The sequence below is a fragment of the Oncorhynchus clarkii genome, chromosome 22 (assembly GCF_045791955.1).
Source record: "Oncorhynchus clarkii lewisi isolate Uvic-CL-2024 chromosome 22, UVic_Ocla_1.0, whole genome shotgun sequence".
NCBI lineage: Eukaryota > Metazoa > Chordata > Actinopteri > Salmoniformes > Salmonidae > Oncorhynchus > Oncorhynchus clarkii.
Window position 1 is genome coordinate 4,521,781 of NC_092168.1, and position 115,269 is coordinate 4,637,049.

The 115,269-nt window shown below is 41.9% G+C and overlaps 2 protein-coding genes across 17 annotated transcripts in view; both read right to left on the minus strand.

The window, feature by feature from the left end:
- LOC139380264 (m-AAA protease-interacting protein 1, mitochondrial-like) overlaps positions 1 to 5,033 on the minus strand; it is a 5,446-nt gene extending 413 nt beyond the window's left edge. Inside the window, exons 1-5 of the mRNA XM_071122811.1 lie at positions 4,674 to 5,033; positions 4,405 to 4,476; positions 4,139 to 4,265; positions 1,683 to 1,833; positions 1 to 1,281 (exon numbers count right to left, since the gene is read on the minus strand). The exon at positions 1 to 1,281 is cut by the window's left edge and continues 413 nt beyond it. Coding sequence (XP_070978912.1) covers positions 1,203 to 1,281; positions 1,683 to 1,833; positions 4,139 to 4,265; positions 4,405 to 4,476; positions 4,674 to 4,991 — 747 coding nt within the window. The 5' untranslated portion in view covers positions 4,992 to 5,033 and the 3' untranslated portion in view covers positions 1 to 1,202. The remainder of the gene's footprint in view (positions 1,282 to 1,682; positions 1,834 to 4,138; positions 4,266 to 4,404; positions 4,477 to 4,673) is intronic.
- A 21,187-nt stretch (positions 5,034 to 26,220) lies between these two features.
- LOC139380206 (leucine-rich repeat flightless-interacting protein 2-like) lies at positions 26,221 to 113,304 on the minus strand. 16 transcript variants are annotated; one of them, XM_071122687.1, is made up of 27 exons: positions 111,395 to 112,180; positions 78,552 to 78,638; positions 65,988 to 66,005; positions 65,651 to 65,719; positions 64,526 to 64,570; positions 62,283 to 62,333; positions 61,949 to 61,984; positions 55,459 to 55,518; positions 55,326 to 55,367; positions 54,839 to 54,904; positions 54,511 to 54,576; positions 52,545 to 52,619; positions 51,730 to 51,792; positions 51,002 to 51,079; positions 47,660 to 47,761; positions 46,736 to 46,888; positions 46,471 to 46,542; positions 45,460 to 45,630; positions 41,847 to 41,939; positions 41,538 to 41,630; positions 41,156 to 41,248; positions 40,868 to 41,015; positions 33,098 to 33,147; positions 30,542 to 30,662; positions 30,305 to 30,384; positions 30,077 to 30,181; positions 26,221 to 29,731 (listed from the first exon to the last, which is right to left on the minus strand). In XM_071122687.1, exons 1-27 carry the CDS (start codon positions 111,482 to 111,484, stop codon positions 29,624 to 29,626), a joined length of 2,235 nt encoding a protein of 744 aa, XP_070978788.1. In that variant the 5' UTR covers positions 111,485 to 112,180; the 3' UTR covers positions 26,221 to 29,623. The 16 variants fall into 16 exon arrangements, with proteins under 16 accessions (XP_070978788.1, XP_070978789.1, XP_070978790.1 ...); XM_071122688.1 differs by lacking the exon at positions 51,002 to 51,079; XM_071122689.1 differs by lacking the exons at positions 47,660 to 47,761; positions 51,002 to 51,079 and adding an exon at positions 52,205 to 52,249.
- Between the last annotated feature and the right edge of the window lie 1,965 nt (positions 113,305 to 115,269).

Genomic DNA, 115,269 nt, shown 5'->3' on the forward strand with positions numbered 1-115,269 from the left:
GTGGGAGTGGAGTTTCTGGGTGGAGGATAGAATGATGGTCAAAGATAAAAGTAAAAAAATTAAGTACAAATAAAACAAAAGAAAAAGTAAGTTTGAATGACACCGAGGGGCAGTGTTGTTACAGCTAATTCCTGTTTCCTGAGGCTGATGTCGTGTAGGTGTTTGTACACATGCAGATACACACTCTTTCAAATGCACACACACACACGTAGATAGCGCCATACATGCACTCAAACATATTCAGTTGGCCTTGCTGTTATGATTTTTGTTGCCCATGATGTCTTTAGTTTATTGCATTGGCTTTATTTTATTTATATAAATATAATATAATTTATACATTTCAACTTCACTCAAAGGAGAACAACGTGTGACAGTCCGAGTTCTGCTGCTGAAAGCTGCCAAAGACAATTGCACAATGGGCAGGGTGATCCATCCGTTTGTTGTCCCACTATCGCAGCACTACTAGTCATGTGTGCACCCACTAAGAAAGAACACCAATACTTGTCTCCAACAGTAATTAGCAATCACTTATTTTTCAGCTGATGGACTATTCTGGAGATAAAGCACATCTCAAGAAACATATAGTCATTTTTTCCACTAAATAACTTGTGATAGCAAGAGTACAAGTAGGTTAGAGTAAGTTTGCTCAGGGAATGCTTTAAACATTTGTTAATATCTGTATCAAAGTGTGACATTTTCTTTAGTCTGTGTGCACGCTCTACCAAAAGATTGTACAGAAGCACATCTAAGACTGACTACAGAATCTCAATACAGACCTTATTCTGTTTTTTTCTCTCACAATTTCTGTGTGCCCCTTGTCTACCCTCTCCATTGAACAGAAGGAAGAATCTCAGGCTCTAAAAGCAGAGCTGACAAACAAAGCCTAGTTTGGACCACAGATTGCGGTGCTGCCTGAGACAAGTGGGAAAAAACTGGTCTTGCATGGATGTCTGAACAGTAGTAAACTGCGAAGAGACATGTTTGACTTTTGTACTTTTTCTACAGTATGTGACTTCTGGCAGATAGAAAGTTGGCCTCAAATATTCCCCATGTCTCTCCTGGTCTTGGCTTTGAGAGTCGTTTTGCTCCTGAGGGGCATCAAGATTTTAGCAGGTGGGGGGGGTATTCTCGTAGGGTGAGCAGGAAGGATGGTCTTCGGTTTCCTGCTTCTAAACCACTCTCCATCTCCATTCAATCCAAGTTTAATCCAGCAGCTTCGAGTGCTCTATCCTGGTGATGGTCCAGTCTGGCAACACCCCCTTAGTAAACTCCCTTTGGAATCTGCCAACAGCCATGATAGATAAGAGTTGTTAAACAGGAAGTCTATACATTAAACACTTGAGAGTCATGCAAAGGTGGTTAATGCAGGTAGTTGTTTCTTGGGAACAGATCTAGGATCTCAGTGGGCTCATCCCTGAGAAACTGTTTGCAGACTTTGTAAATGCAGCCTAAGACAGCCCAATTCTGATCTTTTGCACAATTATTGTCAAAAGTTCTGATCTGTTTGGTCGAAACACCAATTAGTGGCAAAAATATCAGAATGGGTTGCCTGTGTAAACACAGCCTCAGTGTTCTCTCTTTGTCAGATTAAGTATGAATGCTTTATCCCAGCTACCTCCAACTGTAGACAAATCAACTGTGACATTGTACTTCAGCAAAAGCAAACTACAAAGAAAACTCACTCATAGTTGGCTGTGAGCAGTCTCTTTGTCTCCGGCTCACCCTCACCACCTATGGCCACCTGAAAGACACGTGTTCCCTCCAATGATTCCTCAGCCAACCGGGCACTTGACAGATACCAGTATCTCATCAGAATACTGACAAACTTACGCCCTGAAAGAGGAGAGAAATGTTTTTAGAATAATGACAAAACAACTATTTCACTAAGAAGGAGACTGACAGAGAGCTGCATCAGATGACCTGGCCTCCACAATCAACCGATCTCAACCCAATTGAGATGGTTAGGGATGAGTTGGACCGCAGAGTGAAGGAAAAGCAGCCAACAAGTGCTCAGCATATATGAGAACTCCTTCAAGACTGTTGGAAAAGCATTCCAGGTGAAGCTGGTTGAGAGAATGCCAAGAGTGTGCAAAGCTGTCATCAAGGCAAAGGGTGGCTATTTGAAAAATGTCAAATATAAAATATTTGGATTTGTTTAACACTTTTTTGGTTACTACATGATTGATGTCCTCACTATTATCCTACAAGGTAGAAAATATTTTTTTTAAACTAAGAAAAACCCTTGAGTGAGTAGGTGTGGCCAAGCTTTTGACTGGTACTGTTTATGAAGATATGCATTCTCTGAGAACCACCAGTGTTAGCAAATTGCATAACAGTCATCTGTCATGTTTATATTGCTTTCTGCCCCTTTCAGCCTCAGCATACATGTTGCTTTTGTTAGTAAGTGTTAGTATTTTCTGTATTATGCTGGTTATTCAAATTTAAACAAGGATGTGTTCTTAAGGCCTCATCAGCCTGGTTATTAGTTGGGTCACAGTCAACAGTTACTAAATGAAGTCATTATTAGTATAATCATTGCATGTTCAGCCTAGGAGAGCCTGTAGTGTGTGTGTGCGCCAGCCTGTGTGTGTGTGTGTGTGTCTTGGCCATCTGACCTTGATCCACATGTGTGTGTGAGAAAGAGCAATTCCTCTTCATTAGCTTATTAGTTAGTATCACTCTGTATGCAGTAGTGACTATGATATTATTTAAGACAAATGTAAAAGACATAAAAAACACAATATGTGACACGTTTCAGGAAACTAGTCGTATATCGCGTGTCACTACTCCACGGGATAGGCATTTGAAAGTAAAAATGTATTTTATCAAAATGATTTTTGGGGGCAGAAATGTGAACTTTCATGTGCCTTAATAACAAACTTGTATGCCATCTTTAAATACAAATAAAATTGTTCAATTACCAGCCCAGTTTGTTTTATAACTCAAAAAGACTTCAAACCAATGTCAACCATTGCATCCCTCACACACATGGAGAAGCATTCAACCATCTATACGGGAAAGAGAGTCAAGCTAGCTACATTTTCAAATATTATACGTTTCTAATTTTGTCAAAGTCGTTTTCATTGCAAAAACGTTGATTTTAATTGATATGGTGTGTCTTTACCAAAGACGGTAATGTGAAGAACAACATGACCTGCACCAAAGTCAAATTTGGATATAACGTTGGGCCAACGAGACATGTGTTCAAGTAAAAACATTATCTGGTAGAATGCCCTGCTTTTATTTCATCACACTGACAACTATATGCCATTTTCTGTAATTATCTCGCCATTGTCTTGTAAATAAGGATCTTGTTGTTTGTTTATTGTCCTGTAATAATGAATACAAATTAGCTAAAGTTAAGATGTCAGCAAAATGATAAGGTAATTATTTGAACTGGCTAGCCAGCTAACAAGCTAGAATCGAATCAAAACACTGTTTAGAAAGTTGCTTTTAGTTGCCTGGTTTGCTAGATTGACATTTACTAAATTCATTTTTAAAACACATGGGTTTATTGATGTTAAAATACATCAGTTATGCTATTTTGGACCATCAGGCTGCTGTCATACAGCTTGTCATTTTGGTGTTTATACTTTTTCATAAGGACAACTTTGATGTCGGACGACAATAGCATGTTCAACTCAAATCATGTGTTCATGATGTCACTGCGACAACTGTCTACAGACATGTCGATAGATGTAGCATAAACCAACCTTTAGACTTAATTTGGGGTTGTTTAATACACTACCGTACTTACTCTGTTTAGGGCAGGTATTCCTAAACCGGGGTACGCACAATGCCGTCGGGGTAAGCCAAATAAAAATGTGATAAACAAATGCATTTCTTTTAAACTTTTTTTTCCTTCTTCACATTTTCAAACAATCCATTTAGATTTTCCAATGGGGCTACATTTGGGTGAGGCTTTTTCCCCCTCGCCTGAGTATCCTCGTTTCAGTGCCAAAAATAAAATTAAACCATCTAGTGTTCAGCTAAATAATAACACTACTTTAATTAAATGTAAAATATATATATTCTTTTTTAATCGATTTTTTCTACATAAGAAAAATGTATTTAAAAAATGAGCAGGACAGTCACATATAAGAACAAAAAAAATACACTAACATAATCTGGCTCTTACCATCATCATCATAATAGATGCCTACATCCCCTGGTGTTGTGTACACCAAGTCTTCCAGATCTGCAGAAAGCGCTTGCAGGTGACTTGGAGGGAGCAGAGCACATTTCTCTTCCAGTTTTGCAATCAGCTGTGTGGGAGAAAATTGAAGGAGGAAATATGATTACGGGCCGAATGTCTGCAGAGAATGCTGTTGAAACTACCAGGTATCATATCAATGCTACACAGAAATTATTTTTTGCAAAAATGTTTGAGTATATCATACTCACGTCTTTAGCAACCAGACCTTCAAGCGACTCAAATTGACTCCCTGACAATAGTCTTGAAACATGGGAGAATGCCTGCAACAACACACGGCGGGGACGACGACACAGTCACTTATTTAACCAGAACTGAACTGTGCACAGTTTGCAGTAACGCCCACCTTGTCTAGCTGGATGTGTATATGCCATAAATACTTTAAGAAATAAAGTATTTCTGGTCTAGCTAGCTTCCACTTGCTAAAGACCACTCATTCCACGGATTGTAACCTACCTACCTGTTTCGATCCCTCTGTGAATTCTTCGATGTTGAATTCCTTGTCTAAATAAACCCGAATCAAAAAGTAGTATAATCGGGTTCGGAACCATATTAAAGGGTTGGGGATGCCGAGCACAACCACCTTCTGGTTTTGTTTACCTCCACCTCGATCAGAGCTGTAAGGTCGAACGGTGGACACAACACCACCGGACAAAGTAGGAGCCAGGCGGGTGGTCTTGTTGGGCCGGGGAAGCACAACGTGCTCGGGTTTCAAGAAACGACTCAGTACTGAAGGCAGTCTGCTACAGTTGCAACCTCTTAACATGGGCAGCGCCATCTTTTTTCTCTCCTACCGTTTCGTTCCAAACGCTTAAAAGACACACCCTATTCCCTCAACCCTCAAATTAAGTGGACACTTCTGATGACGTTTCATGACGTCTGACGAGTATACACTTGCAAGGCGAGGGAGGAAGCAATGGTTTTTAAATGGACCATCCAAGCCCGTAAATTCATCACTCGTTCATCCCGCGATGATTGTGTTTTCAGCCACCGGTGACTTGTGGGTGCTTTATATGCGCCACATTCAATTATGAATGGATGTCTACTTATATGAAATATATAATTATTAATATACGCCTACAGTATGATAGCTATCAAATTAATTAGCTAACTTGCGTTAGCTTGCCAAGCTGGAACTTCTGAAGAAGGGAAATGTTTATTTCTACAATTACCAAAATATAACAAAAAATAAACAAACAAAAATATATATTTGTATGTAGTAGGAAAATGTCTAACTTAATTGCATTCGTTTTTACTTACAAGTGTATGTGGACTTCTCCATTGATGTTGTTTTATGGGGAGTTTCAGGACCGGAGTGAACATAATTGTACATTCTTACACTATAAACAAGGGCTGAGGGGCTTAGGTTGCAAACTTCCCTTGCTTGGCTAATCATTTGGACCACCCGCCCAGATGGCGACGGGGATTCCCCAAGAGCATCATTGTTTTATTTATTACAACTGCGACCTGGCCAAGATAAAGCAAAGCAGTTCACAAAAACAATAACACAGACTTACACATGGGTTAAACAAACGTAGAGTCAATAACACAATAGAAAAAAACATATACAGTGTGTGCAAATGTAGTAAGATTAGGGAGGTAAGGCAATAAATAGGCCATAGTGGCAAAATAATTACAATGTAGCATTAACACTGGAGTGATAGATATGCAGATGATGATGTGCAAATCGGGGGATACTTGCATGCAAAAAAGCAAAAATAACAATATGGGGATTAGGTAGTTGGGGGGGCTATTTACAGATGGGCTGTGTACAGGTGCAGTGATCAGTAAGCTGCTCTGACAGCTGATGCTTAAAGCTAGTGAGGGAGATATAGTTCTCCAGCTTCAGTGATTGTTGCAATTCGTTCCAGTCATTGGCAACAGAGAACTGGAAGGAAAGGTGGCCAAAGGAGTTGTTGGCTTTTGGGGTGACCAGTGAAATATACCTGTTGGAGCGCCCGCTACGGGTAGGTGTTGCTATGGTGACCAGTGAGTTGAGATAAGGCGGGGCTTTATAGATGACCTGGAGGCAGTGGGTTTGGCGACGAATATGAAGTGAGGGCCAGCCAACGAGAGCATACAGGTCGCACTGGTGGGTAGTATATGGGGCTTTGGTGACAAAACGGATGGCACTGTGATAGACTACATCCAATTTGCTGAGTAGAGTGTTGGAGGCTATTTTGTAAATGACATCACCGAAGTCAAAGATCAGTAGGATAGTCAGTTTTATGAGGGTATATTTAACAGCATGTGTGAAGGAGACTTTGTTGCGAAATAGGAAGCCGATTCTAGATTTAATTTAGGATTGGAGATGCTTAATGTGAGTCTGGAAGGAGAGTACAGTCTAACCAGACACCTAGGTATTTGTAGTTGTTCACATATTCAAAGTCAGAACCGTCCAGAGTAGTGATGCTATTCGGGCAGGCAGGTGCGGGCAGCAATCGGTTGAAGAGCATGCATTTAGTTTTACTAGCATTTAAGAGCAGTTGGAGGCCACGGAAGGAGTGTTGTATGGCATTGAAGCTCGTTCGGAGGTTAGTTAACACAGTGTCCAAAGAAGGGCCAGAAGTATACAGAATGGTGTCGTCTCCGTAGAGGTGGATCAGAGAATCACCAGCAGCAAGAGCGACATTATTGACATACAGTGCCTTGCGAAAGTATTCGGCCCCCTTGAACTTTGCGACCTTTTGCCACATTTCAGGCTTCAAACATAAAGATATAAAACTGTATTTTTTTGTGAAGAATCAACAACAAGTGGGACACAATCATGAAGTGGAACGACATTTATTGGATATTTCAAACTTTTTTAACAAATCAAAAACTGAAAAATTAGGCGTGCAAAATTATTCAGCCCCTTTACTTTCAGTGCAGCAAACTCTCTCCAGAAGTTCAGTGAGGATCTCTGAATGATCCAATGTTGACCTAAATGACTAATGAGGATAAATACAATCCACCTGTGTGTAATCAAGTCTCCGTATAAATGCACCTGCACTGTGATAGTCTCAGAGGTCCGTTAAAAGCGCAGAGAGCATCATGAAGAACAAGGAACACACCAGGCAGGTCCGAGATACTGTTGTGAAGAAGTTTAAAGCCGGATTTGGATACAAAAAGATTTCCCAAGCTTTAAACCTTCCTTTTTTCCCAAGATGGCATAGCAGTTCAGACGTATTTTTGTCCTCATCCTGTCGTGTATATAAATATATAGATATATTTACAACTTTTTTTTTCACATACATTTTTAATTTTCCAAAAACTCATCTTCAGAACACTCTCCTGCAATCCGCTTCACCAATTTATATTTATATAAAAAAGTATTATTTACCTCAGATCTGTAATCCTCCGAGAGGCTAGCCAGAAATTAGCCAGAAGCTAGCCGGGAGCTAGCCAGAAGCTGGTCCAGAAGCTACTCTGAAGTTGGTTCAGAAGCTAGTTAGCTTATTTACTGGCTAATCGTTAGTACTCAGCTAACCACGGTTTGTGGTCATCGGCTGTCCTTTGGCTCGAGAATCTATCGCCAGTTTTGTACGGCGAGGTGCAGCGCGGCTCGGAACGGAACATACCGGATTTCGGCCGCTGGCTCTGGACATCCATACCTGGATCTCACAGCTAGCTAGCTGCTATCCGTGTGACTATCGGCTTTCGTCGATTCCGGAGCTAACATCAATTGTTCCGGAGCTAGCCAGCTGAAGAGTTCCATCAATCACTCCTGGGCTGCAGTCACCTATCCGGACCCGTTTTGCTGCCTACGCGGAGCCCCACCGGGCCTTCACAGTTGGACTGCCGACGTTGTCTACCCGAGGGAATTGTCCGGCTGGCTCCTCCGGCGCAACGTTGCCTGGGCGCCCATCTGCGGCCTGCTATCCTATCGGCTGCTATCTGAATAGACAATCGGACAATTTTTATTTTATTTTTATTTATTTATTTATTTTTCTTCTTGGGCCTCTATAACTATATCTATTGTTTTTATTTTTGTTGTTGTTGTGTGATTTGGATTAATTAGTTGGCTAATAACAGACCTCCATTCTATGCTAGCTTGCCCCTATGCTAGCTTGCTACCGATTTAGCTGTCTAAATCGCCATGACCCCCAACCAACCTCTCCACTCACTGGACCCTTTTGATCACTCGACTGAGCATGCCTCTCCTTCATGTCAATATGCCTTGTCCATTGCTGTTCTGGTTAGTGTTTATTGGCTTATTTCACTGTAGAGCCTCTAGTCCTGCTCATTATACCTTATCCAACCTATTAGTTCCACCACCCACACATGCAATGACATCTCCTGGTTTCAATGATGTTTCTAGAGACAATATCTCTCTCTTCATCACTCAATACCTAGGTTTACCTCCACTGTATTCACATCCTACCTTACCTTTGTCTGTACATTATACCTTGATGCTATTTTATCGCCCCCAGAAACCTCCTTTTACTCTCTGTTCCAGACGTTCTAAACGACCAATTCTTATTGCTTTTAGCCGCACCCTTATTCTACTCCTACTCTGTTCCTCTGGCGATGTAGAGGTGAATCCAGGCCCTGCAGTGCCTAGCTCCACTCCTATTCCCCAGGCGCTCTCTTTTGACGACTTCTGTAACCATAATAGCCTTGGTTTCATGCATGTTAACATTAGAAGCCTCCTCCATAAGTTTGTTCTATTCACTGCTTTAGCACACTCTGCCAACCCGGATGTTCTAGCTGTGTCTGAATCCTGGCTTAGGAAGACCACCAAAAATTCAGACATTTTAATTCCAAACTACAACATTTTCAGACAAGATAGAACTGCCAAAGGGGGCGGTGTTGCAATCTACTGCAAAGATAGGACAGAACTGTGCAGGCTACTATCCAGGTCTGTACCCAAACAATTTGAACTTCTACTTTTAAAAATCCACCTCTCTAAAAACAAGTCTCTCACCGTTGCCGCCTGCTATAGACCACCCTCTGCCCCCAGCTGTGCTCTGGACACCATATGTGAACTGATTGCCCCCCATCTATCTTCAGAGCTCGTGCTGCTAAGCGACCTAAACTGGAACATGCTTAACACCCCAGCCATCCTACAATCTAAACTTGATGCCCTCAACCTCACACAAATTATCAATGAACCTACCAGGTACCTCCCAAAATCCTTAAACACGGGCACCCTCATAGATATCATCCTAACCAACTTGCCCTCTAAATACACCTCTGCTGTTTTCAACCAAGATCTCAGCGATCACTGCCTCATTGCCTGCATCCGTAATGGGTCAGCGGTCAAACGACCTCCACTCATCACTGTAAAACGCTCCCTGAAACACTTCAGCGAGCAGGCCTTTCTAATCGACCTGGCCGGGGTATCCTGGAAGGATATTGATCTCATCCCGTCAGTAGAGGATGCCTGGATATTTTTTAAAAATGCCTTCCTAACCATCTTAAATAAACATGCCCCATTCAAGAAATTTAGAACCAGGAACAGATATAGCCCTTGGTTCTCCCCAGACCTGACTGCCCTTAACAAAAACATCCTATGGCGTTCTGCATTAGCATCGAACAGCCCCCGTGATATGCAGCTGTTCAGGGAAGCTAGAAACCATTATACTCAGGCAGTTAGAAAAGCCAAGGCTAGCTTTTTCAAGCAGAAATTTTCTTCCTGCAACACTAACTCAAAAAAGTTCTGGGACACTGTAAAGTCCATGGAGAATAAGAACACCTCCTCCCAGCTGCCCACTGCACTGAAGATAGGAAACACTGTCACCACTGATAAATCCACCATAATTGAGAATTTCAATAAGCATTTTTCTACGGCTGGCCACTCCTACCCCGGTCAACAGCACTGCACCCCCCACAACAACTCGCCCAAGCCTTCCCCATTTCTCCTTCTCCCAAATCTGCTCAGCTGATGTTCTGAATGAGCTGCAAAATCTGGACCCCTACAAATCAGCCGGGCTAGACAATCTGGACCCTTTCTTTCTAAAATTATCTGCCAAAATTGTTGCCACCCCTATTACTAGCCTGTTCAACCTCTCTTTCGTGTCGTCTGAGATTCCCAAAGATTGGAAAGCAGCTGCGGTCATCCCCCTCTTCAAAGGGGGTGACACTCTTGACCCAAACTGCTACAGACCTATATCTATCCTACCATGCCTTTCTAAGGTCTTCGAAAGCCAAGTCAACAAACAGATTACCGACCATTTCGAATCTCACCATACCTTCTCTGCTATGCAATCTGGTTTCAGAGCTGGTCATGGGTGCACCTCAGCCACGCTCAAGGTCCTAAATGATATCTTAACCGCCACCGATAAGAAACATTACTGTGCAGCCGTATTCATTGATCTGGCCAAGGCTTTCGACTCTGTCAATCACCATATCCTCATCGGCAGACTCGACAGCCTTGGTTTCTCAAATGATTGCCTCGCCTGGTTCACCAACTACTTCTCTGATAGAGTTCAGTGTGTCAAATCGGAGGGTCTGCTGTCCGGACCTCTGGCAGTCTCTATGGGGGTGCCACAGGGTTCAATTCTTGGACCGACTCTGTATACATCAATGAGGTCGCTCTTGCTGCTGGTGAGTCTCTGATCCACCTCTACGCAGACGACACCATTCTGTATACTTCTGGCCCTTCTTTGGACACTGTGTTAACAACCCTCCAGGCAAGCTTCAATGCCATACAACTCTCCTTCCGTGGCCTCCAATTGCTCTTAAATACAAGTAAAACTAAATGCATGCTCTTCAACTGATACCTTCAACCTGTACCTACCCGCCTGTCCAACATTACTACTCTGGACGGCTCTGACTTAGAATACGTGGACAACTACAAATACTTAGGTGTCTGGTTAGACTGTAAACTCTCCTTCCAGACCCATATCAAACATCTCCAATCCAAAGTTAAATCTAGAATTGGCTTCCTATTTCGCAACAAAGCATCCTTCACTCATGCTGCCAAACATACCCTTGTAAAACTGACCATCCTACCAATCCTCGACTTTGGCGATGTCATTTACAAAATAGCCTCCAATACCCTACTCAACAAATTGGATGCAGTCTATCACAGTGCAATCCGTTTTGTCACCAAAGCCCCATATACTACCCACCATTGCGACCTGTACGCTCTCGTTGGCTGGCCCTCGCTTCATACTCGTCGCCAAACCCACTGGCTCCATGTCATCTACAAGACCCTGCTAGGTAAAGTCCCCCCTTATCTCAGCTCGCTGGTCACCATTGCATCTCCCACCTGTAGCACACGCTCCAGCAGGTATATCTCTCTAGTCACCCCCAAAACCAATTCTTTCTTTGGCCGCCTCTCCTTCCAGTTCTCTGCTGCCAATGACTGGAACGAACTACAAAAATCTCTGAAACTGGAAACACTTATCTCCCTCACTAGCTTTAAGCACCAACTGTCAGAGCAGCTCACAGATTACTGCACCTGTACATAGCCCACCTATATTTTAGCCCAAACAACTACCTCTTTCCCTACTGTATTTTATTTATTTATTTATTTTGCTCCTTTGCACCCCATTATTTTTATTTCTACTTTGCACATTCTCCCATTGCAAATCTACCATTCCAGTGTTTTACTTGCTATATTGTATTTACTTTGCCACCATGGCCTTTTTGCCTTTACCTCCCTTATCTCACCTCATTTGCTCACATCGTATATAGACTTGTTTATACTGTATTATTGACTGTATGTTTGTTTTACTCCATGTGTAACTCTGTGTCGTTGTATGTGTCGAACTGCTTTGCTTTATCTTGGCCAGGTCGCAATTGTAAATGAGAACTTGTTCTCAACTTGCCTACCTGGTTAAATAAAGGTGAAATAAATAAATAAAAAAAACATCCCAAGGAGCACTGTGCAAGCGATAATATTGAAATGGAAGGAGTATCAGACCACTGCAAATCTACCAAGACCTGGCCGTCCCTCTAAACTTTCAGCTCATACAAGGAGAAGACTGATCAGAGATGCAGCCAAGAGGCCCATGATCACTCTGGATGAACTGCAGAGATCTACAGCTGAGGTGGGAGACTCTGTCCATAGGACAACAATCAGTCGTATATTGCACAAATCTGGCCTTTATGGAAGAGTGGCAAGAAGAAAGCTATTTCTTAAAGATATCCATAAAAAGTGTCGTTTAAAGTTTGCCACAAGCCACCTGGGAGACACACCAAACATGTGGAAGAAGGTGCTCTGGTCAGATTAAACCAAAATTGAACTTTTTGGCAACAATGCAAAACGTTATGTTTGGCGTAAAAGCAACACAGCTGAACACACCATCCCCACTGTCAAACATGGTGGTGGCAGCATCATGGTTTGGGCCTGCTTTTCTTCAGCAGGGACAGGGAAGATGGTTAAAATTGATGGGAAGATGGATGGAGCCAAATACAGGACCATTCTGGAAGAAAACCTGATGGAGTCTGCAAAAGACCTGAGACTAGGACGGAGATTTGTCTTCCAACAAGACAATGATCCAAAACATAAAGCAAAATCTACAATGGAATGGTTCAAAAATAAACATATCCAGGTGTTAGAATGGCCAAGTCAAAGTCCAGACCTGAATCCAATCGAGAATCTGTGGAAAGTACTGAAAACTGCTGTTCACAAATGCTCTCCATCCAACCTCACTGAGCTCGAGCTGTTTTGCAAGGAGGAATGGGAAAAAATTTCAGTCTCTCGATGTGCAAAACTGATAGAGACATACCCCAAGCGACTTACAGCTGTAATCGCAGCAAAAGGTGGCGCTACAAAGTATTAACTTAAGGGGGCTAAATAATTTTGCACGCCCAATTTTTCAGTTTTTGATTTGTTAAAAAAGTTTGAAATATCCAATAAATGTCGTTCCACTTCATGATTGTGTCCCACTTGTTGTTGATTCTTCACAAAAAAATACAGTTTTATATATTTATGTTTGAAGCCTGAAATGTGGCAAAAGTTCGCAAAGTTCAAGGGGGCCGAATACTTTCGCAAGGCACTGTATACAGAGAAAAGAGTCAGCCCGAGAATTGAACCCTGTGGAACCCCCATAGAGACTGCCAGAGGTCCGGACAATAGGCCCTCCGATTTGACACACTGAACTGAGAAGTAGTTGATGAACCAGGCGAGGCAGTCATTAGAGAAACCAAGGCTATTGAGTCTGCCGATAAGAATGCTGTGATTGACAGAGTCGAAAGCCTTTGCCAGGTCGATGAAGATGGCTAAACAGTACTATATTTTATTGATGGCGGTTATGATATCGTTTAGGACCTTGAGCGTGGCTGAGGTGCAACCCATGACCAGATCGGAAACCAGATTGCATAAGTGAGAATGAAGGGTGGGATTCAAAATGGTTGGTGTTTGAAGACTTTAGAAAGGCAGGGCAGGATAGATATGGGTCTGTAACATTTTGGGTCTAAAGTATCTCCCCCTTTGCAGAGGGGGATGACCGCGGCAGCTTTCCAATCTTTAGGGATCTCAGACGATTTGAAAGAGGAGGATGAGCAGACTAATAATAGGGGTTGCAACAATTGCTGCAGATAATTTTAGAAAGAGAGGGTCCAGATTGTCTAGCCCAATTGATTTTTAGGGGTTCAGATTTTGCAGCTCTTTCAGAACATCAGCTATCTGGACTTGTGTGAAGGAGAAGCAGGGGGGGGTTGGGCAAGTTGCTGCGGTGGGTGCAGAGCTGTGGGGTAGGGGTAGCCAGGTGAAAAGCATGGCCAGCCATAGAAAAGTGCTTATTGAAATTCTCGATTATCGGTGGTGACAGTGTTTCCTAGCCTCAGTGCAGTGGGCAGTGCTCTTTTTCTCCATGGACTTTACAGTGTCCCAAAACGTTTTGGAATTTGTGCTACAGGTTGCACATTTCTGTTTGAAAAAGCTAGCCTTTACTTTCCTAACTGACTGTGTATAATGGTTCCTAACTTCCCTGAAAAGTTGCATATTGTGGGGGCTATTCGATGCTAATGCAGTACGCCACATTATGTTTTTGTGCTGATCAATGGCAGTCAAGTCTGGAGTGAACCAAGGGCATCTGTTCTATCTGTTCTTAGTTCTACATTTTTTGAATGGGGCATGCTTATTTAACATGGTGAGGAAGGCGAGGGTAAGTGGACAAGGGTGTGTCTTTTAAGTGTTTGAACCTCAACCTGAATCTCTGCTATTCACTCTGTATCATCCGACAGCGAACAAGGGTACGCATTACTTGGTTCCTACTTTATAAAAGCTCTGACACATAACATTCAAAAGTATGAGCTAATGCCATTTAATTCATACTTTACTTAACAATGTACTTGTAGATTCTTATGACTGACGGTAAGTATAGATGACTAGTGAAGCTTGACTTTAAATACAAAAGTGGTGGACCTCAGATTGCATGTTGAATCAGAGAGGAAGAGGCAAAGTGAGAAGGTTTACTACCATCAAAATCTGTCCATGATAAGAAGACTGATATACCAGGGGTGTTCAGCGTGGGGTCCACGACCCCCTAGGGGTCCACGTAGGAACTGCAGGGGTCCACACAAAGTTTTTCTTTTATTTATTTATGTTTTTATGAATATCCCTAGCAAAAACAGAATAAACAAACTTTGAATCACATACCTACAGTACAAAAGAGAATACCTTCTTTCTAATGATGTCAACTTCATTTCTCCCCCGCACCTGCTGTCTCGAAGTCAGAACGCTCAGCTATGAAAAGACAACTGACATTTACTCCTGAGGGGCCGACCTTTTTCACCCTCTATAACCCTAGCCTGCCTTCCCACCTTTGGGCTCCCGAGTGGCACAGCGGTCTAAGGCACTGCATCTCAGTGCTAGAGGTGTCACTACAGACCCTGGTTCAACTCCTGTTGAGCAAATTAGACTCATTGGAGCAGTCTGTCATAGCTGGTGTAATTCTCCTGTCTTATCTGGTGTCCTGTGTGATCTTAGGTATGCTCCCTCTATTTCTCCCATCTCGCTCTCTCTCTCCCCTCCAGGAGGACCTGAGCCCTAGGACCATGCTTCGGGACTACCTGCCCTGCCCAGTCCACGTCCCCAGTCCACACGGTTGTGCTGCTGATCCAGTTTCTACTTTTCTGCCCTGACCAGTTCACCGGTCGTGCTACCTTGTCCCGGACCTGCTGTTTCGACCCTCTCTCTCTCCCCCGCACCTGCTGTCTTGACGTCGGAACGCTCAGCTATGAAAAGACAACTGACATTTACTCCTGAGGTGCTGACCTTTTTCACCCTCTATAATCCTAGCTTGCCTCTGGGGTTTTAGGCTTGGTTTCTGTATAAGCACTTTGTGACATCTATTCATGTAAAAGGGCTTTATAAACACATTTGATTACATCAAAAATTAGTTTTATAAATAAATACATGTGATTGATTGATTGATTTACACTTACTGCAGTATTTGACATAAGCTTTGAAAAAGCACCCACGATTTCCAGGCGCGGCAAGTGCCGTTGGCTGCTGGTCAGCTTTCTTGATTTGGACATATTTTTTTTCCCAAAACATGGCTAACCTTTCTTTAACGAGCTAAACAGCCACAATTAGCAAACATGTGTTTGGAATTACCTTTCTAGGTAATTGGCTACGTTATAGTTTACACTCCCTCTTCCAATTATAATGTCGAGAGGTCAAAATAATAAAAAACTATTCATTAGAAAATGTTGATTACTTCTCCTTGCCATTATCATTCACCTGATAAGACAAGACATGCACATTTTCTTTGCTAACATATGATTGGGGTCCCTGGATCACCGGCTTGATGGGCGGGGGTCCCTGGGCAAGAAAAGGTTGAAGACCCCTGCGATAGACCGATAACCATACCACCTGCCTCCCCGCCTTTGGGACAACGACTCCCATTGTTAGGATGGGAGACAAGGCCATCTTGTCATTATATCTCTGGTTGAACTCATCAAGACCGGAACTACTTTCAGACTGCATGACAACCCTGTATTACTATGTGCTTGTCACTGGTAGTATACATGCACAATACTATATACTATACTGAACAAAAATATAAATGCAACGTGTAAACTGTTGGTCCCATGTTTCATGAGCTGAAATAATTTGGTCACAGAAATGTTCCATACGCACAGAAAAGCTTATTTGTGCACAAATGTTTACATTGCTGTTAGTGCAAATTTCTCCTTTGCCAAGATAATCCATCCACCTGACAGGTGTGGCATATAAATAATGTGATTAAACAGCACTATCATTACACAGCTGCAACTTGTGCTGGGGACAATAAAAGGCCACTCTAAAGTGTGCAGTTTTGTCACACAACACAATGCCACAGATGTCTCAAGTTTTGAGGGAGCGTGCAATTTGAATGCTGACTTCAGGAATGTTCACCAGAGCTGTTGCCAGGGAATCATTAAAAGAGTCATTAAAACTCGTTTTTCAACCACTACACAAATTTCTTGTTAACAAACTGTAGTTTTGGCAAGTCATTTTGGACATTTACTTTGTGCATGACAAGTAATTTTTCCAACAACTGTTTACAGACAGATGATTTCACTTATAATTCACTGTATCACAATTCCAATGGGTCAGGAGTTTACATACACTAAGTTGACTGTGCCTTTAAACAGCTTGGAAAATTCAAGAAAATTATGTCATGACTTTAGAAGCTTCTGATAGACTAACTGACATCATTTGAGTCAATTGGGTATCTACCTGTGAATGTATTTCAAGGCCTACATTCACCATGGGACCACGCAGCTGTCATACCACTCAGGAAGGAGACGCGTTCTGTCTCCTAGAGATGAACGTACTTTAGTGTGAAAAGTGAAAATCAATCCCAGAACAACAGCAAATGACCTTGCGAAGATGTTGGAGGAAACAGGTACAAAGTATCTATATCCACAGTAAAACGAGTCCTATATCGACATAACCTGAAAGGCCCCTCAGCAAGGAAGAAGCCACTGCTCCAAAGCCGCCATAAAAAAGCCAGACTACGGTTTGCAAGTGCGCATGGGGGCAAAGATCGTATTTTTGGGAGAAATGTCTTCTGGTCTGATGAAACAAAAACAACTGTTTGGCCATAATGACCATTGTTATGTTTGGAGGAAAAAGCGGGAGGCTTGCAAGCCGAAGAACACCATCCCAACCGCGAAGCACGGGGGTGGCAGTATCACGTTGTGGGGGTGCTTTGCTGCAGAAGGGACTGGTGCACTTCACAAAATAGATGGCAACATAAGGAAGGAAAAGTATGTGGATCTATTGAAGAAACATCTCAAGACATCAGTCAGGAAGTTAAAGGTTGGCCGCAAATGGTTCTTCCAAATGGACAATGACCCCAAGCATCCTTCCAAAGTTGTGGCAAAATGGCTTAAGGACAACAAAGTCAAGGTATTTGAGTGGCCATCACAAAACACTGACCTCAAACCTCAATCCTGGGCAGAACTGAAAAAGTGTTTGTGAGCAAGGAGGCCTACAAACCTGACTCAGTTACACCAGCTCTGTCAGGAGGAATGGGCCAAAATTCACCCAATTTATTGTGGGAAGCTTGTGGAAGGCTACCTGAAACGTTTGACCCAAGTTAACTAATTGAGTGTATGTAAACTTCTGACCCACTATGAATGTGATGAAAGAAATAAAAGCTGAAATAAATCATTCTCTCTTCTATTATTCTGACATTTCACATTCTTAAAATAAAGTGGTGATCCTAACTGACCTAAGACAGGGAATTTTTAATAGGATTAAATGTCAGGAATTGTGAAAAACTTGAGTTTAAATGTATTTTGCTAAAGTGTATGTACATCCCTACCACCCCTCCCCCAATTGGAGTAAAGTAATAAACAATAACACTTAGGCTTCCATCTTCAGTTTATTCATACTATACACATTTTACAGACACAATCTATTTTAAAATGGTTATATTTGGTTTGTTTTTAGTCCTGGCCTTCCTCTGTTTCTGATGTCAATCCAGTTCTATTTGTAATTGTGCTACAGTGCCTTGCGAAAGTATTCAGCCCCCTTGAACTTTGCGACCTTTTGCCACATTTCAGGCTTCAAACATAAAGATATAAAACTGTATTTTTTTGTGAAGAATCAACAACAAGTGGGACACAATCATGAAGTGGAACGACATTTATTGGATATTTCAAACCTTTTTAACAAATCAAAAACTGAAAAACTGAAAAATTGGGCGTGCAAAATTATTCAGCCCCCTTAAGTTAATACTTTGTAGCGCCACCTTTTGCTGCGATTACAGCTGTAAGTCGCTTGGGGTATGTCTCTATCAGTTTTGCACATCGAGAGACTTACATTTTTTCCCATTCCTCCTTGCAAAACAGCTCAAGCTCAGTGAGGTTGGATGGAGAGCATTTGTGAACAGCAGTTTTCAGTTCTTTCCACAGATTCTCGATTGGATTCAGGTCTGGACTTTGACTTGGCCATTCTAACACCTGGATATGTTTATTTTTGAACCATTCCATTGTAGATTTTGCTTTATGTTTTGGATCATTGTCTTGTTGGAAGACAAATCTCCGTCCCAGTCTCAGGTCTTTTGCAGACTCCATCAGGTTTTCTTCCAGAATGGTCCTGTATTTGGCTCCATCCATTATCCCATCAATTTTAACCATCTTCCCTGTCCCTACTGAAGAAAAGCAGGCCCAAACCATGATGCTGCCACCACCATGTTTGACAGTGGGGATGGTGTGTTCAGCTGTGTTGCTTTTACGCCAAACATAACGTTTTGCATTGTTGCCAAAAAGTTCAATTTTGGTTTCATCTGACCTGAGCACCTTCTTCCACATGTTTGGTGTGTCTCCCAGGTGGCTTGTGGCAAACTTTAAACGACACTTTTTATGGATATCTTTAAGAAATGGCTTTCTTCTTGCCACTCTTCCATAAAGGCCAGATTTGTGCAATATACGACTGATTGTTGTCCTATGGACAGAGTCTCCCACCTCAGCTGTAGATCTCTGCAGTTCATCCAGAGTGATCATGGGCCTCTTGGCTGCATCTCTGATCAGTCTTCTCCTTGTATGAGCTGAAAGTTTAGAGGGACGGCCAAGTCTTGGTAGATTTGCAGTGATCTGAAACTCCTTCCATTTCAATATTATCGCTTGCACAGTGCTCCTTGGGATGTTTAAAGCTTGGGAAATCTTTTTGTATCCAAATCCGGCTTTAAACTTCTTCACAACAGTATCTCGGACCTGCCTGGTGTGTTCCTTGTTCTTCATGATGCTCTCTGCGCTTTTAACGGACCTCTGAGACTATCACAGTGCAGGTGCATTTATACGGAGACTTGATTACACACAGGTGGATTGTATTTATCCTCATTAGTCATTTAGGTCAACATTGGATCATTCAGAGATCCTCACTGAACTTCTGGAGAGAGTTTTCTGCACTGAAAGTAAAGGGGCTGAATAATTTTGCACGCCCAATTTTTCAGTTTTTGATTTGTTAAAAAAGTTTGAAATATCCAATAAATGTCGTTCCACTTCATGATTGTGTCCCACTTGTTGTTGATTCTTCACAAAAAAATACAGTTTTATATCTTTATGTTTGAAGCCTGAAATGTGGCAAAAGGTCGCAAAGTTCAAGGGGGCCGAATACTTTCGCAAGGCACTGTATTTCACAGAATTTCTGAACCTATATACATTTATAGACCCCGTATGTTTTACATTGGTTATCTTGTTATTAGTACCACCCTTCAGGTCCATTCAACCCCTCACATCCATCTCTTAACACTATCCATTTAGGATTTCTATTTGCCATATATTTTTCAACTGTGCTGTTTCACAAAAGTACTGAACCTTTCTACTCTCATAGCTTCTACAGATTGTAAATTAAAGATAAACATTTTTGCTAAAATAATAATACGTTATTGAACAATTGAGTATGGCTTTTAAAATCACCCAGTATTATTATCTGCAGCGTTAGTTCTAGTTAAATGTTGCAATTCTTCAGCCATTCTAGGACCTGTGACCAAAAAGGAGCTACATATGGACAGTACCAAAATAAATTCTAATGACTCTGCCTCCTCACAGCAAAATCTGCAGAGCTAGGAATATACATATAATATTCTATTGGTTGCAAGAATTCTTTGTATAAGAATTTAAATTGAAACATTTGAAATGTTGAATCCAGCGTTGTTTTGCGTGTCAATTCATAAACCATGTGCCATGGAATCGGTACATCGAAAATCCCTTCCAAACTATTTTGCAATTTATATGGCACATCACAACATCAACTGTTCAGAGGAGACTGGGTGAATCAGGCCTTCATGGTCAAATTGCAGCAATGAAACCACTACTGAAGGACATAAATATGAAGAGGAGACTTGCTTGGACCAAGAAACACAAGCAATAGACATTAGACTGATGGAAATCTGTCCTTTGGTCTGATAAGTTAAGATGTGAGATTTTTGGTTCCAACCGCTGTGTTTTTGTGAGATGCAGAATAGGTGGACGGATGTGTGATGGTGCTTTGCTTGTGACACTGTCAGTGATTTATTTGCCTGACTGTGGCCCGCCTGTTAGCTTGCACAATTCTTGCCCTTCTCCTTCGACCTCTCATCAACAAGCTGTTTTTCGCCCACAGGAACGTAGTTACGAAAGTTCAATCAGTAAGTCTGGTCTGAATGGATGGTCACTTTTCATTCATCTAGTAAACTCTTAACTCACATCGCTTTCTCTCACTCAGGGCGGGGGGTGAATGCTTCATGATTAACGACTCATGGTGTAATCACAACAACATACAGGAACTCAAGTCCTTCTGCTCACCCGACCTAGAATTCCTTACAATCAAATGCCGGCCATTTTACCTACCAAGAGAATTCTCGTCAGTTATAGTCACAGCTGTGCACATTCCCCCTCAAACAGACACCAAGACGGCCGTCAAGGAACTTCACTGGACTATATGCAAACTGGAGATTTTAACAAAGCAAATTTGAGAACAAGGCTACCTAAATTCTACCTGCATATTGATTGCGCTACGTGCATGGGCAATACCCTCTACCACTGCTACTCTAACTTCCGCGATGCATACAAAGCCCTCCCTCGACCTGCCTTCAACAAATCCGACCACGACTCCATCTTGCTCCTACCGTCTTATAGGCAGAAACTCAAACAGGATGTACCAGTGATGAGAACCATTCAATGCTGGTCTGACCAATTTCAGTCATCACCACGCTTCAAGATTGCTTTGATCACGCGGACTGTAAAATTTTCCGGTCAGCCTCAGAGAACAACATCGACCTATACGCTGACTCGGTGAGAGCGTTTATAAAGAAGTGCATTGGAGATGTTGTACCCACTGTGATTATTAAAATTTACCCTAACCAGAAACCGTGGATGGATGGTGAAATTCGTGCAAAACTGAAAGCTCGATCCACCGGATTTAACCATAGAAAGAGGTCTTGACCGAATATAAACAGTGTAGTTATTCCCACCGCAAAGCAATCAAACAAGCAAAATGCCAGTACAAGGACAACGTGGAGTCGCAATTCAACGGCTGAGACACGAGATGTATGTGGCAAGGTCTACAGGAAATCACGGACTACAAAAAGAAAACCAGCCACGTCATGGACACCGACATCACGCTTCCAGACAAACTAAACACCTTCTTTGCTCGCTTTGAGGATAATACAGTGCCACAGTTGCGGCCCGCTAACAAGGACTGCTCCCCCCTCACAAGGCTGCTGGCCCAGATGGCACCCCTAGCCGCATCCTTAGAGCATGCGCAGACCAGCTGGCTGGTGGGTTTAAGGACATAATCAATCACACCCTATCCCATTCTGTTGTCCCCACATGCTTCAAGATGGCTACCATTTTTCCTGTACCCAAGAAGGTAACGTTAACTGAACTAAATGACTACCGCCCTGTAGCACTTACTTCTGTCATCATGAAGTGCTATGAGAGACTAGTCAAGGATCATATCACCTCCACTGTACCGGCCACCCTAGACCCACTTCAGTTTGCATACCGCCCCAACAGGTCCACAGATGACTCAATCGCCATCACACTGCCCTATCCCATCTGGACAAGAGGAATACCTATGTAAGCATGCTGTTCATTGACTGCAGCTCAGCATTCAACACCATAGTACCCTCCAAGCTCATCATTAAGCTGGAGGCCATGGGTCTCAACCCCGCCCTGTGCAATTGGGTCCTGGAATTTCTGAAGGGCTGCCCCCAGGCAGTGAAGGTAGGAAACAACACCTCCACTTCGCCGACCCTCAACACTGGGGCCCCACAAGGGTGTGTGCTCAGCCCCCTCCTGTACTCCCTGTTCACCCATGACTGTGTGGCCATGCACACCTCCAACTGAATCATCAAGTTTGCAGACGACACAACAGTAGTGGGCTTGATTACCAACAACAACGAGACAGCCTACAGGAAGGAGGTGAGGGCACTCGGAGTGTGGTGTCAGGAAAACAACCTCTCACTCAACGTCAACAAAACAAAGGAGATGATCGTGGACTTCAGGAAACAGCAGAGGGAGCACCCCCCTTTCCACATTGAAAGTACAGCAGTGGAGGTGGAAAGTTAAGTTCCTCGGCGTACACAGACAAACTGAAATGGGCCACCCACACAGACAGTGTGGAGAAGAAGGTGCAATGGCTCCTCTTCAACCTCAGGAGGCTGAATACATTTTTCTTATCACCCAAAACCCTGACAAACTTTTACAGATGCACAATCGAGAGCATCCTGTCAGGCTGTATCACAGCCTGGTACAGCAACTGCACCGCCTTCAACCGCAAGGCTCTCCAGAGGGTGGTGAGGTCTGCACAATGCATCACCGGGGGCATGCCCTACCTGCCCTTCATGACACCTACAGCACCCAATGTCACAGGAAGGCCCAAAAAATCATCAAGGACATCAACCACCCGAGTCACTGCCTGTTCACATCGCTTCCATCCAGAAGGCGAGGTCAGTACAGGTACATCAAAGCTGGGACTGAGAGACTGAAAAACAGCTTCTATCTCAAGGCCATCAGACTGCTAAACAGCAATCACTATCTCAGAGAGGCTGCTGCCTACATTGAGACCCAATCACTGGCCACTTTAATAAATGGATCACAAGTCACTTTATACAATGCCCCTCCAAATGATGCCACTTTAATAATGTTCACATATGTTACATTACTCATATCACATACACTGTATTTTAGACCATCTATTGCATCTTGCCTATGCCACTCAGACATCTCCTATCCATATACTTACATGTACATTTTCTCATTCACCCCTTTAGATTTGTGTGTATTAGGTAGTTGTTGGGAAATTGTTAGATTACTTGTTAGATGTTATTGTACTGTAGGAACTAGAAGAACAAGCATTTCACTAGACTCACATTAACATCTGCTAACCATGTGTATGTGACAAATACAATTTGATTTGATAAGCTGAAGGAGATGTGGTGATACATTTTGCCATGACCTTGACCAATAAGACACTAACAAAAGTGATGGTCCTCTGAATGGGCGACTAAGCTGCCTGACTAGAACTAACAAGAAGGGATGTCTAGAATCAGCTGACTGAAGCTGGCCGTTTTTAACAAGTAGTGAAGCTCTAGCTAATTAACAAATGTGTTTTCATTATCTGTTCTGCCTTGATTAGTGTGCTGAGTTCTACAGCACAGCTGACTGCAATCTTCAACGTTATTGCATTGGCCAAATGTTACAAAGTAGCGAGGCACAGACTCAGATACATTTAGATTTCTGGGAACAGTCTCATATCGTTGGTGCCGTACACCTTCATCAACACGCTGGCAAACTAGCGATCATATGGCCATTCAGAAAAGCTTGTGCTAGGCTGCTGGCTGGAGCAAATTTGCTCAGCTGATCAAGCATGGTTTACAGTAGTAGCCATAGCTACAGAGTGGAGTGATTTTCAGAATTATTTATCTATTGTGTGTGTGTCATTGAAGCAAGGATTACATGGCCAATTAACAAAACTACTGAGAGTCTTATTTGTTTCATGTAGATGTGTTTATAAGGGTACAAACACGACAAATTGGCGACAAGATTGAACCTGCGTTTTACCGATGTGCCACCCGATGCATGCAACTTCAGAATGCACCGTCTATTATAAGGAGAGGGATGCGTGTGTCAAGTGAAAAAGCACAGAATGACTTTTCATGAAAGTTAGCTAATGAATGTGAAAACCTTTACCTGAATAAACATTTTGGGATATATTGGAACATTTGCCGCTTTTGATAGCAGCTGTATTGACGATTGGACAACCTATACTGAACAAAAATAACGCAACATGTCAAGTTTTGTTCGCATGTATCATGAGCTGAAATAAAATATCCTAGAAATGTTCCATACGCACAAAAGCTTATTTCTTTTACGTTTTGTGCAGAAATGTGTTTACATCCCTGTTAGTGAACATTTTATCCTTTGTCAAGATAAGAGATATGCTTACTTAAGTCAACATAGCTAGCCAGCTAGCAAGCGATCCCCATTTCTTGCTAGCTAACCAAATTACACCAGCATCTCTAGCTGTAGCCACTGAAAAAAAGATGGGGAAAAGCTGGTCATTCACACACTCCTCCAATAACATGACATCCTCCCAGCAGCTAGCTAGCTAATGTTAGGCTCCATGTTTTTAGCTTGCGAAATAAATAGCTAGCTACATAAACACGCAAGACCAGGGGTGTCAAACTCAATCAGCGCACGGACCATATTGAAAAAACACATTGAATTCGCAGGCCAGACAGCCTATTTATATATACAAAAAAACAAACATGTAACTGTGACCCAAACTAGCAATTGTTTTATTTGAAAAAAGATGTCCCTTTAATGTCCACTTAGGTACATAGGATACTGTATATAGCATTTTCCCTTTCTAGTTTGATTGTATTGACATTCCCAGCCTTAGAGTCATCCATTTTTGTTCAAAATATTGAGTCATTGAAACTGAAAGTGCATCCCGAATGGTTGTGGCAGCAAACAATGTACCAGGCCAGCTGTGATTTACAATCTGATAGCAATATATTTTGACTACCAAAAAATGTATTGGTGAATTATATGAACTGCATCTATCTACTCTGCCAACAATGCCCAACTCTACATCATGGAATTTTGAGTCAAATAGTTGGTTTTGAAGCATAAACTGGGAATTCAATATTTTTGACTGATATGATTGTCTCTTTCATTTATGCAAAGTAGTTAAAACACTGTCAGTTCCACTTTTATAGGATGATCCCTTATAGGATACTTCAAAGTTACTCAATCTCTCTGTTCTGTGGTGTCCTTCCATCTATCCTCGTGGTCAGGGGATGTACAACCTGCTGGCCCAGGTGACGGGGAGGAAGCGTGTGATGCTCTACAGCCCCCAGGATACATTGCACCTCAACCTGCGTCAGGAAAATGGTATAATACTTCCACAGTAACGAAAGCAAATGTTCTACATGTACATACCCAACTATTTACTTTCACATCTAACTTAGTATCAGGTGACAAATCTGAGGGTCTGGCCATAGACTGTTCAGACCTGGGGTGGTTCCCAGAGTTTGTGAAGGCTTGGTGGTACTCGTGTACTAGAACCTGGTTTTCCCAATCGCTGGTATGGGCAGGCTGGATGATGAAATTAAGGGCTCTATTCAAATCTGTAAATCTGAAGAGTTACAGACTCTGCACTAGAAATGTAAAGGTCCTTTCCGATTGAGCTGACATATGCAGTGTTTACCGTGAATGCGGTCTACACTTAAGTGGGAACATTGCCTTTAAATTGCAATCACTCTGTAAAGCGGAACTTCTGCTATGCGGATTGAATAGAGCCCTAAATTCTGATTACACACAAGTCAAACAAACTGAATTAAATTTGTCCACAACACTAAATAGTATGGAATTTACTGTAATTACCAGAATATACACTGTAAACAGAAGTGTGCAGTTATTGTACATGAGTTACATCAGTTCAATATTGTCCCCGTTTCTCCCTCAGACATGTGGTTTCATAACACCATGGCGTTACAGTTTGGCATGGGTGTCAACATCTTCTGGTGCCACCTGCCTGCAGAAGGTTACAACAATAATGACCCCTATGGTAAGAACAAGGGTGTAGAGAAAATGTTGCAGTTTTACAGCTAATTTCCTGCAATGATTTGATTTAAACACTCAACTGCCGATACAGCATGGTTGGACATTTTATTGCACAGCGATTACAATTCCTTGAGTCTTCTTAAACATTTTAAAGCTTTGTAAACAGTGAAGCAGCATCTCCCCAGAGTGTGTTTGAGGCTTATCCTATTAACATTCGCCCTTATTTGTGTAGTCTTCTTCATCACCATAAGCATCATCATCAGCAGCATGTCTCAACAAGCAAGAGTATGTGAGGTGGCCTTTTTACATTATTGCTTGAGACAAACGTCAGTGAGGCTCTACCTGATTGGGCGGGGGGGGGGGGGGGGGGGGGTACGCAGGCTGTCATTGACTGCTTTGAGGCTCACTCATAGCTGTGGCTGTAATAGACAGGTCCTAAACAGCCTGCCCAAACAAATTAACCAAACACCTGGGTCATATTCATTAGGGCACCTGCACACTGTAGCAAAACATTTCAAACCAATGGCAACAGAACTAAAATAAGCGTATCTTATTGGACAATTCTAGGTAGTCCCTCCTTGTTTGAGCTTTTCTTCCATTTGGCGCCTAATAAACATGAACTTGGTACATTCAAAGACATCAGTCTTTCAATTCTATTATTTTGTCCCCCCAAAAAAACGAATCAAAAAACAAATACATCTGAAGTAGAAAGCGGGTGAAATCACAGGTGAAGTTAAATACTGTACATTCTGTTTGTGTGACAATGATTATATCAATTGTGGTAAGAAAGAAGGTGTAGCTTGGGAAGGTGGGATGCATACACAACCTCCTGTGTCCTCTTGACAACACAAGCTTTTGGACTTAAAAGGGCAACTACCACTTAACCTCATTATCTCCATATGGGAAAACAACACTTTTCTATGACCTGTGGTCCTAAAATAACGTTTCCGTGTGACATTACAGGGTAGTATTAAAAGTTTTAAAAAAAATTGATTTTCAAAACCTCCAATGAGTTTCTAACCGAAGGTTGGGTGTTTTCTTGCTCCCCACGTCACCACAACTGTTTGAAAATCACTGTTTTTAAATAACTTGTAATCGGGGTGAAATTTTAAGTTTACATACAGTTGAAGTCAGAAGTTTACATACACTTAGGTTGGAGTCATTAAAAATTGTTTTTCAACCACTCCACAAATTTCTTGTTAACAAACTATAGTTTTGGCAAGTAGGTTAGGACATCTACTTTGTGCATGACACAAGTAATTTTTACAACAATTGTTTACAGACAGATTATTTCACTGTATCGCAATTCCAGTAAGTCAGAAGTTTACATACACTAAGTTGACTGTGCCTTTAAACAGCTTGGAAAATTCCAGAAAATGATGTCATGGCTTTAGAAGCTTCTGATTGACATCATTTAAGTCAATTGGAGGTGTACCAAGGCCTACCTTGAAACTCAGTGCCTCTTTGCTTGACATCATGGGAAAATCAAAAGAAATCAGCCAAGACCTCAGAAAAGAATTGTAGCCCTCCCCAAGTCTGGTTCATCCTTGGAAGAAACATCTGAAGGTACCACGTTCATCTGTACAAACAATAGTACGCAAGTATAAACACCATGGGACCAAGCAGCTGTCATACCGCTCAGGAAGGAGACACGTTCTGTCTCCTAGAGATGAACGTACTTTGGTGCAAAAAGTGCAAATCAATCCCAGAACAGCAGCAAAGGACTTTGTGAAGATGCTGGAGGAAACCGGTACAAAAGTATCTATATCCACAATAAAACGAGTCCTATATCGACACAACCTGAAAGGCCGCTCAGCAAGGAAGAAGCCACTGCTCCAAAACAGCCATAAAAAAGCCAGACTACGGTTTGCAACTGCACATGGAGACAAAGATCATACTTTTTGGAGAAATGTCCTCTGGTCTGATGAAACAAAAAACAGAACTGTTGGCCATAATGACTATCGTTATGTTTGGAGGAAAAAGGGGGAGGCTTGCAAGCTGAAGAACACCATCCCAACCGTGAAGCACGGGGTTGGCAGCATCATGTTGTGGGGGGGCTTTGCTGCAGGAGGTACTGGTGCACTTCACAAAATAGATGGCGTCATGACGAAGGAAAATTATGTGGATATACTGAAGCAACATCTCAAGACATCAGTCAGAAAGTTAAAGCTTGGTCGCAAATGGGTCTTCCAAGTGGACAATGACCCCAAGCATACTTCCGAAGTTGTGGCAAAATGGCTTAAGGACAACAAGGTCAAGGTATTGGAGTGACCATCACAAAGCCCTGACCTCAATCCCATAGAAAATGTGTGGGCAGAACTGAAAAAGCGTGTGCGAGCAAATTCACCCAACTTATTGTGGGAAGCTTGTGGAAGGTTACCCAAAACGTTTGACCCAAGTTACACAATTTAAAGGCAATGCTACCAAATACTAATAGTGTATGTAAACTTCCAACCCACTGGGAATGTGATGAAATAAATAAAAGCTGAAATAAAAATAATTCATTCTCTCTACTATTTTTCTGACTTTTCACATTCTTAAAATAAAATGGTGATCCTAACAGACTTAAAACAGGAATTGTGAAAAACTGAGTTTAAATGTATTTGGCTAAGGTGTCTGTAAACTTCTGACTTCAACTGTATATGTTTTTTGTACAAATGCGCCGTTGACACTGGTAATATGCTGGAGATCATGAAAACGAAGTTGAAAAGTGGTGGAGTTGCCCTTTAAGAGACAACAGGTAAACACAAAGAGACAAACATACACACCCAACCATGGTAAAATGTGCTCATAATTTGGCTTTTAGGACACAGATAAGAGAAATGCAGGGTATAAGAGGGAAAAAATGTAAATACACACAAAAAAATGCTCTCACATCCACAGCACACCATGTTAACCCAGTTCAGTTCAGTCCACTGAGACTTTGGGCCATGTCCTCTCTGTTTAGTAAAGGTGAACATAGGGGTTTGAGTGAGGAGGAGGATAGTTCCGGACAGAGGGACATTCAGTGTTATTCTGTACACAGGGGATGGGATAGCAAAATTATGTAGCCCAAGTAGCCAGTCGCGGTCCAAAGAACCCTATCCAGTCCCAGGTCGCCCCTAGTCGCACTGTATTTCCCCAAATTCTCTGGTGCAGAGCAGCGCCTTCCCCCAGAAAATAAGACATACAGACTTACTCTTCCCCGACAATTAGTGCTTGGTAAGGGCTTTCTGGGTGTCATATATACACCTATGAAGAATTCTCATCATTGGAAAAACAAACAAAAACAAAGACATTAAGAATATGGCACATTGCGCGTGTTTGTGTTCTGTGTTGTGTGCGCTAGCGATTAGGAGAACTGAAGTTACTTAAAGTTTTTTTTCATAAAGTTGCGAAGCAGATGGAGAGGCAAGCCCAATGCAAGGCAGGACACTCCTTCCAACGTGGGCAGCCATTGGTGGACGGACAGGATAGGGACGGAGTTATTCTGCCAGGTCATCATTAGGGAGTCGTTGCCGTGGAGCGATTGGCCTTCATCTTGTCCAACCGTTTAGAGAGGTGGCTGTTGTTCGACTCAAGTTCATCTATCTTGTCCAGTGCTGACCGCAACTGCCATCAAGGAACAGAAAGAACAATCATTAGATTTTATTCAGAGATTCATTCAAAATCAACAATGAATCAAAAACACAAATTGTGTACATTATAACCCAAGTGTGCACTTGTTCACTCCCCCTAAGATTTGAAAGGATTAGGCCATTCCTTTTAAATCCATGCAGGGAAGTCTATTAGTGCACACTTCGGATAAAGGAGGGAGAAACTATTCCATTCTATTCCACATGACCATGTAATTCTATCCATTTCAGAAGCAATGTTCTGAACAGTGCAGACCCCTGACATCTGGTCTCTGCATAGGAGCTTGATTTAAGCCACATAACTGACAGCTGGGGGACATACTTCTCTCTGCAGCTTGCGTTTCTCAGCCTTCAACTCGTCCTCTACTTTCTCTGAGTTCTCCGACGCACCCTTGTAGCGGGTCACCTGACCCTCTAGCCTAGTAACCTGCAGATTGGTGATTGGATAGAGTACATGAGAATCTCAGCCTATAACGAGTCAAATTAGCAGTACTTGGACCTGTGATAATTATCTCTTTCCAATCAACTAGGTTAATGACAGTACACTTACATTCTGTTCCAAAGCTGTCACTTCCTGCTCCGATTTGACAAGTTTGAACTTTAGGTCACTAAGTTGCCTGCTGGCATCTCCTGCAAATGTGGGAAAAAAGAAAACAAGGTCTGATGTGCCAATGCAGTAGATACTGAATATGAATCCTATTAAAATAACATAGTTAGGACTAACATACATTTTTATCTTGAGTTATTAATTTCAGTCATAACACGTTACAGTGTCTGTGAATCTTACTCTGCAGGTCTTGTATGTGTGGATCTGTGCCGTTCTCCAGAACCTCGCCCTCCGGGCTGGAATCCTCCTCAATCTCGTTCCTCTGTTTCTTCTGCTCTACTTGGGCCTTCAGTTTCTTCACCTATAGGGAGGACCACATTCAGGACAGTTAAAACCTATTCAAATTGTAGCTGTATAAAAACAACAACAAACATACAGGTAACTGCCAAAATAAAGGAAACACCAACATTAATTGTCTTAATAGGGCGTTGGGCCACCACGAGCCGCCAGAACAGCTTTATTGCACCTTGGCATAGATTCTACAAGTGTCTGGAACTCTATTGGAGGGTTGCGACACTAATCTTCCACGAGAAAATACACTTGGTGTATTTGGTGTTTTGTTGATGGTGGTAGGATTGTTGCGGGAAGCTTGTGGAAGGCTACCCGAAACGTTTGACCCAAGTTAAACAATTTAAAGACAATACCACCAAATACTAATTGAGTGTATGTAAACTTCTGACACACTGAGAATGTGATGAAATAAATAAATGCTGAAATAAATCATTATCTGTACTATTATTCTGACATTTCACATTCTTAAAATAAAGTGGTGATCCTAACTGACCTAAGACAGGGATTTTTTACGAGGATTAAAGGTCAGGAATTGTGAAAAACTGAGTTTAAATGCATTTGGCTAAGGTGTATGTAAACTTCCGACTTCAACTGTAAACCATGCCAGGAAAATGCATCCCATACCATAACAGAGCCAGGCCGCCCCCAGCTGGTAAGGGTAAAAACACATCTGCCACGCTGATGCTCAAAACAGGGGCCCCTCAGGGGTGTGTGCTTAGTCCCCTCCCGTACTCCCTGTTCACCCACAACTGCGTGGCCAAGCACGACTCCAACACCATCAAGGTTGCTGACGACACAGCAGTGGTAGGCCTGATCACCGACAACGATGACACAGCCTATAGGGAGGTGGTCAGAGACCTGGCAGTGTGGTGCCAGGGCAAAAACCTCTCCTTCAACGTGAGCAAGACAAAGGAGATGATCGTGGACTACAGGAAAAGGAGGGCCAAACACGCTCCCAGTCACATCGAGCGGGTCGAGAGTTTCAAGTTCCTTGGTGTCCACATCACCTACTAACTATCATGGTCTAAACACACAAAGAAAGTCACGAAGAGGGCACAACAACGCCTTTTTCCCCTCAGGAGACTGAAAAGATGTATCTTTTTTTTTCACCTTTATTTAACCAGGTAGGCTAGTTGAGAACAAGTTCTCATTTACAACTGCGACCTGGCCAAGATAAAGCACAGCAGTTTGACACAAACAACAGAATAAACAAAACATACAGTCAATAATACAGTAGAAAAAGAAAAGTCTATATACAGTGAGTGTAAATGAGGTAAGGGAGGTAAGGCAATAAATAGGCCACGGTGGCAAAGTAATTACAATATATCAATTAAACACTGGAATGGTAGATTTGCAGAAGATGAATGTGCAAGTAGAGATACTGGGGTGCAAAGGAGCAAGATAAATAAATAAATACAGTATTGGGGTAAGGTAGTTGGATAGGCTGTTTACATATGGGCTATGTACAGGTGCAGTGATCTGTGAGCTGCTCTGACAGCTGGTGCTTAAAGCTAGTGAGGGAGATATGAGTCTCCAGCTTCAGAGATTTTTGCAGTTCGTTCCAGTCATTGGCAGCAGAGAACTGGAAGGAAAGGTGGCCAAAGTAGGAATTGGCTTTGGGGGTGACCAGTGAGATATACCTGCTGGAGCGTGTGCTACGGGTGGTTGCTGCTATGGTGACCAGTGAGCTGAGATAAGGCGGGGCTTTACCTAGCAGAGACTTGTAGATGACCTGGAGCCAGTGGGTTTGGCGACGAGTATGAAGCGATGGCCAGCCAACGAGAGCATACAGGTTGCAGTGGTGGGTAATATATAGGGCTTTGGTGACAAAACGGATGGCACTGTGATAGACTGCATCGAATTTGTTGAGTAGAGTTTGAGGCTATTTTATAAAACTCCAGTCACCCAATTCATAGACTGTTTTCTCTCTGCTACCGCACGGCAAGCGGTACCGGAGTGCTAAGTCTTGGTCCAAAAGGCTCCTTAACAGCTTCTACCCCCAAGCCATTAGACTGCTGAACAATTAATCAAAATGGCCACCTGGACTATTTGCATTTAACCCCCCCCCCCCCTGTTTTTACACTGCAGCTACTCACTGTTTATTATCTAATCTGTACTCCTGCACACTGACTCAGTACTGGTAAACCCTGTATATAGCCTCATTATTGTTATTTTATTGTGTTACTTTAAACAAAAAAATACAAAAAAAATGTAACATTAATATTTTATTTACTCTATTTTCTTAACTGCATTGTTGGCCATGGGCTTGTAAGTAAGCATTTCACGGTAAGGTCTACTACACCTGTTGTATTCAGCATATGTGACAAATACAATTTTATTTTATTTGCCTGTTTATTTGCCTGTTGCCTCTATGGCCAATTCAGTTGAAGAGTTCAGCTAGCATAATGGGTGACAGACTATGGATAGATGGATGTCCTTACTCACCTGTCCTATCAAGTTCTCCCGCTCGTCAACCAGCTTCCTCAAGCGGATCTCTGAAAGAAAACATGTCTTGAGCCGATCTGCTTACAGTATTAAAAATTTCACAGAACTTGTCACCATAATCTGTATAACTTTGAGTAAGCATCTAACCTAATCAATACACACTTTCATTATGTTCATGCAAGAACAATCATAAGAACAACTTGAGCATACAGTAAAACCAATGTTAACATACCAGGGGTGGGAGGAGCCAAGTACATGGATGGGGAGGGGCTGAGTCGGGGTGGGAGGAGTTTAGAGTCACTTGATGCATGCAATGGAGCAGGTGTCCATTGGGAGAGCGTAGGTGAGGGGTGGGGTTATGGTTAGCATGCAGAAACTGGAGAGGAGGGCACACAGCCTCTAGGGTATTTTTATGCTAAACAGCTAATGGATGAGAGAAGTTGACCCGAAGAGATTATGTTTGTGCGTCAATGAGACTGCTGTAGACAACACATAAGTACTATTATACTATAACACTACATAATTAGTATTATATATTACTAAAGTTTATTTCTCAAAGTTTGTAATTACTTATTTTATTCAATCATGAAAAAGGGTCAGAAGGTATTTCCTTACAAAAAGTGCACATGAAGAAACATTTAGACCAGTGATTAACAAGGGAGTCATATTCTTGTATACAATTTGTCTAGCAGTCATATCATATGAATTCAGGAACTATGGCATATGCTGAACACAAAGCAATTTTACAGTATACACATGATATCCTAGGGCTTGGATTTCACCTGAGATCATTGGCTACATGGAATGGACTTGTAACATGGAGGATTTTTCTGCCAATTATTTTATGGCATGAGAAAATCTCAAATCGGTTAGTTTCTCTCTTCATCAAAATACACCAAGCAGGAAAATATTTTTTGTTCTGGGCAAACTTTTGTCTAGGCTTGGGCGGTATACCATATTTGGAAATAGCCAGGGAAAACTATTTATTTTAAGTTTTCAAAAAATATTAGCAGTTAGCAGATACAGCAGATCGCGTTCTTCATTTCACATTATGAAGCTTACCGTATTGCCCTGAGAACAGTTGAGAGAGTTTATTTTTATTTCTTTATTTAACCCTTATTTTACCAGTTAAGTTGACTGACAACACATTCTCATTTACAGCAATGTCCTGGGAATGATTGAGCCTATAGGAAGCTGGGGATGATTAGGTGGCGATGATGGTATAAGGGCCAGATTGGGAATTTAGCCAGAACACCGGGGGTTAACACCCCTACTCTTAACATGTGTGTTTGTAAATAGCACAATGGGAGAAAGCCGGAGCAGTCCAGCTGTGTATTGACAAGGGTCGCGTTTTATATTTAAAGTCAAGTGTTTTTTGCTTCAAGCGTGATCAGGGAAGTGCAACTGTAGTTTTCCTTCACAGAAAATACATTAGTGCAGCACATTCGACAGAAAATAGCTTCCTTTTTATCAACAGAAGTGTAACGCTATTTGGCTGGCAGCCACACAAGTAAATGAGCTTACAATGAAAAAGCAAGGTCTTCCTTGCAAAAAACGATGCATTGCCATCATACTGTATTTCGAATGTTTATCATAGAAAGAATGTAGCCAGCTACTTTTCCTAATGTTTCGCTTAAAGTTAATCTTGCATTTTAAAGAGAAAGGTAATCTGGTTACACTGAGAAAAGTATCAGAAAAGTAGCTACACATCATTCAGAGAACTGTCTACTGATAGAATGCTCGTTTGTGAATTCTCATCTGAGTGGAGAAGTGAAACTGAAGCACAAAAGTAGTCTGATGCCGAGCAGAAATCTGCATTTACAAAATTCAGCAAGATATTTGTTATGTTTTATATTTTTTTCCTGCGTTAAAAACATAAATTCTGCATTACCGTGACCCCTAAGTTTAACTTGTTAGTTGTCTAAGTAAGTGGCTGAATTAATAAGATGACAAGGCATAGTATGGTGTTAGCTTTCTGCTGTGTTTGAGAACTCAAAGCCCTTTGGATGAATTATCTGTAAGGCTACCACTGCTTGATTTCCTTGCGTTTTTTTGTCCTCTTCGTTCACATTCCGTCTGAGCAGGCAGGCCCCTTCCCCTGCGACTCCACACAGACAAGCATGCGTCAAAACTTAATTTGCACAAAGTCTGTCATTCACATTTAGCTTCAAAATGTCCAAACTGACATTTGGTAGCGCCTACGTATACCCCCTACGTATATATGTATACCTTTATGAGCTGGATTGCCTGTCTTTGCAATTTGTTTATTTTCCTTTGGGCTCATTAACATATTTAGCTAGCAGCCTCCATGGAAATTCACTATTGCTTGTGCCAATTCTGTTAGCATTCTGGTAAGACGACCAATGGGTTTTGTTTTTTTGGCAGCCCCCTTGTGTACTAGGCCGGTAATTCCATAAATCACAGGATGAGAGAAGGACGGTATGACAATACGAATATCATGCATTGCAATATAAACATTGTGCCTTGAATAGATGAAGAAAAACATAGTCATTCAATCAATCAATATTACATTATTACAGTATAGGTATATAGGTGCTGCAGATTTATACGAGAGTATGGGCAATGTACCCTACCAGGGCCAGGCAAGTAGTAACACATTTGATTGATTCTACAACTACTACTAGTCTTAAATTAATGGTTTTCTTAGTTGAATCAGGTGTTTTACTGCTTGTTTGGGGAAAAACAGCCTGCGTGGTAAGATTTACCCACCCCTTATGGCAAACTTCCCTAAAAATTATCCAAAATACACACAAGCTGTGAAGTCAAAGTATTTGGACAGTGGCATATTTGTTGTTGCATGGCCATCATATGTCTAATGTTTATCATGGTCAGCTTTTATTTGAGGGTATTTTCATCCAAATTGGGGTACCCATTTAGAAATGACTGCACTTTTTGTACATTGTCCCCCCATTTTAGGGAACCAAAAGTAGTTGGACGAATTCACATATGTGTATTAATGTAGTCAAATGTTTAGTATTTGGTCCCATATTCCAAGCAATGACTACGTCAAGCTTATGCCCAATAGAAACGTATGGTAAATAATGTATTGTGTCATTTTGGAGTCACTTTTGTTTTAAATAAGAATATAATATTTCTAAACACTTCTACATTAATGTGGATGCTACAATGATTATGGATAATCATGAATGAATCATGATGAGTCAGAAAATTATAGAGCCATACACATCATCCCCCTCAACCTCTCCTGTTTAGCATGTTTTGGGGTTATGGTCTTTGTGCCTCTAACTTTCTCACTCATCATTATTCACCATTATTCGTAATCATGGTAGCATCCACATTAATGTAGAAGTGTTTAGAAACATTCTATTCTTATTTAAAATAAAAGTGACAATAGAAATGTAATGTTAAATAATGTATTGGGCACAACATAATCTAAAAGAGCCAAAACAAACTGCAAATGCATCAAACAAGCTTAGTGTAGTCATTGAGTACTAGGAATATAGGCCCAAATACTACACTTTTGATTACTTTAACACACAAATGAATTTGTCCAAATACTTTTGGTTCCCTAAAATGGGGGGACTAGAGCATGTACAAAAAGTGCTGAACAAAAAGTACGCTCAAATTAAAGCTGCCAGTCTTCACCTCATAGTATCATTTCAAATCCAAAGTGCTGGAATACAAAACAAAAAATATGTCACAAATACTTTGACCTCAAAATACAGTACATCAAATTATAACTTTGGAAGGAATTTTAATGGTACTTGCTTTGGCTGTATTAGTTGAGACTCTTTGCACTTTCATAAATATTTGCTGTTGTTTATATTGAGTGCAGACCTAAAAACTAGGACATTCGGCAGTCCTCTTTTCCCTTGCCTTTTACTTTCTTACTGCCTTTTTTCAAGCCTGTCCTAGATTGCTCGTTGTTGCCCTCTGCACTTTGACTACTTTCTCTTCTACCCTGCTGTGACCCATACTGGATTGCCTCTTCCCCCTCCTCTACTGGCAAAGCCTCTACCTCAGTTGCATTCTGCTGCCTCTCGCTCTCCCCTACACCTTGCTGTTCAACACTCACTCCCTCCTCTGCAATGTCTTTCTGGTTGTATGTTACACTAACCCCCTCCTCTAATGTGATTTGTTGTTGTTCTCCAGTCACGTTCTGGCCCTCAACTATGGTTTGTGCTTTTTCTTCAGGGCTTCGGAGCTCCTCTGGTGCATTATCCAACCCCCCTTCAATTGATTGCTGTGCCACTATCGTGCTAACTCCCTCTGTGTCCTGTGGTTTGTCATCCTCCTCTTCCTGGTTACCCTTCTCTTTACCAAGCTCTACCTCTATTTTGTATCCTAACGACATCGTTCTCATTTCCTGGCTGACCTCCTCTTGGGATGCTATTGGGAATACATTTGCAGGAACCACTGAAACTAGGTCAGAAAAGTCAAACGATTGACCCTCATTTTCATGCTCCTTGTCAGTCCACTGCTCACTGGGTCCAGGTACCTTGTTACCCTCCAGCTTGGCCTCAATGGGATCATCTTGCTCTTCTGCTTTAGCCACCATAGTGCATGGTCCACTTTCATTGTGGCTCTGTTCCCTAAAAGAGTCAATTGTCACCGGAGTTTCTTTTACAGGGTCCTGTAGTCGTGTTTCTGTATCATTCAGCTCGGTCTCTGTAGAGATCCCTCCATTTGATGCCTCTTCTGCATCAAGTGTTTCTGTATCATTCAGCTCGGTCTCTGTAGAGATCCCTCCATTTGATGCCTCTTCTGAATCAAGTGTTTCTGGCTTGTTGTTTTCATACAAGTGCCTGTCAGTGACTGGACAACCAGGTAGATCCACCAATTGTTCAGGCAGTCTTATGGTGTCAGCAGCAGGGCAGTTGCGGTCAAGCGATATGCTACAACATTTCTCATCTGCTGAATTGTTGCATTCCTCTACATTTGCTGGCATTGCCATTGAAGTGTCTTCATGTTCAAGTGCATTTTTACGCTCTTCTGGGCTCCCGTTTGGTTTATCCTGACCTGCCTCTTTTAGGTCTTGTGTTGCATTTTCGTTAGCCTGGTCTGGATGAGTAGCGACACCATCATGGAAGATAAGGTCTTCAGGTTCCACGCTCTTCTTAAGCTCTGGTCTTAAGACAATGGGACTGTGAAAGTTATTCCCTTGTTCCTTTGAGTCTTGGATTGTTTGTTCCTCTTCAACCGAGACCTTGATTGCATCTTCCTCTTTGACATTGTTTGAATTCCCAGCTGTGGACTGTTTCGAGTCCAATGGACATTTTGGGTCAGCTGAAGAGTTCAAACAGTCTCCAAAGTTATCAGGGTTGGTTGTGTACCCTGACTCGTCCTTTTGGGTACCAGTATCTGTTGTCGATTCTAATTCCTCCATAGGGTTATAAGTGCTGGTTATAAACTTGGAGTGATCAACAGGATCAGCAATACCAATGTTGGACTCAAGGGATAATACTGATATCTCGCCTTCTGATTTCTCTGATTCCATTGTAGGTTTGTGTTTGTCCTTTTTCATTTTCTTCTTTTTCTTCTTTGAGACAACTTCCTCACTCTTAGCTTGGTCAGTCAGAGATACTTCAATGGTAGGCTCTACTCGGTCTTCTTCTAGTTGTTCTTCCTTCAGGTTCAGTCCCTCAGCTATGGTTTGTGCTTTTTGTTCAGGGCTTTGGAGCTCTCGATCTGGTGAACTACTGGTCCCCTCCTCTCGCTGTGTTTCTATTGTGATAACCCCCTCTCCTACCGCCTCTACTGGCTCCTTATTGCTTGGGGTGGAGACCACATCCTCTTCTGTTGTGCTCATCTTATCTCCCTGCGTTTCATCACCTTGTTTCTCTCCCTTCTTCTTGCCTTTCTTTTTCTTTTTGCCTCCTTGGGACTGTGGCTGCATGTCAGTGGTCTCTGGCAACACACATGCCTTTTTTGTTTTCTGAGGCTCAGGGTTTGATTCGACTGGGCTCTTAGGAGTATCAAGGTCTGTCCCTAGGCTAATCTGTGTGCCATTTGTTTCTGTTGTGCTCTTCTTATGGTCTTCCTGCTTTACATCACTTTGTGTCTCTCCCTTCTTCTTCTTGCCTTTCTTCTTCTTGTTGCCTGCTTGGGTCTGTGGTTGCAGGTCAGTTATCTCTGGTAACGCTTCAGCCTTTTTTGTTTTCTGAGGCTCAGGGTTTGATTTGATTGGGCTCTTACTAGTATCAAGGTCTGTCCCTTGGCTAAGCTGTGTGCCATTTTTCATGGTGTCCTCAATGGTTTCCCTAGGCAGAGGATATGAGTCTAAACATTTCACGTCTTTACTCAATTCGTTTTTCTCTTGTTCAGCTGCTGCACCATATTCTGAGGTAGGCTCTTTTGAGGACGTCTCTTTGGTGTCGTCACTGCTCTTGACAACTTTGGTCTCTGCCTCATCTGCCTTGTCATTTTTTATTCCCATTTCCCCTTCGCTTGCAACCTCTACTCTGCCTTGCCGTGTCCCCTCTACACCTGCTGCTTCATACCCCTCCCCCGCTACTGTAACCTCTTCCTCAGGACCTGTTACAACCACAAGTACCTCAGAATCACAGACCGGTCCACTTTTGAACTCTACTACTGGTATGCCATTGTCAGAGTCTTTGTTGACATCACTGCCTTCAATTTCAACCTCTTCCCCCAATGTGGGCGAGAATGGCTGAGCCTCCCTTGATGTTTCTGTTTCAGAAACACCAACAAGGCTACAGGGGGTGGGCGAGGTCAGATGGTTCTCTTGAGCCTCCTCCTCGTGTGTATCCTCTTGCTGCCTGGACCTTCCTGGATCCACCACCTTATCTCCTCTACTTCCCAACTCCGTCTCCTGAGCTCTGCCTAGGAGACCATGAGGGATACCATGAGGGTGAAATAGGCCAAACACTGTGGCTTGGAGTTTCAAATAAACATTTTTCTGATGATCAAGATCTGCCAGTTGAACCTGGGCCAATTAGCGCAAAGCGTAATTTGAAAGAATTGGGTAAAAATCAAACCAGCATGGAAGAGGTGGAAAAGGAGGAAGAGGAGAGCACCAAACAAAACCTTGATCCCAGATTAATCTTCAAGGCAGATGAGCAGGTCAGAGGCACCTTGGCAAGCTGCAAATCTTAAACTCTGAAATGTCTACTGTAGTGTTATATTGCTTTGGGACTGGCCAGAAATTGACAGGTTTGTGACTTAACAAACAAAACATTTTTTCCTAATCATTTACAAAAAATAAAATCAACAACCTACATTGAATAGACCAATTAATGGATTTATTGATTGTGATCCGTGTAATGATCTGGTGTAAACACCAACCAACTATAACACCACAGCAAACACTTCAAACACCATTGACATTTATCAGGTTGAAGTAAAGAGTTTATAATAGACAAAACACAAGGTCAACATAATTTCGCCAAAGCAATCAGCCTAATGACCCTGGACTTACCTCAAAATTAAACTACTATGTAGGATACACATTTTGGCACCAAAACACCATGTGTGTTTACACCATCTGCTTTAAATCATGGTTCGGATGCATGGATTAGTTAACATGCATCAAGTGCAAGGGTTGCATTGGGTTGGGAGGAGAATCAGTGGAGAAAGCTTAGGTTTTGGACTTCTTCTGCGACTAACTTCTATGTCAGTCAACCAAACTCAGGTTAAGTCTACAGGGTTGCATTAGATCAGGTGTGGGCCTGATTTGAGCTTAGAAGTTAGCTATAATTTGGCAAAGCTATGATGTAAGCAGGAGATGATTACAACATGTAGCGATCTTTGTCCAGTAATGGTGCTTACCAAGCATGCTGTTCCCCCCTTCCAGGGGCGACGTCTGGGAGTCCTGAGCCAATTGAGAAGCTGGATCTCCACTGGCTGACCCTTCAGTTCCCAACTCCAGCGTTTCCCCATTTGCAGTCAGGTCAGGTCTGAGGACAATTCCATGTTTCTGGGCAGGACATGAACACAAACTGATGAGAGGCTTAAGAGAGTTTCACAACAGTGCATTATAACTACAATAGAGAAACCCTGTTTAAGAGGCCAGCGTTGCATATTCCGAGCTCCGACTCCCTTGAAAGGACTAAATACCTTCAGAATGTCTTTCAGCTGGACCACCTCATCCCTGAGCTCATCCCGCTCATTTCGGATGGCATCCGAATACTCCTTTTGCCGCTCTAAGGCCTGAGCAGTTCCCCCAGTAGGGGAAGTGGAAGCGCAGGTAAAGAACAAAGATAGATATGGGTGAAGTGAAAGTGAGCAGAGAGAAAGTGAAGGAGCAGTATACAGTATCAAGCATTCATGCACTTAGCTAGCATCAACTTCTCTGCCTAAGTAAATAAGTGTATTTTAACACCACAACACAGGTGAACACAACACAAGTATGTGTGGGGATTTCCGTTTGCATCCACCAAATGCTATCAAATTGAACATGTACTAACAAAACGAAAAGATTAGAGTTCACAGGGCATACCCCAATCTTTTTATCCTTCCACTCCACGGTTTCCTGCAGGTCAGAGATTTCCCTAACAAAGCCGTCCTGCTTGAGACGCATCTGACGGATCTCCTGGACAGCGGAAACGCAGGAAGATGTGATGGAATAAATAGGAGAAAATTAAGTGTGTGCGAAAGGTGAAAGCAGTGAGAACAATAGATGATCAGCATGGAGGTGAGAAGACAGGGAAGTTCAGAAATAAGAAAACTGAAAGGTGACAGGTAAAGTCATTTTGGCTGTCCTGACAAGCTTTGGGTTTTAATTTTGAGGATGCCTTGGAGGACTCACTGTTAGTAACTCCTCGCTCTGTTTTAGCGTTTCCTTCATCTCCTTGAACTGGAACTGCAGCACGCCGTGGGCATGTTTCTCACGCTCAAAGTCCTGGGAGAAATGACAGAGGAGATGTTTTAATGGATTTGCAATATGTGCAGTGATCATTGTGTCCCAAAACAGCTGCCTTATAGTCCAGGTTGTGGTTGTAATCCAGGTCCAGGTTGTAGTTGTGGATGAAGTCAGTTTCGGTCTGTAAACTGATTCTTGATCAAAGTGTGTTGTACATATATATACTTTTAACATACAGTTTTACATGTATAAAATCGTACATAGAATTTACGTACAGCGCATTTGTAAAGTATTCAGACCCCTTCACTTTTTCTACATTTTGTTACGTTACAGCCTTATTCTAAAATTGCTTAAATATTTTTATATAAAAACAACGACAAAGCGAAAACTTGACATTTTTGCAAATCTACTACAAATAAAAAACAGATACTTTATTTACGTAAGTACTCAGACCCTTTGCTATGAGATTGAAATTGAGCTCAGGTGCATCCCCTGTTTACATTGATCATCCTTGATGTTTCTACAACTTGATTGGATTCCACATGTGGAAATTTATTAATTGGACATTAGTTGGAAAGGCCTGTCCATATAAAAGGTCCCACAGTGCATGTCAGAGCAAAAAACCAAGCCAGGTCGAAGGAATTGTCTGTAGAGCTCAGAGGCAGGATTTTGTAGAGGCACAGATCTGGGGAAGGTTACCAAAAGGTTCCTGCAGCATTGAAGGTCCCCAAGAATACAGCAGCCTCCATCATTTTAAACGGAAGACGTTTGGAACCAGCAAGACTCTTCCTAGAGGGGGGAGAAGGGCCTTGGTCAGGGAGGTGACCAAGAACCCGATGGTCACTCTGACAGAGCTCCAGAGTTCCTCTGTGGAGATGGGAGAACCTTCCAGAAGGACAACCACCTCTGCAGCACTCCACAGATCAGGCCTTTATGGTAGAGCGGCCAGATGGAAACCACATCTCAGTAAAAAGGCACATGGCAGCCCACTTGGAGGTGGCCAAAAGACACTTAAAGGACTCTCAGACCATGAGAAACAAGATTATCTGGTCTGATGAAACCAAGATTGAACTCTTTGGCCTGAATGCCAAGCGTCACGTCTGGAGGAAACCTGGCACCATCCTTACGGTGAAGAATGGCGGTGGCAGCATCATGCTGTGGGGATGTTTTTCAGTGGCAGGGACTAGTCAGGATAGAGGGAAAGATCAAAAGAGCAAAGTACAGCGAGATCCTTGAAGAAAACCGTCTACAGAGCGCTCAGTTTCAGGTTCAACAGGACAACGACCCTAAGCAAACAGCCAAGACAAAGCAGGAGTGGCTTCGGGACAAGTCTCTGAATGTCCTTGAGTGGCCCAGCCAGAGCCCAGACTTGAACCCGATCAAACATCTCTGCAGAGACCTGAAAATAATAGCTGGTAAGCGACACTCCACATCCAACCTGACAGAGCTTGAGAGGACCTGCAGAGAATGGGAGAAGCTTCCCAAATACAGGTGTGCCAAGCTTGTAGCGTCATACCCAAGAAGACTCGAGGCTGTAATCGCTGCCATAGGAGCTTCAACAAAAGTACTGAGTAAATGGTCTGAATACTTATGCAAATGTGAAATTTCAGTTTAGATGTTTTATATATTTGCAAAAATGTAATAAAACCTGTTTTTGTTTTGTCATTATGGAGTATTGTGTGTAGATTGTCGAGGGAAAAACATTATTTAATACATTTTAGAATATGGCTGAAAAGTAACAAAATGTGGAAAAAGTGAAGAGGTCTGAATACTTTCCGAATGCACTGTATATACTGTGGGGCAAAAAAGTATTTAGTCAGCCACCAATTGTGCAAGTTCTCCCACTTAAAAAGATGAGGCCTGTAATTTTCATCATAGGTACACTTCAACTATGACAGACAAAATGAGAAGAAAAAAAAAATCCAGAAAATCACATTGTAGGATTTTTTATAAATGTATTTGCAAATTATGGTGGAAAATAAGTATTTGGTCAATAAAAGTTTCTCAATACTTTGTTATATACCCTTTGTTGGCAATGACAGAGGTCAAACGTTTTCTGTAAGTCTTCACAAGGTTTTCACACACTGTTGCTGGTATTTTGGCCCATTCCTCCATGCAGATCTCCTCTAGAGCAGTGATGTTTTGGGGCTGTTGCTGGGCAACACGGACTTTCAACTCCCTCCAATGATTTTCTATGGGGTTGAGATCTGGAGACTGGCTAGGCCACTCCAGGACCTTGAAATGCTTCTTATGGAAGCCAATCCTTCGTTGCCCGGGCGGTGTGTTTGGGATCATTATCATGCTGAAAGACCCAGCCACGTTTCATCTTCAATGCCCTTGCTGATGGAAAGAGGTTTTCACTCAAAATCTCACGATACATGGCCCCATTCATTCTTTCCTTTACACGGATCAGTCATCCTGGTCCCTTTGCAGAAAAACAGCCCCAAAGCATGATGTTTCCACCCACATGCTTCACAGTAGGTATGGTCAGCATTCTTTGTCCATAAAGTTCTATTTTGGTTTCATCTGACCATATGACATTCTCCCAATCTTCTTCTGGATCATCCAAATGCTCTCTAGCAAACTTCAGACGGGCCTGGACATGTACTGGCTTAAGCAGGGGGCCACGTCTGGCACTGCAGGATTTGAGTCCCTGGCGGCGTAGTGTGTTACTGATGGTAGGCTTTGTTACTTTGGTCCCAGCTCTCTGCAGGTCATTCACTAGGTCCCCCCGTGTGGTTCTGGGATTTTTGCTCACCGTTCTTGTGATCATTTTGACCCCACGGGGTGAGATCTTGCGTGGAGCCCCAGATCGAGGGAGATTATCAGTGGTCTTGTATGTCTTCCATTTCCTAATAATTGCTCCCACAGTTGATTTCTTCAAACCAAGCTGCTTACCTATTGCATATTCAGTCTTCCCAGCCTGGTGCAGGTCTACAATTTTGTTTCTGGTGTCCTTTGAGAGCTCTTTGGTCTTGGCCATAGTGGAGTTTGTAGTGTGACTGTTTAAGGTTGTGGACAGGTGTCTTTTATACTGATAACAAGTTCAAACATGTGCCATTAATACAGGTAACGAGTGGAGGACAGAGGAGCCTCTTAAAGAAGAAGTTACAGGTCTATGAGAGCCAGAAATCTAGCTTGTTTGTAGGTGACCAAATACTTATTTTCCACCATAATTTGCAAATAAATTCATAAAAAATCCTACAATGTGATTTTCTGGATTTGTTTTCTCATTTTGTCTGTCATAGTTGAAGTGTACCTACAGGCCTCTCATTTTTTTAAGTTGGAGAACTTGCACAATTGGCTGACTAAATACTTTTTTGCCCCACTGTACATACAGTTCATGTTTATAATCATCCAGTATTACATTACTATAGGCAACTATAGTTTCCAAAAGGTACCACCTAATATCGCCCTCCTCAATACACCTTTCTCTTTCGAGCCTAACTTCTCCCTTCATCTTACTGTAATTGTATATTTCTCATGATCCGGCCCTATCCCTTCTCTCCCTCCCTCCCTCCCTCCCTCCCTCCCTCCCTCCCTCCCATGTATCCCATACCTTGCTCTTCCCTTCGTACTCGCGCCTTGACTCGGACAGCAGCTCCTCCAGCTCCATGAGCGAGTCCTTCAGCGTGTCCACCTGGTACATCAGGTTGTTCTTCTCGTTGTCCAGCTGGGCGTTGGACACCATGGCCTTGCGGTACTTCTCCTCCACCTCCACTAAGGTATCCTATAGGAAGAGATGCCCGTTGGTGTATGCACATGGGAACACAGACAGACAGACAGACTGAAAGACACAGACCCCAACACAGACACATCAATATCCAAGGGGGGTATTGTTACCCCGCTGCCACTTCCATTTTCTATACTCCATTCTGACGGTTTCAACTAGGAGGAACGATCAGGAACATGATCGAAAATGGAGGGCATGGATAGAATTCAATGGACATAATTTGTATTCAGAGGGAAATTATGTAATGATGTTAGGACACAAGCAACAGTTGCCTACTGTATGCCTGTGGGGTTATTGAATTTGACATCAGGACAGATTAACTTGACTGCTTTGAAAGGAAGCTGAAAAATGCATAGGAAAAGGCAAGCAAGCCATCTAGTCTGAAAATAAAGTTATAATTCTGTCAATTATCATGCCGATCTGGGCTTTCAACATCACTAGTCTGAAATCATAGGTAATTATCACCTTAGTAAACAATTAGAGGGGTCCAAGATTCTGGGAACCATTTAATAGCAATGTAGGAGTCTAAACCTAAATCTGTAGTTGATAGTAAAAGGATAAGTAAGAAAATAATTCTAAAACATTCATTAAATATTAGTCAGGAGGACTAATCATTGCTTAAAAAGGAGTCTCTCAGGTACTTTAACACTGGCGACTAAAACTACCATTGGTTAATTCTAAGGAAGTTCAAAACGATTATTGGTTAATAGTAGGGTAGTCTTAAAGTTTAGACTCTAAACCTATCATTGGTCAACTCAAAAGCTAGGGAAGACTAAAATCATATTAATATTAACGGGGCCTCAGGCTGGGTTGCGTTGGGTCAGTCCAGTAATGTACCTTGACTTCTTTAAGGCTCTGCATGTACTTTGACTCCACATCTTGGATCTGATCCTTCAGCTCATGAATCTCCTGGGGTGAAGAGTGTGGCAGGGTTGAGGAGAGACAGAAGCATGCTGCGACAGGGTTCGACACATGAAGTGACAAGCACAATGATAGGTAGAGAATGACTTGCAGAGCAGTGTGTGCTGTACAGTGATGGGCTCTTAAAGAGTGGAATTGATGGAAGATGGTTCTAGGACACCCATGTTTTTGTAACCTTTACCTTGATCTCTCGTATGGAGGTTTCTGTGTCGCCAGTGATGGACGTTTCACCACTTTCTCTCCGGGAGGAAGACCCGCCCAGCGAGGCGAGGGTGGCTGCCGATAGGGTGGAAGCGGCTCGAGATCCCTTTTCCAGGTAATCTCGGTCATCCACCTGGGAACAACGGGGAGATACTGTTAGAACAAGGGCAACATCATGACCTAGAGAAGGTTCTGGAAGGCCATGGATTCACATTCCTCATCACATCTTTACCTTACTCCACTTTGTCCAATCACATTATCCCTCACAAGCTGTGGGGGGGAGTAGGTAATATTTCCATCCAATCATAAACCATGAGCAGTTTCAATGTTATAACACACCAGTTACTGGGTAAGTTAAGAGCGCATGCCTAATTATAAAAATGTACAGCTGTCTCAACTTCAATGCCGTGCAATGTTCATTGTTATTATCCATCACATATAACATGTTACATGTGGCCATCAAACTGTTCAGAGTAGTCAGCATGCTATGTTAGGTATGGGAAGTGAACAATATGAGTATCAATGGTACTTCTAGTCCACGACACAGACCATAATGTTGTTAGCCCCATTCTACAAAGACTCCATCTATAAGAACCCATCCACCTGCATGCTATAGATTAGCAATTCATATTTTTTATTCACTAATACCCCTGTTTACCACTCTTCAGTGGTAAAAACACTTTCTAAGGTCTCCTCTCACCCATCTTCCAGGTGTGACAATGACCATACAGTAGGAGTTGACAGCACAATCCAGGCTACCACTTCACACAGCAAGTCAGACAGTAATTAATCTCTTTAGGTCTACCCCCCACTCCACACAGAAGAAGCCAGTCTTTATATGCAAGTTGAGACCACGCTGCCATGCCCTGGCATGACTCTGGGCGGGCAGTGCTGCCCCACTCACGTCCGATATATTGGGGATGGTCATGTGATCCAGGTCTCTGGGCAGGCCACTGCTGGTTGCCGCGCTGCGCAGGAAGCTGGCCACAGAGTTGCAGTCATCATCCTAGTTGCCCACCAGGGGGCGCAATAGGACAAAGTATATTCAGGTTGGGCACTGTCTGAATCCCTCTCACACACTGCCCTTTTCCAACCAAAACACATCTATGAATGAAAACACACAGTCATGGCCAAATGGAGAATCTGTGTTAAACGGAACAAGGATCAGCCTACAGCTGTATAGAGTAATGAGCATACTAAACAGGACACACAGTAGCCCACATGTTAATTCCTGCCTGTAAAGAAATACCTTAAAGTTTGATGATATGTTAAGGTAGGATGACCCAGCATACCAGATGTCAACTAGTCTTCATATTCTTGCCACTGGTTAATAAAATATCTGCCCAGATTTGACAATTAAAACCATAGGCTTTTCTGGGCAACCTCTCAACACAAATATATGTAGTACAGCAAGAAGTTGTACTGGGTCTCAGAAATCACCTTGTCGGTTACAACAATATCAGTCTGAAAGATGCCATTTATGTATTTATTAGGGCTGACACAATTACTGTATAACCACGTAACAGATAGTTTTGGAATATAAAAATAACCGTCATAACAGTTTAAATTGTATATATATACACATTTCTGTGGGTGGAACAAACAGCTGACTGAAGACGGGATGGCCGGTTATTCGAGTGGTTGAGTCCGTTTCTGCGGTAATATGGACGCTTATCGACGTGATGAAACTCTGTTGCGCCTTTCTGAAATGAGTAAGGTGTTGTAGCAAACATTCTACATTCCACAGTAACGTAGAATGTTAATTCAAATGATGTTAACGAATGTGGCTCTGTAATGTCAGTTGAGTTGAATAACACATTGATAGGTACTCCTCCTGCTTTTGCTCCCTGCTTTGCTCCTATGGGTACACCTGCAATTGCCGCCAGTCCACACATTATGCCATTATTGACTTGAACGAGGACGCCTGTTCTACTAATTCCATTGCTATGGCAGCACATGCCGTCAGGAACAGAGGAAAAAATATATTTTTGTGTTTTACTATTCAAACGGTTATTAAGGTGACTGCAGTCATTTGGCTTGCCAGTAACAGTCATCCTAAATTCCATGACCTTCACAGCCCTAGTACTTATCTAAAGTTATATATGTATGTATTTCTATCCCGGTTGTCTAACAAAACACCAAATCAAAAAGGCACAGGGCAAATCCAAGGTATATTTTGGCATGATGCAGCATCATCATGCTGTGTCAATCATCACTAACAACCATAAACCAAAGACCTTTGAGATGGTGGATATTGTGACCAATTGCCTCAAATCGGCTACTGTTTCCATTCCAATTCTCTATCAACCGCTTATGAACAGTGGACTGAATCAGTAACTCAGGAGCCAATTGTCAACGTCATAGTATAATTGAATTGCAACGGACAAATACTTTAGTGGATATACATTTTAAAATGACATGGAAAACAATGCCTAAACCATTAACATGTTCATAAGTTCTTTACAGTGCATTCGGAAAGCATTCAGACCCCTTTACTTTATCCAAATGTTGTTACATTACAGCCTTATTTTAAATGGATGAAATAAAATGGCCTCAATCTGCAAACAATAGCCCATAATGACAACAGGTTAAGACATTTTTAAAAATGTATTAAAAATAAAACAGAAATACATTTAAATAAGCAATGAGACTCAAAATTGAGCTCAGGTGCATCCTGTTTCCATTGATCATCCTTGAGATGTTTCTACAACTTGATTGGCATCCACCTGTGGTAAATTCAATTGAATGGACAAGACTTGGAAAGGCAAACACCGGTCTATATAAGGTCCCACAGTTGACAGTGCATGTCAGAGCAAAAAAAGTCATGAGTTCAAAGGAACTGTCCATAGAGTTCCGAGACATGATTGTGTCGAGGCACAGATCTGGGGAAGGGTACCAAAACATTTCTACAGTATTAAAAGTCCCCAAAAACACAGTGGCCTCCATTATTCTTAAATGGAAGAAGTTTGGAACCACCAAGACTCTTCCTAAAGCTGGCCGCCCGGCCAAACTGAGCAATCGAGGAAGAAGGGACTTGGTCAGGGAGGCGACCAAGAACCCTATGGTCACTCTGACAGAGCTTTAGAGTTCCTGTGGAGATGGGAGAACCTTCCTGAAGGACAACCATCTCTGCAGCACTCCACCAATCAGGCCTTTATGGTAAAGTGGCCAGACAGAAGCCACTCCTCAGTAAAAAGGCACATGACAGTCCACTTGTAGTTTGCCAAAAGGCAGTGTAAGGACTCTCAGACCATGATAAACGAGATTCTCTGGTCTGATGAAACCAAGACTGAGCTCTTTGGCCTGAATGCCAAGCGTCACATCTGGAAGAAACCTGGCACCATCCCTACAGTGAAGAATGATGGTGGCAGCATCATGCTGTGGGGATGTTTTTCAGTGGTAGGGACTGGGAGACTAGTCAGGATCGAGGAAAAGACGAACGGAGCAAAGTACAGAGAGATCCTTGATGAAAACCGTCTCCAGACCGCTCAGGACCTCAGACTGGGGCGAAGGTTTACCTTCCAACAGGACAACAACCCTAAGCACACAGCCAAGACAACGCAGGATTGGCTTCGGGACAAGTCTCTGAATTTCCTTGAGTGGCCCAGCCAGACTTGAACCAGACCGAACATCTCTGGAGAGACCTGAAAATAGCTGTGCAGCGACGCTCCCCATCCAATCTGACAGAGCTTGAGAGGATCTGCAGAGGAGATTGGGAGAAACTCCCCAAATACAGATGTGCCAAGCTTGCAGTGTCATACCCAAGAAGACTCGAGGCTGTAATTGCTGCCAAAGGTGCTTCAACAAAGTACTGAGTAAAGGGTCTGAATACTTATTTAAATGTGACATTTCAGTGTAGATTTTTAATACATTTGCTAAAATGTCAACTGTTTTGGCTTTGTGGGTCAATTTTTGCAACAACTAAGAATGTTGAAGCACAAAACTCAACTTCTCCTCTGTTTTGGTGCCCTGGCCACCATGCTCTACACAGCGTGAAGCGAAACCGTGCACATGGGCAGGTACTGTGTGTAACTGTGTGAGAGCAAAATGTTGCATCTCTCGCTCATATCAAGACCTCCATCATTGCTGCTGGCAACGTCATTTCGCTGAGTCTACCTTTAAGTCTTAAGACAATATAACTAATCCAGTGTAAAAGAATACTCGGTTTGTGATTAAATGCTTGCGAGAGGGTCGTGCCACTTCAATGCTCCATGGCTGGACAGTGTGACTGAGAAGAGGGGCTCACCACTGGGCTGGCACGGGCTGAGCTGGCCCTGGAGGACGCCCTGGAACCGCTGCCGCGATAACTATTGTACTCTGAATGCTGGGGAGGGCACATACACCATCATCAGTGTGCAAAAGAACACACACGTGCACGTCTGCAGTACCCACTCAAATACGCACACCAGGCGACAAGTAGAGAAATCCTAAGCCAACAGAGCTATTCAGTGCACTGCATTAACGTTCACAGGGAACTGAACCCACGACCTGCAAGCACCATGCTCCAACCAACTGAGCCACTACTCACCAAAGTTCCCAAAGGCACCAAAGTTAATGTGTGTCATAACAACAGCACAAACACAGCTAAACACTCTGGAAACTAAAACTCAAGACAGAAAAACAGAACACATCATGCAAAAGCTAATAATATAACCATGATCAGAACATACATGTCATATACATTCCAGTTACTCACAGACATGCCCCACATACACATTAACCTCATTTAAAAACACTCGCATTGCAATTAGTGACATCATTTCCTCAACTATCTCAATTATAGGCCCGGACGATAATATTCCTATCAATCTTTCGGTTGAGTACTCAAACAGTAAGGTTAGTGACCGCATTTCATCTATTAGGTGCAGAGGGGATATAAGATGTTACAAGTAAGGGAATGTCACGTATTTAGGACACATGGGTTTACTGCCATACACACACAAACACAATCCCACAATGCATCGGGAGTCTTACACGAGAGCTGGAGCCGGTCACCCGTCGAGACCCACTGTACAGACTGTCCTCATACAAAGAGCCCTGCAGGGGTGGGATCGGACATCACACACACACACACACACACAGGATTGAAACAACCTAACATTCGCAGCAGTGCTGTTGGAGACATGCTCGCTCATCTACACGACAGTGACATAATCATAGCTTCTTCAGTGCACAGTAACTTCTCCAGTAAAATCCAAAACACCCGAAAGCAAATTGTTGCTACTATAAGTGCCATCAGAACTTCTTGATAATTACAGAATGGCTCCTAAAGCCACTGGATACACTGTGAAACTAAAAAGTACTAGAGTGCTTACTTTAAAGATGATCTTGTGATAAAAACAGTGTCTTTCAGGTGACAACCGGCAGTGCAACACGTGTGTTACAGGTAGCATATGAAGTATCATAATGGGTGGGGTCAAAGGTCACACTAATGAATGGCATCACAAACCCTGTGATGGCGCCGGTAGGAGATCTGGCTGAGTAGCCCGGATGACTAAATGGAGTGTGGGTATAGTAGGGAGGGGGTAAGAATACTTGTCACAACATGTTTTCACACTGTAGTCAGTGCCTGGGTAACAACAATGGTAAGACCATGTGATCTAGCCTGGTCCAAGATCTGTATGTGCCGCCTTGCCAACTACTACGGTAATGTTGGTCACGGCCAACATGTTGGCAAGACCGCAAAAACTGATCTGGGGAGTACACTGCTCAGGAGAGGTAATATTGCTTTGATACAGGATTTGAGGTATATGTGTTTAGGTGTGTGCACGTGCATGCCGTGAACAGACCTCGTAGGAAGAAAGCCGTTGCCTAGAAGAGGACAGACCATTGTTGCTGTTAAGGTCAGAGGAAGCATAGGATGCCTAAGACGAGGGAAAGAGGGAGAGGGATTGAAAGAGAAACACAGCAAGAGAGAGGAAACAGAAATGACTAAGAAACCTTAGTTGAAATGTGTTTAGATGTAAAGGCAAATGGCCAATGACAATACCATTCAGCGGAACTCCACACAACACTACAGAATGTACACGGAGTACACAAAACATTAGGAAAACCTTCTTGCACCCAGTTACACCCTCTTCTGCCCTCAGAACAGCCCCAATTCGCCAGGGCATGGACTATATAAGGTGTTGAACGCTTTCGAACAGGGATGCTGGCCCATGTTGACTCCAATGCTTCCCAAAGTTGTGTCAAGTTGGCTGGATGTCCTTTGGGTGGTGGACCATTCTTAATACACATGGAAAACTGTTGAATGTGAAAAACCCAGCAGCATTGCAGTTCTTAACACACAAACCAGTGGGCCTGGCACCTACTACCATACCACTGATGGGTTCTGACTTCTAAACTTGAAATATTGTTCATTATCAGGTATCCTATGGAAATGAGAAGGGCCACAGTCGGATTTCAATACCAAAAGTTAATGGTTATCTGTAGAAGGAATGTATATGGTGGGGTCAATTCATGTTGGATATGAGCCAGGGCCTTGGAATGTACTGAGTAAAGGAAAGGCAATCACATGGTTGCTGTCACTGATAAGGGTGGAGAAATGTGGATTAGTGAGCAATGGGGCGGAAATCAGGTCAGGTCAGATTAAGGGAGAAGGAACAATTTATTACCCACATCACTTAACTTCCTGCCTTGAAATAAATATATCATGTTTAGAGGGAAGGAGGAGTTCACCTAAATTGGAGTATGTGTATTTGTGCTGGTGGGAACATATATTTTTCAGCTGTCTGACCCTTTGGGTGAATAAACTTGGTTTGAGCTTTTACCCTGTTATTTAGAACCTAGCACCACGTTCAAAGACACAAATATTTTGTCTTGCTCATCCTCTGAATGGCACACTTACAAAATCCTTATTCAACCTGTCTCCTCCCCTTCATCTACACTGATTGAGGAGGATTTCACTAGTCACATCAATAAGGGATCATAGCTTCACCTGGATTCACCTGGTCAGTCTGTTGTGGAAAGAGCAGGCGTTCATAATGTTATGTACACTCAGTGTATATCATGAATTCAAGGGGTGTCTGTCCATGACCATTATTTTTGCAGCCATAATTTCACATTCACACAAATTTACAGTGTCTTTCCAGAGTATCAATGGTGATTATTTTTTTTTTATTAAAAAAAAAAAATGCTGACTCAAACACACTTCTGACATAAATACATTTGGCATAGATGCTGAACAAGAGAACATATCTCCATTTAAAGATAAAGGCTGCTACTCTAAAGACAGTGTTACAGCAAAACGAGTAAAGAACAAAAAAAACAGATGAACTGGAAGAAAAAAAACACTCGGTGAGCGGTGTCAGACTTTCAGATATCAATGGTTAGTAGTCGAGTGAGTATAAAGTAAGATATACAGTACCAGTCAAAAGTTTGGACCTACTCATTCAAGGGTATTTCTTTATTTTGATTATTTTCTACATTGTAAAATAATCCCAAGAGTGTGCAAAGCTGTCATCAAGGCAAAAGGTGGCTACTTTGAAGAATTTCAAATATATTTAGATTTGTTTAACACTTTTTTGGTTACTACATGATTCCATATGTGTTATTTCATATTGTTGATGTCTTCACTATTATTCTACAAATGTAGAAAGTAGTAAAAATAAAGAAAAACCCTTGAATGAGTAGCTGTGGCCAAACTTTTGACTGGTACAGTACATATCGCTCAACACATTTGGGGTCAGAAGTGGGATCCAGCATTCAGTAGTTAACACCAAAGTGTTAATGCACAGTCAGTCACACAACACCCACCGGCTGCAGGTCCAGTCTGGAGGAGCGAGAGACCTTGCTAATGCTCTCATCACTGAGTCCGGAGCTCTGAGAGTGGGTGAGGAGAGAGAGAGAGAGAGAACCCCTGGTGTCTACATCAACATTAAAGCAAAGATGGCTACCAAACAGACCACTTTTTTGCCTCAATTCAAGCCCTTAGAGTTACCTCCGCAAGTTCCGCTTTCAATCTTATACAGATCAATTGATTGAATATAAAAATGGTTCCTTATTGGTAGAATAAAGGCAGTAGGGCTATTGTCAGAACTCCATAAGAAAGAGGGAGAGGGAAAGAGGAAGAGCGGGAACCCACCGGCTGCAGATCTTGTCTGGACGAGCGAGAGACCCTGCTATTGCTCTCATCACCGAGTCTGGAGCTCTGAGTGGGCGAAGAGGAGAGGGAGATAAAGCCTAATTAACTGCAAGGCACTTAACTACAGCACACCAATGCCTGCAAAAGAATAACCATAAACTACCCTCACTGAAGCCGAATTTGAACAAAACGAAACAGTCAAGAAAGTATCTTGGAATTGTTCAATGTGGTCAAGAATGACCTTTGTCAATATAAACAATGGACTGATGGAATAAGGAATACGGAACCAAACAGTACTGAATTGTGTGGTAAGAAAACCACAGTATCCTGAAATTCTCTCAATGCGTACGTACTGAAACACACACATTTCGTCTGCAATCATTTAACTGAAGTCAACTTTAAACATGTCCACTTGAACCTATTGGCATTCATCCATTCACCCTGCTGGACACTAGCCAGGTACTACAGGTTAAAAGGCACTACTAACCCGACTGGATATAGCACTGTACTCATTGTCATAGCCGTTGCTCTGTAAGGGACAGAACACATACAAATGAGCAACAAAACTGCAATAATTTTTCAATTTGGGCTATTCTTAAAAGGTCACAGTCTTTACATACGTCACGATCTTTGTGTTTGTCTTTGTGTTTCTTCTTTTTCTTGGACTTCTTGTCCTTCTCCTGTGAAAGTGAGGAGGAGCCATGGGAGAGGGGGATTGAGGAGGCGGGTAAAGGTGTGTCAGGACGCCTTTCCCGCCCATGGGAAAAGACATCATGGAAACAGTATACGTGGAGCCACACCCACTAATTAGTGACATGTCAAATTAATGTCACAGAAAAAAAATGCAACACGTGCAAGGCAGGATGGGAGGAAGACACCTTGCATTTGCCTCAGTGTCTAGATTTCCATCCAAATGGTAACAGATTTTAATGTGGATATTCTAAAATCCACACAAATAAAATATGCACATTTTCCCACAAGTGGTGCGTTTACAACAAACTGACTTGTAGCAGATAAAAATCAGTGTGCGATTTACTTTTTCGCTTCAGTTTTCATGTAGTGAATACAAATCAACTCGACCAATAGTTGTCACAAGAACTGTTGCGTTAAATAGCTAAATGTGCCTCCTCTGATCTTGGCACGTGCTCTCTAGCCATCAGCTTGCAGATCCAGTGCGGGTAGGCAAGTCTGCATGAGATTAGTATGGATAAGAATATTTGTATTTGTCAAACGGCAGTCAAGCATCGATCCATCATGTCACCAGAATAAGACCCTCAATATTTATTGGAAAGGAGCATCTAGATTAGGGTGACGTCCCCGTTTTTGGTGGCCTGTCCCCGGCTGGAGCTGTCCCTGGAAAAGTCCCCGTTTTTAACTGTGCGTTAACTTCTTATGGCTGGGGGGCAGTATTGAGTAGCTTGGATTAATAAGGTGCCCAGAGTAAACTGCCTGCGACTCAGGCCCAGAAGCTAAGATATGCATATTATTAGTAGACTTTAATAGAAAACACTCTGAAGTTTCCAAAACTGTTTGAATAATGCCTGTGAGTATAACATAACTCATATGGCAGGCAAAAACCTGAGAAAAAAATCCAAACAGGAAGTGGGAAATCTGAGGTTTGTAGGTTAGGTCTTTGCCTATCCAAGATAGTGTAAATTTGGTCTGATTGCACTTCCTAAGGCTTCCACTAGATGTCAACAGTCTTTAGAACATTGTTTCAGGCTTCTACTGTGAAGGGGGAGCGAATAAGAGCTGTTCGACTAAGGGGTCTGGCAGAATGCCATGAGCTAAATCATGCGCGCGGCCGTGAGAGCTGCGTTCCTTCTCATTTCTAAAGACAAAAGGAATTGTCCGGTTGAAACATTATTGAAGATTTATGTTAAAAACATCCTAAAGATTGATTCTATACATCGTTTGACATGTTTCTACGAACTGTAATATAACTTTTTAGACTTTTCGTCTGGACTAAGTGCCTGCGCCTCATGAATATGGATTTGTGAACTAAATGCGCAACCAGAAAGGAGGTATTTGGACATAAATGGACTTTATCGAACAAAACCAACATTTATTGTGGAACTGGGATTCCTGGGAGTGCATTCTGATGAAGTTCAAAGGTAAGTTAATATTTATAATGCTATTTCTGACTTCTGTTGACTCCACAACATGGCAGGTGGCTTGTTTTGGTGCCTGAGCGCTGTGCTCAGATTATTTCATGGTGTGCTTTTTCCGTAAAGCTTTTTTGAAATCTGACACAGCGGTTGCATTAAGGAGAAGTATATCTTTAATTCCATGCATAACACTTGTATCTTTTATCAATATTTATTATGAGTATTTCTGTAAATTGATGTGGCTCTCTGCAAAATCACCGGATGTTTTGGAAGCAAAACATTACTGAACATAACACGGCAATGTAAACTGAGATTTTTGGATATAAATATTAGAGGTCGGCCGATTAATTAGGGCCGATTTCAAGTTTTCATAACAATCGGAAATCGGTATTTTTGGACACCGATTTGGCCAATTGTTTTTTACACCTTTATTTAACTAGGCAAGTCAGTTAAGAACACATTCTCATTTTCAATGACAGCCTAGGAACGGTGGGTTAACTGCCTTGTTCAGGGGCAGAACGACAGATTTTTACCTTCTCAGCTCGGGGATTCAATCTTGCAACCTTACGGTTAACTAGTCCAACGCTCTAAACACCTGCCTCATTGCACTCCACGAGGAGCCTGCCTGTTATGAGAATGCAGTAAGAAGCCAAGGTAAGTTGCTAGCTAGCATTAAACTTATCTTACAAAAAAACAATCATAATCACTAGTTAACTACACATAACCATAAAACATCAATGCATTTCTTACAATCAATACACAACTATATATTTTTAAACCTGTATATTTAGTTAATATTGCCTGCTAACATTAATTTCTTTGTATCACTTCTCTTGCAACAGAGTCAGGGTAAATGCAACAGTTTGGGAGGCCTGGCTCGTTGCGAACTACTTTGCCAGAATTTTACATAATTTTGACATAACATTGAAGGTTGTGCAATGTAACAGGAATATTTTGACTTATGGATGCAACCCGTTAGATAAAATACAGAAGGTTCCGTATTTCACTGAAAGAATAAATGTTTTGTTTTCGAGATGATAGGTCTTTAATATGGTCGAATCAGGAAACTAAGGCTCGTAGAGCGTTGGACTAGTTAACTGTAAGGTTGCAAGATTGAATCCCCAAGCTGACAAGGTAAAAATCTGTCATTCTGCCCCTGAACAAGGTAGTTAACCCACCGTTCCTAGGCCGTCATTGAAAATAAGAATGTGTTCTTAACTGACTTGCCTAGTTAAATAAAGGATAAAAAGGTGTAAAAAAAAATATTTAAAAAAAATGGCCAAATTGGTGTCCAAAAATACCGATTTCCGATTGTTATGAAAAATTGAAATCGGCCCTAATTAATCGCCATTCCAATTAAATCGGTCGACCTTTAGTGGTCATATGCTTACCTGGAAGTAATGGACCAGTCGAGAGAGTGTTCTCCCAAATGAATGATATATGGACAGCAGCAAGAAGTAGGTTCACTGTTCCTACCATCAAGGCCATGCTTATTGTGAAGACAAACTTTAACCTCACCTGCCAGGAGTTCATGGAGAAGCTGGCCAAAGACAGAACAATTTTGAAGAAGATACATTCTTCTGAGAAATATACAGATTAGGTTGGTATAAGTATATTATGTAGTTACCAATCTCATCAGCATCTTATGTCTATATTATGTTGTTAAGTATTTCACATATACTATTGTCTGGTTTTTTTTCAATTTTGCTCATGTTCTCTTCTGCTCTTAGTCTACCCAGACTACAAGGACCACTGAATGGCTGTTCGGACAGTTCTGTCTTGTCTGTAGTGTTTCTGTAGTATAGTTGTTTTCTCTGTTTCACAATGTGCCTGTTAGACTAAATACATGAAACCGGAATTATCTCCCTTTTAAATTTCATAAATAATGACATTGGATATTTTAATGATATATTGACCGCCGAACTGGAAATGTCCCCGGTTTTAATTTCAGAAATCTGGTCACCTTAATCTAGATCACCGTGCACTTTCACCACCCTGTGAAGTTCATCATAATTAATTTAATCTGTAGCCTAATAAACTGCATTAGTTTCCAGAGTCGTAGTGGGAGGACTATACACTATGTGACTATTGCCATTTCTCGCATAATACATTTTCAGGATACAAAAAGATTGTTGAGAGAACAAATGATCTGTCAGCATTTATAAAACTTCCTGTTTCCATCACAGTTGCCATGATTTTTATTTTTTATACAGCATAAAAACTGTGGATGGATTCCCATCACCACCAAACTGATAAAGACACACATTACTTTCTTGTTTGGGTCAAACATGCAAACCATTGCAGCATGTAAGAAAACCCCAAACTCACAACCTTTTTCGGTTTTAAAAACTTGCGTCTCCCTTTAAGGACTTATTTCTTATTTAACTACAGTTCTTTAACACTACGGTATTTTCCATGATTACTCACCATAAAACATTTCTCTCTGAGAACTCAGACAACAGTGCCTAAAATAGTTCTGAGTCGGTGTCTAAGTCCCAAATGGCACCCGATTTGCTATATAGTGCACTACTTTTGAACAGATCCCTATGGGCCCTGGTCAAAAGTAGTCACTATAAAAGGAATAGGGTGCCATTTATGATGCAACTTGTGTTTGTTTTGGAACAGACAGTTGGCAGTCAGGCTAGCCAGCTCTATAAGTCGATTTACTCCATGGCACTAGCCAGGGACAAACATAGTTGTCCACTGAAGAAATTAACCATACTAACACCCAAGATGACGCTGTAATGTAACCAAACAAGCTAATTATGGTTTGATTAAAGAAACATGTAAGACAAGTGCTTGTTTAGGGTTAGGAGGGGCATTAGTGGTTCAGATGGTAAAATAGTATTAAACTGGGTAGTTCGAGGCCTGAATGCTGATTTACTGACAGCCGTGGTATATCAGACCGTATACCACGGATATGACAAAAGTTATTTTTACTGCTCTAATTACATTGGTAACCAGTTTATAATAGCATTAAAGCACCTTGGGGGTTTGTGGTATATGGCCAATATACCACATCCCTCAGGCCTTATTGTTAAATATAACATTCAACTCAACTTTAGAACACAAACATCAAAATGTCAGGCTTTGTGTCACACAGCCATGTCAACATTCTCCAGAGTACACACCATGTCTGAACAACACGCTACAATAAGTCATCCATGCTAATGTTTGTGACATACACAGGCACACAAACCCAAGACTGTATGAAGTGGTTGATCCACTAAAAGTTTTGAGATTATGTTGCGGACTTAGAGGTCATTTGTGGTTTAGTACGCTACCCTGCATCACCACTTCATTGCTCCAGAACAGCGCAAGGTGGAGTTAGAGCACTGATTATGCTTTTGGATCCTACTGTGTCTCTAACTGACAATGAATGGGCGACATTAACCTAAATAGAAACTGATAATTGTGCACTACTTCAGTATTACTTACGAAAACTGTTGTTACACTAAGGTTTTTATTTTGTTAGGATTATTTTGCTCTTACTGTAGTACTGTAGGCCACTCCCGGCCGGTCACATTGTACAGCGCCTGAGTGGTGCAACGGTCTAAGACAGCTGTGTTCCTACAGATGCTGGTTCAATACCCGTGCCGGCCTCGACTGGGAGACCCATGAGATGACCTTAGGTTTCTCCCCCTCTACAGAAATAAATTATAAATAACCAACTGGCCTTATTTACAAATTAGTAACATGTCTCACACCATGTTCAAGAATGGTATTTTTCCTCACTCATTTTACGTTATTTGAAAACAATAGTCTCCAAAAATATTTAAGGGGCATTGCACGAATAATGGCGCTGACTAGGGAAACGTTCCCGCTGTTCTGTTCTTAGTGCCAGTCTGCGCGTTCAAACTAAAACAATGTAATAATGGCATCTTTATGCTTTCATTAATAAAATAATGATAAAAAAAACTTTCAAAATGCCGATGTTTATTTAGTTATGAATCCATAACGAATTACCATGGTAATAAATATCACTGAATTACAGAAATATCCTTTATTTGTAATTATTGCCAGAGAGTCACGTCATATTATTCCATATACTGTAGGCCTATCATAGGAAACATGAGTCTCACTAGTGTTGAGTAATGTGCTGTTAAAAGTGGTGTAGGTCTTATTTAAAGAGTATATTGAAGTTAGAAGCAACAGGATTTGAAGGAAAAGCCTAAAACTATTTTAGCACTGTTTCCCACTGCTCTGAGACAAGCTTTGGGGACTGGTCTTGATCAATCAATGAGATTTTTATTTTCACTGAATCTTCTTTTGGGTATTGGTTAGACTACAATTATACAATTAGGGTGTTGAAATGTTATGCTCTTAGTGTAACCTTTATTTAACTAGGCAAGTCAGTTAAGAACAAAATCTTATTTTCAAGGACAGCCTACTCCTTCCTCCCCGTCGTGGAATTGAACCCCGGTCTCCCGTGTGTCTGCATTCTCTAGTACAGCCACTACTGAAGGCTATCAAATACTTCTCAAAGATGCCCTCTGGTGGTCAAACTAGCACTAACAAGCATTAATGGTACCAGTGGTTCACATTTAAATAACGTACCATAGAATTCTGAAAGACCATGCAAGCTGCACCGCAGTAACGCTGCATCTTTAAAGGACTGTAGGATAACAATGCATTGCAATCTTCCCAACACACATTAAACCACGATTAGTAACGATCACATCTGCAGTTAATCAAACTGATGAGTTAACAATGTAAATAATGAATCAACATCTACCAAACAATTTGTAGGCTTTCCTGTGAAACTATTCTGCTGTCGCTAAGGGACAAAATTATATGGTTGGTGCCTGATCCTGGTATGCTAAATTTTCTCCTAAGAGGACTGTCATGTTTTGGTACTCCATCGTTGCCTTGTTCTGAATAGAGTTTAAATGGTAAACTAACAACTACATGTTGTTACTAAAAACTGACATAAAGACCATTATGGGATGCAGTAGGGTTAGATGATCACTCCAGGTTAATCTCACAGCAGGTTAAGTCTTACCCCTCTTCCGTAGGCCCCTATTGCATCAAGATCCGACTGCTCAAAGACATAAGAGCATCGTCACCAAGGGTTTAAGCACCAAGTGATGGTTGTACTTGTTACCACTTCTGAGCAGCTATGGAAACACACATGCTTACCTCTTTATGCAAGTTGGTAGAAATTGCCCTAACCACTGGTTTTACTGTCCCTAATCGTTTCAGTTTGGATTTGTAACTGGAAAATCTGATCCAAAACCTGTGTTTAGGGGCAACTTCTACCTCAAGCCTCTTTACCAAGTCAGAAATTCTGCCATTGAATTGAAAACAAAAGATGTCAACGTTAGAGTGATACTGACCCTCACACTGCCTCGGCTGCCCACAGACATCCGCTCCTCATCGTCTGAGATCTGTGTGGGAAACAAAACAATTAAGTAGATGTTCTTCGATTGTCCAGTACAACATCTGTACTTGGGAAAAAAATATTCAATATGTGGTTTCACAGTCAAATTAAGAAACACAAATTCCAATTAATTTTTTGATACACAATGAGGAAAATTTAATTTCAATTTACTCCATGAATTGGAGTGTAATTTCACCCCAACCCTGGTGTTTAACACGGTTCACTGAAACACCGCAGAAATGAATCTCTCCCCTCCGTCTGTAAATGACTTGACTGTGACCGTTTTCTCTGTGCTCCCCAGACTGGCTGTACAAACCAGATTATGCGCCTGAGAACACAGCACAATGGCCCAGGGCAGTGGAGTCAGAGTGGGCCACACTGAATGACAGTGTGTGAATTATTGGCACCCTTAGCAAAAATGATAATTACTATACTGAGCTATATTGTATGCTCAAAAAGATTGGGAAATTATACTATTTTATAATACAATTGCTCAGGTAAAGAGATGTTTAAAGAGATTCTCCGGTACTTTCGTATACTTTTTAGCCAGTAGTTCTGAAAGTAGCGCTCACGAGCCAAAAGTGGTCCCAGAAAAGTGTGTACCCACATCACATGTGCAGATATGTGCACCACGTCATTGCTCTTTATTTTGCTCTGCTGTGGGTATATGATGTGCCTCTGGCTAGATGTCACTCAAATGGCTAAGGGCTGAACCTCGTTGGCTAGAACTTGAATTGCTAGGGGGCTGGCCCACGCGAGGAAAAAAGGCACTGCACAGCTTCATGAAAAACAGTCGCTTTCAAACTAGGGATTTTGTGGCTAATTGAGATGCATAATCTATAAGCAGAATTACTATATTATGAACCTCACAATGACACATTCAGCCCAAAAAGTGAGGTTTGAAAAACACTTAGTCGCCGCCAAAGTTCCAATTCATGTCTTTAATCAAGTAATATATTTTTTTATCATCTCAAAAAAGGTAGGGGTTAAAATTATTGACACCTCTGTTTTCAATACTTCACCTTAAGGATAACGACACTGAGCCTCTTTCTAAAAAGTTTGAGTTGGATAAGATATTGGGAGGGATTTTAGACCATTCCTCCATACAGAATCCTTCTAGATCCTTTGTCTGCACTTATGGACTGCCCTCCTCAATTCAAACCACAGTTTTTCAATGGGTTTCTAATTTCAGGTAATCTGACCAAAGCACCATGTCCAATCCAAGTGCCAATGCTATTTAGGAAACACCAGCGGTGGCTTTGGCGTCGAAATGAGAATGCATGAGCAGAAAATAATACCGTAAAACATGGTGGTGATTATTTGATGTTATGCGACTATTTTGCTTCCACTGGTCCCGGGGCCCTTGTTAAGGTCAATGGCATCATGAACTTTACCCAGCACCAGGACATTTTAGGCACAAACCCGATTGACTCTGCCAGAAGGCTGAAACTTGGTGCAAGTCCCGCAAGAAAATAACCCCAAACACACCCACAAATGAATTGTTAATTGGTCATAAAATCAACAATTTGTAATGGCCATCTCAGTCTCCAGACCAGAAACCCATTGAATTTGTGAGAGCAGTGCATACGAACAGACAAAGGATATCAAGGATCTGGAAGGATTCTGTATATAGGAATGGTCCCAATGTGTTCTCCAACTCATAAGACATTTTAGAAAAAGGCTCAGTGCAGTTATCCTTCCAAGGTAAGGTATTGAAAACAGGGGTGTCAACAATTTTAACCCTTATCTGTTAGAGAAAAACAGTATTACGTGTTAAACATTTATTTCTCTGAGAAATTGTATTAGTATAACATTATTTCCCCAATATAACTCAGTATTTGAATTATTTATTTTATACAGTAATTTTTGCTCATCTTTATCAAGGGTGTCAATAATTTCAGACCTCACTGTTTATCCCAACAAGCATACTATATGATATAAGGCAAAATATTGCCGATCAACACATACTAAATAGTATCCTAGTATGGATTGGATATTGGACCTTGGAGTGTATTGACTGATAGGAAACAAATATCACTGTCACTTGAACAAAAGCCAGCTGACATTGTGACTCTCCAGCACCTGAGTTCCCAAGGTATCAAGTCACGGTTCAAAGAAATGAAAGTTGCTTTTGTCAGATGATGGAGACAGGAAGGTGCAAAGAGAGATGGTGGATGATAGGAGGAGAGGAATACACACCGAAGTATGTCTCTGTGTGGGGCGTGAGTACCTCTCACTGTCCTCCTGGAGGAATGAAAAAGGAAAATAGGACACAGGTAGAGGTCAAGGTTCAAATGACAGGAGAAGGATGAAACACTTAGGACAATGTCAACATTGATGTTCATATAGGCACGTTAGAGAGGGGTTTCAGCAAGCACCCAAACAAACAGAAATTCAAACTCGCACTAGGGCACACTTACGTGCAAAAACTCACACGACATTATTCCAAAGGAGGACTTCTAGCATGTATGCACACTTTTTCCAATTCAACTGTGGCTATTAAACTGAGGAGAATTGAAAGTGAAGGGTAATTGCCTGCTAACCTTTGAAAGTGAACAATTCTCAATGGTCAAGTGCACTGCATTCATTCCCTAAGCAGCCATGCCTGCAGTTCATCACATCACTATGGCCATGGATACTGATCCTGTCACCCAACCACTCAAGTAGACATGGTTACACAGACAGGACAGAGATTCGTTCCTGTCCTGCAACTGTAGCTTTCATCACATGCTGTGGTTGGTTACTCGTTATTGTTTCCCCAATACCTTCACATAATTCAGCATTTGTCTTTTAAAAACACAATATGACAGGAGAGACATGTCACACAGTGTCCAGTCTGAACCATCCAGGAAAACTGCAAGAATAAGACCGTCGCTTGGCAGTCAAGGGGATCATCAAAACCCAGGCAGTCTACACGAAAAGGGATAGGACATGCAGATCCAAAACCCATTCAACATGCACATAAAGTCTGTGGATTATCATTAGATGTGCGGCCTTATAAATCAACAATCCGCTCTAACCTGTAAGCTAAAGTTATATTGCACACAAAAGGCTCTAAAAAAATAAAAAATATGAAAAACAAATGCCATATAGGTTTAAGAGGAAAGCCCTTTTTTAAATCTCAGCTATTCCCCATGGCTAAGAACATTCATAACATACCACTGCCTCTCTGGCATTATTAACAGCTTTGAAGACTGAAAGAGAGTGATAGTGAATTACTTTCATGCATTATTCAAAACAAGCTATTATTCCACAACTGTTAGTGCAGCTAATTCATTAACAACGCTTAGTTTGTCAAAGGTTAATTCTTGTTATTGACTGTACCATCCATTGCTCGATGTGTCCCCATTCGCTGTCTACTTTGTCTGATTTGTTGTCCAAGCCGTAATATTTCTGAGGAAAGAGCGTGTGAGGAGAGGAAGGAAGGGTGGAAACTCACAGCTCATCGAATAATCATCATTATCTAGTTATATGTACTATGTAGTCTAAAAAATTGTGATATTATATTGGCATAGACATTTCTGTAACAAATAACTAACATTTATACCGGGATCCATGTCTAAATTGAAGAAAAAAACAGAAAATTATTTTTTACTACTGACAAGATGATAATGAAAGTTTAAAAACAGTACAGAAAATGTGGGGGGGACAAGAATCCTACCTTCTGAACCTGATAGATCTATACATTAACACCACAGGAGGAGCAGCCAGGGCAATGGAGGAGAGGAACCAGGAATCAGGGACAGAAAGGGAAAGAATACAAGAAAACAGAGTGACATTGAGGAACAGAGAGAGATAAAACATGATAGACAGCCGCAAAGATGGCGAGAGAGAATGTAAAGCTGTATACGGTATGTATGTAAAGCTACATAGAAAGCGAGAGAACAGTACAATAATTAGGGTGGTGTCCACACCGAGGCAAATTATTACTTATGACAGGGACTTGGCTGTGGAATGTGCCATGGATATAGCGTGGCAGGCCAACAGTAACCGACCCCAGGAACGTCTCAAGAGTTCACATGATGGTCTCGGGAGGGACCATGTGATTGGAGTCACCAGGGTAAGCATGATTCTTTCCGACCGTGGCTCCTTAAGGTTAGTGACAGCCTGTTGGAATCTCAACAGTAGCATGACCCGTGTCACCTGGCACACGAGGCAATCAGCCAAAATACTGTACACTTTTCTTTTGACAAGATCCAAAACATGGCCTGTTTCTTTCTAGGAGGGGATGTTCCTCAGCGACAGTGTCAACACATTATTCTATGATTCACCAATATTGCCTTGCATTTAAACTCAATTGTCTTTGAAGAGATCCTAAAAAACGACATGCATTTCAGTCAGTGCTGCTGTACAAATAGGTAGCAGACAAAACCCCAGTAAATAGACTTTCATAGCCAGATTTCCTAAAGAACGAAAGGGTACACTACGACACTAGCTAGATCAACAGTGGTCCCTCCTTTAAAAGTTGTGTCATACTGCAGCACACCTTGCGGGCTGCTGCAGCACTCTATGGCACGCTATTCGATTGTCAGACATTTTTTAACATTAATGTACTAGTTCGACCACCAGAGGTTAACTTTGAGAAGCATTTGATAGTCTCCCATATTGGCTTTACTAGAGAGTTTAAAACCTTGGTACATGGGATTGATTAAGACATTTGGCTTAATTAATTTGATTAATATTATGGTGTTTCTATTCGAGAAAAACGAAAAATTAAACCCTCCAGGTTTCCGTTAGGATGGTTTGGAAAATATGGCGCTGTACAGCGTGACGGTCAGTAGGCAACAGCATAAGAGGATTAGAGGATTTTAAATTAAATATCTAACGGGCATAACATTTCCATACTCTAATTGTAGCGTAACCAACACTCACTTCGCCTATGGTAGGCCTACAGTATATCTAAAAACATTTTTTTTTTCAATGAAGTGACTCTCCGCCGATAATTACATTTAGAGGATTGGAGGATTCTAAATTAATATCTAAGGGGCATTTTCCGTTAGGATCTGTGAGAATATTTAAAAGGGTCTTTTTTTTAATCTAATTCTAAATTAAATAATAATAATAATAATAATAATAATAGCTTTCTTTAAAAAGTAAAGATATTTTGGATATTTTGCTTTCATTTAACCTAGAGTGAGCGATAAAAAGGCAATTCTTGAACAGACTGCGACAGTCTCACTAATTTGTAAATAAAGTCAGTTTGTTATTTAGATGTATTTATTTCTGGAGAAACCTAACTTGATGATTTAGCACTTCCGGCGCCGACAGAGATGGCCGCCTCGCTTCGCGTTCCTAGGAAACTATGCAGTTTTTTGTTTTTTTACGTGTTATTTCTTACATTAGTACCCCAGGTCATCTTAGGTTTCATTACATACAGTTGAGAAGAACTACTGAATATAAGATCAGCATCAACTCACCATCAGTACGACCAAGAATATGTTTTTCGCAACGCGGATCCTGTGTTCTGCCTTACAAACAGGACAACGGAGTGGATCCTATGCAGCGACCCAAAAAAACGACTCCGAAAGAGAGGGAAACGAGGCGGTCTTCTGGTCAGACTCCGGAGACGGGCACAGCGCACACCACTCCCTAGCATTCTTCTTGCCAATGTCCAGTCTCTTGACAACAAGGTTGATGAAATCCGAGCAAGGGTAGCATTCCAGAGGGACATCAGAGACTGTAACGTTCTTTGCTTCACGGAAACGTGGCTTACTGGAGAGACGCAATCCGAAGCGGTGCAGCCAACAGGTTTCTCCACGCATCGCGCAGACAGGAAAAAACATCTTTCTGGTAAAAAGAGGGGCGGGGGCGTATGCCTTATGACTAACGTGACATGGTGCGATGAAAGAAACATACAGGAACTCAAATCCTTCTGTTCACCTGATTTAGAATTCCTCACAATCAAATGTAGACCGCATTATCTACCAAGAGAATTCTCTTCGATTATAATCACAGCCGTATATATCCCCCCCCAAGCAGACACATCGATGGCTCTGAACGAACTTTATTTAACTCTCTGCAAACTGGAAACAATTTATCCGGAGGCTGCATTCATTGTAGCTGGGGATTTTAACAAGGCTAATCTGAAAACAAGACTCCCCAAATTTTATCAGCATATCGATTGCGCAACCAGGGGAGGAAAGACCTTGGATCATTGTTACTCTAACTTCCGCGACGCATATAAGGCCCTGCCCCGCCCCCCTTTCGGAAAAGCTGACCACGACTCCATTTTGTTGATCCCTGCCTACAGACAGAAACTAAAACAAGAGGCTCCCACGCTGAGGTCTGTCCAACGCTGGTCCGACCAAGCTGACTCCACACTCCAAGACTGCTTCCATCACGTGGACTGGGAGATGTTTCGTATTGCGTCAGATAACAACATTGACGAATACGCTGATTCGGTGTGCGAGTTCATTAGAACGTGCGTTGAAGATGTCGTTCCCATAGCAACGATTAAAACATTCCCTAACCAGAAACCGTGGATTGATGGCAGCATTCGTGTGAAACTGAAAGCGCGAACCACTGCTTTTAATCAGGGCAAGGTGTCTGGTAACATGACCGAATACAAACAGTGCAGCTATTCCCTCCGCAAGGCTATCAAACAAGCTAAGCGCCAGTACAGAGACAAAGTAGAATCTCAATTCAACGGCTCAGACACAAGAGGCATGTGGCAGGGTCTACAGTCAATCACGGACTACAGGAAGAAACCCAGCCCAGTCACGGACCAGGATGTCTTGCTCCCAGGCAGACTAAATAACTTTTTTGCCCGCTTTGAGGACAATACAGTGCCACTGACACGGCCTGCAACGAAAACATGCGGTCTCTCCTTCACTGCAGCCGAGGTGAGTAAGACATTTAAACGTGTTAACCCTCGCAAGGCTGCAGGCCCAGATGGCATCCCCAGCCGCGCCCTCAGAGCATGCGCAGACCAGCTGGCCGGTGTGTTTACGGACATATTCAATCAATCCCTATACCAGTCTGCTGTTCCCACATGCTTCAAGAGGGCCACCATTGTTCCTGTTCCCAAGAAAGCTAAGGTAACTGAGCTAAATGACTACCGCCCCGTAGCACTCACATCCGTCATCATGAAGTGCTTTGAGAGACTAGTCAAGGACCATATCACCTCCACCCTACCTGACACCCTAGACCCACTCCAATTTGCTTACCGCCCAAATAGGTCCACAGACGATGCAATCTCAACCACACTGCACACTGCCCTAACCCATCTGGACAAGAGGAATACCTATGTGAGAATGCTGTTCATCGACTACAGCTCGGCATTCAACACCATAGTACCCTCCAAGCTCGTCATCAAGCTCGAGACCCTGGGTCTCGACCCCGCCCTGTGCAACTGGGTACTGGACTTCCTGACGGGCCGCCCCCAGGTGGTGAGGGTAGGCAACAACATCTCCTCCCCGCTGATCCTCAACACTGGGGCCCCACAAGGTTGCGTTCTGAGCCCTCTCCTGTACTCCCTGTTCACCCACGACTGCGTGGCCACGCACGCCTCCAACTCAATCATCAAGTTTGCGGACGACACAACAGTGGTAGGCTTGATTACCAACAACGATGAGACGGCCTACAGGGAGGAGGTGAGGGCCCTCGGAGTGTGGTGTCAGGAAAACAACCTCACACTCAACGTCAACAAAACTAAGGAGATGATTGTGGACTTCAGGAAACAGCAGAGGGAACACCCCCCTATCCACATCGATGGAACAGTAGTGGAGAGGGTAGCAAGTTTTAAGTTCCTCGGCATACACATCACAGACAAACTGAATTGGTCCACTCACACAGACAGCATCGTGAAGAAGGCGCAGCAGCGCCTCTTCAACCTCAGGAGGCTGAAGAAATTCGGCTTGTCACCAAAAGCACTCACAAACTTCTACAGATGCACAATCGAGAGCATCCTGGCGGGCTGTATCACCGCCTGGTATGGCAACTGCACCGCCCTCAACCGTAAGGCTCTCCAGAGGGTAGTGAGGTCTGCACAACGCATCACCGGGGGCAAACTACCTGCCCTCCAGGACACCTACACCACCCGATGTCACAGGAAGGCCATAAAGATCATCAAGGACATCAACCACCCGAGCCACTGCCTGTTCACCCCGCTATCATCCAGAAGGCGAGGTCAGTACAGGTGCATCAAAGCTGGGACCGAGAGACTGAAAAACAGCTTCTATCTCAAGGCCATCAGACTGTTAAACAGCCACCACTAACACTGAGTGGCTGCTGCCAACACACTGACACTGACTCAACTCCAGCCACTTTAATAATGGGAATTGATGGGAAATGATGTAAATATATCACTAGCCACTTTAAAAAATGCTACCTTATATAAATGTTACTTACCCTACATTATTCATCTCATACGCATACGTATATACTGTACTCTATATCATCGACGGTATCCTTATGTAATACATGTATCACTAGCCACTTTATACTATACTATGCCACTTTGTTTACATACTCATCTCATTTGTACATACTGTACCCGATACCATCTACTGTATCTTGCCTATGCTGCTCTGTACCATCACTCATTCATATATCCTTATGTACATATTCTTTATCCCCTTACACTGTGTACAAGACAGTAGTTTTGGAATTGTTAGTTAGATTACTTGTTATTACTGCATTGTCGGAACTAGAAGCACAAGCATTTCGCTACACTCGCATTAACATCTGCTAACCATGTGTATGTGACAAATAAAATTTGATTTGATTTGATTTGATTAGCAGATATCACTTGCTTATACTCAGTCAACACATATCTTAAGAATATCATGGAAAATAATTCCATGCTCGTCTCAGAGCAGCATTAAACGGTGCTGAAATAGACATCCACAGCGGGAAGGCTATATATACACAATGATATTTTGGAGATTATTTAATTTTCAAAAACACGACAGTGAGCGATTGTAATCTGAATAAAAAGGCCCAAATAATATTTATAAAGGCCAAAATATAGCCCTGCTAATAGCCATAATGACACTGTACAACGTGACCGTGTGTTTGAAAGCGTATTTCAGTAAGCAACAATTTGTTTGCCTTCATTAGACAACTTTGTTCCAATATTTCTGTAATTCAGTAATATTTGTTCCCATAGTAATTTGTTATGGATCCATAACTAAATCAACAACTGCATTTTGAAAGAGTATTTTATCATTATTTTATTAATGAAAGCATAAAGATGCTGATGAAGAAATATAGTACTGTACAGTATATGCTGTTACATTTAGATAATAAAGCATTTTGAAGATAAGCCACCTGCGTTTGTTTATTAGGCTACTGTGCAGTCAGACAAGTAAACATAGCCTTCAATACATACTGTAGTAAACATGGGAAAGTGCCTAATTCCTTACATAAGGATGAGCAGACCATGTCCAGACTTTCTTGGTGACCTCAAGAACATTCAATAATGGCTGTACTAGAGAATGCGGGCACGCGGGAGACCGGGGTTCAATTCCCCGACAGGGAGGAAGGAGTAGGCTGTCCTTGTAAATAAGATGTTGTTCTTAACTGACTTGCCTAGTTAAATAAAGGTTACACTAAGAGCATTACATTTCTTCACCCTAATTTTCTAATTCTAGTCTAACCAATACCCAAACGGAGATTCAGTGAAAATAAAAATCTGATTGATTTATCAAGACCAGTCCCCATGCTTGTCTCAGAGCAGCGTGAAACGGTGCCAAAATAGTTATAGGCTATTGCTTCAAATCCTTTTGCTTCTAACTGTAATATACTCTTTAAATAAATAAGACCTATCACATTACTGAACACTAGCTCCAACTCAGGCTTCATCCATGTTACGAAGGTGGATATTGATCCCGCACTTGTCGCTAACTCAATCCAAGCTAGTAACCAAGCTAGTTATCAATTACCCTTTTTTTTCCCCACTATCGATAAAATAACAGTATTAAGTCATACGAAGGTTTTACTGCACATAAGTTAAATGCATCCTGACATAAAATTTGTAGTGTGACAAGTCTTTCATTATTACTGAATTTAACATAAAAGAACATCAACTATTCTACAGATGAAGGGATGATAATGCAGTCTTTGTGAGAGGGAGGGAATCTGATTTAATTGCTCCTCAACGCACCGCCCAGAGATTTCTTTCAGGATAGTGGAGTAGAGTTAACAGGTTAGAGCTGAAGTATTCGTTGCCATAGAAATTGGCCTGGCTAGAAGGTGAGCCACCTTTATGTCAACGGTTATCCCAAGTTGAACTCAGAACTGACCAAAGTTAGGTCCTCAAACCCACTATGTAGTATACCCCTCTGAACATCTTAAGAATTGGGATATTTATAGTTTATACATAGACAAAAACAGTTTTCACTCAGAACGGCACTAGTCGTCTTCATTAGCAGGTACATGCAGTACAGTAAAAAACTATTCTAATAGACCTGAATTGGGGAAACTACAGCGTTAAATGGTCCAAAACAGACCCAAAAGACAAAGTTGGAGACCAAACCTTCCCATGACACTATGAGATGAATTCACTTCATACAAGCTTAGAAATGTATTTATCATGAAATGCATTAGTTATTGCACTCACCAAGCGAAGTTTGATTAACTCCCTATGAGTGGTTCCTTAAAGTATTTGAAATTATATGATCTGGTCTCGGTGGAGGTCCACTTGAGCAAACAAGCTAACTCTTTCCGATTTTATTGAAAAACATGTTACAATGTTTTATATGCTGTACCTTTGAGCTCAGTCTGTGGTCACTGAGACAAAATCGCTCTACGAGCTATGTGAAAAATGTGCCACCTCTTCTATACTGTCCGCCAATCCCCAGCCATCAATGCTTTTCCTGGTTTTAAAAGACACCCTACCCCTCCAGTTTCACTGGCCTGTCAGTGGGCCACTAATCCAGATTTAACAGCACTCTCTCGCTTTCAGCCCTGCAGTACATGCTTTAGCTGGTGTGCGATTCTCAGTTCTACAGATCCATCATCAGTTGGGCTGACCCTTTCACCCACTGTTAATCTTCATTCATTAACTAGAAGTGCTGTTCAGACGGCGCCCTACCACTTCTTGACCCCACAAGTCCATCAGTCTCAATTAATGTTTTTTCTGCCTGACGTCTATGTCCGTGCTTGCGCCATTGGTCTGGCCAAAAGATCTTGCCCCAACCTTGGCAAAGTCCCCCCATGGCAGATTTACTGACCCTTTGTCATGGTTAATGCCCGAGACCTGTCGGAAAAGCACTTATTGTTAGAGTTAAGATTTGTGTCAGCGTTTCTCTTTCGAAGTTGGTCACCTTCAAGGACCTGAGAGCTGAACAAATGCGTTTGTCATTTCATCTCCAAAATATCACACAGGAACATGTGTACTTACAGTACCATAAACATATGTCCCATTGCCACAGGTATGCCACCTTTTATGATAAAAGCATTATGAAACAAAGGTGATACTGAAACCTCTTCTTCCAAGCTTTGGCAGCTGAGCTCTCTTTGACCTCAGAGCAAAAGATACCTAGCTTCTACCAACAAATGAAAGGTGACAAGCTTTTCGTCTCAGCGTCTGTGAGGCACGTTGGAGTCAGCATTCTGGAAAAGTTGTTCTGAGAACCAGCGTGCTTAAAGTGCCTCACAGCAACATGTCAATCAAGAATACAGATTTTTCTGGCGATTTCATTACAGAAATTGTTTGGGATTTAAGACGATTTCAAAGCAGAGATTGCAAATTAAGGTAAAACTTCATATCAAGGTCTGACCAAAGTATTTGATAAATGGTCAAGAACGAAAATCATCACTATTCATTATTCAAGTGTAAATAAACACGTAAACAATTACCTTGCCTCGTTCAGTGCAAGACCATTTATTAGATGAGTTACACAATCAGCTTAGGTACTGTACCTCCCGCTTCCCGTCCCAACTAGCTTCAAACATACTGGCTCACCTTTCTATTTGGAGGGGTCCCCGGACGCCCTTTAAGGGCAGCCCGAAACCCCCTCCCCGCCAACCACCGCCCGGCCGTCCTGCTGCGGTCACGATGCAAACTTAAGGTGTTCCATACAGATGTCGCCAATGACGATGGCCTGCCATGCAGACGGGATCAAGGAGGTTAAAAGTTCCCAGTTCAGAGGCTCAGGCGTTGCTACAAAGACAACCTGATGATTTAGGTTAGCACTACTGTAGATATACAGCTAGCAATCCACTCTTCTGGCTTGAGTGTTTCTACAATTGAAGAGGATATCTCCTAAAGTTATCATCCGGACAGTAGTGGAAAGCATAGTAGTGCTGTCCAGACATAACATCGTTGGAGCGGTATAAACGAACCACTGTTCGTCAACAAGAGGCTTCACTAAGGAGGACAGCCCGCTAAGCTACTTTGGGACTTGGCTTGAGGGTTTAAGCCACGCACACACATACACATTCACACACACCAAACACACCTCCTGACCAGACTAATCTGAACACTGACTGTTAATCCGGTGAGTATGACAGGGGGGGGGGGGGGGGGGGGTGCCTGCTCATGCATGCCTACCATAACACAGGGATGGTGCAATGTTTGCTCAACCACATGTTTTAAATGTGTGAGCATATGGCATGTGTCTCTCATTGCTGGCAAATTTCACATCTAAAATGGGACAAATGAGAAATGAGAAACTCACAACATAGTACACTAAACAACTAAAGTACTATCACAGTGATCATTCTGTACATTAAGGCAAGAACATATGGTTTCTTAGAGCAGGGTAGCAATGTTGGAGTAAGAATGAGCAGTGACTGTAAAGCTTTCTGTAGGATTATTGTGGTCTAAGAATAGTGACCCAAGAAAGGTGAGGCTCCCTTAGGTAGGGATCAGAGGTGCTAAACCACAGCAAGACACATTCACCATGTAACACATCAGAACAAAAACGTAAAAATCTAGAGACTAGAGCCTCTATCGGCAGAGTCAAACCAAATGGTGATTTAATGAACCTAAAAGGTGCTTGAGTCTGCAGAACCAAGAGGGAGGCAAAGCTAGCAGGGAGCATGTAGCATTATGCAATGCTTAAGTCCCTCTCAGGTAATACATCACTCTGATTTACATAACTTTAATGAACGAATTAATGATTACCCAATATTTTCGAATAGGAAATGTCCAATTCATGTATTGAATTTTGACTGAAATGGAATTTACCCCAGCCCTGCTTGATGGAGTACTTACTGAGACTGAGGGATTTACAATCTCCTATCGTCCAATCAGAGCCATTACTTAATCTCACAGCTGGAAACTAACCTAGAGACACTGCTAATACAAATCTCAGCCAATAAAAAAAACTATCCAAATACAACAGCTGAACACAATGTAAACATCTATTGGACCAAAGCAACATGATTTATAGTTCCGTTACATTAAGAAATAGTACACATAAACCGATGCGTCCTTGGTCATATGACAACTGAACAAGAGCGTCAACTACCGATGCTATTTGGTGAGTTCAACCCTATTACAGGGGCTGAGTACACTGGCTTACTGGTGCTCTTTCATGCCGTCCCTAGGAGGGGTGCGTCACTTGAGTGGGTTGAGTCACTGATGTGATCTTCCTGTCTGGGTTGGCACCCCCCCCTCTTGGGTTGTGCCGTGGCGGAGATCTTTGTGAGCTATACTCGGCCTTGTCTCAGGATCGTAAGTTGGTGGTTGAAGATATCCCTCTAGTGGTGTGGGGGCTGTGCTTTGGCAAAGTGGGTGGGGTTATATCCTTCCTGTTTCGCCCTGTCCGGGGGTATCATCGGATGGGGCCACAGTGTCTCCTGACCCCTCCTGTCTCAGCCTCCAGTATTTATGCTGCAGTAGTTTGTGTCGGGGGGCTAGGGTCAGTTTGTTATATCTGGAGTACTTCTCCTGTCTTATCCGGTGTTCTGTGTGAATTTAAGTATGCACTCTCTAATTCTCTCTTTCTTTCTCTCTCTCTGGCAGGAGCTGAGCCCTAGAACCATGCCTCGGCCAAGAGCTCCGAACGAGCTTCAACGCCATACAACACTCCTTCCGTGGCCTCCAACTGCTCTTAAACGCTAGTAAAACCAAATGCATGCTTTTCAACCGTTCGCTGCCTGCACCCGCATGCCCGACTAGCATCACCACCCTGGATGGTTCCGACCTAGAATATGTGGACATCTATAAGTACCTAGGTGTCTGGCTAGACTGTAAACTCTCCTTCCAGACTCATATCAAAACATATCCAATCTAAAATCAAATCTAGAGTCGGCTTTCTATTCCTCAACAAAGCCTCCTTCACTCACGCCACCAAACTTACCCTAGTAAAACTGACTATCCTACCGATCCTCGACTTCGGCGACGTCATCTACAAAATAGCTTCAGCAGGTGTATCTCACTGATCATCCCTAAAACCAACACCTCATTTGGCCGCCTTTCGTTCCAGTTCTCTGCTGCCTGTGACTGGAACGAATTGCAAAAGTCGCTGAAGTTGGAGACTTTTATCTCCCTCACCAACTTCAAACATCTGCTATCTGAGCAGCTAACCGATCGCTGCAGCTGTACACAGTCTATCGGTAAATAGCCCACCCAATTTACCTACCTCATCCCCATACTGTTTATATTTATTTACTTTTCTGCTCTTTTGCACACCAGTATCTCTTCCTGTACATGACCATCTGATAATTTATCACTCCAGTGTTAATCTGCAAAATTGTAATTATTCGCCTACCTCCTCATGCCTTTTGCACACAATGTATATAGACTCTTTTTTCCTACTGTGTTATTGACTTGTTAATTGTTTACTCCATGTGTAACTCTGTTCACACTGCTATGCTTTATCTTGGCCAGGTCGCAGTTGTAAATGAGAACTTGTTCTCAACTAGCCTACCTGGTTAAATAAAGGTGAAATAAAAAAAATAAAAAATGCCTCAGGACTACCTGGCATGATGCCTCCTTGCTGTCCCCAGTCAACCTGGCCATGCTGCTGCTCCAGTTTCAACTGTTCTGCCTGTGATTATTATTATTTGACCATGCTGGTCATTTATGAACATTTGAACATCTTGGCCATGTTCTGTTATAATCTCCACCCGGCACAGCCAACAGAGGACTGGGTCAAAGAGCATAAGCAGATAAATTTCCCACCAATTTGTACGTACAGAAGAAGCGGTCAAAAGGTAAACCAAAATCAGGGTTGGCAACTAGTAAGCACCATGTGTTCCAGAATATACTAGATGTAAAGATTGTATAACTTCAAGATAACTTTTTAAGATTAGAATCACCTTATTAAGAAAAAATGGTTCCAAAAAGGCAAAACTGGAACCCCTAATTCCCCGGATCTCTAATGACAGTGTTCTTGCTTGTTGTTTATACTTACGATATTAAGAGTGTATGCTAATTTGTTTGGTAGAAATCCCCAGCTGTGCACTCTCGTGAAGGATAAAGTGATAACAGTACACCATTAACACTGGTGACCTCTGTCCCCACCCTGGCACAGGATGAAAGGACCCTCAGCTTGATGAAACACTGTGTCCAGAGTTAATGCCTTCGTCTTTAATGACCAACCCTGGCCCCATGTGACCCTCCAGCTTCCCGAACCGTCTCCCTGGTCATGTGACGTGACTCATGGTGCCTAAAGCTTGGTGTGGTTTTGGGACCAAGTCTGTGTAAGGTACATTATTGCACCTGGTCTGTTATGTCTGACATTTGGAAGTGTAGTTGAAGTTCTGTATGTATGGATAATAATGTTGCATGCATGTGGTCTATGTGCTGTATAACATAGTGGGGCAAAAAAGTATTTAGTCAGCCACCAATTGTGCAAGTTCTCCCACTTAAAAAGATGAGAGAGGCCTGTAATTTTCGTCATAGGTACACTTCAACTATGACAGACAAAATTAGGGAAATTAATTTATTTGCAAATTATGTTGGAAAATAAGTATTTGGTCACCTACAAACAAGCAAGATTTCTGGCTTTCACAGACCTGTAACAACTTCTTTAAGAGGCTCCTCTGTCCTCCACTCGTTACCTGTATTAATGGCACCTGTTTGAACTTGTTATCAGTATAAAAGACACCTGTCCACAACTCAAACAGTCACACTCCAAACTCCACTATGGCCAAGACCAAATAGCTGTCAAAGGACACCAGAAACAAAATTGTAGACCTGCACCAGACTGGGAAGACTCTTTTTAAGTGGGAGAGCTTGCACAATTGGTGGCTGACTAAATACTTTTTTGCCCCACTGTAAGTGTGTACATTATGTGTGTATTGGGAATATAGTGCCCTCTAGTTGTACCTCTTTCTGTTGTCTCTCCAGCTCCTTCATACGGATTTCTCGGGCCTCTGCCCTGGCCGCCCTCTTTGCTGCCAGCCTGGCCTCTGCCTAGATTAGAGAGAAAGATGGGACGAATAGAGAGCAAGGGAGAATGAGAGAGATGGTTAGTTTAGCATTAACACCAACATATATAAAAAGAGAAGATGTGACCAGACATCCTAGATAGGGCTCCTGTTCCCTAGGGCTGGAACAATTCATGTATAACGTGTAACCGGCAGTTTTGGATGAAGACCGTGATGAAAATAAAACAGTCCTAACCATTTAATTTAAATTTTAAAAAATAAATAGTGAAACGAACAGCTGGCCAAAGACAGGACGGCGGGGCATTTGTGCAGTTGATTTAGTTTCTGCCGTAACAGACTTAACGTGATGAAACTTTGTTCTTCCTTGCTGAAATGTAGAATGTTCATTCAAATGATGTTAACTGATGGGGCTCATGCAATGGAATGTATTTTTTGTTATGTCAGTTGAGTTGAATCAACAAATCACAGCACAGATTGATGGGTACACATCCTGCTTTTACTTCCTGCTCTGCTCCTATGGTTGACTCGCAATGGCTGCCTGTCCACCATTGACTTGAATGGGGATACCAGTTCTATTCATTCTGTCTATGGTAGCACATTCAGTCCAGGAGCAGATGAGGATAAAATCGATTTGAACGATTATTACCGAGACCTTGGCCATTTGGCTGGCCAATTACAGTCATCCCATGACCATCACAGCCCTACATGCAACCCTTGATAAAAAAAAAATCTACATGCAGTACTCCACATTTATATTGTGTATTCTTGTTTGTATATTTACGTGAACACATTACTTTGGGTGTGGCAATGCTTTATGTTTGCGTGTCTGTGTGTTTACGCAAGCAGTGTGTACTTGTGTGTGTTGACTCGGCTTCACTTGAGTGAGAGCAAGGCTTTTTCCTTAAAAGGCTCTGTCTCAGAGGGTGGGTGAGTGACAGAGAGCGAGAGAGAGCGAGAGAGCGAGAGAGAGCGAGAGAGAGCGAGAGAGTGTGTGTGCGTAAGAGAGAGTGAGTAAGCACTTCCTTCCTGCCCCTGAGGCTGTCAGAATGTGGCTGGGAACTTGTTGCCTCTAGGCGGGGTCACTGTGCAAGCTAGACGTGCACAGAATGCTATAACCCCTCCTCCCTCGCTCTTCTGCATTTCCCCAACTGCGGCCCATTTGCCCAAGTAACAGGAAAACTCCCATAAAGCAATGGTCTGGTACACACAAAAAAAAACACTCCCACATGCACTGAAACAGAAATATATTACTTATGCCCTGCATTTGATAAATAAACATTTCAATGTGTATAAAAATGTCCTCCTCATTCACATTATGAGTGTGACATACAGGCCAGAGTGAAAGAACTCCAAGTCGTTGACACATTCTAGACCAGTTTACACTCCACTGCCTTGAACTGTGAACTCCACACTACAGATCTAGGCCCTGTTGAGATTAGCCCTGCCTTCCTCGAAGTAATCACTGATCTCACATGATTAGATAGATGAAAGCTAGCCCCTGCCTTCAACTATTCAACCTTGTGAGATCAGGGATCCCTTTAAGGAACGGAGTAAGGAAGGAGGATGCATTTTCGATTGGAATAGGGCCTTTGTTTCTGTACCAGCATACACCACTGGCAGAGGACACAGAGTCCAATTGAGGAAAGATGGATGACGCAGTAGTGGTTAGAGGAGTGTAAATGTCAACTGAGGGGGTTAAAATAGGATTCTGGCAAGCCCATAAGCCTTATTCTGCGCTTGGAAGCATCTGACAATCTGGAGGGCTTGTAGTAGTCGATGTAGTCTTTGAAAATATCAGGACATCTGGGACTGCTCAAACATGTTTGATTTTATCGGCACAAAATCTGCAATGCTTTGTAGTGTGAGATGTGCAACGACAAGTTAAGAGATTGGTGATCAGTAATAGATAAGAGGCCAGTGAAATGATGAGGTTGTTTCGCGTCACCCAGAAGGTGTAGACTCTCGAGCAGGAGAGATGACTACCACTAGTATGCGTTCGTACTCGCCTTTAACCAAAGGTAAAGTGTCAAATAATTACAGCTCTGAAATTCACAAGCAATGTTATTCAATTCAACATGTTGGCTATATATTTCAACTCTGTATAGCAATTGTGAATGTCTGAAAGATTATGAGGCTGCTTTGAAGCAGAGCTCATAGCTACGTTACAAACTAATCACATCATTGTTTTCACGAGACAGCGTGGTAGGGAGAATACTCAACACCAAGTGAAGAATCTTGACCCTGTCTATGCCACATTGTTTAGACTGCGCACCACTATTTTGGCAACACAAAAGAAAAACTACAGGAAAGACTGTTTTTAATGTGAGGCTCAACAATGTTAGTATTTAATTTTAAAAAATTATACCCTTTTCACCCCAATTTCGTGGCACCCAATCCCATCACTGCAACAAACCCTCCCCTAACCCGGACGACTAATGGGTCTCCTGGTCGCGGCAACTGCTCGGGATCGAACCCGGATCTGTAGTGACGCCTCAAGCATTGCAGTGCCTTAGACCGCTGCGCCACTCGGAAGGCCCTATGATGTTAGGATTTTAAAAGTTGTGTAGTGCCTACCCAGCTTAAGGCAAAAGGGATCTTGATCCAGGAGGGGATTGAATGTCTCTGCTGTAACGAATATGCTTGATTTTGACATCTACCCACTTAGCTAGCAAGTTAGCAAACCAAATGCAAAGCTGCAGCCCTGAACTGGATATAATTTGACACATCTTAGATGTATTATAGTTATACTTAACTTTTAAACAGAGGCGTAGCACACACCCCCACAGCCTCTGGTATTGAAAATCATACCACCGTTATTTTGAAATATACAGTATACCGGGGTATCGCCCAAGCCTATAGGTATTTTGTTAGCTCCCTGGGGAGAGTATCAGTTACATAGTCAGAGCTCAGTAGGATGACATTTCCTGCTAGCTCGAGCCTGAGGGCAGAGTTTTCCTTGTGAGCCCTGTAGTATAAGCAGTTGTCATTGCCATTAGCCTAGCCTATACGCGTTAAAGCCAAGTCTGGCCACATATCTGTCTCACAGGCTAAGGACTGTAAATGCATATTATCATCTTTCGCTGTTTTGCATCGAGTATAAAGCATGACTGGCCAATAATTCATTTAAATAAGCACAAAGACCAGCACATATAGAGATTCAAAGTTACAAGCATCAGGATATGTTCTCATGCCAGCTTAATGACTGGCGACCTAATGGAAAGGAATATTGTGTACAAGTGAAGAAAAAAAAACAGGTAACTCCACTATAAAGCTGGCAGTTAGTATGCAAATTGCCACAGCAGCTTTTCCCCCTTCATTTGACTAGTAATCTTTTTTCCTGACTTGAAAAGCCATACTTACTTGTTTATTTTCAACGGTTGATAACTAAACCAACATTTTGAAATGCAGCTCCTTCTTCAGTGTAACAATTCTTGATTAGATGCTATGCCACACAGTGTGAGAACAAGTAAACAGCTTTACATATACATTTCAGCAGGAGTGGAAAGAGTAGTGAAATATCCTACTCAAGTAGAAGTACTGTTACTTTCTGCTTGCGGCTACGGAATCCTGACCTGTTCACCGGACGTGCTACCTGTCCCAGACCTATTATTTGACCATGCTGGTCATCTATGAACATTTGAACATCTTGGCCATGTTCTGTTATAATCTCCACCCGGCACAGCCAGAAGAGGACTGGCCACGCCTCAGCCTGGTTCCTCTCTAGGTTTCTTCCTAGGTTTTGGCCTTTCTAGGGAGTTTTTCCTAGCCAATGTGCTTCTACACCTGCATTGCTTGCTGTTTGGGGTTTTAGGCTGGGTTTCTGTACAGCACTTTGAGATATCAGCTGATGTACGAAGGGCTATATAAATACATTTGATTTGATTTTGACTTTAATGTCATTTTACACAAGAAGTAAAACTACTAGTGTTTGGTAGTCTAAATTCAGTGTCCTTGTCTTTAACTGCCATTTCCTGAAAGTCAGACTCTTCCCACACTCATTTTTCTCAGCCTCAGAAGAATCTGCATTCAACAAATTGTGTGTGGTTATCAGACATATTCTCTTCATCTTGCAATCGACATCGGTTCAGCCACCGGGCTTCTTCATGCGTCGCGCCGACAGAGATAAACACTTCTCTGGGAAGAAGGGCGGGTGTGAATGCTTCATGATTAACGCCTCATGGTGTAATCATAACAACACACAGGAACTCAAGTCCTGCTGCTCACCCGAACAAGAATTCCTTACAATCAAACGCCGGCCATATTATCTCCCAAGAGAATTTGTGTCAGTTATCGTCACAGCCATGTACAGTGCCTTGCGAAAGTATTCGGCCCCCTTGAACTTTGCGACCTTTTGCCACATTTCAGGCTTCAAACATAAATATATAAAACTGTATTTTTTTGTGAAGAATCAACAACAAGTGGAACGACATTTATTGGATATTTCAAACTTTTTTAACAAATCAAAAACTGAAAAATTGGGCGTGCAAAATTATTCAGCCCCCTTAAGTTAATACTTTGTAGCGCCACCTTTTGCTGCGATTACAGCTGTAAGTCGCTTGGGGTATGTCTCTATCAGTTTTGCACATCGAGAGACTGACATTTTTTCCCATTCCTCCTTGCAAAACAGCTCGAGCTCAGTGAGGTTGGATGGAGAGCATTTGTGAACAGCAGTTTTCAGTTCTTTCCACAGATTCTCGATTGGAATCAGGTCTGGACTTTAACTTGGCCATTCTAACACCTGGATATGTTTATTTTTGAACCATTCCATTGTAGATTTTGCTTTATGTTTTGGATCATTGTCTTGTTGGAAGACAAATCTCCGTCCCAGTCTCAGGTCTTTTGCAGACTCCATCAGGTTTTCTTCCAGAATGGTCCTGTATTTGGCTCCATCCATCTTCCCATCAATTTAAACATCTTCCCTGTCCCTGCTGAAGAAAAGCAGGCCCAAACCATGATGCTGCCACCACCATGTTTGACAGTGGGGATGGTGTGTTCAGCTGTGTTGCTTTTACGCCAAACATAACGTTTTGCATTGTTGCCAAAAAGTTCAATTTTGGTTTCATCTGACCAGAGCACCTTCTTCCACATGTTTGGTGTGTCTCCCAGGTGGCTTGTGGCAAACTTTAAACGACACTTTTTATGGATATCTTTAAGAAATGTCTTTCTTCTTGCCACTCTTCCATAAAGGCCAGATTTGTGCAATATACGACTGATTGTTGTCCTATGGACAGAGTCTCCCACCTCAGCTGTAGATCTCTGCAGTTCATCCAGAGTGATCATGGGCCTCTTGGCTGCATCTCTGATCAGTCTTCTCCTTGTATGAGCTGAAAGTTTAGAGGGACGGCCAGGTCTTGGTAGATTTGCAGTGGTCTGATACTCCTTCCATTTCAATATTATCGCTTGCACAGTGCTCCTTGGGATGTTTAAAGCTTGGGAAATCTTTTTGTATCCAAATCCGGCTTTAAACTTCTTCACAACAGTATCTCGGACCTTCCTGGTGTTTTCCTTGTTCTTCATGATGCTCTCTGCGCTTTTAACGGACCTCTGAGACTATCACAGTGCAGGTGCATTTATACGGAGACTTGATTACACACAGGTGGATTGTATGTATCATCATTAGTCATTTAGGTCAACATTGGATCATTCATAGATCCTCACTGAACTTCTGGAGAGAGTTTGCTGCACTGAAAGTAAAGGGGCTGAATAATTTTGCACACCCAATTTTTCAGTTTTTGATTTGTTAAATAAGTTTGAAATATCCAATAAATGTCGTTCCACTTCATGATTGTGTCCCACTTGTTGTTGATTCTTCACAAAAAAATACAGTTTTATATCTTTATGTTTGAAGCCTGAAATGTGGCAAAAGGTCGCAAAGTTCAAGGGGGCCGAATACTTTCGCAAGGCACTGTATATACGCCCTTAAGCAGACACCACAACGGCCCTCAAGGAACTTCACTGGACCATATATCCGGTCGCTGCATTATTGTAGCTGGGGATTTTAACAAAGCAAATTTGAGAACAAGGCTATCTAATTTATATCAGCATACACTCGATCACTGCTACTCAAACTTCTGCGATGAATACAAGGCCCAAGGCTCACCTTCCCTTCGGCAAATCCAACCACGACTCCATCTTGCTCCTACCGTCTTATAGGCAGAAGCTCAAACAGGAAGTACCTGTGACAACTAGTCAACGCTGGTCTGACCAATCGGAATCCACGCTTCAAGATTGTTTTGCTCATGCGGACTGGGATATGTTCTGGGCAGCCTCAGAGAACAACATCAACCTATACGCTGAATCTGTGTTTGAGATGTTAAGGAAATGCATTGGATATGTTGTACCCACTGTGACTACTAAAACCTACCCTAACCAGAAATCATGTCTGGAGGGCGGCATTCACGCGAACCACCGCATTTAAACACCGCATTTAAACATGGAAAGAGGACTGGGAATATGGCCGAATATAAACCGTGTAGTTTTCCCTCCGCAAGGCAATCAAAACAAGCGAAATGATGGTATATGGACAAAGTGGAGTCGCAATTCAACGGCTCAGACACGAGACATGTGGCAGGGTTCACAAGTAATCACGGACTACAAAAAGAAAACCAGCTACGTCACGGACACCGACGTCTCGCTTCCAGACAAACTTAACACCTTTGCCGGATTTGAGGATAATACAGTGCCACCGTCATGGCCCGCTAACAAGGACAGCACCCCCCCTCTCTCTCCTTCTCCGTGGCCGACATGAGTAATACATTTAAACAACGTGTTAACACTCGCAAGGTTGCCAGCCCAGACATCCCTAGCCATGTCCTCAGAGCATGCGCAGACCAACTGGCTGGTGTGTTTACAGACAAACTCAATCGCTCCCTATCCCAGTCTGCTGTCCCCACATGTTTCAAGATGGCCACCATTGTTCCTGTACCCAAGAAGGCAAAGATAACTGAACTAAATGACTACCGTCCCGTAGCACTCACTTCTGTCATCATGAAGTGCTTTGAGAGACTAGTCAAGGATCATATCACCTCCCCCTTATCTGCCACCCTAGACCCACTTCAGTTTGCACAGCGCCCCAACAGGTCCACAGACGATGCAATCGCCATCACACTGCCCTATCCCATCTGGACAAGAGGAATACCTATACTGTACTGTTCATTGACGACAACTCAACATTCAACACCATCGTACCCTCCAAGCTCATCATTAAGCTGTAGGCCCTGGGTCTGAACCCTGGGTCCTGGAATTTCTGACGGGCTGCTCCCAAGTGGTGAAGGTAGGAAACAACATCTCCACTTCACTGACTCAACTCCGGGGCCCCACAAGGGTGCATGCTCAGCCCCCTTCTGTACTCCTTGTTCACCCATCACTGCGTGGCCATGCACAACTCCAATTAAAATAATCAAGTTTGCAGATGACACAACAGTAGTGGTCTTGATTACCAACAACCATGAAACAGCCTACAGGGAAGAGGTGAGGGCACTCGGAGTGTGGTGTCAGGAAAACAACCTCTCACTCAACGTCAACAAAACAAAGGAGATGATCATGGACTTCAGGAAACAGCAGAGGGAGCACCCTATCCACAATGACAGGACAGTAGGTGGAAAGCTTCAAGTTCCTTGGCATACTAATCACAGACAAACTGAAATGGGCCACCAACACAGACAGTGTGGTGAAGAAGAAGAAGAACTCAGGAGGCTGAAGAAATGTGGCTTGTCACCCAAAACCCTAACATTTACAAATGCACAATAGAGAGCATCCTGCCGGGCTGTATCACCGCTTGGTACGGCAACTGCACCGCCCTCAACCGCAAGGCTCTCCAGAGGGTGGTGCGCACACAACGCATCACCGGGGGAAAACTACCTGCCCTCCATGACACCTACAGCACCCGATGTCACAGGAAGGCCAAAAAGATCATCAAGGACAACAACCACCCGAGCCACTGCCTGTTCACCCCGCTACCATCAAGAAGGCAAGGTCAGTACAGGTGCATCAAAGCTGGGACCAAGAGACTGAAAAACAGCTTCTATCTCAAGGCCATCAGACTGCTAAACAGCAATCACTATCTCAGAGAGGCTGCTGCCTACATTGACACTCAAACCACTGGACACTTTAATAAATGGATCACTAGTCACCTTAACCTTTTTGGGATAGGGGGCAGCATTTTCACTTTTGGATGAATAGCGTGCACAGAGTTAACTGCCTCCGACTCTGTCACAGATTCTAATATATGCAACACTGAAGTTTCTAAAACTGTTTGAATGATGTCTGTGAGTATAACAGAACTCATTTGGCAGGCGAAAACCTGAGAAAAATCCAACCAGGAAGTGGGACAGCTGAGGTTTGTAGTTTTTCAAAGATTGGCCTACTGAATACACATTGAGATATGGATAAAGTTGCACTTCCTATGGCTTCCACTAGATGTCAACCATCTTTAGAAACTTGAATGAGTATTCTACTATAAAAGGAGGGGCTCATGAGACCTCTGAGTCAGTGGTCTGGCAGAGTGCCCCGGTCTCATGACGGGCGCTCCCGACAAAGTTACCTCTCGTTCCAGTGCTTTTCTGAAGACAAAGGAATTCTATAGTTGGAACATTATATATGTTTTATGTTAAAAACATCCTAAAGATGGATTCCATACATCGCTTGACATATTTCTAAAGGACTGTAACGGAACTTTGAGTTTTTGTCTGGACGAAGTGCCTGCGCCTCATGAAGATGGATTACTGGGCTGAACAGGCTAACAACAAGTGGCTATTTGGACATAAATGATGGAACAAATCAGTAATTTATTGTCAACTGGGAGTACCTTTGATGATCTTCATCAGAAGGCAAGTGAATATTTATGGTGTTGTTTCTAACTTTGATTCCAAAATGACGGATATTCCTCTGGCTGTTTTGGGTTCTGAGCGCCGTCGTATGCTTTTTCCGTTAATAAAAAAATAAAAAAATCTGACACAGCGGTTGCATTAAGGAGAAGTCTATCTTTAATTATGTGAATAACACTTGTATCTTTTATCAAGGTTTATTATGATTATTTCTGCAAAATCACTGGATGTTTTGGAATCAAAACATTACTGCACGTAAGGCGCAAATGTAAACTGAGATTTTTGGTTATAAATATTTGCATTATCAAACAAAACATACATGTATTGTGTAACATGATGTCCTATGAGTGTCACCTGTTGAAGATCATCAAAGGTTAGTGATTAATTTTATCTATATTTCTGCTTTTTGTGACTCCCATCTTTGGCTGGAAAAATGGCTGTGTGTTTTTTCGACTTGGCTATGATCTAACATATGTAATAATCATATGTTGTGCTTTAGCTGTAATTTTTTTTTTAAATCAGACACGGTGGGTAGATTAACAAGATGTTTATCTTTCATTTGCTGTATTGGACTTGTAAATGTGTGAAAGTTACATATTTCTCAAAAATATTTTTGAATTTCGCGCGCTGCCTTTTAAGTGGAATGTTGTCGAGTGGTTCCGCTAGCGGAACGCCTGCCCTAGAAAGGCTAAACACCACTAATAATGTTAACATATCTTACATTACTCATCTCATACACTATACCTTATACCATCTATTTTACCTTGCCGCTCGGCCATTGCTCATCTATATATTTTTATGTACATATTCTTATTCTATCCATTTAGATGTGTGTATTAGGTAGTTGTTCAACTACTTGTTAGATATTACTGCAATGTCGGAACTAGAAGCACAAGCATTTCGCTACTCACATTAACATCTGCTAACCATGTGTATGTGACCAAAACAAGTTTGATTTTGGGAAATGTTGATATTTTGTCAAATTTTCTTTCTAGTACTTTTTGTATTTTACAGATACGATGAAAAAATATATTTATCCACAAATGGCTATGTGTACTATAAGTCTGGTCCTGGAGTGTCTTAAGGTGAAACGAAAATATTTTGGCTGACTTGATCCAGTATCTGGAAAAATGAATTTCTGTGATATGCAAATAAGACCATATTTAAAGACATCCCCTAATTTGCATATTTTAATTTTTAAAAAAGTATTATATTTGTGTCCACATTCAACTAGTAAAAGTAAGACCAGTCCAAACTCTTCTCTGTACTGGCACCCCAATTGTGGTACCAGCTTCCCTCTGAAGCTAGGAGAACAGAGTCCCATCTTCCGAAAGCACCTGAAACCCTACCTCTTCAAAGAGTATCTTAAATAATCCCACTCACCTCGACCACCCCCCCAAAAATATAAAAATAAAGAATCTTGGAACTTGCACTTGACTATAATGTTGCCAAACACACTTGTTTCATGGTCCTACTGGCAGAAAACCAATGTTTATTCAAGTACTTTAAATATTAGAAGGAAGTTAAAACGCTGACTCATACAGTGGTCATGTCTCGCAACCAGTCACACACCCTTTCCTATACCATTTAGAGAGAACAACATGCTAAAAATAGTCTCCCACCGCATCTTTCTATTAGGGTTTCACGTTTACGCAAAAACAATGTAGTCCCACAGACACTAGTGTTGCACAGTATACTGAAACTTTTGTACTTTTTCGATACTAGAACAAACTGTTCGGTACTAGAATTTGTTACTTTGGGTAATTCCGTCTGTTTTCTGACACAATTATCTGTAATTATCTGCTCAGTCGAGCAGTACATTTCAAACAGAGATTCAACCACAAAAGACCAGGGAGGTTTTACAATGCCTCGCAAAGAAGGGGACCTATTGGTAAGAAAATCGTTGCTTGAGCCCAAGGGGCCAGACAATGACTATCACATTGAGCATGGTGAAGTTATTAATTACACTTTGGATGGTGTGTCAATACACCCAGTCACTACAAAGACAGTCATCCTTCCTAACTCAGTTGCCGGAGAGAATATTGATAACCGACAAGATTTAACTTTGATACAAAGCCTACATACAGTCTACTACTCAACGGGGAGGGCATGAACGGCAACACCGGGACACAGTGCCCTCTGCTCCCGCTTGACAAGCAAGTCCAAACTCAAACAGTATGGTAGCTACATGTACGGTAGTTGTATGGTAAGAGACATTTTTTAAAAAAAGTGCTCAATCAAAACTTTAACCTATAGCAGAGCACTTGACACACCCACTCCTTTACAAACGCCCACTACTTTTCTTTCGACCCACCTCTGGTCACCATATTAGGATGCAGCTACCCCCCTCAGATATTAACATGTTATATTCATCCAATGTCTGCCATGATGTCATAACGTTGTCGCTGCACTCTGTGGGCACTGATTGCTAGTGCACATGTGATGTTGGTCAGTATAAACCGAACGCAACCTGGATATATATGGTCCATGAATCAGAGTATGCGAACGCGAGTAGATTACCTTAAACAACGGTTGGTCATCTTGGAAGCAGTCTCCAGTTCTTATTATATCTTAGTGCTTGAGCCTCAAACTGACTGTGGGTGAATGACATCATGGGTTTTAAAAAGAGACGGCGCACACCTTTTTAAAAGAAGAGTGCTTGTTCTATGCAAATGTTGTTGACCAGTACAATAAAATAAGTCCCAAAAGGAAGGGATAACAGATTGGTATTCATCTGTAGCCCCATGAAATCAGCCAAAACAAGCTCAATAATGCATGCACAAAGTCCCATTGAATATGCATTCACCTGTATTGTGAATAGGCCTAGGCTACATCTTGATTTACCCAGTTTATCAATAGACTAGAGATTTACTATTCAAATAAAGGATTACCATTGCTTTTTATCAATCTCCATAAAAACAAAGTCAAATTGATTGTATATTTGATTCTTTAATGCATACATTTAAAAATCTCAAAAAGGTAATAATATTGAACTCTGATCTGTCTGGATCAAGTGCCATTCTGTGACTTTGGCTAATACACTTTTTTTTTACGTGGTATCGTTTTTGTATCGAGTATCGTGATGATATCAAGTACTAAACTTTGTATCAAAGTAAAAAATGACAACAAAAGTGACAACACTACCAGACATATCCAACAAAACCTGCTTCAAGTAGCAGGTATGATAACAAAGTCTCTTACCTGCTGCTACTAAATACCACATCTAACTGGGCCAGGGAAGAGCGACAGAGAGAATGAATCTCTTTCTCCACTCGCTGCTCCCCTTCTGCACAGCTATTTTTAATGACCTACATGGACCCAAGTTCCATCAAAAACGCTCCAATTCAGTTGGATTTCATTAGAGTGACTGTCCTCTGGAGACCCAGAGTTAGTTCACTGCATCAAAAATGGGTGATGTTTACACACCTCTGAGCCATTCCACAAAGTGCTGAAGGAACCATAACCTTGCCCGTCGCTCAATTGTCTACTTTTGGTGTGAGATCCAAAGTGCATGCAAAAAGGTATTGTCGATGGGTTCATGGATGCAGGGAGAACATTTAGATGGGCTGCGCATAAACATGCTGCACATGAGATGGGACCTGGGGAAAAAAAACATGGTCAAATAGGTGGGCAAAGTGAGTATGTACGGAGGGTAGGGCTGGGCGGTATCCAGATTTTCACACCATTACTATAACCAGCAGTGCACACAAGGGGCGCTTTCTTTCCAAACGTAAAAAAAACCCAAAACATTTAGACAGCAGGGATCCTGATCCAGGAGGGGATTGTCTCTACTGCAAACAAGAAACTTGATCTTGCATGCTAGCCACTTTAATTTTTGGTACGGTAATAAATCTTACCATCGGTATTTCCAAATACCCGGTATATGGTATATAAAGTATACCACCCAGATGGTATCATTTTCAATAACATAATGTCCCCAAAAAGTTGACCATTTAAGTTTTTTAATAATGTGAATACTTGTAGCTACTTAAGTAAATACCTGCAGTCAACTTGTGCAATACGTTAGGAGAAAAAGCAGATCACGTTCTTCATTTCCGATTCAAATTGTTTTTCATTATGAAGCTTAAAAAGTAGTCCCAGTCACACTGTTTCTTTACATGCAAACAACGACGCGAGAAAGCAAATCTATTTACAGTATGGAATTCAAAAGTAAATATTTGCCAGCTAGATATCTTAATTAACTGCCTGAAATGTGCTAAATGCTCTGCAGTTGTGCGTATTGTTTGCTAACTTAGTAACTAGTTATTTAGCTTCAAGCTTTTCTTGGTAACAGCAGAGAATCCTATCCTGGATGAAGAGGTTTGCTGTCTAATATTTGCTTTGTGCGTGAAGCTAAATGGAGTAGCATGTCATCCTCAACTTTGATCAACAATTCATAACCTGGTGGTTGGTGATCCCACAACAAAATCAATACTAGAGTGCCAAGGAAGATCAGCAAAACCAGAAGGCACCATGGCTCTCAAATGAGGCCCTGCTGCCTTCAGTGCCTTGCCTCTAGTTCTAGGGGCAGGGGTGTTGGCCTGGATCCCGTCATTCTGATCCCGTCGCTGACCGCTCTCAGAGTGCAGAGCCCTTATCGCAGGTCTCAGTGCCACCCCAGTTGAATGCCATTCTGGCCTGTGCCCCCAGTGAGGCTCACTCCCAAGCCCCTCCACCCCGACTGCCAGCCAACCAACATGTCCGGGCATTATAAAAAGGCAGAGGGCGCTGACAGACTGGACAAAGAGAGGACACAGAACAACTCCGATATTTGATTAAGTGGAGGTTAAAATAACTTGGAAAAATGAGGTCCAACCAGAAAATGGATTAAAGCAGCAGAGTATCTTGATTGGCACAGTCAAGAGTATAATTATAACCTGCTTTAGGGACTATTTCTAAGACCCACATTGATTACCAAGTATAGACGTACTGGTAATGCTATAAACTTGCACAAGCTCTGTTGCTTTCCAACAGGGTGTGGGCTCTGAGCAGGCACTAACAATGACCTAGCAATAGCATCCCAGCAGAGCCAAGTCCCGGCCTATTCTATGCCCACAGACATAGTGATTCAAGGTTCTATGCCAGACACTAAACAAGAGACAGCGTCACACACAGACAAGGAGCAATATTGGCTAAACAACCTTTTTAAATTACCAAAATATGGCTGAGTAGAGACTTGGCCAGATAAGAGAGTCCAGAGCCAGGGTACACAACACGGGACATCCAAAACAAAAAGTGTCAGTCACTGAGCACAGAGGTTTGAAATAAAACTATTCTCTCACATGGTTTCGTCACGGTCAAATAATTAATTCTGTGGATGAAAAAAATAGCTTTGTAGGGAAATAAATATTATATTTTAATATTTTTAAGTTTACGAAATAAAAAACTCATGATATACCATTTGTCTAGTTCTGTGGAACTTACAACCCACTTGAAACATGCGTTGTTGAACATTAACAGGATGCAGATGGGCCGAACAGTTAGGCATGGCTGGTATGATGGTTAGGCCTGGTCTAGGGTAGGATAGAATGTGCAAAAGTTCTGCACAGGCCCCTAGATCAGAGGAAATGGAAAATAAACTGACAGCTGCCCCCCTGTTCTTCAATGACAGAACATGTCACCTGAGGCCTTACCACACACACACACACACACACACACACACACACACACACACACACACACACACACACACACACACACACACACACACACACACACACACACACACACACACACACACACACACACACACACACACACGACCAGCTGCCGCTTTCTCAGCTCTTCAGAAAAACTGGTCAGCAGCTGTGTGCACGCGCGAGTGCACCAGGGTAAAATACACAGTATGCTTCAAGCTTCCTTCAAGGGGGCAGTGTAATTCAATCTGTGAAATAGTCCAGTGGAATTTACAAAACTAGACGGCAGTGAAAATAATTAAAGCAGTTTTTGATGAGGTTCAGTGGAACACTGAAGTGTACTCTGGCATCCAAGCATGGTCACAAGACTGCTTACAAAAATATCTCACCTGTTTTCCCAATTTGATAGCACAGTCACCTGCAGACAATGGAGCTTACTTTAGGAAATTATCCAATGCGTGGTATGATACAGTCAGTAACATGAAGCTGGCATGTTAGTATTTGGCAGAAAAGCAGTTGTGGATACTGTGGAAGAGGCTGCAACCAAGGCGAGCATCACCAAGCTAAAAATTGTTCTAGGAAGGTCGTCCAGATGTTTCTCATTGGTTCACACAGTATGGGCCACCCTGTTGTCCCCGAGGAGAAACAAAATAACTCAGTCTGGCTTTTCATTTCAGGGTAGGGAGAAAAGACCGAGTGGCATTAGATTTAAGGCAGTATCGGTTTACATTGCAACACTGGTGATGTAACGATTCACAGATAAACATTTCAATTGGTCGCATAAAATACGACTGCATTGGTCCACGGACCCCAAACCGATCCAAATGTAGCTTACATTGGTCCGAAAATCTATTCAAACATTAAGAATTGCCGATTCACATTTTTTTGCTCATATTACTTTTTCTACATTCCAAAAATCAAAAAACTGCTGCATCCTCTCCTTCAGTGTCAAACTAAGCATGTAACTATGTTGACAGTCATTGATCAGCATGCAAAATGACTTGTAGAAAAACCCTAGGGAAAATCAGTAGCCAAGTCAAACTGCGCACTCTGCTCAGCTTCGTGCACTGACCAAAGTAGAGTAGGCGGCCTGTTCCTGAACGTGGAGAAGGCGGCCCGTTTCTGATCTTGCACATTTGCAAGGCACCTTTAAAATTCAAATGCTAAAATGGCTTACGCGATATTAGGCTTTATTAGTCGAGTGACTGAACAAAAATATAAACACAACATGTAAAAAAAGATCCCAGAAATGTTCCATATGCACAAAAAGTTCACATTTTTGGTTTGAATTTGTTTACTGTTGGTGAGCATTTCTACTTTGCCAAGATAATCCATACACCTGACAGGTGTGGCATATCAAGAAGCTGATTAAACAGCATGATCATTACACAGGTGGAGGGGGGGGGGGGGGGGGAGTCTATGAAGCTTTACTGCATGCTCTATAATACAAGTAGTATTTTGATTTCAATAAACATGTTCTTATATCAACTTAAAACAAACATGAATATTGAAAATTTAAATGTTTTTCTTCATTTGGCAAACCTTTCTATATATTGATGATCCCATTTCCAGAGCAGGATCTTTGCTAGTTTTTTTTCTTCTCTTTTAATTTTTTTAAATATTCGAAACATACAATATACTTGCAGTGAAGCCGCTCAACCACTACATCGTACCAGTCATCCAACAGATTCCCATGCAGTGACACACACAAGCATCCAGGGTCAATGCCCTGCTCAAGGGCACGTTGACCGATCTACGACCAGGCCAAAAGACGTGAACCCGAACCCTCCAAGATCCTCCCACAGTTCCCCAATAGCTGTCCCTCAACAGTTCGAGACCCCTTCCACAGTACCCCCCCCCCCAAGAAGAAAAATAAAATTCCATTCCCCACCCCAAAGAACCCCCCAGTGCACAAACAACGAAGAGAAAAAAGGAAAAAGACAGAAGAAAACAACAATAATGCAAAAAAATAAAACAAAGGACATCAAGGTCAACTAAAATCATAACAGCAATGACAACTGTATATGTTTGTGTGCATGTCTGGCACTATTACGTGGATGTGTGTGTTCTTGTATGTGTTTATTTGAATGAGAGTGTGTGTATATGCACGTGTACAAACACCTGCACGGCATCAGCCTCAGGAAAACCGGCATTAGTTGTAAAAACACTGCCCCTCAGTGTCATTCAAATGTACTTTTTAATTATGTTTTATTTTGACTTTTATCTTTGACCATTATTCTATCACCCACACAGCAACTCCACTCCCACTTGTCTCCAATTCCACCTACCAACCCTCAGCCCATCCCATCTAGTTCTGCTGGCCACCCACTTCAGGTTTCTACGCAACACATATCTTTCAACTATGCTGTGATGTTTAGCGTACAATTTCAATCTAAATCGACTACACTCCACAGATTGCGAGTTGAAGATAAATACTTTCACAGCATTTTCAGCCATTCCTGAACCTGAGACCAGAAACAGGCTACCTGAGGGCAATACCAAAATAAATGGTCTATTGATTCTGTATCCTCACAACAAAATCTGCAGAGATTTGATGATTTTATGCCAAATATTTAACATTTTGTTGGTGGCAAGAATTCTATATAATCATTTTAGCTCAAAAGCAGAATGTCTTGAATCCTGCATTGTTTTATATATCAACTCATACACCCTGTACCATGGAATCATCAAAAACCTCTTCCCAACTATTTCACAATCTGTATGGCACAGTTGTCAACATGCTGGTCCTCAAATGAAACTGGTATACGGTCTTATTTAAGCTATTTTTATTCCTCTGTCAGTTTTGATCTTTAAAATTGGGCAGACTGACCAGTTCCCTACCTCCTCCCGCTGCCACCTGCCTGTAATCAATTGGTTGTACTCTTGGATTGATCAGACCTTTCAATACAATTCTGATAACTCCATGAAGGACATAACCAGTCCAATTTACAATATCATTTAAGAACAAAATACCCTTTTCAAACATGTTTCCCATAAATACAGGTATTTTATCAACCAGCACATTTGAGTTCAGCCATAATATTTGTTCTCTTTTCAGGGGGATGAAATTGAAATTGTAGCCTGCTCTGCAACGCTCGTTTGAAAAAGAAAGAAAGATACTTTTTTCAAAGTATCTTTTTCAATTAATCAAAAAATGAGACATGGCAACCTGCACAAACGCCATTCTTAAACAATGGATGAGCTTTTCTTAGTAATCTACTTGAGAACCATTTAGGGTTCAAATACAACTTTTGAATGAGTGAAGCTTTTAGAGAGAGGTTTAGTGCTTTTATATTTAAATCTCAACCCTGCCAATTAATATTCATTATATAGATAGGCACCTTTTGTCTTGTTTATCGTCCCAGATAAAGCTAAATATTTTTTGCTCATATGATTTGAAAAAAGGAATCATCAGGAGTAGACAGCACCATAAGTAAGTGAGTAAACAGATACGACTAAGGAATTCATCTGGGCCATTTTGCCATAAATAGACAGGTATTTACCTCTCCATGGTTGCAGGGTCATGTCCAAGTTTTCTATTGAAATTCATTGTGGAGAGCTTATTTATATATTTTGTGATATGAATAACGAGTGTCTACTTCACCATCAGCCCATTTTGTAGGGTAATGTACAATCCAATACGTAATATTATACACTTATCATAATTAGGTTTTAGTCCAGAGAGTACAGAAAAGTTATCTAGACCTTCAATGAGACATCGCAGGGATCTAGCTTGCGGACGTAATATAAAACTTGAGTCATTGGCATACATGGACACCTTTGTTTTTAAGCCTTGGATTTCTAATCCTCTAATGTTGTTATCGATTTTAATAGCTAGCATTTCGATGGCCATAACAAATAGATATGGTGACAGTGGACACCCTGGTTTAACTCCTCTTGACATTTCAAAACTCTGAAAAGTAGCCGTAATTCACTATTTTACACCTGGGGTTGCTATACATTTATTTTTTACAAAGGAATTACCAAAATTGAAAATAATCCAGGCATGTATAAATACAATCCAGTCTACTTTATCAAATGCCTTTTCAAAATCCACTATAAATACAATTTCTGGCTTCTTATACGTTTCATGATGTTCTATTATTTCTAGTAGTTGTTGTATATCATCTCCAATGTATCGTCCATGTAAAAAGAAAAACTGTCTGATCAGGATGAACAATACCTGGTAAAAACCCTTTTAATTCGGAGTGCTATGCATTTCGCCAGTATTTTTGCATCACAACATTGAAGTGTAAGGGGCCTCTAGTTTTTTTTTTAGATAGACTGGGTCTTTATATTTGCCATCTGGGTCTTGTTTTAATAATAGAGAAATCAGACCTTCCTACTGAGTACCTGGCGGACTACCATTTATATAGTAGTTAAAACAATCTAACAATGGAGCGTTTAGTATATCAAAGAATACTTGATATACCTCTACCGGTATGCCATCAAGCCCTGGGGTTTTTCCAGACTGAAAGGATTTAATAGCCTGAGAAAAAGTTATTCCTCTGTAATTTAGCCTTCGCATTGATCTTTCTGTACATTTGTTAATTTTCCATTTTTTATATTATTTGGAAAGAATTCCTTACCATAATCTTCATTCAGTGGGAGAGGATGAGATGGAAAAGAGAGTGGGAGAGGGTTCCATTTATTTTGTGAGGTAGTCAGATCTTTCCATGATGGAGTATGTTGTTCCTCCATAGCATAATGTTGTTGGTACGTCGATTTCCCTCAGGATCTCTTTAGTATCCAGATTGGCTCTTTACTGCAACCAGTTGTTTTACGAAAAGATAACAATGAGTCTTTCCCACGACGAGGAAGACAACAGGTGTCTGTAGTACAGCCAGCTAGCGCTCACGAAATCCATGCAACAACAAAAAAAGGAACAAACTTGCAGTCCCAGCCGTAAAGCTAACCGCGTAGCGGAATCCTTAGCAACAAGTCTTAAGTTGTGATTAAAATCGATTTAATGATGAAACCGAGTGTAGACAGTACAATGTTCTGTTGTGCACTCTGATGACATACCTCTGCTAGTTTTAAAGTTATGGCCCATTTTATACATCGAAATTGGCATAGTAGGTAATGTAATCAATAACAAAAGGGCCAGGCATAAGCAACACGAGCAGTAGCTAAGGGCCCCCAGCCACTAAGGGCCGCGACCAGTTGGGGTCTCAACTTACTATTGAGAGTAAGAATAGTAGGATACACCAGGTGAAATTTCAAAATGTGGTTGTGTATCAGCAGTTTCTTAGTCACTGACAGTCACTCAATTAGCCAAGTCATCTAACAATTTTTAGATTGGTAGTTAGTCTAGCCAGCTATCATGGCCGAATACCGACCAGGCACACAGGGCACCTGAACCCCAGAGAGCCCCCATTGATTTTGTTAGTCATTCTCACTCAGATATATTATATTAACATGGCATAAGTCATTACACAATTTGTAGAAGTGCAGGAAATGTGAGTTATAAAACTGCAACATTTCAAATCAAAGTGTATTGGTTATATACACAGATTTGCAGATGTTATTGCAGGTGCAGCAAAATGCATGCGTTTCTAGCTCCAACAGTGCAGTAATAACAAGCAATAAAAAAACACAAGCCATGAAAAATACATTTCAGAACGAGCAATGTCAGAAATAGATGCAGTATATAAAATGGTGTGTTTTTTATGTCAACATAATTTTTAAAAAGTGACCTGTGCTCAATGACTACGTACATAGGGCAGCAGCCTAAGGTGCAGGGTAGAGTACCAGGTGGTAGCCGGCTAAAACAGTGACTTAAACAGTCACCACTAGCCTAACACGCTTTGATGTACCTGTAGTGTCTCCGCCTTCTATATGGTAGCGGGGTGAACAGGCCGTGGCTCAGGTAGTTGATCTTCTTGGCCTTACTGTGACACCAGGTGCTGTAGATGTCCTGGAGGGCAGGCAGTGTGTCCTCCTGGTGATGCGTTGGACTGACCACCACCCTCTGGAGAGCTTTGTGGTTGCGGACGGTGCAATTGCTGTACCAGGTCGCGATACAGCTCAACAGGACGCTCTCAATGGTGCCTCTAGAAGTTTGTGAGGGTCTTAGGGACCAAGCCACATTTCTTCAACTTCCTGAGGTTGAAGAAGAATTTTTGCACCAACTTCAACATGCTGCCTGTGAGAATGGACTATTTCAGGTTGTCAGTGATGTGCACACCATGGATCTTGAAGCTCTAGTTCCCCCCACTGAGGCCCCGTCGATGTGGATGGGGTGTGCTCTCGCTTCCATCTCCTGTAGTCCACGATCAGCTCCTTTGTTTTGTTGACATTGAGGGAGAGGTAATTTTCTTGGCACCGCTCTGCCATTGCTCCCACCTCCTCCCTATAGGCTGTCTCACCGTTGTTGGTAATCAGGCCTTCCACTGTTGTGTCGTCAGCAAACTTGACGATTGACTTTAGGCTTGGACAGGATCCAGATTGTGATATAGTACCTTCATACCGACCTTGTGCTGATCCCAGCATATATCTGGTAAAAACGCCATTGAAGGGGTGTCATTTTCAAACCCCACTGAGCTGCTAATCCGAAGGTTAGCAATGGTAACAAGTACACTAAAACAAAAAAGTAAAAAACAGAACGTGCAACAAGTTACAGTTCATATAAGGAAATCAGTCAATTTAAATAAATCAATTAGGCCCTAATCTATGTATTTCACATGACTGGGAAAAAAAGATATGCATCTCTTGGTAACAGAGCGCTAAAAAAAATAAAAAAAATAAAATAAAATAAAAAATAAAAAATGGGGCACGCGGTTCACATCAGCAAACCACTCGCCCACATGTTCTGTGGTTGTGAGGCCGGTTGGACGTACTTCCAAATTTCTCTAACACGAAATACAGAAATTAACATAAAATTCTGGCAACAGCGCTGGTGGACATTCCTGCAGTCAGCATGTCAATTGCACACTCCCTCAAAACTTGAGACATTTGTGGCATTGTGTTTTGTGACAAAACTGCACATTTTAGAGTGACCTTCTATTGTCCCAGCACAAGGTGCACCTGTGTAATGATCTGTCATGTGTACCCATATTGCTTGCCACTTTTCCATGTGAAGAAGAAACCACAGACTCCATAAAATTACCTGATCCTTGTAAATATTTGCTAAGTTAATTTTGTGTAAGATTTCTTTGAAACAAGGGTGGCTCAATTTACTCCTTTGGCTCAACTTACCCACCCTCCCCTAGTGTTAATTCTTGGCATGTCATTTCTTCCTTCTTACCAACCAATCAACAGTGCTCCCTGGGTTTAGAAGCGAATAAACAGGAAGGTATGTGTGATAACTATCTCTACGGGCCCTGTGTGTGATGTCATCAAGAGGAAGCAAAAGCACAGTGCCTCAACATCCTTTTATGGAAACTTCCCTTTGAGGGTCAGACCAGGCTAGGCTAACCGAACCCACTCGTCCATGTCTAAACATATGAAGAAATATTTAGAGAATTAATGTTTACATATCCATGTTTGTGTAAACCTCAGTTTGCTTCTTTAGTTGGCATACTTTTTAGCTGAAAGCATTGGAAATGCTGAAGTTGAAACAGGAGGGAAATGACAACTCATTGTTCCATAAAAGAAGGGTATACTTTAAAAAAATAAAAGTAGTTTAGAAACATGGCCTACTGGTAACTGGTGCATGCATGCATGCGTCTATGACACAATGTAGCCTAGATGTCTGTGTATATGCAGTTTTAAAATTCATCTCTGCATTTGTGTGTGCTTATGTTTGAGAGTGACTGCGTACACACGTGTGCGTAGGACTTTTAAATGTGCCAATTATCTGGCCTGTCCCATTGATGACAGTGACATTTCTTAAGATGTGGTTTGTGCCCCTCCTGACATCAGGGTACCAGACTAATCTAAACACTTGATTCTCCACTCCCCTTGGTCTGTCACCTAACGTTGACAAGGAAACTTAATCTGCCACTTACTTTGTCTCCCGACCGCAGTGAGACAAAACACAATAACGTCAACAGAATTCTCGACAGCCATCAGAACTGATAGAGGATTTCATCCACAGATGTTGAGCAGACTAGAGTTTTGTAAATTAACCTCTGACTCCTAGTCGATATGCAGTTGATACTTCAAAATTTTAACTCTTCAACCCTTACCATGTACCTATGTTTGTCCTCGGTTGTTGAGTGCCTTTGTTTTCTGATATCCATACTTTTTAATAAAACGTTAATCAAATGCAACCACCGACTGTTCCCATGATGAGATTCAAATTGGGACATGCACGTTTGCGCTGAATTGCCATCTTAGAGCAACAGCAATGAGGAAACAGTATGGATTTCAGCAAACAAAGAAAGGCATGCAACAGAGGACAAGCATAGGTACACGGCAGTGGCGGTTGGTGCCGTTTAAAATGAGGGAGGACGATGACCGCCTTGCACACTCTTGCCTGCATCTAGCTTATCTAGGGTGTAATCATTAGTGCAACAGTTGCAAACGAGAGCTTCTATTGGACAAATTCAGATATTTTATCACCCTTCCTTTGCTTCCATTTAAGAAACATTTTTCAACAGAATAGGAATGAATACACGCCTGATGACCGCACAGTTCACTTTCATAGCAACCACATAGCAAATCATGCTGTTTGTGGTTGTATAATTCCTTCTCGCATGCATCTACGTGCTCTCCTCTCACCTTTTCCCTTTGCTTGTGGACTTCAGTGCACAATACAACAGATGTCTGTGACCAGGTGAAAAAAAACTTAAAGCCAAACCTTCACACCATAACCGCTAACCTCTACACACAGCCTACTTCATTGTCACCATATTAGCTAATGTTATTTTTCAACAGCTAGCTACTAAAACGTATGCATTAATAAACCCGCTACAATCCTGCAGTAGAGTAAGCAGTTACACCGGCGGGCCCCGGTGGAAATAAATTAACAAAACCAAAAGCTTACCTTGACTTGGAAAAGTTTCAGTGTTGATAGCCATAGCCAGCTAGCTAGCTATCATAGTATCCCTCTCTGTTTGAGCAAGCTAAACTAGCTAGCTGCATTCACTAGCTAGGTAAGTGAAAATAAAATACAGCTAGCTCTATTGCTCATACTTCTTCATTTTGAAAGACATTTGTTTAACCATTGTCTCTCTCTGAGTAAACTACTCAACACTAGCTAGCTGAAGCTTATGCTTTCAGTACTAGATTCATTTTCAGATCCTTTGACTGGGTTGGCAGTTAATACTGCTAGAGCTCTGATCGGATGGAAAAATATATATAAAATATATATATATATAAACTCTAGTCTGCGCTCAACTCTGTGGATTAAATCATTGTGTAGTTGAGGTACTTGGCAAGACAGGAGGATGCTCTACACTGAGGATGCCCGTCCACCGCTGTCGTGAATGCTAGCCTAATCCAGCAAAGAGCAATTCAAGACATGCCGGTTTCTAAAGAAAGTGTCAGGCAGGTGCAGCAGGACGAACGGGAACTTATTTGAACCCTTCTCTGGGTTTGAATGGTGTCATATTCCCTCGCCATCACTGAGAAAGACATCCCAGTAGAGTGTGCTGCAGTCAATCAACCTCCACTACTGTGAAGCTTTCACCTTCTACAGACATAATCCAGTCATATCCTCTAACAGTAAGAGGACAAGTATACAATATACATGCTTTCGTGTTCACACTTTTCACTATTTAACTCCAACTACAGAATATAGGACACATATACAGACAGCTTAAAAACAAGGTCACAATGTGACTAATTTTAACTTTAGCTATAATCCCTCAATTAGGACTATCAATTCAGCTTCTAAACACTGGAAACAAATCAAATATTAGGCTAGCATTTGATGTCTAACCAAGGTTGCTATGTAGATTTCACAATGCATCAAGAAATTAGTTCACTGCAGACATTAACAAGGAATAGCCTACATTAAACAGGCGGTGATCCCAGCACACTGTGGTGAACTCTTACCAGTATATTCATGCAAACTTTCCACAGGCTGAGCTCCAGGCCTGCCAACACAGCACTTGACATCCAACACCACACTAGGGGAATCAACATAGCTGGGAGGGCAAATGGAACTGAGGTGAAAGAAGACAGTGGAGCTACTGTGCAATTATCTCATCTTCTATCAAATGCCCTCTAGCTTCTCTTGACAAGGTGATCGATAAATGTTTTAGGATCATCTGACAAACAAAACACTGTGCTTAACTAATCTAACACCTCTGTACACTCTGCACGTGCTAAATCACTGTTTTGTTTATTGAATGTATGAGGTAAGTCCCTTTACATTCATATTCATCTTCTAATTCCAAGGAGTCAATGCCTCCTTAATCATCAACACTGTGTACTATTCAAAAGACTCAACTGTGAGGACAAGTTGCCTGTATTTTTTTTACTGCTTTCATTTCCATATCCCACCCTTTGGTCTGAAGAATGCTCCTGAGTTTCTTGTATTGAACACATAGTGGGCTCGCTGTTTGTCATCCATAAAATTTTACTAACTTCATTAGGGATGGGAATTGCCATGGACGTCACGATTTGGTATCATGATACTTAGGTGCCCCTAAGTAGTTTCCCCCTACCCCTACTGTTCGTGTGAATACGTTTTCAACGGTTAATATTAGTAACTCTGATGTAGCCATAAGATGTTTATCATTAATGGCATACAAAGAGAAGTTTAATTCAGATCAACTGCCTCTGTGTTAGTTTATAAGAATAACGAAAAGTAATGAAAAGTTGGAGTGATGCAGCCTGGCAGCGTTAGTGCCAGGGTTAATCTTTCAAATGCACCATCGAATTAAACACATTTCAACATTTTCTATGAACTTTTACCAATGCAAGATTTATTATGGTGACGTGCCAGAAATTCTTGTTTGAATTATTATATTGAAGTGTTTGACATTGGCAAAAAGTACAGAATTACAAGTGTGCAAACCTCCTGAGCCAGAACATTCCTTCCGACTGTGTGGTCTCCTCTCCCTTGTCCATACTAAGTCAAGGATACACATATTATAATCATACATTGAAACTTTTCCTAAGCCTAATACTGCTCTGCACAATAACCCGTATAGAAACAAGATACAGCTGAACCACCTCAACAGCTCAAGCTCCTGATGCCTCGAAGCCTACACTTAAAAAGGCTCCATTACCAGAGTCATTTGCCATGCCTTTTCCATGGAGTGGCCATTTCCAGTTATCTATTGGCATGCGCCATTAGACCCCCACCCCCCGTGACAGACCCAATCTGAAGGCAGGGTGCAGTAACAGCTGATCTTTAGGGCCTTTCTATTTTTAAAGCCTGTGTTGCAGAATCGGTCTGCTCATCAGGATTGACATACCATCCTGTCAGATGGCTGCCATTGTGGGACTCGACCCAGCCTGCACTTAAAGGCACAGTATTTCTCTAACTGTGTATAGCAGTTACAGTCCTGAAACTACAGCAAGCTACCGTTCTACGACAACAGCAAGCTGTCCACTGACAAAGTGTTTTTAAACACTCAGGAAATGTGCAAGGGCAGCTGTGGGGAACTGCCCCTTAAAATGTACGTATCAAACCCTAAAAACTACCAGCAGACATCACCAACTACAGCATGTTCTCCACACTGCACATGGTCTACAACAAGCAACAATGACTAAACTTCAAGAAAGTGTAACCCCAGACAAATACCCCCAGACTGTAAAGTAAATAGCAATCTGCTAACTTGATACCAGAAAATGATAACATTCAGATAGCCAACTGCTACTGACTTGGCAAGGGTAATCATGAAGCAACAGTCACTAGTGAGTCAGGTGTCTGAGGTGACATGCCCATTTGATGCAACATCCGGTATGAGTCTTAACAGAATCGCACTTCCTTCAATTCAACAGTGCTGTTCCTACCCTGGGAGCATAGTGGTAAAGTAAAGTACACCCTCTAGAAATGTACTACTGAAATTGCCTGAGCTGTATCACATGTAAGACAGTGACTCAAGATACTTGTCTTTTACAGCATGATAGGACTGTTTAACTAGAACTATAAAAAGAGTGTGTTGGCACACTCAGGAAGTCACCATATGGAACTGCATTTCAAGGCCTACATTCAGCCTGCGTGCGTCACACTTCAAACAAAGGCCTCGAAGACCCAGAGTTTATAGTTGAAACGTGAAAGCAGTGCCCTTTCACCCCACAAATTAGTGGCCTGAGGCGTCACACTTTATGCAATCATGTAGCCAATGCAACATGTTATTTCAGTGTAAGACATTGAATTTTGGCACTGTATACTTTTTAGCCAGTAGTTCTTAAAGTAGTGCTCACGAGCCAAAAGTGGTCCCCAAAAATGGCCTACATGTGCACCACGTCATTGTGCTCGCTCTGCTGTGTGTACATGTGCATGGGTTTTCCACTAAATTGTTGGGTCTGCCCTGCAACCTCATTGGATAACGCTGGGCAGGCCTGGACCAACCTTTCACTATGCAACCCAGGCCCCCAGTGCCCAGTCTGGAGTGTGAAGTCAAGCTCTGCTGGTCGGCTACTCTGCCCTACCACGCAAAAGGCAGTAACTGCTTATAGTGTGGAAGTGAGTAAAATTGCTTTTATTTACCTTGGTATCACAGTAACTTTATGCAGTAACTGCTAACATGACCCCAATTTTCTTCAAAACACAATAGAGGCAGGATGCTTGTCCACATGATTAAGCATGTATTTCATAATGTAGCAAAAATGATATTGCTCATTTTGTCTAAAAATTAGTTAGTTACTGCCTTTTTGCTTGGTAGGGCAGTACTGTGTAGCAACCTAACGGTGCCAAAAGCGCAGGTCTGCCCTAGAATGCCTATGTAAATTAAGATTGCCAGAACGGCCAAACCCCCCAAAAATGTACGGATGTATTGGGCCCAAAAGGTGTTTATGATCAAGATCAATCCCCCACAGTGAATTATTTTGAAGTTTGCTACAAATTGAGACAATTAAATCGTGATCCATTCGGACTACTACATTTGTCGTCACACAGGACCACGTGCTGATAGAGACGAATCAACAACAAAAAGATATTACACTATCCAGTACAAGTCAAAAGTTTGGCACTGGCAATGTATCATATGTCAATGGACACTGTCCATTTCCAATATCTTTAAGCAGCGATTTACCATCACCAAATGGACAGGCTGAAATCAACACCAACGAGCAAGGAAGAGGAACCACTATCACTGCTCGGTGGTCTCGAGTTCAACAAGCATTACAATTGTTAAATTGCTGAAATGCCCAACATGGAAAATTCCTGATAGCAATATATTACAATGGGCATTTACTAATGGACAGTGTCCATAACTATTTTTCCAGCGCCAACATTTCCTACTGCAATTGGACAGTGTTATACAGTTGAAGTCGGAAGTTTACATACACCTTAGCCAAATACATTTAAACTCAGTTTCACAATTCTGACATTTAATCCAAGTATTAATTCCCTGTTTTAGGTCAGTTAAAATAAAGTGGTGATCCTAAGAATGTGAAATGTCAGAATAGGAGAGAGAATGATTGATTTCAGATTTTATTTTATTCATCACATTCCCAGTGGGTCAGAAGTTTACATACTCAATTAGTATTTGGTAGCATTGCCTTTAAATTGTTTAACTTGGGTCAAACATTTTGGGTCGCCTTCCACAATAAGTTGGGTGAATTTTGGCCCATTCCTCCTGACAGAGCTGGTGTAACTGAGTCAGGTTTGTAAGCCTCCTTGCTCGCACATGCTTTTTCAGTTCTGCCCACACATTATCTATAGGATTGAGGTCAGGGCTTTGTGATGGCCACTCCAATACCTTGACTTTGTTGTCCTTAAGCCATTTTACCACAACTTTGGATGTATGCTTGGGGTCATTGTCCATTTGGAAGACCCATTTGTGACCAAGCTTTAACTTCCTGACTGATGTCTTGAGATGTTGCTTCCATATATCCACATACTTTTCCTTCTCATGATGCCATCTATTTTGTGAAGTGCACCAGTCCCTCCTGCAGCAAAGCCCCCCCACAACATGATGCTGCCACCCCCATGCTTCACGGTTGGGATGGTGTTCTTTGGCTTGCAAGCCTCCCCCTTTTTCTCCAAACATAACAAAGGTCATTATGGCCAAACAGTTATATTTTTGTTTCATCAGACCAGAGGACATTTCTCCAAAAAGTACAATCTTTTTCCCCATGTGCAGTTGCAAACCGTAGTCTGGCTATTTTATGGCGGTTTTGGAGCAGTGGCTTCTTCCTTGCTGAGCGGCCTTTAAGGTTATGTCGATATAGGACTCGTTTCACTGTGGATATAGATACTCTTGTACCGGTTTCCTCCAGCATCTTCACAGGGTCCTTTGCTGTTGTTCTGGGATTAATTTGCACCAAAGTATGTTCATCTCTCGGAGACACAACGCGTCTCCTTCCTGAGCGGTATGACGGCTGCATGGTCCCATGGTGTTTATAGTGGCGTACTATTGTTTGTACAGATGAACGTGGTACCTTCAGGTGTTTGGATATTGCTCCCAAGGATGAACCAGACTTGTGGAGGTCTCCAGACTTGTGGAGATCTTGGCTGATTTCTTTTGATTTTCCCATGATATCAAGCAAAGAGGCACTGAGTTGGAAGGTAGGCCTTGAAATACATCCACAGGTACACCTGCAATTCACTCAAATTATGTAAATTAGCCTATCAGAAGCTTCTAAAGCCATGACATTATTTTCTGGAATTGTCCAAGCTGTTTAAAGGCACAGTCAACTTAGTGCATGTACACTTCTGACCCACTGGAATAAGTGAAATAATCTGTCTGTAAACAATTGTTGGAAAAATGACTTGTGTCATGCACAAAGAAGAGGTCCTAACCGACTTGCCAAAACTATAGTTTGTTAACAAGAAATTTGTGGAGTGGTTGAAAAATGTGTTTTACTAACTGCAGCCTAAGTATATGTAAATTCCGACTTCAATTGTATTGCCAATATAGTGCTATTGGAAAGTGTCCATTACACATATGATACATTGCCAGTGTGAACATGCTATTCTGCAATTGGACAGTGTCCATTGCCAATGTATAAGGACTTCACATTACAAAATGGACATGCTGAAATTAACAAGTAAGTGTAAGGGATAAGATGCACTATGAATAAAGGCCCATTGGCAATATATTGCTAAATGGACAGTGTCCATTACACATATAATATATTGACAGTCTCAACATGTTAGACTACAATTGGACACTGTCCATTGCCAATATATTTGAATAGGGATTTACTGTCACAAAATGGGCAGGCTGTAATCAACACTAATGAGAAATTCTGACTTATGATCAAACATGATTAATAGACCTTCTAGGCTGATTCAGAACTTAACATACGGATATATACCATTTGGTCATTATATAGGCCATTTGGACATGATTCACCGACTTTTGGGTTCGGAACCTGACTTCCCATGATCATATGCGACAAGTTGACATTTTGCCCATTTGGAGTATTATATGCCTGATATGGACATAACATAGGCCTTATGGATAAAATCAGATAAGGCAAAACAATATCCTTATGGCTCTTTAGTAATGGATAATTGATAAACAATTCAAAAAATGTCAAAAAACGGTGCTGACGCACTTACCTAACTAATGCTTGTGGCTAAATGGAAGCAAGTCTTCGCAACAATGTTCCAACATCTAGTGGAAAGCCTTCCCAGAAGAGTGGAGGCTGTTATAGCAGCAAAGGGTGGACCAACTACATATTAACACCCATGATTTTAGAATGAGATGTTTGACGAGCATGTGTCCACATACTTTTGGTCATGTAGTGTAGCTAGCCCTCTCACTCACACAAGCCAGCCATAGAGGAAGGTTCGTCCAGCTATAATTGTACCAAACATGTAGCTAGGATGCTATAGATACTCATGTCAGAGTAAACTAGACTGATCTATCAAATGGTTGGGTGGTTAATGAAATCTAAAGTCGCTAGCTATCTGTCATGGTAAATGCATATCAGGGAACATCAGTTGTCGGTCTAGCCAACTAAAACACGTTCAAAAGATTTTAATATATATATATTTTTTTTTAAATCACTAATATTCTATTGCGGAGCTAGGTGCAGACATGCCAGATGATCAAGCATACAAAAGGCCCTTGGCGTCAGGTAAGGTTTGATTTGGACTAGCAATCTTTTGTTGATGAAACGTTTCCCACGTTGTGTCATATATGGACTCTGACAAAAGATTTATAGGCCTAGTTTCATAATGTGCTAGCCATTTACCACTGCTCCAGAGTCCAATGGCAGCGAGCTTTACACCACTCCAGCAGACACTTGGTATTGCGCATGGTGATCTTAGGCTTGTGTGCGTGCGGCTGCTCAGCCATGGAAACCGATTTCATGAAACTACCGACGAACAGTTCTTGTGCCAACATTATTCCAGAGGCTCGGTATTGAGTGTTGCAACCGAGGACAGACTATTTGTACCCACTTCAGCATCTGGCAGTCTGGTTCTGTGAGCTTGTGTGGCCTACCACTTCGTGGCTGCGCCGTTGTTGCTCCTAGGTGTTTCCACTTCACAATAACAGCACTTACAGTTGACCGGGGCAGCTCTAGCAGGGCAGAAATTTGACTAACTATGACGGTGCCACGTTGAAAGACACTGAGCTCTTCAGTAAGGCCAGTCTACTGCCAATATTTGTCTATGGAGAGTGCATGGCTGTACGCGTCAATACTGGTGTGGCTGAAACAGCCAAATCCACTAATTTGAGGGGGTGTCCACATACTTTTGTATATATAGTGTACATCTGTTCATAAATTAGTGTTCCTAAAAGTAATATGCATACCCTGTATACCTTACCTCTTCAGCTGTTGAAAATAATGGCAATTGTTTACACAATTCATGTGTAGACTCTGTTAGCTACAGCTACAGTCTGTCTCTCATAAATGAAGACTCAAATGCATCTTTCTTGCTGTCATTCAAATGGGGAGGCTCATTGGTTGGAAATTGTATTGCTAGATTGTGGGCCAATCTTGCAGTACATCACCAAATTATCACAGTAGGCAAAATGGTGGCACAAACTGTTGGTTTCAAACTAGAGATTTCTTTATATTAAGAGCAAATTCTTATTTACAATGACGGCATACCGGGGGAACACTGGGTTAACTGCCTTGTTCAGGGGCAGAACGACAGATTTTTACCTTGTCAGCTTGGGGATTCGATATAGCAACCTTTCGGTTACTGGCCCAACGCTCTAACCACTAGGCTAACTGCTGGACTTCGTGGCTAATTGAAGTAAAACAGTAATTCTGCTCATAGATTATGCATGTATTAACTACACATTGACACATCCAGCCCAAAGCCAGAGGTTTTTAAAAATAATGACATAGTTAAACACAATTCGCCAGAGTCCCGGAGCATGTCTTTAAGAATTAAAATGTACATTTAAAATAAACAAAGAGTTGAGGTATGACAACAAAGGGACTGATTAAAAAAACCTAGGCCTATAGATCACACACCTATCTTATTACAGTGCATGGAGAAAATGTTCTGCTAAATTGAAAAGAAATTCCAGCACACTGGAGATCTTGATGCTCCACAGATATAATGGATCTATTACAAACGATTTGGTCTCAATAGGACTTCATTAGGGTTTAATCTGTTTAGCATCAAGATCACCAGTTTCTTTTGAATTTAACACAAAGAGACAGGAAGTGCGGGTCCACCAGGAAGAGTGAGTGCGCCAGTCACAACATGAGTAAGGCACGACTTCAGCACCTGTCAGAGAACCAACAGCATATCACTGCTGCCAAGACTAAACCATACTGGGAAGGGATTCTTGCAGGTTAGCACATGTAATGCAAAATGAAAGTGAAATAAGAAGTTAGTGCTACATGGCCACAAACAGGATAAAGGTGATCATTGCCACCTGCTCCAAGAACATGTAACCTAGTCTACATTCATCAAGGGAAATTTATACATTAGTGCTTTTGTGCACATAAAGTAGGATTACAACTCTACAGTGAGTTAGCCAATGAATTAGTCATTGACACACAATTTGTTCTTTATGTTGGGCACGTGTCTGGCACTGAACAGGCACCATTTAAATTTGCAACCAAAGCCACAATGAAATTATTATTTACAAACCTATATTTTGTCTAGACTGCTAGAGAAAAGCAAACTAATATAGTATGAAAAGGACATTTTCACTTTTGGGGTCCAGTGGGCTATACTTTATTTCCTCGTGCTCTTATTGTGTCAAAAATATATATTTCTGCCGCTGGGAGAAAGGAAGGGAACAAAATGAGGGTGTAATTATAGAAATACTGAGTAGTGGAAGTTGAATGGAAGTGCAAAGTACTTTCGTATTGTTCTCATCTAAAATACGTACCTCTCTTGATATGAGATTAAGGGCATCGTCCTCGGCCGTCGACCTGTCCTTATTGGGATTTCTTTTTCGTCCGGTGCCCTGAGTCCCCATGTCTTGGTTTCTGACCGATAATTAGGCTACTGGTCCAATTCGTTGAACGTAGAAGACAAATCCAAAGCACGTCGAGGAAAGTACTACTGTCACAATGTTGGGAACAACATTTGTCAAATCATAAATTCGTTACCGCGCGCGACATTGGTCATGGAGTTACATCCGTCTTCAAGACCTCTTCCTGTGTTGTTCCTATCCAAACGCTAAATTGCAACTTTGTAACAAACGTTTGCCTTCGTTTGTATTGAATCCGCAGATTTTTAACGCCTGTTCTTCCCAGAGGATATCACAAATAGTTGAGTGCTTCATAAAGATATGTTGACTGGCAATACATCTATTCAGATTTGGAATCAAAATGATTTTATAGCCTATGTAATAAAAAGAGATTACATAAAAATACAATCTAAAAAAATAAAACTTGGTGAACACGCTTGGAAGGAGCCACGATGCTGTCAAAGTATCCTAAAGTTGAGGCGGTCCCGGATGAGGACATGATCGAAATACGGGGCTCACGCAGCCTTCTCCTACCGCACTCTCTCACACCCTCTCCGCTATTTTTAATGATGAGTGGTGAGAGCTAAAAACAGAAACCTTATCTTGTAGACTTCTTCTTAAAGGCGTAGACTATGACTAATAGATCTGCATATTTCACAACAATATTATATTTGATCCACATATGTTAAAAAAACTGGACATAATATAGGTTCTGTAGAACATGACCCTTTCCCTCCATGTTCATTCAATTAAGTTCCTATGAAGTATCTCAACGTGATTGGGGTATTTGTATTTTCTTGGAATTATATAATGTGCTTTCTAAGTAGTAGAATATTCAGATTGTAGACTAGCAATAAACTACCAAATATGGTTGGTAATATTATGGTAACTTAAATTCTATTGAGTCATGGTTGTTGCTCCATAAACCAAACTGTTGCCTAAATGGTGATCCGTGTTACCTATAGGAAGTCTGATAAACTCATTGTCTTGATCATAGACGCGATAATACCCAGACAATAACATATTGAGAAGTGTAGTTAAAGTTATTGGAACCCGGAACATTAACCACGTTTCACCCAGTTTTTATGACCATAATAATCATACCCATCATGCCTTTTTATCATACCTATAAAAAAAATGAAAGCTGCGACGGAAAGAGGAAGTTTCGGTACAATTTTATAATTTGTTCGTTCGACATGGTGGGATCTTTTTGTGTTGGTAAAATTAATTCCGGAGGAAACGCTTTTTTTTGAACAAATATTGATAAATATTGATAACATATCGAAGTAAACTTGGGAGACACGGTGATGATATGGTGTTCGGTCATCCTACTACGACTCGGTAAACCATGCCGTTTATTAGACTAGAGATGAAATCAATTATGATTAACTTCACAGAGGGTGAAAGTGCACAATGATGAGCTTGATGCTACTTTCCAATACATATCGAGGGTCTTATTCGGGTGACAATGATCGATGCTTGACTACCGTTTGACAAAGAAAAATATTCTTGCTCTTATCCAAAATAATCTCATAATGTAGACTAAACTACCTGCACACCCTACCTACACTGTACTTACTCTATTTGCGAGCTGTTTGCTAGAGCTATCCGTAGAGTTGAAAATGCGATTTTTAAAAACGTTTTATTCGGTACACTTGTGCGAAAAACTACATTTTGTGTGCATAGTCATCACACACTGATTTGTATCCGCAATAAATTAATTAGGCTGAAACACCACTGGTGAGAATTCCAAATTTTCTTAATGCGAACTTTTCAATATTCGCATTAAAATGTGTCGCCAATTGGATGGAAACCTAGCTACTGTCCTGGGTGTCCTCAAACTTGGAAACCTCTCAAAAAATGATAACTCTACTTGGCATACAAGCAATGACTCCCTCTGGTGTTAGCCACATGTCTTGCAAGGAACCTGAGAGATATCTAGACTAGGGAGACTACAGGGTTGACCATTCAAAAACGTTTAGCAATAAACAAAAAACAGTCATGTTTATAGTGTACTGGTTTTGATGTTCCAATTGTGACAGGGAGAAGGTGTATCCGCTACATTACCTTGTTTAACGAAGTCCTATAATAAATAACAATACAACTAAACCAAAGATAACTAAACCAAGATAGACCACAGCCTGTCGTTTCCAACAGGAGCAAATTAATCAGTGGGCAGAGTAGGCAAGGAGGTGTGCAGAGCCAATCACGAGCTAGCGAGATCCTATTGCTGCGTTCTAGCATTAATTGCATATTTCCGTTAGGGAACGCAGACTCTGTGAAACGCTGGTATGCATTATGTCAATTCACCCTTGCACTCCTGAACAAAGCGCTGTTTAGAACATTTGGCAAAGGTTAAAGTCTATAAAACTTAGTCCACTCTGTTCAGCAAGTCAACAACCATTTCAACAGTAACATCTGATACCCCAAATATCTCTTTTACCGTCTCCACAATAACCTTCAACCTGGCATTTCTGCTTTCCACAACCCGAGTCGTATTGATAACCTTACCAATAAAAGCTATGAAATCAACGTTATTCATTATCAAAGTGTCCTTTGACACTGCACATTTATGAGCATAAGATTTCTGAACAGGCCTCAAAACCATGCCAGGACAATCAAATCATATCAAATTTTATTTGTCACATGTGCCGAATACAACAGTAGACCTTAGAGTGAAATGCTTACTTTACAAGCCCTTAACCAACAATGCCTTAAGAAGTTAAAGGGAAAAAAGTGTTAAGCAAAAAACATGTCAATTTTTTAAAATAAAGTAACAAATATTTAAACAGCAGGAGTAAAATAACAAAAGCGAGTCTATATACAGGGGGTACTGGTACAGAGTCAATGTGCGGGGGCACCGGTTTGTCGAGGTCATTGAGGTAACATGTACATGTAGGTAGAGTTAAAGTGACTATACATAGATAATAAACAGAGAGTAGCAGCAGTGTAAAAGAGGGGTCTGGGTAGCCCTTTGATTAGCTGTTCAGGAGTCTTATGGCTTGGGGGTAGACTCGGTTAAGAAGCCTTTTGGACCTAGACTTGGTGCCGCTTGCCGAGCAGTAGCAGAGAGAACAGTACATGACTAGAGTGTCTGAAGTCTGACCATTTTTAGGGCCTTCCTCTGACACCGCCTAGTATAGAGATCCTGGATGGCAGGAAGCTTGGCCCCAGTGATGTACTGGGCCTTACGCACTACCCTCTGTAGTGCCTTGCGGTTGGAGGCCAAGCAGTTGCCATACCAGGCAGTGATGCAACCAGTCAGGATGCTCTTGATGATGCAGCTGTAGAACCTTTTGAGGATCTGAGGACCCATGCCAAATATTTTCTGTCTCCTGAGGGGGAATAGCTTGTCGTACCCTCTTCACAACTGTATTGGTGTGCTTGGACCATGTTAGTTTGTTGGTGATGTGGACACCAAGGAACTTGAAGCTTTCAACCTGCGCCACTGCAGCCCTGTCGATGAGAATGGGGGCGTGCTCGGTCCTCCTTTTCCTGTAGTCCACAATCATCTCCTTTGTCTTGATCACATTGAGGGAGAGGTTGTTGTCCTGGCAGCACATGGCAAGATCTCTGACCTCCTCACTATAGGCTGTCTCATCGTTGTCGGGACCACTGTTGTGTCGTCTGCAAACTTAATGATGGTGTTGGAGTCATGCCTGGCCATGCAGTCGTGGGTGAACAGGGAGTGCAAGAGGGGACTGAGCACGCACCCCTGAGGGGCCCCCGTGTTGAGGATCAGTGTGGCGGATGTGTTGTTACCTACCCTTACCACCTGGGACGGTCCATCA

Excerpts from the sequence above, each read along its gene's own strand:
- LOC139380206 (XM_071122675.1), bottom strand. The coding sequence starts at position 111,484 with ATGGGGACTCAGGGCACCGGACGAAAAAGAAATCCCAATAAGGACAGG. Across the intron at positions 47,762-51,001 it reads CAGCCCGTGCCAGCCCAGTG|GATGATGACTGCAACTCTGT; the intron begins GTGAGCCCCTCT and ends GTGGGCAACTAG. Across the intron at positions 41,631-41,846 it reads AGAGCGAGGAGTTACTAACA|GAGATCCGTCAGATGCGTCT; the intron begins GTGAGTCCTCCA and ends TCCGCTGTCCAG.